The sequence below is a fragment of the Nothoprocta perdicaria genome, unplaced genomic scaffold, assembly GCF_003342845.1.
Source record: "Nothoprocta perdicaria isolate Ctin4 unplaced genomic scaffold, notPer1 scaffold_312, whole genome shotgun sequence".
NCBI classification, from domain to species: Eukaryota; Metazoa; Chordata; class Aves; order Tinamiformes; family Tinamidae; genus Nothoprocta; species Nothoprocta perdicaria.
Window position 1 is genome coordinate 76,226 of NW_020455547.1, and position 135,618 is coordinate 211,843.

General features: G+C 39.1%; 2 protein-coding genes and 1 long non-coding RNA gene across 3 annotated transcripts in view; all 3 read right to left on the reverse strand.

Moving 5' to 3' along the window:
* Nucleotides 1-25,632: 25,632 nt before the first annotated feature.
* PRDM5 (PR/SET domain 5) lies at nt 25,633-88,246 on the reverse strand. Its single transcript, XM_026042726.1, has 16 exons — nt 88,047-88,246; nt 82,930-83,013; nt 74,759-74,881; nt 69,555-69,738; nt 68,692-68,866; nt 67,619-67,711; nt 67,239-67,360; nt 63,360-63,439; nt 59,612-59,696; nt 58,141-58,298; nt 52,068-52,161; nt 49,035-49,195; nt 47,630-47,723; nt 35,915-36,000; nt 27,880-27,984; nt 25,633-25,899 (listed from the first exon to the last, which is right to left on the reverse strand). The coding sequence occupies exons 1-16, from the start codon at nt 88,137-88,139 to the stop codon at nt 25,735-25,737; spliced, it is 1,902 nt and encodes a 633-aa protein (XP_025898511.1). The 5' UTR covers nt 88,140-88,246; the 3' UTR covers nt 25,633-25,734.
* A 3,937-nt stretch (nt 88,247-92,183) lies between these two features.
* On the reverse strand, nt 92,184-99,989 carry LOC112950233. The gene is made up of 3 exons (XR_003249985.1): nt 99,872-99,989; nt 94,671-94,867; nt 92,184-93,640 (listed from the first exon to the last, which is right to left on the reverse strand). It is a non-coding gene; the product is annotated as an uncharacterized LOC112950233 (long non-coding RNA).
* Nucleotides 99,990-113,847: 13,858 nt separating this feature from the next.
* Nucleotides 113,848-135,618, reverse strand: part of NDNF (neuron derived neurotrophic factor) — a 22,934-nt gene continuing 1,163 nt past the window's right edge. Inside the window, exons 2-4 of the mRNA XM_026042727.1 lie at nt 117,643-117,837; nt 116,661-116,785; nt 113,848-115,878 (exon numbers count right to left, since the gene is read on the reverse strand). Of these exons, the coding sequence (XP_025898512.1) occupies nt 114,485-115,878; nt 116,661-116,785; nt 117,643-117,837 (1,714 nt within the window). The 3' untranslated portion in view covers nt 113,848-114,484. The remainder of the gene's footprint in view (nt 115,879-116,660; nt 116,786-117,642; nt 117,838-135,618) is intronic.

Sequence of the window (135,618 nt, forward strand, 5' to 3'; positions counted from 1 at the left end):
AAAAAAAAAAAAAAAAGCCAGGTGTTAGGGCATGTCACGCTCTCTTTTCTAAACAGAGGATCAGTTTGGAAGTGGGGAAACAATGTCCTCTGGCAAAATACTCGCACCCCTCCTGCAGCAACCTGGCTTAGCTGAGGGAAATGCAGATTCTGCAGAAAACCATCAAGTTCCCTTTGAAACAGAACTGGATTAGAACAGGACTRGATTAGAACATTATCCTGTAGCACCAACGGTGAAGACTATATTAAATTGTGACACCCAGAAATAAACTCTGCAGCACTAGCATTGTTTTAGGCTTTTTTTTCCACCAGCAGAGCTGTTTCAGAAATTACAATTTTAATTGCTGAGACGTAATTATCTCTTGTCCTTAAATTCATGATTCAGCTGTTGAATCATGAATAAAATTGATCAAAGTTGATCAAAACAACTTCCAAACAAGTGCAGAAACTCTTTACAAGATTGCAGCAGATTGTGATGCAGCAAATCTGATATTCAGTGTCATTTCTTCCTTCTTTTCAAAATAACTGATAATATAGGGGAAAGAAAAGAGTTCCTAGAAGGGCAACTTCATATCCAGAAAYATCTGTAGGCCCAATGCTGCAAAAAGAAAAATTCCCTACCTACTTATCCTTGTACTAAAAAAACTACCAATATAGATTGATAAATATATTGTTTTCCTAACAAAATGATGCAAATGAAACAGCTGGGATATATTTAATGACATATGTAGATGGGACAAAATGAATAGATAAGCTAGAAATAAATAAAAAAATAAAAAGGAGGAAGTGTTACTGCTAAGAGATGCAATTTTTGCTTGCTGGTGTGGGGATTTTTATAAAGACTTCATCTTTATAAAACCATAAATACCAAATAWTGCTGATCCTGGAATAGCTGTAGGAGGAATGCTTCAATATTGGCACTATCCCATCCGATTTGGAAACTCATCTGATTACACTAATCCTGAAATAGATAAAAGAGGAAACCATGCAAGGTATTTACAGCTAAAAGCTTTAGTGTCTGTAAATTGCAAAAGGATAGCCAAAACTCATCACTGTCAGATTGCACTACCAGATTTCCACACTTATACAGCAAGGTCAAATGAGTTTCATGAATCGGAAATTAAAACCTGAGTATGTTCAAGAAATAACACAGTTAATTCCTGAGGCCTAATCATCTGAACATGCGTCAACTGTCCTATCATAAGTTATCAATAAAGCATTTGATAGTATTGAATGGCCTTAAACATCTTGTAGCAGTTCTCAAGAAAATTTTGCTCGAGACTAACATCATCCAAAAAGCTCAAAGTATTCTATAAASTGCACAGATAAAAGCTGACTGTTATATAGATCTTTGCAAAATGAATACCCCAAGCCAGTGAGAGACGGACAGACTTCAGCCCCCAACTGGAGATGATGACAGAAGTGTGGGTTGGCATTTYTATATAAATCCTTATGCACTCTCCACAAAGACTACATAAAGCAAGGCAGAAAAAAAACAGGAGGGGGGAAGGGGCAAAGAACATTTTGTTCCATATTCTTCTATGCTATGCATATATCCACTTTTGTTTTAAATCATTGAAGTCTTCTTCTCTTTCTTTGCTCCAACACTACTATGAAAAAGATGCAACTACCACCCAATTTCCAGATGAGTTGATATTGCACAATCTAAGGTTATGATAGGAAGCCAAACATTCCTGTTATTACTTGTTTCTCTKTTTCTATTTGGCTTTTCTGGCAAAATGTAGAGTTCACAAAGAGTGGAAACCATGCTCCAAACAGCTATTTATTCTATTAAAACGTGTGGCTCTGTAAATGGGAAAAATGCACAATAGAGCACACACAGTGCTGCTGTGAAAACCTCTTTCCTCTCTAACAGGGGACATGTGGGCAGAGAGCTCAACAAACGTTTGGTGAAAATTCTACCAACACRAAAAGCAAATATCACAGAAAAGAATAAACCAAAATCCATTTTGCTGTTAAAAAATAAATAAATAATAATAAAAAAGRTCATTAGAAAACCTTCTCTAAGCCTTCGCACAGACAACTGTGTCTCTGCGGGTGAGACACASTTGCTTAAGCATAAGTGCCTAGTGCCATTTCAGCAGCCTCAGGGCATGTGAACATGTCTCCATGGGGGTGACAAATGGTAGGACTGAGAGGAAACGCCCTTGCAGACTGAAATGGCAACTGGCGGCCAAGTGGGTTGCTCTAGGGCATCTTAAAGAGCACAAACAGGCTACGCTTAGGTAACTGAATCCCACCCACAGCATATGCCGCACCAGTAGCAGCGGCAGTGCCTTCAGAACTCTTTTAGAATCTTTTTTCCCCCCTAATGAGGAGAAAGTAACTCAAAAAGAAGAGAGCCAAATGTCTTAGTGAGGAACTAAAAGACTAGAAAAGACATAAAGAGATGAAGGGAAAAAAAAAAAAACCAAGGGCAAAACAAGCATCAGAAGAACATTGGAAGACTTACTGAGGTCTCTGGGTCCTGAAATATCCAGCCATTGATCCTGAGGCAGAAAAATCTCTATGAAAAGGTCTTTTCTGCAGTCATCCACTCATGGATTTGTCATTCACTCCTGCAATTGTCATTCACATTTGCACCCTTCCTATCTCGCCTACCAAAGTGGAACACAATCTGAATGTTGCACAGTGGTAACAGGTGGTGATAATCCCATGGATTTCCTAGAAGATATTATGGGAAATTAAATTTTCACTGCCTGGCCCATGCTACTAAAATAAAAAATGCAAACAAAGAGTAGAGGAGAGAGCTGGAGTGGAGGGGAACGTCTGCTTCCGATTAGAGGAAGACTGCACATTTTGCCTGAACCTTCCAGGGCCAGAAATCATCCCACGTGTCAATGTCTGCATCTCCCTCTGAATTTTAGTGGCATTTTTTCCTTAGCCACCTAATTCCACTTGTGCTTCCTGAGCAGTGAATGTATTTACTGGCAGATGATGGATGAAAAGAGCTGCTCTTTAAACACATGCTGTGCTTTGTACACAGCAATGCCTATCTGTTTTGGAATCACTGGGCTTTTCTTGTACCTGAAAAAAATAGAGTGATTTCAGTATCTCTAAGGAATATATTTCTTTGCTTATCCTTGATGAAGAACAACACCGACACCTTCAAGTTATGAACAGACTTTTTTCCTGAGAAATTCCTTGTGTGTTACTTCAGAGMTATTTTCTAAGAGATCACCACAGTTTACAGTCAAAATAAATGAAATTTCACACTTCTTTACTGTACACAGGTCCTAAGTTAAACTGCCACTTTCATCTAAAAAAAAATGCAGGCATTGCAGACATTTCAAATGTATATGCCATAGGTTCCACAAATTAATTATTTTTAAGCAAAGCTGGAATACTGAAGACTTCATTCACCATTTCTGTCCATACAGTACAGCCTGCATCAAGATTACCCACTGGGGTACAGTATGAGTACAGGCTCAAGAATCCTAGTTGCTACTTACTGAGGCTGGGCAGCCTATCTAGGATGCTTGCCACAGCTGCTTTGCATTGTAAGCACTACTAAATTCAGTAATTTAGACACACGCATAAAAAGAAATATACATTTAAAATCACATAGTCCCAAATAGGAGCCCCTTCCTTTGCTTTCTTACTATTTGCAAGCCTTTAACAACCAGCTGGTTGCACTGCAAGACATTCTACATCAGAAAAATTGTCAGTGCTTTCCCAGTGCCAAGAAGTTCAGCTCAGCTTTTCAGATTGTCCCTGTCTAGGAGCTTTTGCCTTTTACAAGAGGAAAACAACAGCAGCAGCAGCAGCAACTCAATCTGAGAGTTCTATGTTCCCAAAGTTAAGGGCAATCTTTTAAGGTATTCCTTTGTTTTCCACTACAACTCTTAATACAAAACACCATGTACAAAACCAACTAGGATAACATTCTTTTTCAGATGTTCAAGCACACCACTGCAGTTTCAAGACAAGCTTCTAAATGCAAGTTTATTGTCACTAACATTCCATACTTAAAAAGAGGATTCTATCAACCTACCCTACAGAAAAGATGCCATTTGAACATTAGTGGACTATGTGAAGCAGGAAAGGAGGAGCGAAAATCCTCATCCTGTTTTTCTTATGACAGTATTTATCCAAAATATCACATTGGTCTAGGACAGACAACATTGTCTATAAGGTGAATAACACTGGAATAGCTGTAATTTATGGTAAGAATGAATAATTATGAGATTCTAACTATGGATTCTGGGAAGTTTTAATTTCATATTCCTATTTTTTTTGTCCCTCTCTGATTGCTCTTTAATTCAATATGTAGCATAAATGGAGATCTGGCACAGATTATCAACACAGCTCAATGTCAGTTTTCTTTCCAAAAGGCACCATTCTGGATATTTGGCCAGTGTGAAGCTCTTCTTCAAAATCTGTCTTTTAATCATTTGTGCAACACAAATACAGTGCAGTACTTCAAAAAGGAATCTGAGCTCTAGAATGGTGTTCCTCTATTATTATTATTATATTATTTCATTATCTATTTACTGATATTTAATGTATAGGACCGGTGGTAAGAAATTCTCAATGCATATCACCAGATCTACAAACGCAACAACCTGGTCACAGAAAAAAACCAGAAAGCCCAACTRCTGGGAACTGTGCCATGAACGTCCATCTTCCTCAAGCCTGAATCCATTTTAAGAGATTCTGGTTCAGACTGTTGCAATACAAAGCATTTTTTTTTTGGCTGTAGCACCATAAATAGAGACATTATCAACTCCACGTCCTTATCTCAAATGCCTTTTCTCCAATCCTTTGATGTGGATACAAAATATATGTCACTCAATTTCATTTGAATTTGTTTACTTTTCTCCTTACTTTACATACAACATATTCAGTTATTAGAGGTTTTCTGCATATTACATCACTTTCACAAGTGACCTCATGAACTTGCACTGCTGATTCAAAAGGATTAGCGACATTTGTTTGACATTTCTTTGAACTTACATCTACCCCGGGATGGGCTGTTGAACAGAAGTTCATCCTCCTGCAAAAATAATAGGAAATAGGCTTTGGTATCTGTTAAAAACATGTGTATCAGCAGGCAATCTCCTGTTACAACAGGGAATTACTTTTGATAATGCACAAAACTTTGATCAAACCCTTATACTGGGTAGAAATACATTCACCCCTACTGTCTTTCTTGGTTCCAGTGGCTAAGCTGCTTCAGATTCAATTACTGCAGCCTGACTCTGATAGTTAACAGAAAAAAAGTAGCTGCAGTAAATTATTCAGAGTTCTAAATTGTCTGTCTCCAAGCTACTCCCACTTAACTTGAGGAAAGTTTACCATATTCAGTGGACAACTACCTTCAAACAACTGGAATTGTATTACTGACAACTGAGACACTTGCAGCTTTACAAAGCAGCTAAATAGGGCTTCAGAAGCCACAAATTTTAGATCTACTTCTAAGTATTAAAAAGATCATTCTATTTGTATATATTTTCTAGAAAATTACAGTAAATAAAATACAGTTCTTTTTTAAATATGTAGAATTAAAATATAACCACATTTTTGKCCCTGCCTCATCTTTTTCTTTTTTTTCCCCCTTTTTTTCTTTTTTAAACTTTTTATTTCTATTTATATTCAGTATTTCACGGAACAGGACTCCTCTTTTATCTTGTGCTCCAGATTCACCTGCACACAGAGAAGATATATGTTCTGCAAACATATGCATTTCCCATCTTAGTTTATGAGATCTTTAATTCATTACATCATGTTTACTTGACACCAACAGGAYGATTAATGTCACTAGGAGAGAAATGGAACTCAAGTGAGAAATCAACAAGGCATGACAAGAAAAAAGAAGTTTGTTTTCACAGGTATATTACAAAGAAAAAAAGATACAAAATGTGCCTTCAGAAAGCACACACTGTTTTCTCCAAACGTTCTTCACATCTAGCTCTTGTTTCTCTCCTGTTCTCTGACTTCAGGGAAGTTGCAGCAAAAGCTACTTTTCTTATTATATGTGTTCCCAGTTCCTAGCAGTCAATGTGCTAAAGGCTTTATTAAAATGCAAAGTACAATAAAGAGATGATGGAATGCTGGAATACACAAAGCCTTATTCAACAATTCTCTAAACACAGCATTTTCCCTAAAACAACCAGCCTTTTAGTGAAGCATGTACTTTTCACTTATTTGTTATGTTAGACAAGATTTGTTTTAGGTAAACTTGTATACACACACATGAATGTGTTAAAACTAATTGGCACGTCAGTCCCAGAATTTAGCACCAAACAATACAGTCCACTGCTATCCTATAAATTTAACCCCCCTTGGAAATCAGCCAGGGCTATGCTACTTGAAATACAGTTTGCATATTGTCACATATTTTAAAAAAATACATAGGTAATAACATATATCAAAACCATTTTTTTTTTCACATGGGGAAAATAAAACAAAGGAAAAAATAATTGCAAAAACACACCCAAATTTTAAGTTAACCAAAAAATCCATAGAAAAATCTCTAGGCAACTATAATTTATGTGGTGTCCTCATTCAGTTGAACAGTCACTGCTGCATCTATGGCTCGGGGCTGCAGGGGGAGTGTGGGGAAGAGCATGCTGTTGGTCAAACAAACCACAAAACTTAATGTATGCTCGATTCTACTCCGTTTATTTGGAGAGGTAATTTCAGCTGAAAAAGTCACTTCATCCCCTTGGTATACGGTAGTTATATCCACTGTCAAGTGCTTTCTTATCTACCCTTAAATTCTGCTGGCAGGATATAGGTAATGCCAAGTACTCTGTGCCTCTGTCATTCAGTAAAGGCTGACCTAACTAGAGGACATCTCTTTCTGTGCTGAAGGTGTTGCTTACCAAGTGATAATTGATTTTAATGATTATATAAGTAACTGTAATCAAAGTGTGCTTTACAATTCTGTACAGTTTAGAATATAAAAGACACTTGTATTTGAATATATTTCCAGCCCTGTCATTTACTAATTAAAAAGTAACACCACACCCTCCTGCACCCATCCACCCTATTTCATCCTATCCTCAATCTGCTGTTTGAAGCTGAGCAAGTTTTTTGGGGTAAGGAGTGTCCAATTTATTTGAGTCAAGAGAAACTGATCTGCAGCTACGGAAAACTCAAAATAATTCTTTTGAGCTCTGTGCACATATTCATTTTACCCACTACCCATAACAAAAGCTGACTGACAGTTTCATTTTGCAATTCAGTCTACTGCATTTTCTATCTTTAAGAAAAATGTTTACTCTTTTAGCCTGGATGTAATTTCCTTGAAAATTTTTATAACAAGATGGAACTTTCACAGACTGTAACTAATCCGAAGAAATCTCTTAACTAGTAAGGTTTGAAAATACCAGGGAGGGGGAGCTTTTAAAGCTGTTAAGAAATGTTTCAGAATCAAATGSCAAAACCAGGATCAGATCAGTGTTTACCTATGTGATTCTCATGGGACTTTAACACTTTTGAAATGGCAAACTTTGTAAGAAATACTTGAAGAGTTCTTTGATCGACTACCTCTTTCTGAAATCTTACTGTGCTTGGCAACGTTGCATTTCTACAGTGAGATACCACTGAAAAATACTATTTGAAGAAAATGGGTTTGTCTTGAGTATACTTACATCAAAAGATGTTCAACGACAGCTGGATAAATAATGTCAAGTGAGTTCTGCAAATAATTACGTTTCCACGAGCTTGCTGGAACATGAGTTTCCCTATTGCAACATTTGATTTACCACTTCTATCTGTCAAGAGACTAACAGGCAAACAAATTTCAAAATTACAAGCCTGACTATACGAAGAAGACATATTTTTCATCACCCACAAACACTGACTGCATTCATACATTTATCCAATAGAAAATAGAAACAGTGCCATGTGAGTTACCGGAAATTCAATGCTATTTGAATTTCAAATATTAGATTAACACACTAAAAAAATGCAACCACAAATGCCTGCATTAAGCAGGCGAGAAAAAACATTCTGCCTCACAGATATTCTTTCAGAGAATACATAACTTAAATTACTCATAAAGCTATTCATTGTAGATTTTCATTCAGATCTAGTTAAAACGTAAACAACCCTTGAAAATTTAGTTTGTTTTTCCACTTCCTGTGTTATGCAATGCACTCAAGTTACACAAGGTTATTTTTTCAGCTGGATCGCAACATGGTAGCATTTGCAGACCAGTGYTGATGTTTCATTAATGATCTCCCCAACAAGAACATCATTGTTTTCTTTTATGTAAATGCTGGATAAATTACAATAATATATCAAACTTACTGCATTCCTTTTTGGTGGAACAGTACCACAGAGAAGACATGTTTCTTACCAGTAAGGATAATTTAACTTCATGTAGGGTACCTTAGGTGAGTGCCTGGTGATTAAAAACTTAGTTGTTCGTGTCAAAACAAAAACCTGGTTTGCTAGATGACACTCTGCTGCTCAATATGAAAACTGCTCAATATGAAAAGAAGTTTTCAACAGTTGAAACTCTTCCTAGCCAAGCACACAGATCTAATAGTTGACTCAGAAGACACAATTTCAAATGCCAGTTTTGTCATGAACTTTACAGCATGGCCAAACCAAATAATTTTATTGCTCAGTTATCAACTATAAAATAGAAACAGTATTTTTCTTCCATTTTTCTGAACTACTGATTTTCTGTACTGATTTACAGTATTTTCTGAAATACTGTAAGCTCACTAGTTAGAAACCACTTCTTTATATGAGTGCAAACAGTACCAAGTAAGATGGGATCACAGGCTATGAGAGAGACCATGATGAGCACAGCCAACAAATTAACAGTCTTAAACAAATATTATAATTTTAGGGTAACATTTTCAGGTGACAGGCTGTGAGATTTAAGTTCACAAGGCACACAGGAAACATGTTTTCCCAAATCAAAATCTTCGATAAAACTAAGAATCACCATACTAAGAAAAATCACTCTGTTTCAAACTTCATTTCTCACAGAAATCTACACAAAAATGCTAGCCACTCACGTATTACCTAAACACTATTCCAAGGTGTTCAGAACAAATGTTGCTTTACATTCTAAGCACTAGTTTTACTGAACATGGAAACATGCATAAAAACCTTCCTGACACCCTCATGTGCACAAGTTGACTGGCATTTATAAAACAGCATTTATATAAGCTGCAGAGGCTTTAGGGAGAAACATCCACACCATATAACAAATAAAATGCCTGCAATGAACAAATAAATTCTGTTCCCCAAAAAAGCTAAAACTAAACAAGAACATTATTAATAAATGCTTTTAATAAATACACATCAGCAATTAGTCGTTGGTTTTGCTATTTCCTGAGGCAACAAGCACATTCAGAAAATGCTGCCACTAGCTGCAGTCCAGCTTCTGGGGAAGCACTCCTACACAGACATGACATGTAATCATCTGACACATGAATACCAGGAGTCTCACTCAGCTTCCCTTTTGGAAATATTCAATGTCAGGTAACTAAATACGTAGTTATGAACCAAATATCTCACTCCCTATGTTTCCACTCATTGCTTTAGTCCCATAAAAACACAGCCAGTCTCAAGTATTCTTCTGAATCATTCTGATGAGTTACTGCCGACTACCTGTGTTTTTGCAGCACTAAAAATGCTTGCAAAAATCTTGGTTTAAAAAGAGCAGTAGTTAAGAACAGTAGTTTAGCAGTTCAATGAAACAGCTGCATTTTCATTCAGGAAATATTGCCAAACAGTAACACTGCATGAGAATTTAAAATATCTTTTGAAGTGCATCAAAAACATCAGAATATAGTATTTTGATTACTAATTACTAATATTATAACAAACTCAGATGCAAAGGACCTGTTAATTTTTCTCTACAGAAAAACATGCTTCTCCTGATAGCTCTCGCAGCCACACTTTCCAAAGTGACATCTTATTCCAGCAGTGCAAAGCAGTGCAGGGCCACAGGAGCAAGAGCTTCAGCATGATTGARATGTGACAGGTGTCTCCAGCTTCCACAAACACTGTGAAAAATATTGGCCCACGTTGCAAAATCAGCAGTGAAGACATCACTTACTGCTGCTAAAAAAGACCTGGCATATTCACAATACTCTTCACAAATATCAAGCTAAACCCTGAGAGGTATGGAGCATTTCCAAAAGGTAACCATCTACCTTTTGTGCACCATCAGTGAATTGGGAATTACCGCTGACCAAAACTCACCAAAACTGTAYGGAAAAGCTATCTCCATAGGCACTCCCAGATGTGCAAAGTTCAGAATGTCTCTGCTGTAACTACAGAAGGTTTATTTGTGGATTTGCTAATATTATAAGGCCACAGTTCATCAGAATGATTTAGGATTTTCAAGGCCAAAAAAGGCCCTAGTGACTGCTTCTTTTTTGGCCCTACATTATTTTAAAGCCCCTTTAGACCAGATACACATGCTAGTGCTTACAGGTYTGTAGCAGCGTCAGCACAAAAACACTAAATATTTCAGGGAGAACACATTATAGCAGAAGTCTATGTTCTACAAAAGGAACTTAGTACATTACCTGGAAAAAACYTGTGGGAGAGGTTAAATCCAAAGACCCACTGATATTGCCAACTTGTCACGTGTGCAGAAGCACTGCTGTGCTGTATTGCAGTAGCTCTGAGGTCTGACCACACACCTAGTGACAGAGATGTAAATGATCTGGTTGGTACAGGCAGCCTTTCAGTTCATATCCATTTATGGGTGTCTGAAATGAGCACTACATGCTGATGTGGTGGAAGGCTACAGAGATTTAGACTAGACTGAGGTGCTGCCCCTCTGAGAACATGGGTGCTGCTTCCCCTGTTAGGTTACTTCATGTATGGGCTTGCACATCCACATTGCTCAGCTCTGTGTAGCTTCTCTGTGGCTTCTCACATCAGTCACTTGGGGCCAAAGAAGAACAGCAGTGCTGAGCTAGGAAGTTTCAAATTGCCAGGGCCATTGCAAGGAAACGTGAGAAAACACAAGACCTACTTTTCCTCTGTTTTCTTCCTTAAATCAGTGCCTAAAACCCCATTCTGTTCTGAATCACCAAAGATGTTCAGCAGATCAGATCTAATGAGCTGGATTCACTGTATCTGCAGATCCTGTGCGTATCAACAAAAGATGCGAATACCAGGATTATCAGCAAACAGGGCAATTGGTCACCTTGTGTTTCAACTCCCACCATCCTTAAAAGAAACAATTCGCTCCTCCTAAAGTGACAGCAGTTCTGCATGAGAACTGCTGTCAAGGTACCATTGCTGTTCTGTCCAGCAGACCAGGATAGCGTCTCATTGTGTGAGTTGCTCCATCCTGTCCTGCCTGGCTCCATCTCTGTATCATGAAACACAAGAGCAACAACAAGGCCTAAGCGCTCTTCCACTTTGCGTGCCTTCCCACACGGCTATTCATGCCAACCTGACTGTTTCCTCCTGCTTTTCACACAGCTGGGCTCACCTGTGCTACCATTGAGGAAAAGAAGATGAGAAAGCAAAAAAGAAAACCTTCAGAAATCATGTTCAGGAGTAACGGTGATTGGAATATTATTTTATCCTGCCAGATAATTGCACGGAAATGGCTGCAGGTCAAAGTTATGAGCTGGAGAAGAAGGCTGCACCGCCAGCAAATATGATAGTCCTAGCAGGCCGCATTCAGCAGCTCTTTTACTGTAAAAATATTATTCCATTCAAGGAAAATATCCTGGCTTCACTCCAGTAATAACCAAGATGGGCTACTGTTGCTTTGGAAGGAAATTTTGTTCAACGTGATGGAAGCAGCCACCGTCTACTCAACAGAAAATTCAGGAGAAACATCTCTCTGTTCTAATAAGTTGGGAAAAGCCTTGATTTCTCTCTCTTCTGAGAAAACAAGGAATGTTCTGCAAATGGAATCCAAGCAGCAGACAGTGGCTGGAATATATGTTGTACTGGCTTGGCTTACTGCCTATTAAAATAGCTAGACATTTGCATACAGCCACCAGACCTTCAGTCTGGCTTAACTCTTTTAAAAAGTCTGTTGAATTCACCTAAAATAATGCATAGAGTGCAAAAGATCTAGTCAGAGTACATACATTTTACTCCTGTAATCTGCTGAACATCTTGGAAATTCTGATAGTATAACCTAAGAGCATAAGATGAATATAAATTATTAAAATATATTGACAATTAGACTGGCAAAATTGTTTCTCTAGATRCTTGTGCAAATCTGTCAAGCAGTAAACGCTAATGGAATACATTTAGATATTCAAAAGCATCTCCTGCGCCTGGGCATTAATACTTTGATGACCAATTCACTGAATAGGAAACATCAGTGGTTTGTGGAAACAGATCAGAGGCAAGAACTGGCCAGAGAGATGCTGCTGGGCTCTCCTACTTCCTGGCTTGTCATGGCTCTGCTACCTTATAAAGCCTCACTGGGCAGCAATTAAATAGAGTTGCTATTCACCACTAACTCTGCAAAGAAAAAGCAGCGAATGAACTTTCCCAGGTTGCAGTAGTTCCAGATTGCCTCTCAAAGGGCTGCATCAATTACTGTCACTTATTTGTCAGCAGTACACCATGATTAATTGGCGAGATCCACATTTCTGCATGCCTTACGTCACACACAGCTCTGCTCCCCCATCTGTTTTTATTGGTGTTATAGACCAAAACGTTCCACTCCATGTATCCTGTCAAACCGGTATTAATGTCTCACAATGGACCCAAGCTAAAACAACTTAAAACCCCCCAGATTACCTAAATGTGATGAAAATAAAGATGTAAAGAGAGGTGACTGAAAGATTTAGTAGGACTGCAAGTTGAGGTGCAAAAAAAGTGCAACAGACTTTAACCTTTCCACAGCAAAAAGGGAACATTATGATTGCAGAAGAAGGGACTTCGCTGTTAGTACTAAAATATGTGGAAAAGTTTTTATCACTAATTCTGAATAAGTAGTACGTTACAAAAACAAAACAAGGCAATTAGAGTAAAATACTACTTAGAAATAACAAAGATGTCAAAACAGCCATAAGTTTCACTTTCTCACATCCTTATTTTCCTACTTAGGATATGTGTTTATACCTCTTCCTTATATTTTAAAAATTATGTGARTCCTCTGAACTCTCATGGGTGTCAGATACTCTTATAAATGCTTCCTTGGAACCTTGGTGAAAAGACACAGATATATGTGACAGGTACAAGCACAGCAGGACAATATATGATGAAAGACAAAATATTACTGAAGTCTTAATTATTAAAACACYGCTCAACACTCATATGACCATTTTCATGTATAGAGGTGAATGCACTAAAAGTAAATAAATAAATAGGCATACATTATTTTCACTCAAGCCTTGACAGCCACTGGAATATTTTCCCAATGGAAAAAATATCTCTTTGGAGAGATATTATTATGTTACTGAGTTAAATATACTTCTATTAGTAGTAGCAAGTTCTCCTCACATCTCCAAGTGCTTTTATAAAAATGATAAAACTTTTATGAATAGAACAACCTCCTGCGAACATCTCTGTGTTTCTTCACCTGAGAATTCTGGTGCTAAATTGAGGAAAAAAATAAAAACATAGGCAAGACAACCATTTCATCAGTTAGAGTTGACTTCAGAGTTTCAGGAGATCAAAGTGGTCTGTAATTTCAAATACAGCTAACAAAACTTTGCTTGCATTTCCAAACATGTCACAGCAGGATAACAGTTATCTTCTTGGGGCCAGAAGTAGTGGGCCCCATCATAACCAGCAAGTTATTACCCTCAACTTGACTAAAGTGATGTCTAAATTCTTTGCCATCATTTCCACGTATGAGGAAGATTATAGCCACAATAATAATGATGATGATGATGATGAWGAAGAAATACACAGCACTTCTTTTTGATCCAAGATATTTTGGAGGTTAACAATTGGGCAAAAACAGCACATCACAAAAGTCTGGTTAGCAGTGAGAAGCAAATTTTCAGTCTTTGAATATTTGTTGTTAATTTCTCAAAAACAGAAAAAATATTCCGCAAAAGCAGAACAAGAAGGCTGAGACTCTGGGAGTCTTCAGGCCCAAAGCCGGATAGTCATGCCCCTGCAATGCCCGTATCTCCAAAGTCTGCACAGAGGTTATTGGTGCTCTCTGTAGGATGGTAGGGGGGCTCCCCCAATTACTCAGCCATGCTGCTGTCTCAGTAGGACAACGCCTGACTCAGGCAGTCTGCTCTTTGCCTTACTGGTCCCCAAATGCAGGCTCTGCTTTTGGGGAGGTCAATGAGTTGCTCTGGTTTTTCCAAAGGTGTCATCAGCACCTTGGACAGGGTGAACCCAGGCACCGCAAGTGGCAAACGCAGCTCCCCAAACACAAAATACAGATAGACCAAACCCTGTGGCACTTGGTCTCTCACACATGATGTCTCAGAGTCTATAACCTTTTTAAACCAAATTTTCAATGCAGGTCCCAGAAATGCATAAAACTTGTCCAGAAGATCAGTTCTGCATGCACCCAAATAAAGACCAAGATTCAAACAGCAAAAAACATGAATCAAAATACTGCCAGTGAGTAGCTGAGCTGCTGATGGTCAAGGCCTCTGGAGCACTCCCTGCTACTTGTCCACTTCCTTTGTAGGAAGCTGAGAAATTCACTTCAAATTTTCTACCAGAGAATGCATTTTTCACYTTTTTTCTTTTTTTTAATGTCCAACTTTGATCTTATGCTTGTTCTCTCCCCTTTCTTGCCCTTTGGCTATTGCATTTCAACATATAGAAGCCAAGAGTCAATGTAAACTGCCTTGCGTTGACCACTATATTGCCACAACTATACTGTCTGATAGYGTCTGATACTGACATTTTACATTATCCAAGTTTTTCTGCTCCAGGCTGCACACTAAGAACATACCACAAATATTTCTCTTAGTTTTATAGCAAAATTCAAAGCTACAGGATCTAAGACTGGCTTAAAAACCAGAAACACAACAAGAGTGACCAACAATCTGAATGACAGAAAATCACAGACTGAATGACTGCTGTTTTGAATGGGAAGAAAACCCTTGATTGCTGTATTTTAACATTATGGAGTGTACTTTAGCTTGCAGCTTTACAGATTGGATGTTTTCAGTACAGGTAGTGATCCCTGGCCTCCATCATTGAGGCTTTACCTTTTCTGCACATACAGCAACATTCTAGATACCACTATGTACTGGCAAAATGTTATACTGTGAAAGCTCTGATCTCTTCATTTTATGATCTTAGGAAAAAAATTGCAAAGCTCTGAATAAATCTATGCTATTTTAGTTGTCTCAATCTTATTTCTTAATTCAGTTTTCTGAGAGAGTCAAATCTGGAAGAGCAACCTTGTGAGAATAAGAGGATGAGAAATGAGAATAATCTGTAAAGGATCTGGCATTCATGCCACTTTGATAAATATGATTTAAAAACAGAATCAAATTGCTTCCCCGGCTTATTAAGTCTAATCACCTTTTAGTGAAACACTTCTGAAATACAGCAGAACCTTGGAAAATGCAAAGGCATTGTTTCTAGATAATGCAAATTAGTTATAAGATCACTACAAAGACTTGTAGTCTTAAAACTTAGGTGTAAATTACAAGACATTTAATACATTTCAAATCCACAAGAGGGCAGGAGCACAGGTGAACCRGTGAATATAGAAAAGACACATAGATATAAACAAGGTAAAAAGAAGCTACACCACATGTTGCTCAAGACTCTGGCATTCTAAAATATGTGGGTTTTTTAAAGGAGAATTTTACCATTTACTAGGGGAAACTTGGTTCATAGACGCATTTATATTCCTGGTTCCATTTACGTAATCACATAACCTCGCCTTATGGTGAAAATATGAACTCTATTAACCAGCTTCAGACAATTCTCCTTTTATTCTGAAACTGGCCTGCTCTGCTTCCACAGATAATCAAAATGACCACAATTTTAGTCATTCATATTTGTGCACTGATTTCAGCTGGAAAGTTGCTAGTCACTGCCAATGATATGATGCCTTTTCAAAGCATGCAGAGGAAACCTGCATCCCCTTCTTGGAAGTGATACCATCAGTTTGTACAACAGCTAGACCCACTCCAACAAAGTTGCAACTGGAGAGTTTTGTTTCTTACATACTGCATTGGAAGCTGTTTGCTAACAGGACTTAAACAAATTGTGCAAAATTTTTCTAAGTGCTGTAGAAGCCTAAAATTAATCTTCAAAGGACATTCAAGTATTCTGGACTACAGCCCTAAAAAGTCTTGGTGACTGACATACCTAACTCTTAGAAGTTCTTTCAACCAACAGAACCTGCAGACCCAAATTACATGCCAAGTCCCATCTTGTGAAACACATGGAAAGAATTAGATAAGAAAGCACAGTAGGGAAGTTGCTTCATGTAATTAGTATATAATCAGAAGAAAGATTARGCTCCTCTTTTTGAAGCAGGTAGGCTCATACTCCATTAGGCACTCGAAATCCTGTATGGTACCCAAGTACAGCCAAGATTATACCAGAGAGAAACCTGCTCACTACAAACTCTCTGGTATCATTTACCTGTCCAGGCCACCGGGCCAACATTGCAAACATGCAACTATCGAGGTCTCAAAAARCCTGCGAGGAAATGTAGGCTCAGTTGCCACATGTCCTTTGCATCATGTTTACACAGATAAGTCCTTGGTTTATCTGAATTTTTGCCACTGGTCAAGCACATAAAAGCATATGGTCAAGTTCATAAAAACACTTACAATTTTGAAACTTTGGAACATTAAAAAAATCCATGCGAATTGAGCAAGTAAGTATTTTTAAGGGTTTGTCTTTTTTTTTTTTTTTTTTTTTTTTTTAGCACTTTGGAAAAGCCTAACCATATATAGGAATAACACTGTCGTTTTCTAGACCTGGAATACATATTCTGTGCCCTTTTTATCAGGTTGTTCAATAAACCTTATCAGTGAAAGGTCCTTCTAATTTCTGTCAGCTTTTCCTCATGATCACAAGGCAGAGATAGAAAACCCCCAGGCTAATATGCAGACAAGGTTTTCATCCATCCAAATATATCCAGATTTATCAATACATAAAACTTAGATTATAAATAYAACAAAACTTTCCTGTTGCATGCAAATTCTGATCCATTTATGTGCCTATATTCTCTATCCCTWTATATCCCTATATTATATGACTATATTCCCTTCTTTTCCTACATCACTACAAATCAACTTTTTGAAGTTAAGGTAGTACGAGATGAGCACAAGAAAACATTTTTAGTTTTCTCACATAGTTTGTCTCTGAATATATTGCCAAAGTCTACAGCAGCTGTGGATTCATGTAAGGTAAGYCTGAAATGAAACATAGACCAAAGGACTCAGTTGTAATCTATTTTGCTTGTTTTTTATAAAATGTTGTACTTTATGTCTAGGTCTTCTCAAAATATGTCATGAGGGATCTTGAGTGGAAAAAGAGACGGCAAAAACAGGCACTTTATCCACCCAGGACCTGCTTTTAGAAAAAGCAAAGGCTAATGCCACAACCATTTTGAATTCAGAGCAAATATATAGCTCTAAATTCTTTTAAAGTAAATGTATTCATAAGTATCTTTCTGAAAAGATCTTCTGCAGTAATAGATCTAAGTATTTTCTTTGTTGATAGAGAGCTCAACAACAGCAAAAATGAATCAAATTCTTGTGGACATGACAGTAGCCCATATCCTGACTGGACCCATCTGGACTTAATTTAGGAAACAGTACAATTAACCATAGGAAACATGCTATTACAAAGTTCACTACTGACTAGGCTTTTATTTTCACATAGGAAGTTAGCAGCAATTATGAAAGAAGTCTGCTAGAAGACACAGAGATGCTATGCTTTCTTAGGCTTAATGCATTGATTCATCTTACCTGGTAGCCTACCGCAGTGATTGGTRCTATGATAAACAGTAACAATCATGACTAAGGACTCCACAAATCTGGCTCTCAGTTTTCTTCTTCTGGGAAAATCTTGCCTTGTAACATTTTTTTAAATTGAAAACTAGTTGCTTAACTTGCTCTAAGAGTAAGATTAGATCTAAGAGATCTAATTTGTATGAGTCTGTTCAGGTTTGAATGAATGACACTCAAGCCCTGTCATCCCACACAAACATATAAACAAAGCAGATTTCCTCTGTGTAAGCTGCCAGCATGACCTGATAACATCTAGTTAAATTAATCTGTGTGCTCAGAATCAAAAGGAATAATAGCTAGCATTGGTGGATAGAAACAGCAAGCTACAAAGAAATAAATGCAAATAAAAGTAATGTCATTTTACTTAACAGAATAATCCACTCTCCTCTGGAATGGCTAGATTGAGTTCAATTAGACATATTCAATGTTTATTTTATTCAAAGTTTTTTTTTTTTTAAATAATTCCATTGTAAGTGATAGAGAAAAAAAGGAGAAAACAAAGTAAAGGCATGATCTATAACAAAAMAGTTCGGCCCTGTCCTGAGCAGAACTCTTATTTAATCTCAATTGCTACTGTCTTTCTCATTTAGAAATGGTCCATTACACTATTTCATCTCAGCATCCCTCCCATCCACCCTCCACGAAACTGAGGAAATCACATGCAGATGTGGAAGATGACACAGAGAAGAAACACTCTGATTTTTATCACAGTGTCAACTGACCTCTGTTAAAAAGTGAGCACATACCACAAAAAAAAAAAAAAAGGCAGATGAACTTTCAAGTTTTAAAATGCCAGGGAAAAAGAAATCCTGATAATTTTGGTGCTTTTTCACATTGATTTATGACCAACTTTGAATTTGGCAGTTATCATTTGTTATGGAATAGTTTGAAGTGTGAGGCATGACTCAGATAGAAAATGACTGTAACCAGAACCAAAGAGTTAAGTTGGGTAACGTTGCAGTGAAGGTCTCTCATCCAGCAGCAACATTACCTGTTGTGGTAGTTCCTCATAGTTTTGTTTGAACAGCTGTTAAATCGGAAATAAACTTGTGTATTTAAGGGCTTAAGGTCTTTCTTTACAGAAGTGCAAAAAAAAAAAATCTTTTATTAATGATCCCTTTTTGCTAAATGCCCTTYCCAAAGAAAAGCACAAATGACAACAACCTCTTCTCAGTTACTATTTAGCCAACAGCATAGATGCTTCAAAATGTGGTGAATGGAAGCAGAAAAATGTGAAACACTTCTTCACAGTTTACTAACTGCTGGATCCACCTGATGCTATTTGCTGCACAAACATACTGAAAGACACTTTCATTACTTTGGGGAGTTTACAGTCAAAGGGTATGAGCACACGACCAAATGTGTTTGAATTGCAGCTGCWGAGGAAGTTAATTGTATGGCTCAGCAGCTAAAGCACCATAACTAAGTACGCATTTGCTCCTAAGGGCTAGGAATCTTGCATAGACAGACTCAGATCTAGAGTTTTGTCTGCTTTTCTAAAGAAAAATTTAAAAAAAAAAAGCCATTTCAAACTGGTGAATTTTCTTGCATTTACATTAAATTCACAGCTCTCAAATCCTAGTTTTCCAATGAGATTCTGTTACCCTGTATCAGACGATATTCCTATTATTGCTATTACTTTTATTAGTGACTGGACAAAAACAAGTGCAGACGGCTTAAAGAAAGRGAGAAAACATTTCGTCTTGAAGAGCTCTAAGCCTAACAAGGAAAGAGCGGTGGCAAGAGAAGAAAGCAAAGAGATAGAGCAGTTTGTCCAAGCAGCACTCAGTTCACAGYCAAATTTTGAGATACAACATCCTTCTTTCCCTGAGTTCCTCACACAACTTCTCTTAAGCCTCGTGTTTGTTTCAGAAAGTGAAAAGGTCTCAATCTGTGATTATATTAAAATGTTTTCTCAGCTAGATGTAGCTTATCGTATTTTTAAAGACAAACATTCCAACCCCCTTCTAACTTGCACTCAAGTAACTGTTTTGACTCAAAGAGGAACTGTTGTCCATCTACACTTATATTTGTCCTGAACTGAGTTCCTGATTACCAGAGCACCCTGCTAGGCAAAACCCTTAACAATATAACAAAATCCCGGAATTTGCTTGAATTCCATTGATTTTAAAAAATAGAGAATCAGGCTTCAGCGCTCTGAAGAACTTGTCTCATGTTGTCAAGTTAGACTGTCTTTTATACATCTTATTAAAATGACAGCATATGCATAACTATCTATGCAACACTTGTGCAATCATCCTGTTCCAAAAACCTCAGCAAAAACTCTATTACTTTCCTCTTGCTTGAATGGAAGAATGCCAAACAGCTTTTCTAGCTGTTGGAAGGACCTCATGATCTCATGTACTAACCCCAAGAAAATGGCTTTTTTTTTTCCCTCCTTCAAAGACATTCCGTCTCAGATTTCTGTACATGGAAAAAAATCATGATCAGTATTAAACAGTCTCACTCTGTATGTACCAGGCATTTCATATGCATTACTAACTTGCACCTCATTTCTTAACATCCTAATCCACTGAGGACACAGAGAGACCTAGAGCAATGGGAACCCTCTCAGCATTCAGCTGATGCTGGCTACAACTGATCATTGCATAGACAATGCAAAATAACTGTGTTAAGCAGAATTTCAAGAAAACTAGTGAAAGCTCCTCTTTAAAAACCTAGAGGTTTTCCAAGAGGACTAGGTCCAGGACATATGCAATGATGGAGATCCAAGAAGGCTTTCTTGCCTACCTCAGCTGCAATCCATGGAGAGAAATGAATCTCCAACCTCTTTCCTTCTCTTTTCCACCTGTGACATGGGTGATTGTTTCCTCCTGGCTTCTCTCATCACCACAGGGTGATGACAGTGTACATGTCATGCACAGCCTCTGATCACACTTCTGTTGTAAAGTGAGACATCGCTGAGGTTAGCAACTCAAAGATGAATGTTACTTAAACATAACAAATAGGGTATGATGAAAGTGACACTTAGCATTCACCAAATGCTCTGACAACACCAAGGGTGCTAGTGTACCATTTGCTGGTATTTACAGGATATTATAGATTCACCAGTAGCTTACAAGGGAATGGGAAATAAAATAGATTTTAAAAGACAATAGATATTTAACAGAATTAAGACTGGCAGACCCAGATTAAAATGTCAAACGCACCATTTCCTAAGTTGAAGAGACTGCTTATCGGTGACAGCTTCTCAGTTCTTACTGGGTATCCTTAAATTACTACATCTTCTTGATATGCCATAATATATACAGGAGATTAAAAAAAAAATAAGTTGACAGAATTCAAATCTGTTCAATGAATATAGCTATATAGCTGTAACAATTATCATATTTTGAGCTAGCACTGGCTTCCTAAGGAATCATTATCCATATTACATAGCCAAAAATATAGATTCTACCAGAGAAAAATCACATCCCTATCCACATACCTTTTGGTACAGCAATACAGTATTGGTATATACCAACAATCTTTGGCCAGGAGAAGACAGCATTTGCATTGCCTCTGCTTAGGTTTGGGAGCTATTTGGGGGCCTTTCTGCTTCTTCATCATCCTCCCCTCTGCCTCAGGTGTGTAAGTGAGTGAATGCAGAGAGCTCTGCACACTTCTGTTTGCTCAGAAGTTACTTGGCTATCTATCCYTTACTTTTAGTAAATTACATTAAAAAAACAACAGGTAGAGTACAAATCTTACTGACAGAAAAATTCCCACACTTCTATGCAAGGAATATTTAGATAACTGGATTTAAAAGATTTTAATATCACCTGGTTATATACTGAGAGCAGTACCCTGGGCTCACCCTTCCTAAAGGGTAATGCTTCRGAGGGATTGATGATTCTATGTTTTTTGAAGCATAACTCCCATGTGTRGCTGCCAACATAAGTGACAGCTGAAGGTCCATTTGTGAAGGATCTTTAAGCCAGACACAACAGACCAAAGCATCTCAGATTATACTTCCACAGAAGCCATCACTGAGAGAGCAGTATTCAAAGCCCAGGCTGGACTACTGGATTTCAACTGTACAGGGCTGAAATCCTCCCAGGGCATGTGCATCCCTGCACAGTGACTTTCCCTGAAAGGTGCCATGATGCAGGCAGTCTCTTTCCCCTTCTAATTCAGGCAAGTAAAAAGAAAAGAATAAGAAAGAAAATAAAAATATTTTCAGCTTTAGATTTAGACAGTCTCCCAGCCTTCAAGAAGGAAATATCTGTTTTTTCAGATGATGACAAGGTTTTCCCTTTTTAATAATGCTTTAAGTATTAAATCTAGCACTAATAAACAAATCCACACAATAATTTCATGATGTAATTTCTTCAGATTCTGACAGTAATTTGTATGATAACAAATTATGGGTTCAGCTCTACAAAAAAATTAATATTATGCACTGTGAATAGATCTTTTTAAGTTAAACTATAGATTTAGATTTAGTTTAGATAGATCTAAACTTTAGATTTCAAAGAACTGTCTTTGGAAAACTGTGGCATAGGTGCGTATAAACATACATGTAGAGATGGATGCAATTTAAATCAGAGATCAGAAGCTTGTTTTCCTAGAACAACATCACAAATGAACTAATAAGAACATACAGATGCCTTGACTAAACTACATCCATACATTCATATATATGTCCAATATATAACAAAATAAAATGCCATGTTCACTTACCCTATCTTCTTGTTTTTCAGATTTTTATTTATGAGCTCTTTCAGTAAACTAAAGGATAAACTAAGTCCTTCACAATCATACAGACAAAATAGAATGACAAAATATCATTTGTGTGTGCTAATGTTATCTTGTCAATAATTTGTAACAGTTTTTGGTTATAATCTGACCAAAATAGAAAGCATAAGGAACAAGTGCACTTGCAGCTGTYATGAGCAATGGAGTTCTCTTCAAGAAAGGTTAACTACGATGGAAAACTAAAGAGAACAAATTGCATGTTATGCTCTGCAGAAAATTATATGATACGGGGGAAAAAAATCACAGCCTTTTCAAAGTTGTGTCTACATGTTATCCCAATATGAGCTCTAGCTTTTCATGTTATCCTCCAAGACACAACTTATTAAGGAAAAGTCAATATTTCAACTAAAGAGGATTTCTGTGACTTGCCACGTCAAACAGTGAAGTGAAACAAACATTAAACACAAAAATCAGCATTTATCTTTACACTAGTATGTTTCAATTTCTCATTTCTCAAAATTGGCTGAAGGGAATTTTCTGCCTGTTGGCAGAAAAGTGGGAGGCATTTAATGGAAAGTTTTCTTCAAACTCTCTTGAAGAAGTCTATGACCAAATAGAAATATATTTTATATTGCTTTGCTTTTACTGCATATTAAAGCAAATATACAGCTCACCATCATGAATCCAATAATCTGGATCACATTACCTCTCACTGCATGAAATAGAAGCACCTCTTGGAAAGAACACGGCAGTTCTCATGGCGAGAACACCTGCAGCTGCTGGGACAGGTACTGTTTCTGCATTAGCTCAGGCACTGCTCTAACTGCTTTAGCTCACAAGGTGAGGTTCTGGTAGACACAATTATGAGTCACCACTTGCAAGAAGGCTTCATCCTTCACATTAATTTCTGCACCAACTTCTTGTGCTTTCCATACAGGTCTTAACCCATGTGCTGATCCTGTCTATCCTTCATTCTGTTGAGGCATTAATAAGATCACAGCTACAGTTAGCTAAGGTACCACTATGGATTACATTCAGCAAGATTGATCTCAAAATACAAACAATAACTTACCCAGTAGTCATTTTAAAATAGGTAAACTCTCCTGTTCATGCACTGTCTTTTTTGTGTGTGTTTAGTTTTATTTTCTTCCTGCTGTTACCTATAATTTAGTTTGAACTGATTAGAGGAAAGAAGGAAAAATATAAGGAAAGAAAAGTAAAAGAAAATACAATCTCAAACTTCCCACAATACTTGATTTTATTGTTGTCAAAACATCAAAACAACAACAAAATAGTAACTTTGTAACCAATTTAATTCTCCTTGCAGATAACTAAGAACGTGTAGTTAAAAATCAAAATACTTCATGAGACATCTCAGCATACGGTACACACTGATTCTGCTGCTTGAACAGTTTAACATTGTTAACTTTTCTAATAATCATAGCAATACATTAATTAAAATTCTCTGGCCTGTAAGTATTAAATTCTAACAAAAACTCTGCAGAGAAGGAGAGGAAGCATACAGATTTCCAAGCAAAAAGGAGAGGGATTGTTTCAGACTCTCTGAAACAGATCCTGTAATTACAATTACCATTATTTGTGGTAGGCTTTCCTTGAGTTTTGAAAAAAGCATAAAACGTGCTTATTTTCTATAAAAGTAACGGATTTGGAATGAATTACTACTGGGACCCAGTAGTGGGTCTCAAAAGAACACATAATGTGTAAATGGCCAAGCAATAGAAAGGGATCCAAACCACCAAYATGGAAAAAAGTATAGGTTAAACAACAAATATATGCACATTTTCTATTGCTAGCCTCAGTTTCTCTAGGATTGAAAATCTACCATGTGATAAACAGATGTCAGCAGAAAGTCTATCAAAAGATAAACATTAAAAAACTGATGGAACTTGGCCCCTGGAGCAGTGCAGAATGAAGCTGATTTTTTTTTTCCCCATGAAAACCATCAGAAGCAAGATGTTATGAGCTCATTCAAAAACACTGAATGGTCCAAAATGAATGTGCCATTGCAGCAATGATAGAGTCTACAGATAACTCAGGAATTGCAAATGGAATCACCCTTTTAAGTTGTACTACTAAGTGTCCTTTCAGATAAAAATCTCTTAGCCATCTAGCTGTGATACAAAGAAGACATGTGGGAACTCAACAAACAGAAAAGAATCACAGCAAATAACTCCTAATGAGATATCTGAAAGAATTTGATTGTTACTTAGCTGTAAAGCAGTATTTTTCCCAGTGCTCATTAACAGGAATAAGAAAACAAGTTTCATCAAGATGAAAAAAATTAGGACATCTGATTTAGCAGGATACACTCTGGAAATAGCAGTTTACCAGGAAATCAAATATGTTAACTATATAACTGTAACTGTTCTGTACACTAGTGTAAGTCACTCTTAAAATTCCACTTGCCTTTGCAGTCACAACGATGAGTATGAATATGGTACCTAAACTAAACTGCTCAATTTTTTACTTCTGTCTCGCTTCATGTTATCAGCAGAAATTACAACCTTCTGAATGCTCATTCATAACAGCTAAGGCGAAAGATTTCTGCAGCTTCTGTACCCATACCTTTTGGCATGTAGAGAACCAATTCAAGTCAAAAGCTGTAAATAAAATGAGACAGAATTACGTTACAATAAAACACAGCAGCAAGATCTGAATAATTATGCCAAGATATAATCAGTAGTCAATCTAATGACAATAAATTCCAACTTCAGCATTTTTAATGGTGACTTGAAGCTTAGATACAGAGACAGAGAATTGCAGACAGCCACGGGTTCAGCTGCAAAATGTCTAAACTTTACAGGTAATGCCACCAATACCTAGGTTACTACAGTTACAAGTGAAGAGGTGCATTTTATTTAAACATTTTTTTTTTCTTTTTACAGAAAAGCTTCCAAAACTTGTGTCATCTTTACCTGTTTATTTTCAAACTGATTTGTTACTTTGGGTGATTTTTTTTTTTCAATCAACTAGTAGAATACAAAAAAAGGCAGGAAAAACAGTATGTGAAGAAATTACAGTTGTTTCTCCTGACTTTGTTCATTGGTCAGGTGAGAAATCTGGAGTCTATACTTCTACAAATGGAGCACTTTGGAACATGAGAACTAGTCTTCTTGCGTGAGCTGTAATTAGCTGTCAGTTTCCCCATGGACATTTTCCATGTGCACTTTGAGGTAATCGTTTCTTGTAAACTTCTTGTGGCAAAGCTGGCACTCTGCCATGGGGCGATTGGGGTTGTGAGTCAGCTTGTGTCGGATCAGCATTTTCTTCAGGCTGAAGGACAGATCACAAACCTAAGACAGTTAAGACAAAAGAGGTTTTAAAATCTCAATTGCATAAAGCACTCGTTATTTTACAACGGTGAAGCCACAGACACACACATTTGCAACACTTAATAAATGTGTTAAGGCACTGGGAGAGTAACTCCGTTACAGAATACGGGACTTGTTAGTCTGACTAGTATTTTTCAATATCTTATGTTAAAGTGGTACCACAGATGCAGGGTGGGAAAATGGGAAAGGGGGAAAAGCAGCTCCATTCCTCAAAATATCAATACATTAAAGTGCCCAACTACATCAGCTTTTAAAAACACATTATTCTATCTGGGATGCTGCAAAAATTAAAACAATGCCACAAAACCTCTGTCAACTTGACCTCAAATGGAACATTTCCTTCCTGATCTCCAGAAAGGGATCTGTGGGTTCCTAAAAAATCTGTTCATATTACTCAGTTACAGGAGGGAAGGCAGGAAGAGAAGAGCAGTCATTTCTTCAGGAGAAAGAAGTCATTTCTGAGGAGCTGTCATTTCTTTAACAAGTCCCTGTACCAAAGCCAAAGTGAAAAGTTAAGAATAGGCCCAGCTAAGAAAGGTTAGAAAGAAAAGTAGGAATGTAAAAGAAGCAAACAGTGCTTAAACTACTAGATAAAAATGAACGAACAGGCAGGCTTTGGATCTTAGAATGCCAAGTTAATTTTAGACAAAAATGTCTTGCTTATTGAAGAAACTCCAAATTCAGCAGAACAGTCGAAAACTTTTGAAAAATCTTCTGAAAAGCTCTCCTTCAAAGAACAGTAACAGGTTTATGAAGCATGACATCTTTCTGCATACATCGGACTGACTCCTTTCTATTTCAAAAGGTGGGCATGCTTACTAAGTGTTCTTTTACATTTTTTTCTTCCCATTTACCTAAAAGAGAAGCCAAACATATTTCTCCTCTCTACCAGGCACTCCTTCTAAATCCCCTTTTTAAAATTATTATCGCATTCTTTTTACAAAAAGACCACCCCAGGCAAGTGGCTAGTGACACACTTCCCAGGTGTTTCTGAACCAGGGCATGCAATTCCAGAGCAAATCCTCTATTTTTCAAGTAATTTTTTAAAGCATAACAGTCTTGAGAAACTTCTCCCCCACCGCCCCTCCTTTACAATGTTCATCTAAAAACTAGCTTTAGCAGAATGTGCCCTGCTTTTGCTTCAAGGCTCTAAAACATTCTACTACATATCTTGTTTGAAATCAGCAGGGAAAACATAGAATTATTACTTAAATATATGATATATCTTGTGATGTGCTCACATATACAAGTTTTTTTTTTCTTTTTTTCCAGGACTTCACTTGGCATTTTAATTTCTAAAGGCAGATTGCTGTTTCATGGATTTACCAAGTCATATTTGCTTTATGTGCACTTGAACTCCAAACAACCCCTTTAAAATGATCAAACTTTTGTTCAAATAGGGAGGATGGAGATAACTGACATTTAAAGGTAAGTGTAGAGTCCACTAAAGGCATCATGTAGGCCACATACTGTATTGGAAATAAACCAGGATTCATTTAAATGAATAACATGAACAGATCCTTAAATAAATAAAGACCAGATTTCCTCAAACAGAAACTGAAAACTGTAACAGAAGCATTCAGATTCCAAGTAATTAATTAAATAACTTTTCCTGTACAGACTAATCTCCAACCATTAACTTGTCATATAACTCCAAAAGATCCCAAATGCCATGATGTGTAACATCCAAATTGTATTAAGAATGGTGAAAACAACTCTTAAGGGATTTTAAACCATAAAATAAGAGTACGTGCAATGCTCTTGGTAACTAAAAATGGTACATAAAATTCCCTAAATGGTCTTTCAATAGTTAGGCAATCAAAGACCATGAGAGGCACAACTTTACGTCACTGACAATAGGTTCAAGGCCAATACTCGCAGTAAAAATTGCATCTTAATCGTGCACCAAAGTCAAGAAGACAAAGGGATGGAGCAACTCACATCACATTGAAAGGGCTTCTCTCCAGTGTGGGTTCGCATGTGCTCATCGAGGCCCCGCTTCTGACTGAAAGCCTTGTTGCACTCGGAGCACTGGTACGGCTTTTCCTGCGCACAGGGACGACAGCGAGGGAGAGAGGGTGGGAGTGAGTCAACGCAGAGCCCAAGTCATTAGGGGAGCAGAAATCCATGCTGCATGGGGCAAGTTTTATATTCTCTCTAAGGGATTACAGTCAGTGAAAACAACAGAAAATGAGTTTCAAATGATTAAGTGAAAGCTGGGAAAGCTGTGGCCAGACAGTTTCCACTTCAACACCCACTTACAAATTAATTATCTGTTCCAGTCTTTCAAATCCACCCATTTTGGGAGCCTGTTTTTCCATATTGTGAAAGGCACAAAAAAACCCCCCATAAAATTCCAATGCACTTTCCTTCATCCTCCATAAAAGCTTAAAGAAAAGTTAGATGTGTAATAACCTGAGGCTTGTAAGCAGGTTTCCAAGCGGAGGGAGAGGTGAGTGGAGGAAATGGTGTGGGGGGGACAACACAAGGAAAGCCTATAGAAGAGAAAAACCTTACTTTGATAAGTGGTGACAGAAGGTTAATAGCAAATTCATTGCAGAATCTCAAAAGAAGTGCAGATGGCAACCAAGCCATCTGTATTTTTATTAGAACTATTGGTTAGCAGCTACTGTAACACATGATGTTATAAGAGTTGCAAGCCCACTGACTTCAAATAAATAGAGATATGCATGGCCAACTACATATATACTGATTTTCTTCTTTTAAAGTTCTTCTTAATATAGGAAAAAGAGCGGGAAAAAACACACTTAAGCCAATTGGTTTAATATAAGACTTAATGTTACGGTATTGCCTGCTGTCTCCCTAAAGATTTTGATGTTCTAGAGGCACTGTTATATTTTCATAGTCAAATAATTACACTTCTCTTGCACTACTTTTATGTGTTCTCCCATTCCACATTGCTCAAGTTCCAAAAATGTACACTTTAGACAACAAAGTAAATAAGGAGGATTTTAAAGTGGCATTAAATTAAAAACAAATACTATATATCAACAGGCAATAAAAACACTGCTTCCCTGAATTAACAAATAATAGGCATTTTGCTTTACGATCTTTTGGAGATGCCATGCAACCCAAGGATAAGTGCAAGTAAAAACTCAAATCATGAGTTAAAGCTATGAAGTAATGAAATTCTCTGGTCACTGAACGTCCCTGTGGAGAGGGCAATGAGGGCTCCATATATTGATCAGTCAGGGACTCAGCATAACCTACACAAGCAGTGAAATGGCCTTTTAGTCAGTACTGCACTGACCAAAGCCCCCATCTCTGCTTCCAGGGCAGGTGTCTGCAGTGTTCAGAGATCGCCCCAAGGCTAAAGACCGCGCTCTACATTTTGCAAGTCATTGTAGAGGTTTCCAGGAGGAGGCTTCCTAGAAAAGGAAATGTCATGGACCTCAATGCCTCAGCTTGTAGTGACAGCAATACTCTAGCTCACCAAGACAAGGACATAAGCTGCTATAATTTTTAACAAAACGTATGGACAAACCATATGAAACGCAGATTTCTGCAACACATCTTTAATTGGTTTGGCATTGCGGTTAACACAAGCCACATTTTCTATGAATTCTCTGAAAAATAAATCTTTACTTTCTGTGTAGGCTATTCCACAAAAAGTGCAAAGTGTGTAATTCGCGCCTCTTAGACACCTATGAAAGCATTCATTATGGCAAACTGCACCAGCTGTACTTGTTTCCATTTTGTTGTCTTATTGTACAAAGAGCTGAGGAGTTTATTATAATTATCTGATCCATTTCAGAGTTAAATGTAGTTCAAGAACAACTCAACTCCATTTTAGAGAAAGAGCTGTAACAACCTCTGTGAAGCTAAACAAGTTACAAATCTGGGCTAGAATACCTCCCTGTTATTTGCATTATTATCTGCTCCAAAAAGGGGCATCTAACCATCCTCTTGGCATTTATATTAGAATTCACATCTGTATTGCATGAAACTTATCCAAAGCTGTCTTTGATCTAATTTTAGATCTCTTCACATCTGTATATTCCACTGACTTCAGCAGATGCGCTTTTGATTCACATCARGCCCTTCTCCTCTCTCTCCACTAAGATGCCATTTGTTCACAATCACATCCATTACAGTAAAATCAGCAGAGCTGTCAGGGAAAGCTCTTGGCCCTGAGCTTCCCTTAAGAGCTACAGGTTTTTGCTAGTTTCAAAGAGGCTATCAACCTCAAAGACCAATGTCTTAAAAAAAAAAATATTCTGGGCTTTTTTGTTTTTTTCTTTCCATCCCCCACCTCCTTCAAACTTAGTTTCCAATGCATTAGACTAGGACTTGGATAAGACTTCATTTGAAATATGCAGAAGATGATGCTGGCTTGGCATAACCACCACTCCCGCACAGAAAACGCAAATAAAATTCACAGTAACAAGTCTGAAAGACTTAATACCACAACAAAAAGACAATAGGTGCAATGATGAAATTACAAGAAAGCTAGTCAGATTTGAAACACAAAGCTAAAGGAAAAACCTGCTAAACATCAACAAAATGGAAGGTCACTGGGAAGATCATGTATGTCTAACTTCAGAGCAGACTGCAACTGCTGGTACTATAAATCCATCCTCTGTTCAGAAAGCATCTGCCAGACCATGGCTATGGTGACAGGAAAGCCAAAGGATTACATGTGTTTTCTTTTATTGATGACATAAGTGAGGAAGGGGGCAGGGAGAGTGAGAGAGACAGGATGTAGCTGATACTGAAGTGACTTAATATTATATTTTAAAGTATATCAGTTATGAATAGACATATGTAGATCATGCTTTACAACCTTCTGGCCTCTAAGCTAAGAGTGGCCAACCCAGCTGGGACTTGGCACTCGGGGAGACGCCTGACAAAACAGCAGGCCGACTCCTAAGTTCCGATCCCTTACAATTTTTGTTTCATGATGTTAAAGGCATAAGAGGAATTCAATGTTTTAACTGCTGTGACAAACAAAACAGTGCCTTCTCTGAATCATGAGATACTATTTTCGATCCTATGCAAACAGTGCCTTGCATTAGAAAAAAATCCAGAAGATAACCAATTCTCAGGGACACTTAACACCACCTTTAACAGATTGACAGAACATGTGTACAGCCTATGCTACAACTATGGCAGATGGAAATACTTAAAAGCAGAACATCCGCACTGGTAACTGTTGCTGCAGCTGCCTACATCTCCCCTAAGACATATAAATACAAGCATGCTGGGTTATCTGTGATAAAAATACTGTCATTGATTACACAGGATAAAAGGTACCTAAATAAGGTCTAATAGGGAAATCTGGAGGTAAACATGATGTATTTAAGAAAAATAACAATAAAACTGTGATTCATAATCCTAGAACTTATATAAGGTTTGTTAGTAAAACCTGCATAAATCCAGGCTGCTCTCTACTTCTCTTGGTAAACAGCAGGTACAGACCTTTGCTGAGGGAGATTTATACTCATTAGAAGAAAAGAGGCTTTAAAAAAAAAAAAAAAAAAAAAAACAGCAATCAGCTTGTATTTTTGATAATGGAACTGGCATGGAACTGAGTGGGGTCATAAAGACAGCACAATACTTTCCACAGCAAGGACTACTTATGCTGCTGAGGTTTAAATTTACATTTCAGCCTTATAAAAGCCATTAAGCTGATTAATATCAAGAAAGCAATGGTAGTGATATTTTCAGCCAGGTAGTAACTGTTCTTCTCAACCAGCTGTTGAGAATAGAGACCAAGTCAGTTAAGACCACAGATGGTGACAGTTAATGGAGCCCAGTTTTGTATTTAAGTGTGAAGAACACAAAAGAACTAACAAGATTCCCTCTTAGAAAGAGAGGGTTTTTGGGGGGGTAAAGCTGCAACGAATGGCCCTCCCACAGCCAGAGGCCCACTTAAATGATCAGACTTGCATTAAATTATTGAAGTAATGTTGAAACGGAAAGACAAAGTTGATGAAAATTTGTAACTCTCCAGAAGTTGCAGAGTATTGAATCTTATAGTGATTAAAGTTCAATAAACAAGAGAAATGCAGTTAATAAATCACTTTAGAAACAAAAACTTTGTGACACAAAAATTTTTGCCCCTAAGCTGATCTGCTCATGGTAAAACAGGAGCAATACAAAAGTATTTTCTATCAGGACAAGAAACAAAAATCCAAAAGACGACAACAAAAGAACAAAAAAAGATTGTGAAAAAATACAGATGCTGTAGTATCCAAACTTTCTATATTCTGTATACAAACAGGGATTTCACAAGAAACCATATCGCTAGCAAAATCACATCTTCAAGTTGACAGATGTTTGGGAACTCACACCTCTCCTATGGGGAAATATAGAGAGAATCTAATACTGAGGAAAAAATCAAAATTCAATCTACACCTCATATGTTATTTCATGACAAACCATCTTGTGCATACAAGACTATATATATTTTTAGGGGTGGAGTGGGGTGAATGACATGGAAAACCTTTTCTAGACCACCTGTTTTTAAAGCTTTCTTAAGCCCAAATATTCCTAGGAAATAGAAAATAAGGAAAATTATGGCACAACCTTCAATATTTTTTCATGTATTAAAGATTGTTTTGTTCTTTTGAATTTAAAAATCCAGTTCAAAAACAAAAACAACAACAAAAATCCAGTTTCACATTAGTGCTCTGAAGACAACTTTTCAACTAAGTGCAGGATGAAGACAGTTTGCTGCCCATATTAGCCTAGCAACAAACTTGAACACTGAGTTGGAAGGAAAACCTTAGCAAAGACTGTCTAGCTCCATGCTCACATATACTATTTCCAATGAGTTCTTTAATGAAACTCCAAATCAACTCAGCTGGGTAACTCTTGCACATAATGCAGTCAGTCCTCACCTTCTGTGGATAACTTTGAACATGTGCCAGTAGCCTGAGTAGACACTCCGCCACTACTAAGCATGGGATTAAGGAACTGAGAAGCAGGCTTCAAAATACGCCCAATATTCAGGCCACTAGACCAGACCAATCCATGCATTACAGCAATTGCCAATTTAGAAGGAGCCAGCAAGAACAAGAGGCAAAGCCCCTGAATCAGCATTATAGATAATGATAACTAAAGTATCCAGAAGCTACGTAACAGCAGCAGTCTATTAACCAGTCCCATGCAATATACATAGAGATTAGTAGCTGGATGTGTAGATGTCAATACTCGCCAGACATTTCAAATGTAGAAAAGTAAAGTTAGTTACATAATTACAAAAATAGGTTTGTTGGTTTTTTTGGTGGGGGGAATTGTTGCTATGTGTGTATTTATTTTAATCAATGCATATCACTTGATGTATTTCTTACAGAGTAGTCTGCATATCGGGTGTTTTAAGCATGCTTAAACAGATGCCTTTCAAACACCAGAACTCAGACTTCTTAAGCTATTACATCTTGTAAGTATAAAAATAAAATATTAAATTCAAGTGACAAAAGCACTTGTAATGGCTTCTATTCTTATCATTTTCCATCACTGCTTTGTATAATCATGAAACTTAATGTAATAAAATGACATTTTCAGATGCAAAGAAAATACTGATTTAAAATGACAATAATTTTGGACACATATATAGGATTACATTTTAAAATGTTAACACTTACATTACAGTAAAATAAAATATTTTTTCCTCCATGTTAAAGCTCAGAGTATATAACATGGCAGGTGCTGAATAAAGCCTTAGGAAAGGTTGAAGTTTATTTCATGGTGTAGGTTGGCAATATATGTGTATCTTCAAAGCTGACATAATTTATAAATGCATTTCMCCAGGACCTTCAGTAAGTTCCACACTTATATTTATTGAGCTGTTTTATTTCTTTTTCTTCAGGGGAAAAAACAATCACATCTATTTTTATAATAAAATCAGTACTCAGGTGACATTTCAATATTAGGTGGTTGGTATTTTCTTCTCCTTATATTGTCAGTAGGGGTTTTGACTTACCTTTTCTGTTTACTCCAGTGTTAGAGCTGACACCTGTGGCCACCCAGGTTGCTCTCAGTTTAGCAGCTGCCAGACCTAAATCAACTTTCTACAATGATTTTTCCAGCAGCCTCCCCTGATCCACAGGATCAAGTTTGGCACTTAATCCCACTGGTAAAATATAGATTTSATCTCTGCAATGACACTTGCCTTGTTGAATGTCATATTTATTACACTTAAGCTACTTCACAATCTGCCGACCAAAATCTTTTTCAAGATTTCTGCTAGTATGGCCATTGAGGTGCTATGAATGTTTAGGGTTTTTTTTTTTCTCCTACTCTGATAGGCCTAACTAATTCAAAAATATTTTCTGGATTTATATCCTATTCTCTAAATAACTATGCTGCAGTAGGCATGCAAGAAAAAATCCAAAGGAAAATGTAAATTTAGGAAAAGATAAGAAAAGGAAAAGAATGCAAAACATTGTATTTTCCCATTACATAGTGAAACATAGTGTTAAGTTTAAAACATTCATTTCAGAGATGATGCAAAAGAATACATTTACATATTCCATATATCTTTTGAGATTTTATAAGGGATTCTGTATGCTATACTAAATATGTATTAAACTAAATTCTGAATCTCCTGTAAACCAGCTAGTCCAAACTCAAGATTCTCAATGAACCAATCCTTGACTGCAAGAACTAGTATAGTCACAGTGTGCTGGATCTACGGAACAAAAGTGTTGCAAATGCTTTGCATTATCATTACATTACAGAGTTTTCTTATACAGGAAAAAAAAAGGAATATAATTTAAATTTGCTAAGCAGCTATCCACAAGCATATGAAATGAAAAGGAAGTTGCACTTTTTATGCTAGGGAACCCAAGAAATGTTGTCAATTAAGAACTCCTGTCATGGAACTATCCCTCCACCAGTCAATCTCCAGGCRGCATTAGAGAAACTACCAAGTACTTCCAAACTAAAGTTTAGGGTAGGATACATAATACTTTATCAATGACCCCCAGCTAACATCCTGAAGACCTGGGTAGAAATGCAAGAAATTTAACGAAAAGAACAGCCTTGAAGTAATTTTTAAATCTTTAATTTTTTAATCTCAGCAGTAAATTACTGAATGTGCATATTAGCATATGGAGACCACTAAGTTCAGTTCTACTTTCCCCATATCCTAATGGACAGAGAACTTGCTGGTTTGGCTGCAAGCAGTTAACAGCCCCCAAGAGATTAGTGATAAAGGCTATAATTTGCTCCTAACTTTTTGTTTTTTTTCCCCAAAGAGTGAATGGTGAAACCAGAGGCAGGTAGGATGCAGAACGCTGACTGGCTTTACTTCAGCTACAGATTTCCTTTTATTAMGGGAATTCACAGCTGGCTGCTTCAAGGCAGCTTTCAGTCTCCTTGCTAGAAAGGAATAAGCAATAGCTGAGCAGGCTTGAGATCTTGCCTGTCCTCTAGCAAATGCACATGCACGACAAACCTTTCTTTCTAGAACAAAGAACCTCTGTGATAATTGAGACTTTAAGTTTAAGAATGATCTTGGAGGGATCTAGAAGTTCCTTTTTACTTTGCCTTCACTTAATTCACCAAGCTGTTTTACAGCTTAATATTTGTCATCAGTTAATAAAGTACAGCCTCTACAAAAGCTCACAGTGACAGGATTTGAAAACAACAGTAAGAAACAAAGCACTGGATATTCAGGTTTCAACAGTGAAGCCTTTACAGAACTGTTTTCCCAGTGGAAACTGAAAATATTTCTTGTATGAATAGATAAAGTCAGGTTACAGGAAGGAATTAGTACTATTACTATTAACATACAAAAAACTGAAGATATTAAAAATAGAAGGTCAGTAAGGGAGACAATTGGAATGTAACAGTTAATGACTGAAGCCTTTGCCTCTTCTTTTGCGAAGTATAATGCATTTTGGTTGATGCAGTCTTATCTCAAAGTAGTAAATTTTTTCCCACCCTCACATACAATTTATAGACAAGTAAACACAAAAAACTACATTTACCCTTACGTAGGACTTACCCTTGTGTGAGTGCGAATATGCATCTTTAATCCATCATTCTTGCTGAAAGCTTTGTCACAGTAAGGGCACTGATAAGGACGTTCACCTGAAAGGAATAAAAGTATCAGAATCTACTAATGCAGCCCCAGTACACAGCAGCCTCACGGTATGTTATCTGTCAAACTGAGCTATATCCTTCTGCCCTCATCTTCATGCTCAGTTCAAATAATAAGAAAGATTCGAGCAGTAGGAAAATTACGTAAAAATTCACGTCTGGATCAAAATATTACCCTTGGCTACTTGRTTTTGTCCTAGCAAGGTATGTACACATACACACACACAGAAACTAAATGATACACCAATCCTTCCACCCCTTGGCCCACAAACCACATTCTGTAGCAGCTTTTACATAGTCTTTTTTATGCTTTAGGCATTAACTGCTCCCAACTACTTCTCTTATTTCACATCTGGTCATTATTAGAGCCCTCTGGGCATCCAGAATCCAATTTAAACATAAAATAGAGTCTTGTTTTAATGTTGTGCCTGACCTAAGTGTGTTAAAAGCTAGTTAATATYTTTCTATGAGTGTTTCAGCAACCTTTGCGTCACAATTTATGATTGAAGTGAAAGCAGAAGGCTCCCAGCATCTCCACTGCAGCATCCCAAATCTTAAATGTATTTAGTTTTAATGCTCCATTAAACTGGTGTCATGTAGCACTGATTTTGCTGATCTAATGAAAAACACATCAGTGTAATGGCAATACTGGGCCACACATAACCATACAATGAAGAGCTTCTGAGCTACTTCCATAATTTCTAAGAAGTTTTATATTCCCCAGGGATACTTTAATTTTCAACCTTTTAGGCACTGTACTAGAATCTAACTCTAGTATCTTTCTGTATTCAGAGCTTTAAGAACAAATACTAGATTGTTTCTTATTATGGAGTTCAACAAGTTAACATACAACAACTACTTTCCATGAACAAAATGGCATCTGTTCTGCACAATCATGTTGCTGAGGGGGTAACAAACCTTTATCTGAAAACATAAGTGAAACAAAGTCACTTCTACCAGTCAATGCTGAGAATTCTGCCCAAGAATCTTTGCCTGTACAGAGATATTTCACATACTGCAAGAGTCAGATAAACATTAATTAACACTCAAATTCAGTCCTAGAAAAYGGGTAAACAAGTAAGATTATCTACATTTTACCCATATTATCAGATATTAAGAGCTCTTTCACTGATAAGGCAAAGATCAGAGTGCAAGAGAGACTATCAGAGATCAGCTTTTAAAGCTTCACAGTCCCTAATAATGGGGACATTTGTCTTGGCTTGGAGAAAGGAAGCCTCATCCCTCTTCTCAGCTTTTCTTCAAATGAGGTGTTCTCTCTCTACAATTGCTCAGCAAGAAGATACTGAGTGTTCTGTTTCTTAGGAACAAAATGTCAGGGAATTGCTCAAAGTGGAGACTGCCTCAGAAACAGTTCTTCAAAAGGACTCAAGGTGAATGACGTACAGGTGATGCACCAGCAGTCACTGTCATACATCAAACTTCCATACAGTCACAGAGAAKGCAGAGACCTGAGGGCAGTTGTCATTAGAGGATTATTCGAGTGAGGGATAAAAAAAAAATAACATTTGTTAATGCAAGATTCTGCTCTTTTATTATTTTTAAAAAAGTTAATGAGAGGAGCAGAAAAATGCATAGTGAAATACTTGTGAAATACTTTTTTTTCCCCTCTGGTATCCTGCCATCTCTCTATAAGAAGCAAAATTGTGTGAATTTGAGTGGGTTTTTTTATACAACAACAGTTACTATGTCTTAGTTGGTTTCTCAAGGGGAAGCTTCACATCTGTTTGAAACATGACACTATCTCTCGTGACCCTTGCTGTCTTAAAGCCATGCCTGAATCCTTCAAGTACTCCAGCACTTGTCAGTGCTCAAGCATTTAATTAATTCAGCTGACATTTTTATGTTTTAGGCCTTTTGAATGCAGAAAGTAAAGTTTTCAGCAGTTTGTAAGCAGATGAGTGTTGACAAGTAGGAACTGTACATTCCCCCTCCTTTTCTCTCCTTCATTCCCATTTCCAAATTTCCTTAAAGACAAAGTCTTTTGCTTTCAAAGGAAGGTTTTGAGTTTGTCTGAAGTCCATTAGCAATGTTCTTCAGCAATGAATCATGGAGATGATGATACTGGAGGAGTAACGCTGCAAGAGCTTTCAGCAGGTGCCAGTAGAGGGCAACACTATGACTTTAGATCAGTATGTCATACCTGACAAAGCCCTGCTTTGAGCAGCTATCTTGTACTTCAAATTTACGTTTTTTTTTCCTATTGTTCCAGAATTCCAGATTACAATGTAACATTGTTACAATGTAATATGTAAGCTCTTGGTTGACATTGATACCTGGTGACTTGCATTTTTCTATAATATACAAACAACTTCTCACATCCCTGTGTTATAAGTAAAACAACTTAAGGATGATCCCAAATCATTTCACTCCTGCTCTTATTTTTGGCTAATCTCTTTCACCTAAACTTGTAGCCTGCAGTTTACATGCCCTCTCTCTATATATATGTATATATACGTGTGTGTATGTATATATATAATCTATATAAATCAGCGTCCTTACRCTTACATAAGCAAATGCTTCTTTTGCACTGTAAATATTTTGTAAGCATATAACTTATCTTCCACCTCGAAGAATTCATAGGTTTTGCAAGATTGATTGTTGGCCACAAGACAAACACGTCCTTGCAACAGCAAAGTTTCTAAAATAGATTTCTTAGCCTCCTTCCAAACAGTTCAAAGATGCATTTGTATCAGTGTATGAAATATATATTCATACACTTTCTTTGCACTAAAAAAATGTAATTTTAAGATGATCATATCTGTGAGCAAGAGAAACCTTCTCCTCATTTGACTTCAGTCATTTAAAAACAAGATGTCTAAATTAAACTGATTGTTCTGCATTGCACTGAAATCTAGGATGAAATAAAGTTGGGGTGAATTGTTCTCTTGAAAGGACCTAACTTATCTGCCTCTCGCATAATGGAACAAACTGTCTTTTATCAATGCCTCTTTTTCTCTATTTACTGTAGAATGAGACTAGGCATCTAGTTCAGATTAGTTGCCTAAACTTTTGGAGAGCAGATTTTGGCAAGATTTAGGCAACTATCCTACATGTTAATTTTTACCAGGGATATGGAAATTAATTCCCATCCTTGCTTTGGACTAAACTAAACAATACTATTCGTTCTACTAGTCAGCTGCTCTTAAAAAAAAAAAAAAAAAAAAAAAAAACACCACCACAATTTTCTCCAGTGAGACTGTTGGGAAGTAGATGTTCCCCAATAGGAGTCTTATACGGTCCATCTAACTTTTTATCTACAAGATAAAGATGAGCAGCAGTCCTTCTTTTCTCTAATGCTACAGTACATAAACAGCACACAAAGATGAGAGAAAACACCGATTTGACATGATGAATGTGTAATACACTCTTCACACACATTTTCCACAGTTTGCTGAAGTGCAAAGTTTCATGCAGGACTAAAATGTCACAGTCTAAAAATGAGAGGTTTTTGTATTCCAAAGAAGTTAAAAAGTGTTATGAAAAAAAAAGTGCAATGTGACACAAGTGTTTAGCAAGGTAACATCATGCATCAGTACTTTCATGTTTTTGAATTTCCAAACACGCTCCTACATTTAAAAAATACCTACCAGCAAACATCAACATGACWATATGAGCTTCATTCTTTGCTATGAACATATTGTTAGACTTTTGCACAGGATGAACATCCAGTAGGCACATTAAATACATCTGAATTTGTGAGTTTGCCCAGAAGTAGTCAGAAGTAGTGTTGCAAATACAACAAAGAACAACTTCTATCATTAAAAATAGCAAAACAGTCAAGTAAGACAGTAGTAATAAATGCTACAGCCCTCCAATTCCAGCTGATTGTCACAATCCTGCTGTCTATGAACAAATTGCTGAACACATTAACAGCCTTTCTGCACAAATATCTGCAAATAAGTAATCCTTAAATAAATTGCAGTGGATTTAATATAATTCAAAGTCTAGACATTCTACTTATAGATTTGATATGAATAAAAGCAAAGCTTTTAACATAATAAAAATAAATTTAACCCTAATACAAGGATTATGAAAAGCAATTCCATGACTGAAAAACATATGGGAACATGATCTGAAAAGTAAGATRTCAAGATAGAATAGTGGTTCTTTTTTCAAGTGTTTACATATCCAGCTTCAGAAGGTTCACAATACTTACTGAACCTTAACAAAGCCCTAAAAATTGAATTTAAACACCAGATTTCCCATTCTAGTTCAACAAGAACAACCAAAAAGATTTGCAGGGGAAACAGTCTCACAGAACTCCTCCAAAATATAGATTGGAATTGCTTCTACTTCATTCTGTTAAATTTGACGTTAAATTTATCATTTCCATGTGTCTTCCTTTGTCACAAGTATGAAATTCTCAGTTATATATGTTAGCATTCACTTAATGAACCATATAGCTTTCTACATCTTTATTGCAACTAAACTACTGCATTAAAGAAAAGAGAATTTGAATTATACAGGGAAAGTATATATTTTTTAAAAAAAATCTGTTTCTGGGTCATTGGGAGGATTTAGCAAAACAGGTCTAGGTCAACACCCACTGACATCAAAAAGACTCATCACAAACTATACTGATCATGAGAAGGAATTATTTTCTTTCCTTTTAAGAAAATTAATGGATAATTATGGCATTTTGGTCCCTCAAAATCTTCTACAGACGACCTTCTGCGGGAATCTCCTAAATATCACTCTGATTCAAATGTTGGACTAGTCAAAACAATGATTAGAAAATGATTTATAAATAATAACTGAGCATATTTTGTTGTCAATCTTCAGAAAGTTATGYTGAAGTGCAACCCTGTTTAAACATCTAACTTGAGAGCATCCCAGTGTTGGATGGGGGAACTGGGGGAGTGGAGGCAAAGAATCCACCACCACAAACTCTGTCAAAAGGAAGATAGTTCTTCTGGGGAGGAATTTGGAAGCAAAAGGGCCATCTGGCTCACACATGCAACACTCCATACCAGGTGATCAACAGGGCAGCCCAGAAAGGGAATTGCAAGAGCCCTTTTTAGTCAGAGATAATCTGGGGTGATGACAGCACTCAACAGCAAGTAACGATGGGCAAAAGGTTAACAGATAGGACAAAATTATAATCTGTGACATATGCTTTAGAATGTTATCTGCTCATATAGAGCATTTGACAACTTTACACATTTATCCTCCACTGCTGTTGCTCTATACCTGGAGTTCCCATTAAAGAAAAAAAGTTTATGCCCTTAACAATATAGAGATTCAGCTAATGCGTTATGCAAATATTTGCATGCAAACATAGGCAAAGAAACACAAGTAAAGTAAGTTCTATAGAACTGAATTTCTTCCAAATGAAATGATCTTCGTAAGGAACAGAAATCAAATTTTAAAAATCTTAAATAAGAAAATGTTCTCCCAAAATGGATTATTGAGTAAAGATTAAACTTCTGCAGTTAAAAAAAAAAATTGGTAAATTACACCACCTATGTTTTGTAGAGCACATCAAATGGATTCAAAGGAGACAGACACTTCTCTGTTTCAAAATTAGAAATTTTCTTCCTTGTGCAAGTGTCAGTTTTTTTAGATACAAAGTAATACTCTCAGAAGTGTTTAATACGGTAGGTCTTTTAAGCATTTCAGAATTTTAACCAAGGATTCCAGGGAGGGTAGATGATGGGACAGTGATGAAAAGTCTGGTGAAGTGCAGCCAAACACTCTCTTTACAAGCCCCCCAAATAATGTGAGCTAGGCAATACACAGAGCGCTCTACCTTATCCAGAACTCCAGTCTGCTCAGCTCATCCTCCACCTTTAAAGTTACCACTCCTGACTTAGCGGTTTTGAAGGCACCAAAGTACCCACCCAGGAACAGCTCTCTCACAGCGAGAACTTAACAATTTAATGACTTAAAGATAAAATACTTCTGGACTTCGGCTAAGACAAGACCCAGAAACACCAAATACATGTGTAATTATATACTGCTAGTCAGCCAGATAAATAAGTGAGATTCTCTAAAGAGATTGGTCCTGCATAGGCCTTAAGTGTTGCTTGAGAGAAATAGGGGACCAGTACCCAAGTATGGATCAGAGATATTTCTTACCTATCCATCCTTCATTTTAAGGGATATTCAAACTGGTAGACTTAAGACATTAATTATTTCYGCATTTGTTTTTCTTCACTGATGATTAATAACCATCAGCCTGTGCATCATGAATGCTTTCTAACTGAGATCCAATACCTGTGCATTCTCCAGACACAGGGGAGAACAACCAAATGCATTTCCCATCCACAATGATTTTGTTTCACCATGAAAGGAGCATTAAAACCTGSTACTTCGGTGAACTCAATGTTGAAACATGTATTTTAGATTAGGCACATTAACCAATCAGTTATGTGGAATAATTAATTTGATCTAAGACGACACTAGCATTCAAATAATCTATCCCTTGTAAGAACATTCCTTCATCATTCATGGAAGCAGAGAACAAGAAGCTGACAGCTGCCTGAAACTTTACAGGTACTTCTAAAGATTTAACTCTTGTCTCAAGATAAATAGGACAATGATGTATAAACTGAAAGGTTTAGAAATGCAGAATCCTTACCTTTGAGGCCTTTTGCAAGTTCTTCTTTTTTAGTTCAGTAGATAAAAGAGAGAGAGCATCTATAAGTTATTGAATAGAAAGAACCTATCTGTAGACATTAGCAAGCTGCTCACTGACCAGATACAGACACACTTTTGCACATACTTCATTGYGCTAGGAGGGGAAGTTCCTTCAAGATTCCATTTTATCTTTTGCTTTTTAAAGTAGAAATATATAAGTTATAATGCAATTTGCTAGAAGACATCCTAGATTGAGTACCCCTGGATGTACAYCTTTTCTTATGTATATCAATGCATAGTTGCCTGTTCCGATATTAAAATTATATGCATAATACRAAAGTATTGAAAGGAATGACATATTAGGTCATGGCTCAAATAAGAAAAGCATTAAATAGAAACATCAATATTTGAGGAAAATATTTAAGACTGATTTAAGTCATAGTTGTCTTACTGGCTTTGTATCAGGACCTTAACTAAGTGTGGCAGAAAAAAAAAATAAGATTATGCTTCCTTGTGTTTTAAGCTACCTTTGTGTGTATAAGCATTTTCTGAAACACTTCTATGGTTATCAGTTGTCCCTTACCCGTCCCTAAACTATGAAATAGAGCAAGTAAAAGATGGCATGGAAAGGAGAGAATTAGGTAAAACAGATTCAATTCTCTTAGAAAGTGAACAAGCAAATACAAACTACCTGACATCAACTTCCACTGCTCTACAAGTTGATGTGCTCTGTCCCAAAGAAGGATGGCATTAGCATATAACGAGTTAGGAAAGCAACAAGTACTATATTAAATGCACTGTTAATRCACATTAAATAGACACGGACCAATACATATACAAAGATACACTAAAGACAACAATTAACGGATTTAAATATCTATGTATAAGGTAGAAAAAGCATAAACCACATGGTTTATGGTAGAAAAGCATAAACCACAGGCAGCAACTGTTAACACTGAAAGTTGCTTGAAACATTAGGCAAGTAATTAACCTTTTGGCCTACAGTTTTCAAGTCCAAAAGCAGGCCACAGAATTTTTCTTTTAGAATTTATGTACAAGCCATGGAATTTATATCACAGTCAGAGGATTCTTTAGCTGAATTAACCCCAGCTCCCTCTGACCTTAAAAAGTCATAAAACCAACAGGATACAGCAGAGAGAGAATGTGCTCTAGTGTTTCAGCTGACCTACAGAGTGCTGTCTCTGTCATTCCAAGGCTGGAAGCCCAGATGATGAATTACAGAACAACATGCTAGGTTCAGATACAAACATCAGCGTCTCCCTCCATACATGCACATGCAGACATGCTCACTCACCCCAAACCAGCTCAGTTTCTGCAAAAGGACAAGTACTGTTAGGCCTCATTTACAGAGGCTTACTCTGAGATGAAAAAAGGGAGGAAAATTACTTATTGAGGAAGCATGCATACATCTGTGAGCAACGACACTTAAGACCTTGTGCTGCGTATTAAATACAAGACAGAAAAGTCTATTTACATTGAGCTTCTCTTTCTATATATGGATTGCATATGTATATTTCTCTTCTGTATATTAATAAGCATATTAAAAATATTATTCTAAAGCAGAAGGAAAACTGCCAAGAACTCTGGCAGCCAGCTTTGTAAATGAAAATATTATATAAAATGATAAAAAGTAATACACAAGTMTTCTAAAAGAAATTAGCCTGGCTTGCTTTTATGAATATACAACAAACCCTCTATTAAGTCCCAAATAAAACAAAAGCTAGCTGAACACACGCACAGAATGTGAGACAACTCAAAAGCCTGAACAGGACTCAAATCCAATCAGCGGCAATCACCAAGAGACATGAAGGTTTTCCCAATATCAAACCTATGTGGACTGTTTAATTTCTTGTAAAGCAGAAGGTTTATTCACAAAGATAAACCACCTCTGGAAAACAGAGTGTTTACTTACCTAACTTCCAGCTCAGGATGAAAAKTGATATTTAGATGTCTGACCAGGGGAGCATTTTAAACTGGCTAATTGAAAACCACAGGACTTAATGGATACCAAAAGCATGAAATATTCAACACAGAATCATTTAGAAAATAAGCTTGTATCTCCGTTGTCTGTAGAGATGAAAATTTCTTACTGTCCAGAGAATCCCTGAAATGCTGTCAAGAATTTTCATGATGCATTGAAGTTCGACAGCTAAAAGCCAACAAATAAATATCACGTATTTTTTTTTTTTTTTCAGATGACAGATTCTCTTCACCAACTATACTTTCTGCAGTAAAGAAAGCTTCCCTTAGGTTTCCTCACTCACCCATTGAACACACTAGAAAAACACAATTTTTCCACTCCGTGCAATAATTTCCTCCACTGGATTTATCTGCATTTATTACGATTGTGAACAACTTAGCTTAGGTCTTTAGTTACAACACAAGTCAAAAACACCTCTTCAGAAGTGCAACATAATAATATTCTTCCTGTTTGCATTTCCTCACAATATCCAGAAAGTGGTCAGGAATCATAGAAGAGAACGATATTACAAGCAACTGTGAAAATCTATTAAAGTCAAATCCCACAGTGAAGGATGTGACATAAAACTCTTCATCAAAAASGTGATTGACATCATAACAGCAACTGGACTGCAAGATTAAAATTTTTGAGTTACATCATGACAAATTTAGTGAGCTATTCCTCTTGAATCACAACTCTCCTAAAAGAAGCATTTCCCGCTTTTTATATAAAGCCTTAAAAGTTCTGTTTCATAAGCTGTTTTACAGTAAATATTGCATTAATTCCAACCAGTACTGTCCCTTCATCATCTTCATCAACTTCTCTCACCACAAGCAGTTTAAGTAAGTTGCCTCTCTACCTCAAGTAAATTCAACATACTTAGTTTACTGTTTCTGCTATAACTCAACTTAGCCTAACTTAGGAAAATCTGCCTAAGAGCATTGAAACATTAAATGTCACTCTTAGTGGCACACGTGTGAAAAGCATTTTCGCACAGACAGCTGTAAAAACTTTTCCCCGAGAGCTATCTGCTCTATCAGCTTGAAACACGAAGGCCTCTCTGCCCTGTGCAAGCTATGGTCTAAAATCCATAACATACAAAAAAGCTACTTCAATTTATGAAAAAGATCTGTGAAATAGAAAAACAAAACCAGTCCACTAGGAAACATAAAGACAATGACTTATATGCAACAGAGTGGAATGTGAATCCAGAGATTCTAAAGAGAATTACAGCAATATACTGCTATTCCTTTAAGCACAGAGAATCTATAAAAAGTCATAATTTTCCTGGAAAACCAGTCTCATACGTGAAAATCCAGGAGACTTTAATGGTAACATGCTCCCTGATTGGATGACAAGGTGAAGGTAAAGAAATATCCTTAATTCAAATAACAATACAGCATCAAAAACAAAGTTAATACAGTTTAGAAATTAACACAGTCAGATTCACAGAAGTGGACTGAACTAATAATGCTGTTTAACTGCTTCCCTTTATTCCTGCCTACCTGGTTCTCCGAAGCCAAGTTAAGGCAGGTGATTGTCTGTTCCTTCAAGAGGGCACAGCCCCCAAAGACTCTCTTAATCCCCATTCTACTTGCTCTTCTATTTGTACTCTTCTACACTTCTTGTAGAACACAAAGAAAAGAGAATGGGGCAGGAGACTGAASAGAAAAACACAGCAGGTGAGACTGTTCAGGAAGGACTTGGAAAACAGCTGAGAAGATGAAGCTGCAGAAGAAAAAGAAAGCAAAAAGTAGAGGAAAGGACAGAACTGCTGCATTACGAATTAGTATCTTGCCAGCTTTGAACACCAGTGCCTTTTGCGCCTATGATGATTGTATATTGTAACCATCTGAAGAGAATCTCTATAYGCAGGCATAAATGTATATATTACATAGAATTTAGCAAAGAAAAAGAGCTAAAGAAACAAATCAATTCTAGCCTTTTATCCTGACTACAGAACTACTGAAATTGATGGTATCCGTGACAGTTGTATTCAAGTTTGTAAAATATATCAAAATAAAACCAACTTCTAATCTTAACAGACTTTTGCCAGACAATGTAGAAGGCCAAGTGATTAGAAACACCAAATCTGTCATATCCTTGCAAATCAAATTTGCTTATGAAAAATAGAATATCATAGAAAGGCTTTTTGTCAACTGACATTTTGTCTGTCAAAACCAAATTATCTCAATACCCCCTTTCAGTTTCATCCCATTTATTTCAAATGAAAACAAATTTGGGTAACGAAATGACCTACATGTCTAACTTTTTTTTTCAGTGTGTTTATAGAAACTCACATGTTACATGACGAGGAAACAGTGTTAAAATCTGGGTTACCACAGGATTATTGCAACAGAAATCTAATTTTAAGTGTACTCAAAGTAGAACATTCTAATTTGGGYAAGATACAGGCTGCGATAAAGGCAGAAGTTACATCAATATGAAACTAGAGTATCAAGACTTCACAGAAGCTCTACAGATGAATAACTTCATAGTTAAAGATTCAAACTTATCTTCATTTCACTGACAACTGAAAAGGCCCAGATAAGAGCTCATGATTAGGGTGGTGTTCTCTTTTTTGGAAATTAATTATTAGGATCAATGCTGTAAGACAGCACCTGATTATCTTTCTCTAGTGAGTTAATAATGATCAAATTTTTTTTCTTAAAAGAAAAAAAAAAAAGAGCAGAAGTATCACTGTTAAGGTGGATCATCTTTTTATCTTCTGGCATAAAATCTATCATCTCCTTCTAACATKCTATAGGAATGAGAAATTACATGACCATTGAAGAAACAGAACCAGTGATGCCTTTACAGCAAAATTTTTCATATGAACAAAAAGAGAACATTTTATTTCTGCTTTAACTGTTATTTTAAATTCCAAAATCACTGATCAGCATCTTTTTTTTTCCAYCTTTTTTACACAGAAAATATCTGAAAAAGACGGTGCATTAGGCCAATCTATTTTGTAGATTTTTTACCTTTCTATATACACAGAAAAAAAATCTCTGTTCTTCACAATAAATATCACTATACCTGTATGGCTTCGAATATGAACTCTCAGTGTTCCATTGCTTGCAAACTTCTGTCCACAATATGGGCAAATTTTCTCCTTTTCTCCTGTGTGAGTCTACATGGGGTGCAGAAAGACAGGAATGAAAGTTCCAGCAGCACAGTTTTAAAGAAATGAAATACAGAATGGATTAATGGCACTTGACATTAGCCATTATTCTCTCCAACAGCCATTATGTATTTTATTCAATCACATCAGGCAGAAATTCTAATTAGCCACAGCTGTTTATTCAATTCATTTCTGAAGTTTCTAAACTGATCTTATTAACAACTGTGAAATAAACTGGCTTTTGAGATCACCAGTTTACAATTTTCTGAACAGTTATTATTACAACTCACCTTACCGTCTTTGTGTGTTTTCATAAGTGCAAGAATAAACTGTCTGTTTTTCAATTCGATTTCTGTTACAGCAGTGACTAAACCAATGAACAGTTATTTGGCTACCTAACGAAATTAACCTTAATAAATTAGATTATTATTGAAAAGATTATATTTTTTATAATTATAATTATAAACCTACAATTTATTTAATTAAATATGGTRGAAAGAGTTTTACTCTTTTAAAATTATTTTAGCTTTTTCCATTGTAAAACAGGACCTGAGCTGGAGCTTTAAAAGACCTCTATGGAGATCTGTGCATATGATTTCTGACCATCTCACAGGTATGAAACACAGTTGCCCACTCATCTGATGTATGATAAACAGTAATCCCTCAAAACGCAAATTTTCAGCGATTTCATCCAATACAAATCACATAATTTTATCCTACCTATTTTGCAGTAAATGCCACAATCAGATTACATATGCAACACTGATAATGAGATGTATATCAAGTCTTTTAACACCAGAGTGCCTTACCATTACAGAAAGAAGTACCACAGTTTCCACAGAGCTATTTTACAGATATATAYGAAGTACAGGACCAAAAATACATACATTATGTTTTCCAACAAACTCTCATATCTGCCTGCATCTAGTGGCAGTTGATTTATTCCCAATTGAGTTATTTTCCTCTCATTTTTTTCCTGTTGACACCTACTTAAATCTCATTTGTAAGCCATTTCTTCTAAAGATGACCCCGCTGCCATTCTGGAGTTTGGTATATAGGCATGTGTGTAAGGGCAGGGCAGCAAGTCCCATCTGTTACATGCCTGATGCTGGAGTACTGCACAGGACTTAGACATATTTACCCTCTAGAGATTCTGGGTGCCACCAAAAATTCTATTATTGTAACATGCTAGGGTGTTATGTACTACTACAGTTTTCCATTGAAAAGTCAGAAATACAGAAGCATATGGGGATTTTATTTTCAGTCACAATCTTACAGACATAAAAGGAAAGAAAATGAAAATGGAATGATTCTACTCACTTTCTTATGGCTTTTTAGAACAGAGGGTGTCACAAAAGCTTTGGCACAAAGATCACATTTATATTTTTTATGACCATCATGTACAACTTGAATATGAACATTTAACGTGTCCTTTCTTTTGAAAGTAGCATCACAGTGATCACACTTGAAGGTCCTCTCACCTTATAAAAACAAAAATTGAGATTTAAAGATAATAGTCTTTATGGCAATCATGTCAAACMTCACATTAGGTAGAAAACAAAGTTATTAGGAAATGAAAGTGGAACTCATGACAAAATCACATATGGGAAATTAAACTCTACAGCTAAAGATAAAATGGAATCTTAAATGGCTGCCAGTAGAAAGAAGCACATTTCTCCAACACCTAATCACAAAAAAAAATACAAAATAGTTTTCATCTTCTGAAAACTAAGCGATAAGACGTATCCCTCTGGATTTAAAAGAAGGCTGAAAGCAAGTAGACTTTGAGTAAACTCATTCATGTCAGCAAAGGCAAACTCRGATGAAAAAGATAAAATTTAAGAGCTTTATATACCAGTATATTGTTCAGCCAATGGTGATGTAGTTGAAGGTTATGAAAGAGTCAAGATTAATATTATCAGTTGTTTTAAACTTCAATGTATGTAACAGAAGCAATATATTGTGTAAAGTCACAAATATTTTTTCAGTATTTTCAGCGGAAAGAAAAAAAACACAGAAGCAAGGCAGATGAGGTTGGAGGGAAATTACTACAATGAGCCTCCTAATCACTATTATAAATGCAGAGGAGATTCTATTCATTTCTAACTGTTACCAGATTAAGATTACAAGTTAAACATCTGTACATAACCTGAAAATTAGGTGACCATATCCCAGAATACTTTCCAACAAATTACACTATAAAAGCACTATATGAATTATCCTCTGTCACTCATTTTTCACATCAGAGATCTGATCCAAATGAATAAGGCAAAAGTTTCTGTAAGAATAGGGTACTTTTTTCAGTATAAGTATACACACACAGAACTAAACTCATTTTCTCAATACAGCTCATTGAAGGATGAAACTGTCCGCATCCTGGTTCAGTTCAAAGGCCAATGTGAATGAAAATTATTTCTGTAAGCTCTGTGTTAAAGCTCATCTGATGCTACACACTCAGGCACTGGAAAACATATTTTATTGCATGTTATACAAGCAATACATGTAAGTTAAGCTTACAGTGCCCATATAAAGACCAAGAACACATTACCATTCTCAAACCTGTAAGAAAGGTTTCACTCTCCTACAATCTACAAACCTACAAACAAACCATTTTAAAAATAATAAGTCATAATAATAAAAAACTTTAAATCTCTCATTTATTTTCTGTTTTGGAATAGAAGCAGCTTTGTCTTAGACAACACTAACGGTATTTAGAGTATAGATTGCCTTATTCCCACAAAACTTCAGCCAATCTATTAAGAAAAAGAATTTTCAGGATAAATGGCGATGCATTTTAGTATGCTGTTATGTGGCAGTTGAGCCCTGATAATGCTTCTAACTGCTCAGTGAATCTTTTCAATCGTAGTCTTGGGACTACTGTGCTAACTGCAAGTGAATTCATTACTATTTTCAGTATGGTAATGTGCAAGTTTCTACTACTTCAACAAGGTAAACTAAAATCCGAATCTTTTAAAAATTATTTTTATAAATATTTCTTTGCTTTATGGAATATTTCATGCTAATTGGCCATTATTTTCCCTCTCTATTCTTTTTCTTACRGAAATACATAATATTTGGCATTTTAGTTCTATGAGAGGAACAATCATCCAGCTGCAGCATGACAATGCCAAGGTTCTGAGTTATTCCAAATATGAGAAACTCATTATCAYGGCAATACAACCTGTCAGTCTCAGTTAGGTCACGAGGGGAAGAGCTCTTCATTTCTTCACCTGAAACAAGCCCTTGAAATAGCAGAGCGCCTTGTTATAATGACAGTCTTGACCTGAAAACTGTTTATTCTTCACTTCAGTCTTGTAATGACTTTCACTTTGCTGGTGTTCTGTCAACACTTCTTTTATAAAAGGACTACTCAAAAGGAAAATGAGGGGTTGCAGCAGGACCATATAAGCTTTTTGTTCTACATTCTGCTTTATAATAGACTACTGTTAAGACAGTTTGGTTACTAGTTTGGGATATTCTGCAAATGAAAAAGTCCATTTATATATGCATGGTACACACACTGAAAAGTATTTTAATATTTTAAATTCATCGTAGGATATAGATTTCACAAAATTTAGTATAAAATTCATGAAACTGCAGAAGCAAACACTCCGCTCTAATTGTTTATCCATCAGAAACACTGGCACACTGAACAAAAAAAAAATAAAAAAAAAATCAATGGACTCCTTTCATATTTCAGATAATGAATAAGTTCAAAAATCTTAAAGGTTGACATTCACATTGTTGATGATGGTTTAGGGCTCTTGTAGTACCAAAGACAGACCCATTTCCACAGAAAATAAATCCTACTACCACCCAAAAGYGCGGAAAGAGCACATCTCCAAAACTTCTAAAGGAGGAAGAACATGGWAACACTGAATTAGGAAACAGTATAGAATGTCAGGAGCAAGTTACTCCCAAGCGAAAGAGGGATAGGAATCCTTTGGGCAGCTGTTTTCATTCTGCTGCTGGGAAAGACYATCATAAAGCCAACCTGGCCTAGGAGAAAAATTATCAGTTCCAAGCTGTAAAACAGATTACCTACTAAGCAAGTCACCTAGTTGTCTTTGCTTCCATTTATTCTTCTTTAAAATTATGTCAATATTATCAGCTAGTGCACAAAGAAATCCCTTGTCAACAGATCTCAAATTATCACTAGATTTTTTACAGAAAAATCTAAATTTGCAATTAAGTGTATTTAAAGACAAAGTTTGAATTTTGCTGTGAACTAACTCCCAGGGTTCAGAGATAAAATTTTAATATTATTGTAGCATAGCAAGTGGTATATTGGAGCAAGATGCCATACATATGAGAACTCAGAAAGTTCTTTTTCCTCTCTGAGTTAGCACTTACTGTTATGAATTAGCAGATGTCTTTGTAGAGAGAAAGGGGTTCKGAACAAAGCCTTGCATTCTTCACACTGGAACGGTCTCTCTTCAGAATGGGTCTGCAGATGAAAGACAACATGTCAGAGGAGAGGATCAAGGAAATTAATAACTGTGCTTGATACAGTAATCACAGCTAATTTTCCAAACTGGATTCAGGAAGGGATATTAGAGCAATACGAAATATCTAATTCTGTCTTTACCTGGAGCCCTGAAACTCAGCATAGCAGCTACGCAATATATTTATCATGTAAGCAAGCACTCTATTTATCATCTCACAAGTGTTACACGGAGAGTAGGTAAATAGAAACAAAAATAAAGAATAACCAGCAAGAAAACTGCTTGTTCAGTTCCATTGTTTCATCAGTACTAATATTTGCTTTAAATACTTAGTAATACTATCAAGTGCCTAAAAAAAAAAAAAAAAGTCTATCCAGAAAGCCTCGCATTTTTGTCATCTGAGTTTAAAGATAAAACCAACTTGGTTATTTCAGGGGAGAAATTTAAAGTTTAAATAAAATTTCTCAGATCATGACACTAGTCTTACACATCCACAGCTTGGCTTCATATATTAAAAAGTAAATAAATAACAGAAGCATCAGAATTGGRATTTTTGCTTGCTGCAGTAAAAAAATTCACCATAGCAGACAAACAGCCCCATCAAAGCCATAAATAAGACAGAAAGCTAAGCTTAGATGAATCTTGCAAACATGCTGCACAGTTGCTGAAGAAGATTTCTGGATCTTGGGGAAGATCCAACTTCTACTTCCATAAATTTCAAAGCACTTTCCCTTTCATAGCATTATTATTATCCCACTGTAGACAGTAAACTTATCTTTATAATTTGTTATCTACCCAATTTCTACTCTCTTTCAAAGAAAAGAAAGTTTTTAAAGCATCAGTGTATGAATTCTGTATTAGCTTACAAAGGCCTTAAGTAAAAGCTGTATTGTCAAGAGGAGAAAGGGAGGGACAGTGTTTTACAGTATGTAACGATCACGTTAATAACAAGGTTATGTAAATTAGTTGCTTTGGTAGCCTAAAGGTAATTATTAGCATTGTATACAAGTTTACAAACTATTTCTGTTAAAGGTAGAAAAGTTCATAATACAATAAAACACTTATAGCTTATCCCTTAAACTGTGTAGAAGGAAAAATAGAAAAGAGCTGTGGGAAGTCAGCACAATTAGTTAGATGGAAACTCTTGATTTTGAACTTAGACTGATTTTAATCTAAACGTCCTCTCAAAACAGTACCAAAACATTAGTGTACTTGTAACAGGAGAGAGAGAGGTCAAAGTCAGCTCCTTGGCCCCAGCCAGAGTCATTTAGAGCAAAAAGGCAACTGGAGCAGCTGTCAAATGCATGGAGCATGCTACATGTTACACAAATGTGCCAACTATTTCAATCCAGCGCATGGTTAACATTGCAGTTTGTGTTAGTTGACACCCTGCTTGACAGTCTAAGCAGTCAGGCCAACGATTGACAGGACATGAAGAGACTGAACTACCTTCTCACCTCAATAGGTGGTTCCTCCAGAACAGGGTTGAGACATATTGACGAGACACTGTGGGGAAGCTCGCAGTGCTGCTGTCTGTGCTGTACCTGTTCTGTGGATAAATAGAAGGGTTCAGTCTCTAGGGCTGTCAATCTGGCATCTTTCACGAGCGCAAAATTCATGCTGCTTATTTCAAAAATGCCCTCTTTTAGAACATTCAACACTYGAGTGACAGCTCTGAACAGCACGGTAATTCATACAGAATTCCTTTTTAGCATCCCCTTGTCAGCTCTTTTAATCTTCTGACCAAAATACAAGTATTCATCTGCATTTGTTCATTAAGTTCATTAAGGAGACAAAACGCTTAACTAGTCATACCCACATTTATGGGTACACACATAGATATCCCAAAGCATCTCCCACTCTTTTGAATGACCCAGCATTACATTAGGTCTATTTCAAAAACCCATGTAAATCTTAAGGAGGAGCAATATCCCTCAAATAAATGCATTAATTCTAACACTGTGCTCCTTTGAACCACATATAGGCTCCAGATCAGAGAGGGTTTCTATTCAATTAGAGCAGGCCTGAGAGTTTCAGCTGTCAAGCCATGTCCCATCAGTAATGCATGAATCAACACCATCATTACACCCTTTCACAACSCTACATTCAGTTACATGAGTTTGGGGTGGGCTATTAAGTGCACATTTAATCTAAGAAATCCAGATTACAAAAGCATGCGAGTATTTGCTGTACTTAAATCAGATCTTTAAAGTCAGCTGGGCATGTTAGAGAAGCTGCTAAAAGAGATGCTATGTTATACAGAATGTTACACAATGTCCATGCAATCTGCTTGATTAGATGGTATGTCTGCATCTCATAGCAGGTACACAGTGCACACACAAACTAGGTTGGAAGTTTTATGCTACATATTTAATATATACATAGTAATAAACAAAGAACTACTCTACACTTCAGTGATGACATGTCCAATCGTATTCTTTGAAACATGTCCCACCAGCAACATGCCAGATGCAGCAGGCTGCTCTTAATTTGATACTCTGTAGAACAGACTGCAGCCACCCTTCTGCAAGGCACCCGCTAGAGCTGCATTTCACTCAAATAAAACAAAACAGCCAATGCAAAAGTTTGTAGCATCTAAATCACAAAGAAAGCAATGAAAAGGTGAGCTGAATTCACTATTTTAAGACCCAGAGGGACACAAGCAGTATGCAATGCCAACAGCGCAGTTAGTTTCAGTGGCTTGATGTTCTACAGTTGAGTAGAAGCTTTAGGCATTTTTCTATACTATTCAAAGCCTTTTCTCTAAGTCAGTTGTGGGCTTAGTCTTGAACTATATTAAACGTTTGGCCACAGTACTGAAATCTTTTATAAGTGTAGCAGCAAGAGAAACATTCTATTTACACTGAGAAAATATTGTTACATTTTTTATTCTGTTACTGCTTCACCAGACCTTTCCACCAGACTGGAACATGGAAAATGAAGCACAAACCAAGAACATATGTTTTTACTGCAGTCTTTTCTAGAGCAGTTCTCTACTGTTGAATGAACTGTTTTACTGTTAAAATGCCAATAAGACCATAAACAACAGTAAAAACAAACAAAAAATCCTTCCAGAAATACACATTTTCAAAGACATATTCATTATGCAGAAAACAACAATATATCAGTACAATTTGCCTATAAAAATATAACCATAACCATATCTTTTCTTTAAACTCTGCTATGTTTACATCCCACTTAGATATCTGAACACAGAGCAAGTACTTTCTTTTTTAATTTTCGCATTTTCTATCAGGCACTCAATGACTACATCCACAAGGGTCAGAAATTCAAACACTCATTTGAAAGGGTCAGAATTTCAAACACTCATTTGGAAACAGCACAGGAATTAGCACCTGGCATCCAAAAAAACCATACATGAAGTGTGATGCCACAAAGATCCTACTCCTCTAATGCTTCAAGGTTTAGTGATGTCTAATTTTTAAGAATTCAGTGCACTTTTTGAACAGTAGCATGACCAAAACATCTGATACATCTAAAGGTAGCCTTTTCCTACCACAAGCATTTCTGGAAGTTCAAATCCAAGCATTCCCAGGAGAAAAGCTCAGGGAATGCAACTGTTACAATTCATTATGCTCCCCAGGACCCGATAACCCTAGATTTACTGTAAACCCTTTAAAACCCTGTGTCTGCTGACCTACTTCTGCTCACCAGTCATATTTTGTTCTCTAAGTGCATCCCATACACATAGCAACAAAGGAGCAGATGGAACAAAATCTCTGTTCTCTCCTGTATAGAAATAATGTGTAATAAATAGCACTGAATACGCACTTTCATCAGTCTAGCYTAGAAGAAAGCTGACTAGCTGACTAGTTTTATCTGCAGCACAATCCAACGCTAGGCATACTTCTTAACTTCAAATATTATTGTCTACCTTAGTCACAAAAATGGAACCACGCTTTTGATCACTTAGTCATTTAGCCTGAGCTTTTTCAAGATACCTGAGCTAGTTCTGCATTTCATAAAGGTTTTTAGCACTGACACCCCCAAAAGCTTGTGCCAGAGCAAGTTCATGGGTGCTCCTAGGCAGAGCAGCGCAGGACTCCCACACCTCAGAGTGGTAGCACAGCAGAGCCAGCAGATCCTGCCTCGCAGCTCTCCAGCTGCAGTGGGGTGGTAGCCAAGGGCTCAGGTAGGGTTCCTGACACAGTGCTCCATGGGGAAGTGTAGAAGCAGACTCACAGTGAAAGCCGCTGCCGATCTCCCAGTGAGAGCAACAAATGGGGTAACCTCAACTCCTCCTGTCCCTTTGAAATGGCCCAATAACATCCAATGACCCAACAAGCTGAACCTCAGAGATGTGTAAAAACATGGGTTGTGGGAGCCACATTTCATTTTTACTGGTACTTACAACACAAAATAAGATAAAATATAAGACATTTAATAAGATTAAATTACCTGCCTAAAGGAATCACAGAAAGAGGAGACTAACTAACAAACAATCAAAACAAAACCCCAGCTTTCCCTCTAACACAGTGCATTCAGACTGTAAATTAAAGACCTAACAAATATTCCCTGTTAATTTTGGTAAAGCTTACATAAATATAGGAATAAAATTCTTCCATTAGAGGACAGAGCTGATTCGCAGCCAGTATTACATGCAAATAGTGTCAGGAAAAAACAATTCAAAATGCTTTAAATGATTCTTGTGACAAAAAGTAAATACTTGTTAAACCAGTCTAAATTATAATACTATTCCCAACAAATGGGATTCTTGTCAGACAGTGCAAGGCTTTTTCATGCAGTCCTCCTTGCTTATGCTAACGGTACTGCTGCTTTGAATATAGAATTGGGTCAAAGTGTTTATCAATTATTCACACCTAATCCTCAAGTCCATTGTCAGCCAAAACTCCCTATCAGCCATCAACTGCAAATTAACATATGGAAACACTTTACATTTATTAACTTAAGAAATAGAAGCCTCTTTTCAGATRATGTTTTAGATATTTTCAATTATTAGTCTATACTCAATTTGCAAGATTTTGCCTCATGTTTTTAAWAGTCTAACACATAAGATACAATCACAGCATATATGGGAGCAAGTCTCATCTTTGAACAGGCTTCTGCGTGTTTTCTGTTTTCTGTAGTCATCACTGCTTCATCCTACTTGAGGCATTATTATTACTGTCGCATGATCTATAGATCAACGTGCAAGAGATGGTACAAAGATTTTATGCACAATTCCTAGTTGGCCACATTGTGTAAGATCTGTTAAGTAGGAATATGTTGGTTGTATCGAAGAGAAGAAGGGGGAAAACAGGAAAAGGAAACCAAAAGAGTTCCAAATACTGCACAAAATATCAGACAGGTAACATTTCCGCAGTCCTGTAATTCTGAAACAGCARTCATCAATGCAGCTTTGCTACTGAAAATGTAACTTCTGGTTAAAAATAATGACAAATATTACAGAAATTATGTCAGTGAGTTGGGCTTTAAATYCACAGAAACAGAGCGTTGCTTCATGAGCATATTTCTCAAGTGATGTGTCTTCTGATGCTGTTGTAATTTAACACTACTCAATGCAAACCCAGTACAGTTTGAAAGCAGTCCCTGGTAAATCCAACAATTAGGAATGACTGCAACAAGACTACACTTAATTTTATTCAAAGATGGTATTTTTTTAAAGAAAAAAAAGGAAGACATTTTAGATCTCTTAAAACATAATTTGATAACCTAATACTAAAAAAAAAAAAATTAAAATCAAAATTGGGATTTATGTGATGCTTCTAGCAAAGAAACTGTGGGTTGCTTTTGCCTATTTTGCTTTTTTAATAACAGAATTCATTTAGAGGTTCATCTGAGATTTTAATTATAACAAAGAACACTAGCAAATGCATTTTCTAAAGCTTTAATCCCATGTTTATAAGCATGCCAGAGCTTAATGATCAACCATTTAAAGGAAAAAGAGATGCAAATCTGAGGCTGGCAGACCTGTAAACAACAACAGCAGAGTGCTTTACCTTCTTGTGATTCTTGTAAACATTTCTGTGGGCAAATCCCTTTCCACAAAGCTTGCATTTATAAGGTTTATCTTCACTGTGTATTATTTTGTGTGCAGTCACTTGATCAAGTCGTTTGAAGGACTTATTGCAAACCTCGCAGGTGTAGGGGCGTTTTTCTGCAGAAAATGAGTGGGGGACATTTAATCTCCTGTTTATACAGGGGGAGAAGATGAAAGGCAGAGACAGTCATCTCCTCAGAGAGATTTCTGCAACTAAGTCAACCCAATTAAGATTAAACCAATTAGAAAGACATCTAATGCCCTTTATGTTAGACAGTTAAGTCACTTCACAAAAGATGAGCCATGGTGTATCTCAAGAAATTGGCACATTCTTTGCAAAAATCATTGCTAAAACTAAATTCAGATTAATTAGCTTAAATCAAAAGAGAATGACTTCAAAGAAGAAAACCCTGTTTCCAGATTACAAATGTGAAAGAGGGCATGACAGTTTAAATATTTTAAAACTTAATTAACAATATACATATTAGCTTCCAAAACCAAAAGTTGYTATACAAAAAGCCTTTATGCTTCAACTGGTGACTGCAATTTAACTACATTAATGCTCTTTCAAAAGTGTCAAAAGCAAGCTAAGAGTCTCTGAGATAAAGCTTATGTTATGAGAAACAATTTTTCAGTGTGGATTGATAATAAGAAAACAGTTCAATTACAAGCTTGTGCAGCTGTAAAATCCTGCACTTTTTTTTTAAAATGTTAACGTATTTGACAATGTTTGTGCTGTCATTGTGTTGGCTGATGTTTCTAACCACTGGTGAACGCAACTGAAATGCTAGATTCCAGCGATCAGAAATCTTGGACAAGTCTATTTCGTCCTCGTGCCAAACCTGCAGACAGAGGTCACTCCTGTTCATGGTGACCTGTTCTAGCAGAGGACAAACACGATGAAACATTYATGTGTGGCCTATGAAACGGTGGAATATGAGCTGCTTTTCTCTGACCAGGAACTCTGTGCTAAAAAAAGTCTAAATATTTCCCCTTTCATCACAGATCTCTCTGGTTACCACCTTACCTCAGTTCCCATCTTCTCATTTTTAACATGCAGGTTCACTCACTAGCCCTTCTCCTCCTCCATAAACCAAACAACAACCTTTTTCCCCATCCCCATAGAACTGACACATCCTGCACCAGCCACTGGGAAAGAATAGCTTGACAAAGCAACACTGGGAAGAAGACCACAGCATTACATTTGGATTTCCTAAAGCCTTAAGARCAGTAACTTGGATAGTTTCTCCTTGGAACCTGAAATTTGCTTGAACAGCCCAAGACAATGCAGAACACATCAAGCAGTCTATAAGAAAATAATTCAGGTAAAAATTCAGTTGTCATAAAATAAATATACATATATAAATACATACATATATATATATGCACATACATTACATAAAAATAATACAGACAAATCTATATTTTACCTGAATGAGTTATCATATGGCGCTTTAGTTGATTAGCTGAAATAAATTTCTTGTCACATTCTTGACATTCAAAGATCTCATGAACCTGAAAAATGCGTGTTTAATGATAATTAATGTGTGTCCCAAACAAGATTACACTTCTTACACACACAGAAATTCTCTAACAGACTTTAATTCTTACTTAGCCAGTTGCTATACCAATATTCCTACATACTGCATTTTCTCTCRTACTATAACCTTGGTGAACAATGTCTCAAAAAAAATTTTGTATAAAGGCTATTAGCATACTAATGTAACACATATTTGTGGAAACCACAATAAAAATGCTCAACTAGAGACTCCACCTAAATAACAAGAAAACAAAACCCCAAAAAGTTTCTCCATGAGAATTTTGTCTCACAAATTGTGCTTCACCATGATTTGTGCTMCTACTTCCATACCAATTGTAAAGCAAATTACAATTTTAAATAAATCAAAGAGAGGTTATGTCATTTTCCAAAGCCTMTGCACACTTGTGCAGTTTTGACAGTCATTTTTAGTCAAATATTTAACCAGAAGCARATGGCAAACTCAAGTGAAAATAATTCACTTTATCATGTTTACCTAAGTGCATTTCATATTAGTTTCTTCTGTATGTATAAGTAATCTACTACTCCATCTTTCCCAAGGATCTTGATTTTAACTTAAATTTTGAAGCTGGCATAATTATGCAACCAAATACTATCAGAATTCTCCTCTACCTCGATTATTTTCAGGTACTCTCTGGTATGAGATAACAAATGTACAGAAAGGGGGCTTTTRTAACAAACCCTTTCATTTTATTACCCAATCTTCTATAAGTTTCTGCACAACATTTTCTGAACAGTGTCTGCTGCTGTTTGTATTATGCTTCCATATTACTTATCAGCCCCAGATCATGGCTTAATATAKCTACTGAATAAAAGGATGGAAGAAAAGGCAAAAGAGAACATATGGGAATAGACAGAAGAATCCTGCTCACCATTACAAGCAATGATGCCAGTGGACTAGCATCACAATTCTTGTTAAAGCTTCGCAGGCATCATGCAGGAAGAGGATCGCATCAGCATAAAAAAACGGTTTTGGAAATCAACTAGGAAGGAAAATGTATATGATCTATAGTCTATATCATCTATGGGATGAAAATGCTTAGAAAAAGGAATAGAACTTTGGAAAGAAAGATGCAATGAAGTAAGGTTGAGGTAACTGTGTTTGTACGGTCTAGAAAGACAAATGGAGTTCATAACAGCTACACAGAATACTGATGTGTTATGGAGAAGTCAGTGGATATTTTTTCCCTTGACATTCACTGCAATAGGACAAAGAGCTATAGACTCAACATGCTGTAAAGAAAATTTAAGYGGGACATCAGAAATACACCCTAAAAAGCATATTTAAAAAACATAGTGGTACTAAACTTGGAAGTCAGAAATAAAATGGTAACTATGAAAATCGTAGAATTTTCTTCATTGGAACTTTTTACGAGATGAGAGAGCATTTATCTAGCATGATTTGAGTATATGCTTACTCCCCTTTGTGAAACAGTATGGGCTAGAAAACATCCTGAGGTCCCGAAGTCTTTCTAGCCCTACATTTACTTGAAAATATCCTCATAAAGGAAAAAAAAAAAAAAAAAAAAAAAAGAAAGAAAAAAGCAAAGTATTCCAGTAAATATTTGTGCGGTAAAATCAAAAAGGTAGAAAAGACTAATAGGCAGATGATGACAGCAGAGTTAAGAAGTGAATGGCTAAAAAAGGGCTTATATTTACAAATTTAAGGCAGAGTGGGGGGGGTGGGGGGGGAAAGGGAACCCACCCCACTTTACACCAAAAATAATATGAAGGTTCCAGGTTACACTCTGAAGGAAATGTCAAGTTTTCCCTCTAGTTATCTCATATATCATACCTTCCTATTTCCTAGTTTTATTTCTTCATACTGACAATTTTGGATTCTTTTTTCACTTTATGTTTCATCTATTCCTGTCTTAGTCTTTCCTCGTCCAGTCTAAATATTTCTGGTGACACTGGTGATTGCTTCAAAGCACCTCCCCTCTCCCAAAGCACAATAGTTCAAACACCCAGAAAGCATGAGTCCTATGTGCAACTCCCTTCACTGTCTGATGCAGATTTGTGAATCTGGAACACCTATTTCCTGGATCATTTGAAGAAGTAACCAAGCAAGAAGAAGCGCTAAGGTTTTACGTATAAAACATTCAAGGGGCCTCAACGCAAGTGCTCAATCTCCTTACCAATSAATGCCAACAATAAAAGCTATTAATTTGTGTCCAAATGTCTGCACAGAATGGCAACTTCTGCCACAAAACAAAAATTTTCATAAAATGGACATATTTGTATTTTCAGGGATCATCATTAGRGTCACTGATGATTTAAGAACTGTAATGATCCAAGAATAGATATGTTACAGTTTGGTTTGAGCATTAGCAATGCACAGGCCTGTTAACTACGACATGCATTTTATTACAAGCAAGGGGGAAAAAAAAGAAAAAGGAGGGGCCCCACCATCCTGTTCACAACAACATGTTTTAACTGATATCATCTATATTCTCACTGGATTCAGGTTATAACCAGGGCATTATTAAGGACTCACAGTTAATCTGATAAACAGTACAATGTAGGTTTTTGTAAAAACAGATCTCCTGGGTTTTAGTGATTTATCAAATTAATCTTGCAGGGACTTCCTTTGGGTATAATGGATTCAGAATCTCATATTCATAGTCCATCTGTATTTCTATACGAACCCACTTATTTCTAATACATGCTTTTTAAACTATTAACTCTTCCTGTTCTAGTTATAAAAGATTATGTACAAACTAAGAAAGAAGACAAACTTTCTTTTTCAGGGAACTAATTTCTATACTACTACATCACCAAATTGCAAATAACACCTACTGCTACTTCATAAAGTATTAAGACTGTCATAATTCTGCACATAATTGAAAACTGTAGGAGTTTTTGTGTTTTTAGGGCTTAATAAGTTAGAGAGCTTAGCGAAAGTAGATGATATAGTATAGTACAGGGCATAGAGCTTAGGGCATGGCGCTCGGAAGATCTCRCGATGTCACGGGAGTTAGGAGCGTAATTAATTTATGCAGTTTACTGATAACCCCATGCCATACAAGGCAAAAAGTAGAAATTAGTCTCCCGATTGGGCAGTAGGTGAGTTTCCGCATTCAGCTGGAGTATATAGGCAGACTGAACTGCRCAATAAWBGCCATTTTGCCGCATCCCCCGTAGTGATATCTRTGCTCCAGGGCCCTGGGGTGAGGACAACCCCAGGTCAGTCCAGCTAGCAAACAAGGCTTGCCGACCCCCATCGGCAACAGAAAACTCATGAATTATACATAGAATTTGTACATAAAATGAAGGCTATTACTGTCTGYATTACCATATTAGTATATAACATACTGTTACATTTTGCTCACTTTTAAACAATGCAAGAACAGATGGTAACCTTGGTTTAGCACGGGAATGCAGAAATAATATAAAACCATTTTTATATTTAGTAAATGACACCCTAAAATTATAGGAACATTTCTGACAAATAATTRTGATTAGATCAATAAATTCACATAGTAAAAGACACTGGTTTTGTAATCATTAAAGTGATTACCCCAAGTTTAGCACTACATCAACTTTCAAGTGACCTAGACACTACAGTCTTACATCTTAGCCAAATGAAAGTTTGCTGTGTTAGCCTTCATCCTACTGACCTTTCGATGTTCTTGGAGATTTGTGGCTGAGGAACATCTCTTATTGCACACTGAACACATGAGCTTCTTCCTAGAATTTCCTGAAACAGACACAAAATACCAGCAACATCTCAGAAAGGAAGTGCTACAAAAGAATCTAAATATTTCCATCAGTTTGTGATTTTTCACGGGTCATTTGACTGACACAAGATTTTTACATTTGTTCCCAATCTTCATAGTATTGGGTATCAGGAGTTCTCTGTGGGTGTCCAACAAACCAGTTACTGATGGAATGTAAATTCAAGACGAATAGAGCAATAAAGAACTAAACCTTAAAAGAAGCATTATCACATGTGTGCAATCAACTATGAAGAGCATGTTAATAYTAAGAACAATAACTTCAGAACAAAGTTCTTATTCTGTGCAGAAGCCATCATCTGTATCTCCAAAAATATCATACTTGTTTAAAAAAAGATTTTTTCCTAATAGAATCAGCACAGCAATGACAAAAAAAACCCATATTGAAGTCAAAATTACTGTTTCTCATTTTTCTTTATTTAGAAAGCAGTAAGCATTCTACTGTATAAAWTAACATACCACTAACGCTTTTATAGTTGAGTAAGATAAGTAATTTGTATTAGCACCAGATAAAGAATTCAAGTCTAGTCTATAATGTAAATTACAAACCATGCCGAAGATCAGCTACCAGATGTATTTTCCTTCCTCTTCACACTTGCTTTAAAAAGTRACAGAGCATTTAATTGGGTTTTGTCTGTTATTTACCATGGTTTCAAACTCAGTTTAGTACCCCACAAAGCTGTTTTATTAGATGTAAAGACACCACTAGGCTACTTATTTACTTATAATCATATGTCTTTGCAAGGTATTTCCTAGCTTTTATAAAGGATGTTCAGAATACACTAAAGAGAGAGGCAAATAGAGGCAAAACAAAGACAATGCAAAGAGTAAAGCAAAAACAGAGACTAAGCAAAACTTAGTCAAAGCAAAGAGGYTGTATGGAATATAAACTCATGAGATATCCTCCAGTTCAATATTCCAGACTCAGAGTATCCTACATCATTCCTGCTTTTGCTGTCCTTAAGCATTCCTAAAGCATTGATATTTATGTTGTCCTAAAGCATAAATTCCATATTTATGCTGTCCTAAAGAATTCATATTTATGTTGATTCTAGTTATTTGGTTTTCCCTTTTTTTTTTTTTTAATTTGGAATATTATTTTTTTCATCTGATAAAAAGCCTGGCCTTAATTTGTCTTTCATCAAAAATATTAAATTTAGCTAAATAATGTTAACAACAATCCCTCTCTCCATTTATCTATTTTAATACTAAAAAACGCCTATAAGATCTCATTATTACTTTATAAATTATAACATGTATACGGACAAAATAACCAAATAAAGATGCTTAACAAGGCTGCTCTTGTTAACGCTCAACCAAAAAATGCACAGAGTATTCTCAGGCCTTTGGTGCGTTAAGTAGAAAAGAGGCAGACTCAACAACTGAGACTCCAATAAGTAAGTTTGTATGCCAAATCCTCACTCACAGACATAATCAAAGGGATATCTCTAAATGGCTTCTGAACTGCAAGAAAAAGTCATGCAGGACCATCAGCAATTGTCCTGAACACAGAATCTGGTCTTCCTAGACTTTTTACACATTCAACACTGTAGACGTGCTGACTCATTGTAGAACTGCTCATTAAAGAATACCAACTCTCTATTGTATCACATCTCATTAGTTAGCACACAATGCGAGCAGATCAGTCACTTTATATTCCTTTGGTTGCTAACATAAAAGGTAAAAAAAAAAAAAAAAAAAAAATTATTTTTTCTCTTCTGCTAATTTCAAGTTCTGGTGCACATAAACATAAACACTCCATAAGAGTTCAGAAAGTCTTTAATGTAAATATAAACATTGCTGCTTTTATAAAAGTAATTTTTATGCAAATGCATTATCTTCCAAATGACATTGGTAAAAGACTTTAAATACATTATTTTCCTTGTCAAAATAAAATTGTGTGTTAAAAATTGTAGGACCATATGTAACTACATTTTGCTAGATGTTGAAATGATTTCTAATCTCAAATGAACCATACAGCCCTGTAGCTAGACACACAAATGTTTCTTAGCCCTTAGGACCTACATCTACAAAATATGTCTTAATCTTCACTGCCTCCATCTGCTGAAGATTGAGTAGGATAAAGCTAAAGAGGCTAAGCTATAAAACAAAACTACATATGTTGTACTGATATACCACAGCTTGTAGTTAATGGAATAACTTGTAGAGCATGTTATTAGTTTCTAGACCATCTTAATAAATTCACAGTTTTATTTCCAAATCAAGAGTAGTATTTCTGATAAACATTTTATGTAAAGATATGAAAGAATCTAACAGCATTTTAAGAACATATAGCATTTCAAAGACTTTGAACACAAACTCACTATTCCCAGCTTAGGTCACACTGTCACAATGGATCAGAAACGCGGAGAAAACATGATCTTGAAGAAAGCTGCCCATGTGTAGTGAGCAGACTCACGGACTGTAGTGAAAGCAGTATACAAAATATTCCTCTTACTATAAGCATATCCAGTCAGTTGGTTCTTCAGTATTTAAATTTGTAGTGGAAAAAAAAGAAAATACTTAACCTCCCATCCACATTTGCTGTTATAAAACTCATGATAAGCACTCACATATAATTATATACATGGATGCCTAAAAGTATATTATGCATATATATAGACACATATATATATGTTATTATATATTATTATCTATAATACACATATAAAATACATATATATAAATATATATACATACATATTTTTAMAGGCACCTTCCTGCACTAAAGTCAGCTGTGATTTGTATGAGCTCTAGCAGGCAAAATAAAAGCTGTGCTCACTCTGCAGGCAGGAAAAATATCCTTCACATTCCCAACCATGCCCAAGAGGTCATACAAGAGAGGAACTGCAGAAGTTTTACACCTCTACATAACTGAAAATAGTTGAGCCAAAAAAAACAGTGTTCCCAAATGAGTAAAAATGTCACTGGAGGAAAGAAAGAAAAAGAAACAGAAAAGARAGAGAGAGATAATCTCTTATGAAAATGGTTGTGGAATTTCTTTAGATTTTAAGATATTGGCAGAAGAAAAGTTTCATATAATGAAAACTTTACAAAACTGGACAGTGTTCTCATCATTAACTGAAATCTGTTTGCTCTCTGGTATTCTACTGTCCCATGCATACTGATCTTTCATTGACACTGAAAGAGGACATGCACAGAGAGTAGAATGCCAGAGCCGAGATCTGCATTGTGGACCTGAGAGAAGCTTTTTACCCTTTCATGGAAACAGAGTCAGGTTTGATTGAAAATTATTGATTTGCAGTGCAAAGATATAAAAATGCTAGGGCCTAAAGGGACTAGTAGATTGCCCAGCTTGACTTCCTGCACAACAGAGGCTATAGAATTTCATGCACTACTCTCATCAAGCCTAATCATTTGTGAAGCAAGTCATCCAGAAAGACATCTCATTGTGTCCTGAAATTATCAAAAAAAAAAAAAGAAAAACTTGCCACTTCCTGGGGCAGTCTCTGCCAGTGGTTAATTTTCCTCACTATTGAAAGGTTGTGCTTTATCTCTTACTTGTCTTGTTTAAACTTCCCTGGATTCCTATTACATTTTCTGTAGTAGACCAATGAGTCATCTGGTATAGAATAATTTCTTCCTGTGGCAAAAGGAATACTTACTCTTGTAGTTAGTTATTTCTTATTTTTCTCTTTGATACAAATGAATCCATTAAAAAGGAAATCAAAGACAACGTACATATGAGAATTATTTTTGCTCATTTGTTGTTTTTTGAAGAAACATTAAACTGCTCCTTACCACTGTGAACATTTTCCTTATGTTTTTTCAGGGCATCCTTACTCTTGAACCTCTTCCCGCAGCTATCTGCCTTGCATATGAATCTGGCATCCCCTCTGCACGCCTCCTTGTGCTGTTCATAACTATATGGGATAAGCAGAAAGGAAAAACAACGCATGAACATTTAGAGAAATGAAACACATAGCTAGCACTCTGAGCTTAAACACATGCTACAGTGCAGAGTTCCAAGGCCACCTCATGCATTACTTACAGCAAACAGGAATGAAAGCATTTGACTTCTTTCACTGTTAGGATTCACATAAACTAACAAGCTTGAAAGCTAGCATGCAAAGGGAGGCCAGCAATGACATGACAGCAGTCCAGTAACTCAGACACAAAACCTCGATTCTGAGCTGAAGGAAGTATTGCAAACAGAGCACTGAAAACTTCTTGAAGCATCTCCTGGGTTGATATTCTCTGTGCACTGAAGTACACTAAAATAAATAAATAAATAAAATGTAATAATTTTACAATTTACACAGGATTGAAATAGTAAAAATGCAGATCCAGTTCTACAACTCTTTATCTAAATAAATGGTTTATTTAATGCTTGAAGTACCCTGGAATTCATGGGGACTAACCACATGCACACACAGCAACAGTTGGAGACATACTACTGTATTCTTCATCAGATGAACTCTGCATGATGTAAAGATGTATCAAACTGGCCATGCCACACAAATCCAAATCCTACCACAGATCAGCAGAAACAAATACATTTTCAGCAAAACATATTTAATTATCAATCACCAAATATGTCTCCACAATACAATTCCCTTATTTATTTCCATGAGAGAACACAAAGCCTATAAACAGCTAGGACTAATAACATTATTCAAATGTAAGTAACAGAAAAATTCACTACAGCAACAGTCTTAATTGCACTCTATGCAATGTGAGTCTGTTATTCCTGATATGAGAGAATTAAATGTAGTACTATGTATAATTAAATGTATAATTAAAAGCATTATATCCATTTAGTTACAAGCACAAAAATATACAAAAAAACCCCACAAAGTCAACTATATTTTTTCTGTGCTATATTTTACTCAGTTAGAGCATTATTTCYTAAATTACTAAATAGTCCACTAATACAGACCAATAGTTCTGGATCAACCAGCTCTGATCGATCTGTAATTTATAATTAAAAATTTATTTACTGCATTTCTGTGACAAGAAATTCCCAAGAAATACAGACAGTCAACATATTAGAAAAGTGAATGTAATGAAGGAGCTATACAAGCGATTAACTCAAACAGTAAAGGCAACAGTATCTACTGTACCTCTTAGATTCTTAAGTATTATCCAGTGAATTCAAACATACAGGCATAAAAATTAAAGCTAAAATTATGATTAAGCCAGGAGAAATCAATAATTTAAAGGATCACTGAAAAGTAATCTTGTTCCTACTCACTGTCTCTGCAGAGCTTGTTTAACAGGGAATTTCTTTCCACAGTTGCGGCACTTAAATTCCTTCTCTTCACTGGGTTTTTGGTGCAAYGTCTGAAGATGTTCAGCTAGGATCTCCTGGCTGGCAAAACTGGATTCACAGTTTGGGCATGCATGGTCCTCTTTACAACTAAGAGGATCTGCATCATTGGAGGAGAAGGAGAAAACAATAAGGGGATAATGTTCATGGAACACAGGTTACATTAAGAGATACTCTCACTCAAAAACAGATAACACAAAATGGCATTGTAAAATTCACAACAGGCTTTGTCTCTCAATGAACTACTCACACAAAATGCCAGCAGGTAATGGGTAAATCCTGCCTCCAATTTTGTCAGAAACGGATGCAAAGCATAAAGATGGATGTGATTTAGCTTGTTAGYCTAAACTGACCCTGGCTGTAAGTTCATCACAGTAATTCAAATCACCTATCATTTCTTTGATATCTTACCTTAAGACTGGCTGAACTGCTTTATGGAAAGATTTATTTCATAAAGTTATTTCATCACTTATGATAGAAGAAACTTCCCCCTCTCAGATCAAAAACTCAGCTTTTATAAAGCTATAGGCAGGTGAGAAAATCCAACAGAAGTTTAAAAATTTTTGATAACTTGTCACAAAATGCAGGCTCACTTATTCTAACTCATAACAGTTGCTTTCCCATGCTAGACAAAAAGAACCCCAATCCAAAGTGAATCCATGAGATACAAAGTCATACAAATACACTTGAGGACCCTTGGAATTTTCCAGTGTTATAAAGCTGGTGTTCTCTCTCTTCATTACTACTTTTAAGCTCTCAATTTATCTTTTCGCATGTTGCTCACCTACCTGCACTTTTTTCACCAACTGGTTGCACTTCTTTGTTGTTGTTACTGTCTTCATCTTCCTGGATAACAGGGACCTCTTCCTCCTCCTCTTCCTCTTCTTCCATGTCACTGTCCAAGTAGCCGATCAGAAGTTCTGTGTCTGTTTCAATATCTTCCACTGCCAGGTAGAAAATGTTTTCCCCTTCCTATTGCAAAAAGTGGAATGACTGATTTTGAGCATGAATGTCCAAATGTCTGACAGAATAACTGTATGAACGACTATCAGTGAATGACTATATCAAAAAAATGTAAAATGGTACATTTGGAAGCCTAAACTAATACTAGCCCTCAGGGAGAACAGAGTTGGAATAGCCCTTTTGAGATTTCTTTCCTCGCATGGCTGCATAGATAAATTGCTCTTGTATTCTGGTGTTCTGAAACATGCCCTCTGCCTCACCTGTGAGACTTTTACAATTTGTGCTGTAGCCTATGTCAGGATGAAGCGGTGTTAAGCGCTTCCTGTCTGACTAGAACTTCAGAGCTGGAAAATGAAACATTCAAGAATTAGGAAAAAAAATACTTACGTAATCAATAGAGCTTTCGCTCTGTCCCCTATTGGCTGTATGGCTTACATATTAGGGGGGGTGAGGGAGAGTTTTCTGCTTGTTATTTCTGATCTTCCCCAACCCCCAACTTAGAAGATTTACAAACTTCTTTATGAACAGATTTTCAACGCTGGTCAGCATCTTTACTACCAAGTTAGCAGTATAAATATAACTGGCTCTATAAAGTATATTTAAAAGTAAAAACCCTCTGTAGATTTAAACTTGCTGTTGACATGCAGATGCATAGAGGGTAGAAGATACAGTCGAGATCCTGCCGAGAGGACAGCGCAGGGAACGATGAGGCCCCCAAATTTCTCCACAATGAATAAATGAGCTTCCAAATAGATACATAAGCCAACAACTTYGTCTTTGAAAATGTTTAATTAAAGTTACTGGGGGAGGAAGGAAGCAGCTGTCTTCTAAACTGATATATAGAGCTGCTTTTTTCTGCCATATGTGAACCAAGTGGTTTGGGTACTACCCAAAGCACCAAAAGCAGACTCATGTTTACGTTAATGAAAACTTCCAAGTACTGGCATAAATCTTAAAGTTTATCTGATTAACATCCAAGCAAACTAATTGAAGCTTCTTTACAGTACATCTAGCCATGTATTTTGTAACAGGCTTCATAGCACAAGGACAAGATACTGACTTTTAATTTTTGTAATATACTAAGACTACTTTAAACTGTCAACAGGGATGTAGGACTCCTCACACTTTGGAAAGTCTATAATGTATTACACAAGTTACTGTCACACACAGAGAAACCTATTTAATTTAACAGACTCAGCAGCAGATGCAGCCTTCAAGGACCCACTACTTTTCCATCCTTATCTCAATGACAGCATTTGAAAGTCTAATTAATTACACATTTTCTTCAAGAGAGAATAGATAGACTCAGCGGTCCAGATACCCACCAGCCATCCTAACTTCTGCTTACATGTAAGAGTTGCTGTTTTTCATATAACTCTTTCAAGAGTTTCAGAGAACTTGAATTTTCTACAATCTAAATTCAAATCATATCATCTGCAAAGGTGATCTGAGATCTGGTGAAAGGTGATCTTCCTACATTCATTCTCCACTTGAGCRAAAACCATTGCAGGAAAGTATCAAACTTAATAAACAACCAAATAGTGCAGCTTGCAATTAGTTTACATATGACATACTCTACACTGCACAGTAAACCGGGGGAGCAACAACCTGTTCAGATTATTAGGTTCGTGTACATCAAGCAGATGCATCCCAACAGCCGAGCTCTTAYGGCTACTACTGCATCTGGACCACCTCTACATTTCCCCATAAGCCCACTGCTCTTTGTGCCAAAACGTGTCCCACATCGTTCCCATTTGTGTACTTTCCATTCATAATAAGATTAATGAAAAAGTACTACAGAAACCCCAATGCTTCACTAATCTTTGTTGCATTTTCATTGAAAAGGATTTACTTTGGATTCTAATCCAAACTAAAGCAGCTCAAGCACATTCTTCCTCCACAGCTAATTCTTCCTCCTCAGCTGGTTTTTCCAGCTACACTAATCGTCAGGTAATCAAAGCACTAATTTGTCCAGATATTCCCTTACCGCTGCAGCTCCACGGACAGCCTTTTCACTGAAACAAATGGAAGTGATCCAGAAAAAGGAATCTAAATCTTCCCCTCCACCCATGGCTAGCAGCACCTGCATGAAATACATTTATCTACATGCTTGAAGACAGGGACACAGTAGACACAGTAAAAGATTTTTCAGATAATTTAATAACTCTCCCACTCACAAAGAACACACCTGCAACTGTTCTGTCTGTCCATCCAGTTAGGCCATCCTGGGCAATTTGTTAACTATGTTCATCTGCTATAGGTCACAAGGGTCCTTGACGGGCAATTCATGTYCATTGGCATCAGGACCTCTCTTCCACATTCCTAGTTTGCTCTTCTGGCAATGTTTCTTTGCCTCCCCCCTTCCTTGAATTCCTTTCCTCCTTTCTGTTCCCTTTCTATGGTGCATTGCAGACTACGACCACTCGCCTTCCAACTACTTATTTTTGTTCAAATAACTTTTGTTGTTCCATTTTTATTCAGCCACATGTGCTTCATCTATTCAGATTCTTGTTCTCTCCATAGAGTYATACACCCTCCCATGTACTTTGGAGGACAGTATACATAATGCTAACAACTACCATTGTTTACTGCATATAGTTCATAACAAGTTAATCACTCCTTTGCAGTGAGCTACATTTCAGAAATGCCCCAAACTGTCCTGTAATATGCAAATTTATGGAACAGCTTCACACACTTTGTCCTTGCTTTCCCTGTGTCTTCTCCCCTTACTCTTGCCTGCTAGGTGGAGATTTGTATGTGAGAGACAGTGCTATAATAACTATAGCCATATTTTGCTATAGTTATGACAGCACTGTTTTTCATATGCTAATCTTCTTCCATTACATTTGTGAAGTACAACTTAAACTACCCCTTCACAGTAAATATCCTCTCTTTCACATTAACTTTTGCTATTTTATTATTCTAACTCATGTTATTCTGAGTTACACCAGATCATCTAAGTGTCTACTTATAAATGAAACTGCATTTGAATTTAAAGTTCCAGTTGGCAGCAATTCTGTTTATAAAACAGTTTTGACCTTAACCACAACAGGATCTTTGTTGCACAGTCATMTCCAGCTGAGATTGCTTAGTAAAATTACAGCTGATAAACACATACACATATTCATTCAGGACTATATAATATTGAAAATATAATAACCTAAAAGCTAAAAATAAAACAAACAACTCAGCTCCTTCAGGAATATCTAATAGGAGACATTTCATTTTGATTATGACAAATACAGTATATTTTTGCTACATATCAAATATCATATTTATAATTGTTAGGAATGGCCCAGGGCAAAAAAATTACAATTCATACAGTGTCTGCTAATGCAGGATTTGCAATTTYACAGTTCCATGAAACACAGCAGCAGGCTAACTCATTCAATTGCTACTTGAAMTTAGTTAGAGGAGCCTCCTCTAACTGCCTCCAGCAATTCAGCTGTGCAAAATACATAGAAGAAAAAAATCAGGACATATGCAGGTACCTTCCAACATTTCAGTGCATTTCTATCAGTCACATATAGATATTCTTACAGAACAGTTGCTAAAAATACTTCCTATGTGTTGTAAATGGAAAAAATACTGAAACATGACTGCTCCATGATAGAGCTGTCACATAATTCAGAGCTAGAACACTTGTCACAATACGAGCAACAGCTTTCACCTGAACTAGCCTACTATCACAGCTACTATCACACCACCACTCATGTGCTATAAATCGCTTTTTAACTACAGGAAGGATTTTGTACAGTATCTAAGTAGGATTTTTGGATTCAACTGACTGATGAGGAACTACTCATATTTTCCTGCAAAGCCCAGGATGTAATTTCATTTACCTACATGCTTTTATTTACATGCATTTACATCCAATTTATCTTCTTCTAAACTCAGAGCCACACACTAGGTAGTAAACAGTGAATTAATGATCAATTGCTTCATTTGGGATATAAGATTACGATGTTTATCACTACTGCAGTAACACAACTACAATTGGAGGTGTTCTCAGAGTAGACCAAAATGCTCCCATTGCAGTGTTTGGAGACTGGAAAGAGGACTGGTAAGAAGGGAGTCATTTAGCTTCCATTCACATTTTTATACACATAAAATCGCACAGTAAATTTCTAGAGAGCAGCTGTCAAGCACACAACTAGTGTTAAGTTCTTAGGCATTCTTTGAATAGTCTAGGATAGGCTTGTTCTCCAGCTTTGGTTTATCTTATTTTAGTTGGTTTGCTAAAGCAATAGCAGAGTTTTAGGATTTACATTTCACTTTATTAACTTGGGATCAAACCATATAAAGATACAGGGCATATTTTTCTTTATTTAACACGAGTAGAACCTACTCATATTAAGTGTAATTAAATACATAAATATATACATGTATGTAAAATGTATGCAGGTATGTATGTGTATAGGTACATATGTGTATACATGCATGGCATCATGATCACTCACAATGTGGTAAGTGATTATTGATCATATCTATTGAAAAAGAGAATTTRGTAAATCCTTGTTTGTTTTCTAAGTTTGCCTTTCATTATCTCATATATTTACAAATATATATCCTTTAACTCCACTTTGATCCTTTAAAACAGCATGCAAAAAGCACTAGGCATATTCAAAGTAAGGAATATTATGATGCAATATAGCTATATAGTAGTTTAACATAATATCTGGAAAAGAAAAAGAAAACCTGGCACACACTGGACATAGTAATGAATTAGGAATTCTTCACATCAAAGGATTCAATGTAATTCTGTGACAGTGGATTAACACGAATGCTTCAAGGAAAGCCAAATTCTAAATGAGGACTTCTTCAGTCCTTCAATCTAACAATGTCTTATTTTTGGTATCACATTTAAGCACAAGAGTTTATTCTCAATAAAAAGGGTGGGAAAGGGAAAGCAGTATGGTTGCTGTGGTTCTCATTCTGAAGGTTTACTGAAAGAGATAAAAACTAAACAGAAAAACAAATTTATTAAATTAGTAACTGGAAGAAGATGGTAGGAATCCATGAAGCCTACCTGAATGGCTGCCAGGTTCTTTTGCTCCTGCGAGGGGGCCTCATGGACAAAACGCAGCCAATTAGAATGGCGTGGATTGCTTGCATCCAAGATATAAAGGACTTCGCCTTTATTCCCACGAACCTGGAACATTAATAAGAACAGGCAAAATTAAAACTGCTTACAGTACCTACCAAATAAACAGAACCACTGGCAGACACAGGCAGGCTGGTGCTCAGCAGCTGCACCACTTGTTGAATGCAGCAGGTGTTCCCAGCTAAGGTGCCATTCACCTATTTCTATAAGCACATTTAACTCCAAATAGGCATGCAACTCAAATCCAGCAATTGGTGTCAGTCTCCTTTACTGAATTCACTCTTTGCTTGATCTTTTCCTTTTAATTATCTCTGTATTATGACTCCCGGATCCCCCAAACCATCTGTATGATTATTCAGACTCATGTTCTTTCCTCCCCCTTTTCCTTTCAAATCTTCCTCTCCTTACGTTCTTGCCAGAAACTGATAAAATCTGAGGCTCTTTTCCCTTCCAATCCCATCATCCGTTCTCCAGATTTCCTGAGTTCTCCTCCTTTGCATGTTTTGATGCCAGTATTTTACTCCTACAGTCTACCTAGCTCTTCCTCTTCTGTCCCAGTTTGTCATCATTCAGTCTCTTTCACTCCTTCCTACGTACTTGAATTTGAAAGTCACCTGCTTCCAATTCCTTTTCCCTTCCTCACAATTTACTGTGAATGTCCCCTCTTCCTTTTCCAAACTACTGTCCAAGAGTGAATTATTTTCTTCTGTAACCTGCGTGTGTTCTCCAAGTTGCTCATCAACTTACTGTGTCATGTTTCTCTTTTACTGTAACTTCAGACAACACCAGCAATAACTTTCTGTTAAACATAAGGGGTAGGACTTTCTCTAATCTTATGCTATTTCAACCATTTGTTCCTAGTACCAGTGTGTTCGGGCTCTTCCTTCTGTATTTCTCTCCTCCTGTTTCTGTATTCCTGCAGACACCCATTTCACGTTTGCAACTCGGTGATTTGGTAATTCTTCATACTTTGCTTTCTTTTTCAGACATATTCTTCCAAATTATTCTTCCTATGCCAATTATATTACCCTCTATTGCCAGTTCCCCAAATAAGCTATTTCTATAGTTTCACCATCTCCAGAAGTACTTCAGCTTTAAACAACCATTGATAACAGCATACATTCATATCTGAACTCATCTTTTTTGCTGTCTTTGATTGAAGCTTTTTCCTGTAAGCATACAATTGCTTAATCAGCTCCAAAGCCAAACATGAATTATCTGCTCTTTGCCTCTTTTGCTAGCCTATACCTCTGTTAGCAATATCTCTTTTTCTTCCTTATCACCAAATACATTTTTCTTCATCCTAATCCCAAATCCAGTAGATACGTTTCATTACTGCTAGCTCTCAGTGCTCCAATGACAATCTTATCCTTTCAGAAACTTATAAAACACTCTTCAAAAATTACCTTCCTCTTTTCTATTTCAAGTCTTCTATGGTTTTCTGCTCGTTTAGCATGTGTGAATTGTTTAGATTCAGAACCAATAAAACTGCATTTATCTATTATCTATCTCATATTTTACCTCTCATTTAGATATCTTTCATATATGTAAACTTCATTTGAAGACATATAGGTGGCCTTAATGTATATCAGTTACTCAAACTACACTTGGCTGAATTTTTTTCAGCATATGAGATGATTTCAGTAAAATCAAATTAGTATATTACGTAGGTGAAGGGCTGTAAAATATTTAGCATGGGAAACAAACATGTGAGGAAGACACTTTTTAAAACTGCCCTGTAGACAGAAAACAGACGTAAGCATCACAAACTTAACTTATAAAGTGACATGTTCCACACTTCACACGCTGCTAGTGGAACCTATCTTTCCAAAAAATATTGACTGATAGTTGTACCGCTAGATGTAGCAAACTGTCCAATACTTCTCTGTTAGACACTATTCTGAAGAAAAAAATTGCACAAATGATACTATCTTCATGTGAGGAAATTCTTGTTCTCATTATAGATCCACAGCATTTTTACAACTGTATCCAAATTTCAACTTACATGAAAAAAGTGCAAATAGAAACTTAGTTTGTTTAACAGTCTTTCTTCTCTCTCAAAACACAAAGAAATACTGCTGACAGTATATAGCTGCCACTTTCACTACATGAAAAATGGCTTTTTGTAAAAGTATATCCATTAAATCTCCTCTGAGATAGAGGATATAGAGCTACAAAAGAAGGTCACGCCACAGCATTATTATTCCCTGTGATTTATTTATACAAGGAACATATTTTCTTTATCTGTCAACAAGAAGTGTCCATTGTAGGTATTTTCTAAGAACTAGGGATTTCCCCTATGCAAGACCAAAATTAGATTGTCATCACAGCTTTGCATTTAAATTGCTCACATGCATACATGCTGTATTTGTTTCCAATAGATGCACTATCATATGTTTTCAGTATGAATGCTTAAATTACCTAAACTTTTAAGATATTGCTAGAGAGAAAAACTATATTCAATTACAATAATAGCTGATGACAGCATGTTGTTCTCARATTAAAATAAAATGATTACCTTAGTTCTTCAAATAAAATCCTTTAAAAATTATTACTGTCCTTCTGAGGAAGATGTCTACATATCATGAAAAGCTGTGACTATTTCTAACTTTAAAAGTTTACTTTCAAACACCTGGACTAACCATATATCACACTGAACAGTATCAAAGCTATATATCTAAATGTAGGTTTTTACATTATTTCATTTGCCAATGTCAATCCATTATTGGAACGATTAGTTCCATTAGGAATATGAGCAAAATGAATACGATCAAACCACAAAAGAAAGCTCCAAATTCACATTCAYATGCTTGCTATTCATATATTTAGTTCCTGAAAAGTCCCATCAAATATTAGAGACGTGATGCATTGATTACGCTGTAATAATCACTTGGTTCTAAATATGTAACTTGCCTAGTAGAACAACATCACTCGGTGATAATGGTTAACAGTGCAGATTACTATCTTTGAGTAACWTAAATCAAGCTAGTGTCATGCTTTTCAGCAAGAGTACTTGCAGCACTGCAATTTTTTTTAATCAATTCTTGACTTATATTGCAAAGAGAAACAGTCAAGATCCTGGTACAAAACTGTATATTCTCCTTGATGCCACACCATAATCTCAGCTATCTTTCTCAATATTTGCCTACCCATGAAGAAATATCAATATACAAAGAAGGAATAAGGAAACACATAAGGAAACTTTGACAAAAGAATATGATTAAATCCTTAAAGACAGATGTTACACTTTCCATTACTTTTACCAATTTACATTTACTTTTTACCATCTCATAAAGAAATATTACTACATTAAAAATGTAGATGCAAAGAAATAAAAGCCACAAAAAAAGTCAAAAACACTTCCTCAAATTGAAAGTCAGTACAAGGTAATAATGATAGTTAAATAAGAGTGGGTTGTACATTTTTAGTTTAAACTAGGTGCMTCTAACCCTCATTCATATCAAAATATTACTACATCGAAATATCCCAAAGGATGCTCTCTCCAGTAAGAGTTCATTAGATTCCCCAACCATGTCCTTGCCTTGTGGTGTGAGCATTTAAAAGGAGAATCAGTTCAATTAGGAAACACATCAACAAACACAAGCTAAAGGACTTAAGTCTGGCCTCTGCTTGTAAATCTATTCACATATCCAAGGAGACAGSATCAGAGATTCTCTCACTCAGACAGATATTGAGCTGCAGGCACCTACAATCCTGCTGGCTACAGCAAAAAGACATTTTCCCCTCTCGCATTTGTCATCACTGACACTGGAAAAGATGAGAAATGTATTGCGTAGCCTCAGTATTTCCAGCCATGGAAACTGCCCCAGCTATAAWGCAAGGAAGAGCACAAGATTAATGTATCAAGCTACAATCATCCTTTTCAAGAAATTTAAAGATAATGCAATTTACCTTTCCACTCCACAGAGCTAAAAAGCAGCACACTGGTTTCTGGAGCACCACATCTTAAATTAACTAGGGCTTCCTAGCTTTTTTGTATCAGAGAATCTTCTTTTACAAGGATGCACATACAAAATCCTACCACTTACTCCACACAGGGAAGAAAGCAAGAGTCATTCTGAAAAAAAAAAAATTCAAATTCTCTTGCAAAGAACTTTCAAATTGCTCAATAGCTTCACCAGAAATCTTCAGGACACTGCCTGCCACAACCATTGCTGGAAGGAAATTGTAGAAAATGAAAAATACTTTTGTGCATCACAAACTGAGATAGAAAACCTTCAAAGAAACTTATTAAAGCACCTGCAATCCAATTATTGCATTTCTCCCCAAAATTTGATTTGTAATGTTTTCCTTTCATAAATAACTTTAAAATACTTGAAGAACCATGCATTTTACTAGTTCCCTTCCAGAAAACCCCAGCAGCAACACAAATACTCCATTAAAGTGCTTGACTTGTCAGACCTCAGTCTTATATATAAGGGCTCTGATCTAAAGCTAGTCAAAGCCAGCTAAGTTTTCCACTGACTTTGCATGTTTTTGGGGAGTTTTATATAACTGAAAACAATCATAGTGCAAAAATATTTAGCATTAAGTAGCAGAAATATGACTTCATTTCACTTGCTAATAAAAATAAGCATGAGCATTAGCTTCCACAGAAAGACTGATCTCAAACATGTTTCTGTTCTTCTCATATTTAATTTATAGCAATGAAGAAAACATCATCTTGGAAGACAGACAGAAACCACACCTGAAATATGTAGCATTCAGTGTTACACAGTTTAGCATGTGCTATCTTACCCTGACCAACACTTCTTCGTGGTATGACAAAATATTTGAAAGAGAACCAAGTCTTTCCAACCCACCTCATTTTAACATTTGCCAAAGTCATCAGTGGAAGTATATGCTTGCTACAATCCAAGAGTATTGAAATGAATRCCGCTTTCTCGGTTTGGACAATAAAGGAAAATTCAACACATATCTTCCCTTCACAGGCTGAAGAAAATAATAAATCTTAGCAGCTTCCAGAAGCAAAAATTTCTGTGAAATTGAATATCTAAAGAATATTCTGTTTTCAACTCAAAGCACTTGAGCTAGCAATATTAAACTTACATGTGTTTGCAGGAAGACCAAATATAACACTAATTCATATTAACTAGGTAGCACTTTGTCAAGGTATTTGTGGGACACTAAGTACATACATACACAAGCAAACTCTCAAATCATCACCAGGGCTAGCTGCATACTTAATCATTAGACAGTGTGAGAGATAATAGTGGGGAAAAAGGGGGGGGGGGGAGGGGCAGGGAGGAGAAAAAAAAGCTACCTGGGTATTTTGCTGGCTTTTTAAAATCATTATTCCTGACCACACTGTCATCAAAGTTTTCTGGGAATTCTGGTTTGCTTTCCATTCACATAACTTGCAAGTAAAATTTTCAGCAGCTAATTCTTTACAAAGACAACAGCAAGATAAAGGATGCTTTTGTTTCAATTTTTTAGAGATTCTTGAATGAGCAAGTGTAAAACATTTCATTCCTTCAATATTATGCAAATTATAAGCAGACTAATGACATTCATCTATAACTAATATAATCACAACTCTAATGTTCTCAGAACTTTATTTAACAAAATGACTGGTCACCAGTAAACTTCCTAAAATTGCTTCCAAGTTATATGTCTTCCAAAAGACCAATATTATCATAATGGCTGCAATTCAGTTTCGATGTAACCTCTTAAAGGTGCCACCTTATAGTGCTGATCTCAGAGCAAAAAGTACAGCTTGATTAAAAAAGACCACAATACAAGCTACTAGCAACTTTGGACCACTAGAAAGGCATGTGGTAAATTTCCTTACAGAAGACCATACCAAAAAAAAATTGGAAGCTGAGACATAGGTATTATAAGCAAATAAAATATTATCTCATTAATGTTCATTTTTAGATGACCCATGAAAATGTAAAACCTCTACTTTTTAGTCTTCTTTCTAAAGGTGTCCTCCCAAAAAACCCACATTCTTGACTGTGATCAGACTGAGAGGTCAGGCATTAATGTACTTTCATCCAGCAGCCATCCAAATAGTTATTTTTAATATATTTGGTACACCTAAATATGCATAAACTTCACTAGTTGCTTTGACTCACTCTGGCAGTCTCTGGAATAACCATCCACTTGGATTATTCAACTTCTTTATACCTCCTTCATTCCTGGTCTTGATTTTCAACGTAAGATGTCTCTCAGCATGATTTAAATTACATTATAAAGACTGTGTTCAGATCAACTTCAGTAAACATGAACAAGTTGGGTTCAAAAATTCAGGAAGTCATAAAATCTGGTATGTAGAAAACTTTTCAAGGCTCTCAAAACTAGGTTAGAACAAGATACTACAAAAAGGTCTTAGAACAGCTCATAAAAAACTAATTTTCTGCTTTGCTGTCAATGGGGTCACATTAGTGTCATCAATAAATACATGTATTTGACTTTTATTTCTGCTTTATAAAGGACAAACAAATTCCATTTAATCATCAGCAATGAGACATTTGGAAGATCATATGGCTTTTCAAGCAACATAAATTAAAAGACCTTCTCATTGCTATAATCCCCCCACCATCCATCCTAAAGTCCTTGTTCTGATTCAGAAATGTTATTGATTTAAACAACCTGCAGAAACCTCATGAAAGGGAAAGTGAGACACAGTATATTAACATGTACTATATTCTGCAAGCATTCCTAATAAAAACACATTGTATCATTTTGTTTTCAGCTGAGAACAAAGAAAATGAAACAAGTTTCTCTTTATATAACCAAAGACGACATAGAAATGACAAGTTCATGCCTACTTTGGAGTTGTCGATATTTTGGGTACATCTCACAGATAAAAAGAAAGATCAAAAAAGAAAAAAAAAAAAGGAAAAAAGCAAAAGGAGTGATTCAAAGGGAAGTGCAAAAAAGAAAGGGGCGAGGATTCAGAACTTGAGTAAAAATCATCTAGAAATATACTGTATGCCACTGCTACATTTAAATAGAGTTTGAATGTAATGACATGGACTTTTTGTATTATTTTACAAATTGTTTCACTACGTAGAATCTAGGAAATTATTTTCAGCTGTGTAAAGATCATGCCAATACTATGCTCTCTTTATATACAGTTCAGTGATTTTAATGCTAGAGTTCTTGTTTTGTTTTGAAATAAAGATTTCTCTTGTAATAAATGTATAGATTGTACTTTGAGAGAAACAAAATACAAGCCTTTTTGCACAGCACAACATACTTGTTATGGTCATCTGGTTGAGGGGAAAAAAATCTAAATGGAACTCTGGACAGAATGGAAGACTGGAAAGAACAGGAAAAAAAAAAAAAAGAAAAACTGCAGCATAAGTTTTTTTGAACAAGTTGTAAAGTTTGGTTGTAGCAAGTATTTTTCAGTCAGAACATCCTCTCTTCAAGTGGTGAATGCAGACAGGATTTTCCTACATGTAAACACAACTACGACAAGAAAAATTGTACCGTTTAAGATCCTGATTATAGCACATGAACTGTTGTTTTGTTCGAGATATATATATATATATATATATATATATATATATATGAGAGTTTTAAAAAATCCTGAAGCTCCATATACCTTCATCTGCTCGGGGCACCAGGTTTTCATTCTGCAAAAGAATTGCAGCTATTGACTGCATTATAAATTTTACTATAACATAAAAGCTTTCTTTATACAACTGCTAAATCCTCGCACGAATGTCACAGCAGGGAATGTTCTATTTTATAGTTGGAGGAACCTATGATCTCTGATGTCTGTCCGTCACCATAAATGAGTAATCATCTTTCCATATCAAACCATATTTTCCATATTAAAACTTTAATAATTTTAACTATTTTTACATGTCCACCTTTTTCTTAACATATTTTTTCTTGACTTGATGCTTTTGACACTTCATTGCTTAGAAAATATCATTTGCACTTTCTTTTTTAAAGAAGTCAGCTTACTCTCAAAAGAAACATACTCTGAAATGGCCAATAAGTACAAAATCTAACTACAGCTTCCTTAGCTGTGGGGGGAAAAAAAAGGATTTATTATAGCAATGACCTAATACTGGGAACACATTTTACCAGGTGTGATGTCATTATGGACCACTCACCTCCCACATGAGCCTGCAGTCTATGTCCTCATCCAGCTCCCGAGGCATTCGCTTCTCCCCTGCAAAGGGGCCAAATTTTTCACCCTATGGAATGATAATAAAATAAACGGAATGATCATAAAGTAGAATGAGTTAGTGAAAAAAGCAAGTAGATTGCTCCCAAACTTCTTTAAAGGTATCAATTTTAGCTTTAAATGGAAAAGAACAATTTTCTTGCCTTACTCCTATCTTCCAAAAAAGGTGCACATCCTTGAGGAGTCATATGCTTGAGGATTCAACTTTGGTACAACTTCTTAAATTTACTTAGTGTCTGACCTATAAACAGTTACAGGCAGCAGTATGTAACAACACTATTTTGGTAAGGCTTTCCAATTCTTTTCATAGCTTTGCACATAACATTTTGCGCTTAGAATCATACCTTTCCTCTGGATATTTATTTTCCTCGTAGCAAATATAATTTCTCTTCATTATAAATAAGGCAACACTATTTTGGAAGTGCCACAAATCAAAACATTGAATAGTTTTGAGGTTTTGACTATACCAAGAGATTCATTNAAAAAAAAAAAAAAAAAAAAAAAAAAAAAAAAAAAGCAGGGAGTATGCACATATGAATTAATCAAGCCTTCATAAACAAGATAAAAATGTTATACCACCTGCTGGTCATAACACATGCTGTGAAAGCATCCATTGACATGGCCTTCCAAAAGCTTGGTTTTCTGGGGGTGTTTCCTTCACAGACGTCACATTAGCAGCAGGCTGAATTAATTAAACTGGGTCTTTCCTCTTCAACGGGCCTTTTTCCTAATCTGAATCTTTACATGCAGTGACAAAGCCTACAAGCTGGAATGCAGAATGCTATTTCCCTTTAGGCAATATTCAGATTGAAAAGCTCTACGTACTTGAGCGCATTACAAAGTATAACTATATGCTAAAAATTGCAGTGTTTCTTTTCAAATATTTTTATTAGCCAAAATATTGTATCAATCTTGTTTACATGCCCATTCCTCCATATACGTTCAACATCTCAGGAACATCATGCTCCCAGTTCCCTAGCATTAACAAACTGCCTCCTGGTAAAGGGGAGAGGAAGAAGGGGAATGGGAAACCACCGGGATATTTCCTCTTAGAGGTAATCAAGCAAATAAAATATTCTGGTATTTAAACTTGAAGTATGTAAGAGGTAACAAACAGTTGAAAGAAAACTGAAACTGTACAAGAAAGTAAAAATGTAGGAAATTTTTCTTAAAATGTGCCCAAGGAATATTCCATTAGAAAAAGTAGGGGGRAAAAAAAAAAAAAGCAAAAAGACAAAAACAGCGAAAATAAACCCTGACACTGTAGGCCTTCATGTCCCTCGCTTCTCACTGATTTTCATACCAAATTTCACCACTTTGCTAATCAAATAAGATTTTCTAATCTTCCAGCTACACAAAGCCCGGGATTTGACATCCAAACTGAAATTTCTTCCTTCCTTCTTCTCAYTGATAATGAAAGTAATACTAGGCCACTGCAATTAAATGTTTGCAGGTCTCAGTGTTCTCAGCTTACATCAGAAGTAACAAACACACCGCTATGTAATAGGGACCATGCAGATATTACACTGGATGGAGACAACTTGCCGCAGTTTGCTTAGGTTAAAGTCATGGAGTAGACAAAGGAGTAACACAGGGTTTCTTCCTAGAAATGAATGGCCCCAGCCAGCTGCAGTAAAGCATCAGAATGCCAAATCCCACTGAGCTTTTCTTGCCCTTCTCCAGAAACGGAGACGGGAAGAGACCTCCTGCCAGGCTGAACTGGCTTCTTCCATTCACTAGCATCAAGGGGCTTTGGTGCAACAAGGAAGGCAGGGTCCTTCAAGTGCTGGGCTCTAAGGGAGGTTTTAATTGCATCTTCAGTACCACTCATTACTCACAGTAATTATCAAGATGAAAAGAGGTTTGTCTGACTATAATCTAGATTAGCTCCATTAAAAAAAAAAATCTATGAAGTTAATACAGAAATCATTTGAAGACCTAATGAACAAGGAACCTGAGAAAGCTAGTCATTTTTTAGTCATTTTTTTTAACAGCTAAACAATACATATTTCAGTGGGTACAGAGATGAACTATTTTCCTGAAGTATTTCAAAGGCTTCCACAGTTCTCAACTTTCATCCTTACAAACCAAAGGATCTCCAGATACCTTACAAAGCACCTACAAGATCAATTTTACCTATCACCGAAGCACATACCACCTCAGAGTGAAACGCAAGAGCTTAACAGTGCACACTGTTACAAAACAAGAAATACCAGGTCATTCTTACCCTGACTGCTCTAAACTAGTAAATTTCTACTGCAATATATGTTTAAGATCCTCTAGAAGTTCAAAGCAACGGCAAAAGTAAAAGGTAAGATGTCCAGTTCCAATTAGAAGCAATTGTAACACAGTGATTCAGACCTATGTACACATTTTAAAAGAAAAAAAAAAAGTCATATTTGAATAGAAAACAGAAATTAAAGACCACTAAACCTGATGTCTTACACACAAAGGTCTATGGTCATAAATGTAAAAATTCTATGTGGTTAGACTTCCAGAGGACTTTCTTCAGACCTGTATATGTATTTACYAGTTCTAGTTACCAGATCTGCCGTCACACACCAACATACCTTGATCAAAATCATACTAAGACTTCCATAAAAYTGAGGTATGCAACTAGTCTAGAGTTAACAACAAAAGTGATTTAAGAGACAAAAGATGCATCACCCAAGTGYCAAAAAAAGCTGCTTTCAACGGCTGGTTTCTTGAAAGTGACTAATCTTGTTCCAGTCCCTGCAAACAGAAGAATGTAGTAGTGCTCTCTGATAATTATACCAAGAGTCTTATGATATCATGGATGGAACTGAAGACCAGCTGTAAGAGAAAAGAAATTACACAAAAATCACAGCTTTTGTTAAGGTAACAAAAAAAAAAATAGTTTCCACCTTTTATGATTACAGACAAAAGCTTGAAAACATGGCATAATGCCCGACAGCACAAAAGCAGATGGCAGACAAGAGTTAAAAATATATCATTACCAGCACTTTGCTAACACCATAATCTTCAGAGGCCTACTTCATGTTTACTTAACATCTGCAGAGTTGTTACTCCAGTTCCTGATTATAAGATTATCTAAATTTGTTACTTTCAATAAACACAATTGCTTTTGTGTATTTAAACAAAAGAAAGAAAATGGTGCAGTATTTGCTACTCAGGAACATAAATCATATTTCACAATTAGTGCCATATTCAACATTTCCTGCCAATGTGAGCTCCAAGGCATTATTTAACAGCTATTAATTACACTACAATATAATGAACTGCAGTGTTGCTGCCTCCCTACAGGCCACCAAGAAATAGTGAAAGCAATTCAGATTTGCTTTTGATTTCTATCCAGGCGTCAGTTGTGTTATTTATGCACTCCTTGACTTTTTGAACAGTGTGTGGTCAAACGCAGTACTTATGCCTCTGGAATACCTGATCCCACCAGGGCCAAGTTCCCCACAGCAATGCAACTGGTTCCTCATTCTACTGAGAGCAAATCTTCCTTTTGGACACAGAMTTCTGAGCAAGGCTCTGTATAACAAGATTTTCTGCGCTACCAGGACAGAGAATACATTCCTGAATAGAGTGAATTCTCCCGTTCTCTTCCATGGCTCAAATGTATCATAGATTGTACTTGCAACATCACAGTTTTACTGAGATATCCTGYGCGAAGAGTTCACACTGGCTTAGCTACACAAGCAGACCTCTCTGGTCCTTGACCACAACACTGTGCCAGCTACAGCTGACAGCACTATACCTTGCTCATACATAAATATAGCTAAAAAGCATCAAGAGGTAATATCTGCAATACAGAAGAACTCAGACAAGAATAAAGAGGTGCTACTCTTCCTTGTGCACAGTTCCAAAAATTCAGCTTACAACAATATAAAGGAAGGGAGTCTCAGACCCCCAATTCTACATGGACACTCAGAATTGATATTACTCTGCAGGTGATCATTCTAGGGAGCTTGACTCTATTTCGTTTAGTCCAAGAATGTATGCTAGTAGTCTAAAATCAACTCTGATATGTCAGTTCCCAAAGTTTTCAAATAAAAGCTCTGAACTTCAGTAAAGGAAATTCCAAGACAGCCAATAATAAGCTTGACTTCCCCCTCTCCCATTAACTCCCATAACTCCCAGACTCCTCAAAGGTGAGATGCCCCAACCTCAAGGTGGGTGAAACTACCTCACCATTGTAAGGCAGCCTTGGGAAACCAGTCAGAGACAAAAGCAGGACAAAGATGTAAAGAAAAAAAAACGAATATATAAATAAAACAACTAGAGGTTTGCTGTAACGCAGAAGAATTTAAGGTATGCCTTTAGCTATTTGAGTAAGCTGCTCAAACAATCTGCCCGAAAAACTATAAACAATTGCTATTTCAGCTAATCAAGAAATGTTCAATTCAATTAGGAAGCATCAGGGGACATGACTTGCTCAAGACACAGCGATTTAAGGGATATAGCTGCAGTCCAACGGCACCGCCTCGTTCACGGGCCGGGCTTCACCACCTCCCACGAGTGCAGCCGCCCGCCCTGCCACGCTGGAGGGGCGGCCAAGTGACAGGATCCTCCGGGACGGACGGGGGCACGGCCCGCAGCGCTGCGTTGTGCTCCAAGGCGGCCGTCCTGCCGGCGGAGCTTTCCCCACTCAAAACAAAGCCATAGAGGAGGATAAAAACTAAATAAAAAGTTAGGGAAAAGGGGGACACCCAGAGGCACAGCCTACGCCCTCCCGYGGGGGCGCTGGGCCCAGCGGCAGCCGCTTCCCCCGGCCCCGGTGCCCTATCCGGGCCGGGCGGCCCCGCTGGCTGCAGGCAGGGTGGCGGGGGGTGCGGGTGCCTCTCCCGGGGAGAAGGGAACCGGACGGAAGCGGAGGCGGCGGCAGAGGTGAAGCCCGAGCGCGGCGGCGGAGGAGCCGCCCCGCTCGCCAGTGATACGTGGCAGCCGCGCCGGGCCGGGCCGGGSGGCCGTTAAACCGCTCGCCCAACGGCCGGCGCGCGGCCCGGCGGCAGCGGCGGGGGGAGGTGCGCGCAGGGGGAGAGGGAGGCGGCCACCCACCTTTTTCACTCTGCGGGCCGTGTAGAGCCCCATCCCGTCCTGCACTTGAGACGACTTCAGGGCGAACCTGTCCGGCACGTACATGCCCAGCATGGTGCGCCTGGCCGCGGCCGCCGGCCGCTAGCGGCACGGAGCCTCCCCGGGGGCTCCCATGGCAGCGGGCGGGCGGGGGTCGAGCAGGGAGCGGGGCAGGGAGAGGGGCTGCTCGCGGGGCTCCGCCGGCTCCCGAGGAAGAGGGGAGGAGCCAGGAGGCGCGAGGCGCCCGCCGGGGTGCGGGGCAGCGGGGGCGGCCGGGCTGGGGCGGCTGCAGAGGGCGCGCGCGCCCCGCGGGGCAGCGGCCGTTAGCGGCGGTTGGAGGGCGGGGCGCGCGCGCGGCCGCGGGACGTTGCCCGGCCGTTTGGGACGCTCCGAGCGCTGCGAGTGCTACTAGGGGGAAGCATCGTGAGGGGGGAAAAAAAAAGCACTTTAATGCTTTTAAAGGCCGGGATGGGGGCCTGCCACTGAACCCTGGCTGTTGGAAGAGATGGTGTGTCTGCTGTCCTCAACCAAGAAGCAGGGCACTATGGAGAGCAGAGGAGCAGGACAGCTTTCCTCACACACAATTTCACTAACAAGAGTGATTAGCTTCTTCATGAGCCTCATGCCACAAGGTTGTTTGGATGATCAGCCTTAAACAACACCTGGGCTTTGCCCTCTGGTTTCTGCACTAACATGGAGAAAGGAGAGGTAAGCCAACAGCATTAGGGCTCAACCTTGAGCCATGGAGCCGATCATGAAGCCTGACAGATGAAGCTGGGCTTTGCTCAGGCACAAAGATCCAAACACAAGTTTTGGAGACCTCGGATTGCCCACAAGGCTTGTAAATATCTGCTGAAATACCTTCCTGCTAGTATCCACGGATGTGGATACTTGAAAAAAATTCCTTATTCCAGGATACTTGAAAAAAATTCTTTAGTTGCACTGATAACCAGACAGACTTCATGCTACCAGCACTCTTCCCAAGCCCTGTTTTTCCAGATTTAGTGTCACTTTTGAAATAGATAATCCTTTAAAAACTGTTTTAAGGAACATTTTCAAGCTAATTCAGAGAGAACACCAGAAATGGGAGAGAAAATTAAGAAACTCAAAATAGTACTTTTTGTGTAAAAAACAAAGTTGATATATCTTTACAATTTACTCAGGCAAGATATTATATTCTATATAAGCAGCACACAATCCAGTTTGAACAGTGGGAAAGCTAACTTTTAGGAAGTTCCTAGGATCAAACCAGGACTGTTTTCTTTAGTGAAATATCCAAATATTGAACATTTTCTACAACACTGATTAATGTTACCTGGGAATGAAGTCCACATGAGCTGATTTTATTAGAGCAAACACACCATGTGTGTGAAGTTGTGAATGCTGTAGTTGGCAGAAGAACATGTCCTGTAAAGGTATTTGTTTACAGCAACGCTAAAGGCATCTGAAACAAGTGTCAGGCAAAGAAAAATGAGAGAAAGTTGTGATTAAAAATTGCTATGCTTCTGATACTAAGTAGTAGACCACCAGAGAATGTTGTTTTATTAATACAGCTAACCAAACAACTTTTTTTTTCTTAATATTTTTCCAGAAACCTTAATAGAGATGTATTAATAGGTATATAGATATAGAATTCTATATATTAGAAATATATATGTCAGTGGGAAGTAATAAAAAAATACGTCCAGGTACTTAGTTTGAACATGTTACTGATATCTTAAAAGTGTGATTGTTTCACATATCTGTGTTCTAAACCAATATCCTGTTGACAACAGCTGGAATCTCCTATCCCTAAACAGACATCTTAGGAAGAGTAGAAAGAGGGCTAATCATGTAGAAAATTCCCTTTATCTACTTTCCAGTATCCTTATTCAGCATATACAATCTTGCTTTTATGTAATTAATATCTGCAGAGTTGTGCTCTAGGTATCACATGGCTTTTAAAAAATTTAACAGAGGTACTACATAGGTAGTGGTGGGGGGCACATATGTACACTACTGCAGGATGTCAGTATATAAGTGACAGCTGCAGTAACTTAGACATTGCTGCCACTTGGAAAAGAAAAGCAAAAGAAAGAATTACAGCTATGTCTAGAAGAAATGGGAATAAAAACAAAAGTTTTAACCTAGATTGACAGCCCATACAGTTTCATTTACAAATTTGACCAAAAAAGTATATAAATCTATGTAAACAAGAATTCTAGCAACTCAAAAATGTACATTGCATAGAGAAGAAATAAGTTACCTGGGCTTATGCTTTCAGTTTTAAGATGAATAGCAAAATCTAATTATTCTGTTAGCTAGATCCAGCCCCAAAGCTTCCAGGTACATAGTTGAGCCATACTTTTCTAAAAGTAAATTTCTAAACTAGGCTTTCTTGCATTGCAGCCAATGTGTTTTAATATTTAGGTGTCAGTTTACCTTCCTTTGATTCTTCATAACAGCTATATTTTAAAATTAATTTCCAAATTTCCACTTTACGATAGCCTAAATATTTCTTTAATAAAAAACCCTTAAAATATAGGGCTAGTGAGAATAGTAAAGATCAGATCAGACTTGAAAGTGTGCTTCATTCACACCTTAGAAGATTACATTTAGCTTCACAGAACAGGAATAGCAACACATAATTTCAAATTAACATGTTTATTTTTAAGTCCTAAAAGTAGGTATGATTAAGTTACTTGTATTTATAAACTTTATCCATTAGTATTCTAAAATGAGATGTGGTTACCTATATCTCATTCAAGAAAATGAAAGGTGCTAGTGTTGGACAAGACACAGAAGTCAGTCTCTCCATTTTTGGTGTAACAGGTGTTGTCACATTTATAGGATAATTAAAACTGCCTGGTCACCCACACCAGCACTTTTTGGTGAGTTAATTAGTCAGCCAGGCCATAAGGCATTATAAATTAGCTTCAGGTGCTGTTGGTATTTGTCTTTTCTGGTTTATAAAATGGCCACTGGGGGGATAAATTCAGCTTTATTGAGCATAAAGCTGACAACTACTGTTAGAGAAGACATTTATGTTACAGGGTTGTTCCTTTTTGTCGTAACTGCAGCTGCAAGGAAGCTGAGGTCTCAAAGATCCAACTAAATTTCTCAGACCAAAGATGAAAAGCATTATATCAGACTAGATGTAAGCTGATCACCGGTGAATGGTAAGAGTGGAGCACTGTAAGTTTCAATATACCTTTTTTATTTGATACATATCATGAGTGTGTAGAATCTCCTGTAGTCTTCTGTAATGAAGATACTTGATTTCAGAAGTTGCTATGACAGCAAAGTGTTCAGCTATTGCTAAGGCATCTCCAAAATGACCAAGTCAYCCAGTGAATACACTATTCATTACCCAAGCTGCATATACACCAGGGTTTGCTGCATACCAAGCAGCAGTCTAGGAGCGTAAAAAAGTTGCACCATGCAACAGTTACAATGGCAAAACAAAAACTGCAAACAGCTGTCAGAGAGCATGGGACAGCCCAATAGCCTTATACTCCTCAGTACAAGTTCCACTGAACAAACGAAGGGAAAACAGTTTGTCAGCCCATTTCCAGAGTAGCATGCCTTTGTGTGTACCCTCCTAAAACACTTCTATCGAGAGATTCAGCCTCTATATTATGATTCACACTGGTTTATTTTCAGAGAGTCATGACAAAGCATTAAATTATTTTTGCACTAAATATCTCAGTAGGTAGTGTCTATCTTGTATAGTTAAATCRCCGTGCCTAATGGACTTCTTCCTCCAACTCCTCCCCTGCTAAGCAGCAGAAACCAACACCAACATCCTTTTCTTTGCTATGTTTTCAAGGATTGTTTTCTTGGCACATGCACAAAAGCAGGTGAGGGGAGGGAGAACCATCTCAGGAGCATTTGCATTCACAGAACCACCAGCTTCATTGCCAAGAGGAAGAACACTCAGTGTAGCTTAACTAAATTGACAGGCAGCAGTCCTGCTCTAAAACAGTGTCTGAAAAACAGACACCAAGTTGTATGCACAACTCGGACAAAACGTCATATGCAGGAGTCATAGTCACCCAGAGAACACCTAAATGACTGATCTGAGTCTCTACTCACATTAATGTGAACAATTTCTATAATATTACTCAGGGGAGCTGATCTACCCTAGCTGGGCTGAGCAGCAGTAGATGTTGTTCCATAATTAGAAAGAAAATGGCTTTGATACCTATACAAAATAAGGTTATGAGTTCATATAATTAAGAATAGGCAAACCAAGTAAGGCCTTGCAAGCATTTCAAAGATCAGTTGTCTCTTTGGGCATAGTCCTGAACAAAATGGGCTATAATAGAATCCAGTTTGGATGAAGTCTGAACATGAAGACACACATTTTACCTCGTGTTTTAAATTAGAATTAATCCTATGTACTGAAAGAAAACACAGTTGAAATGATAGGATGAAACACACAGGGAAAAGGAAAATGCTATTTACTTTCATTGTGAAATCTTTAAACAAATGAATAAAACAACTATGGATAGATTTGCCTGAAAACTCCATAAATCTRCCCTTCTTTTTGAGGAAACACAGAATTTGTAAGGAAATGTGGAATTGGATGAACTTCATATGTTCACTGCACATTATATATTGCATGTACATGAGCATACTCACTATTTTAGGTGACTAAAATACATCACAATCCAACTAGGACTTTTTTTTTCCCCACCCCCCTCCTCCTCTCCTTTCTACTTTAAGATAGAGGAGCAGTTGCCTGCAGCAGGACAGCATAGAACTTGGGGAAAAATTCTTAGAGATAAGTTATATCAGTGTTTGCACAGTTGCTACTATGACTTGCAGGGGTTGTTAGTTCATTAAAGTTCTAAACTATTTCATGTACACAACTGTAATGCCCAGTATTATTTCAGTAACTTCAGTTTTGTATTTAACTAGCTGTGCATACTTTTGCTATTTACAAAATATAATTGGAAAAAATATGGAAAGAAATACAAGCATCATGGGGACAGCTGGGTTCAGTTTTCATTAGCAAATTCCTTAAATAAAAATGCTTTGATAGTTTTAGTGCTGGTTCCAACTGAATCAGATGAATCGTTAGGAACCAAACAAAAAGTTGGGAAGCCTGCCTCAGTAGAACAAGGCATTCAGAATTAATACATTACAGAGAAAAACAACAAAAAAATGGCATTTTTGTAGTAACTTTAACCAGATAGTCAGTATGTAAAGAAAGAATAATGCAACACAAGTAATAAAGGCAGATATAACATAGAAAATTTGAGCTTTATAACTCAACACAAATGCTAGTCCTTGCAAGCTTGGTACTTGTAATTCCTAAGATTATTAACAGAGTCTTTGGAAATGACTTCTATTTTCTTACCTCTAAAATAAAGATACATTTATATTTCTCTGGTAGATGCATATACATCTTATTTTGCAGATGACACTTTCATAACTTGCTTTCCTGTTATTCTGTTTTCTTCTTCCTAAATTGTTTGATAATAAGACAAGTTGATTTTGCCTTGGTTCCTGTGGCGTCATAAAGCTTTCTGTGACTTATCCTGGAACACATCAGTCTGTACAATGCCAAGTAGCTGGAAAAGCTCACATCCCTGAAAAAACAGGTATCGAGGTATAACTCATTTATCATTAGCACAGAGAGAAAATGGACATGTAAGGCCACTGGTTTTATGTTGCTCTGTAGCTAATTGTTTTTAGCTACATGTAACACTAAGGAAAAACACAAGGGCATCAAGCAACCTTCAAATTTGAAGTCTAATAGACAGTGTCAGAAACCACTTACAAAACATCCTTGGAAAGAGAAAAGTCACTTAGGAGGTATTTTCAGGAGAAAGCTCTCATGCAGACATGGAAGCTGCTGCATCCCAAATGAAATGCCATGGAACAAATCCATGTGTGGTGACAAACAAAATAATTACAAGAGTTATTTGTCTGGATTATAATGCTTGTTGCAACATCATACCAGAACCACGGTATGATTCTCCCTCCACCCCAGGAACATTTAATTAAGGGTCATACTTAATAAGCTAGCATGTCAAAATATAACTAGAAACAGAAAGATTTAAGGCAGAATCATCTTCAAGATTCGAGCAGTAACAGGCCAGCAACTGAAGTATCCCACAGCTTAGAAATAAAATCTGTTCTCCAGAAGAAAGGATAGCTTTTCATAGCTAATCCATTGTTTAGATGGTATAGTATCATTCTTAAATGTTTTCAGGGACTTCACATTTATTTCCTTCCCTCCTCCTCTCCCTCAAGCAGCTGGAATTAAATCAGAGGCAAATGCTCTTTTATCCTTTTAATTGTTCCTTGCAGCCTTCAATACTAAAGTATCAGCTGTTGCTGCAATTATAGTGATCCCAAAATTTGTTTCGGGCATTCAGTTGAAGTCCCAGAAGGGATGTTGTTCATGATAATGGTCTCTTCCCACCCTCAAGGCTACATTTGTAAGATTAATGAAGTTAGCATATATGTTTTGAAAACTTCTGTCCTGGATTGTGTACCTCCTTTACAATCTCATTTACTTCCTTCTAACCTGGTAAAAACAGGACTTTAAATACAGACACACTTCAAATACAATCCTGACTAATCTGGTAAATACCTCATTTACAAGACACTTACCATATTGTCAGCCAGCCTCCTTATACATGTGTATCTGCACTTTTCCACTGTGAAAATGTTTCGCTTTCGGCAGGTATTCAGGGTTTCAGTGAGAACTCCCCGGAATTTGACAAGCAAGGTTCTCTGACCAGGTACAAGGTCATTAACTTCACACACTATCATTGTTGCTTTTCTAAACCTGATGTACACCAGCATACCTAGAGCAAGATGGAAAAAAAGGCTTTGCACTTTCCTACTTCGCATTTGAGTTTTCAGGAAGCAGGCATTTTAGCTTTTGTAATGATAGAACTATAGGGGAAGRTGGGAAGAATACAGGATTCTTGGGTTTGTTCTTTTCACAGTTACTTCCTAAATACAGTTCATCCTAAAAATATTTGAGTTTTTCTTGACTACCTTTCTTAAAGAAAGAGGCAAGCTCTTTCGTTGGCATATGGCAACGATCCCTTTAATGACAATAGCAGTAATTTGATAGACAACACTATAACATAAAAATATTAAAATATTAAATAAAAATATAAATATAAAAATAAAAATAAATAAAAATATAAAGTTACTGAAAAAGCATAAAATCCTCTAATAAAATATTTAGAAACAGAATCAACAAATTATTTGGCAGAGCTTTTTAAGAAATATATATTTTTAAGAAATATATCCTTTAGAGTCTGCCCTGCTTTGAAAACAGTGGCAGCCTTGCTGTTAGTAATCACCAGACACAGTGGCTGCATTATGGTTTGATAAACTTCTGAAAACAGGCTGATACTAAGGTGCTAGAGGGACCCACCAAAATGTAATAAGGGGTCCCAGCAAAGCAGTAGTCCTGACAAAAATTCAGCTTATCTCCTAGTACATGTCTTTGATCAAGGTCCACTAGACTGAACTGACCACATGAATGGTTCATGTGAAGTGGCCTCCAGTCAACTGAGCTGCCATTTGTAGCAGAGCTGTCACAAGAAAGGCAGCTGCTGAGAAATACTACAAATGCCTTCACATTCTTAGTATCATTTTCCATTAATACAGTGAAAAGTTTCTTCAGTTAACATGAATCAGCATAGTAACTGTGTCTATTGGCAGCTGAACCACCTTAAGCCAACTTGGACACAACTTGGACTTTGTAAAGAAGCAATCTTGCTCTCTATTGAACACACTAATTCAGCTACCTATCCTCCCCTAGCAATATACAAAACAGGCACCTTCTGAAAACTGACCCAMTATGAATCAAAGAGCTGTGTTCAAGAAAATCCTGTAAACTAGTGATATGAGAAAGACTTTTTCCCTTATCATGGCTGTTGCCTTTTTGTCTAAGAACTAATGATTTTTCTAGGTGTCAAAGGAGGGAATAGAGTTACCAGTGCTAGAGTAGTAAAATTCACACTAGCTCAGGGCTTTGAGAAGAGAAAGGAAAGTTATTCACAGAGGGGTAAATTCAGTGGGTTTGAAGGACTCATTCAGAGAACAATATGAAGCAAGACTGGGCAGATATGTCAAAAAAGTAGATGAGGGAAGCAGATCTAGATTAACCCTTAGGGAAAGGAACAAGGAAGGGAAAGCCTTGCTGCAATGAATTCACTAGCTTTGTTCCCAGAAGTTCAGTTACAGCATTTTCAAGTCTAACTTTCCTATGTCTCTGCTGAGACTGTTTCTTCATCTGCTTCTTCTGGGTAAAGCCTTTCACTGATTCTGTCAGTGAAACCTAATTTCCTGTGGCAGCATGTACTATAGAGTGGGCACTGTTAACACAGCTCCAGCATTGTTAGAGAGAAATTACATAGTTCAGGCCCCCAGAAAAGCACTCATGAATGTGTTTTTCCAGCTGGTATACCACAACTTGCTCTATCTACTATTGCAGTTGCTATCACTTCCAGCAACTTAATTACTGTGGCTGTTATTTCCCCAGCTATGCCAACTAGGTAGTCTTTGCCAAGCAAATTGAATTTTTGCTTTAAGTGGCTTTAAAGAACTTTGAATTTATAAGCGCACTTAAGCGATAAGCATGGAATCAGCTATTAAAGTAACTGCATTTGCAAGGGAAAAAAAAAAGTAGAACTTGAGGGTTCTGCCCTCCCGTTATCTCTCAAAGATATTTAGGTCAAACAGAATAGCATGCTCAACAGGCTCGCATCCCACAGGCATCTCCCAAGTTCTAAGCCTAGCAGTTACTCAGTTGCTCTGTCTCCTGTTACTCCCCTGTGAGTAAATTTCCTCTATCTTTACAAAATGAGCAAGTATTTAAAAGAAAATGTGGTCATTTCAGGCCACAAGCAGAAAAGGTCRCACAAAGGCCTTTTGCATCTCCCACATATCTTTATGAAACATTTTGTCTCAAGAAGACTTTATTACTTTTCTGTCTGGTAACAGAAAGGACAATTAAGACACAAAGACCCTGGTCTGATAGTATTGCAATGGAGTCAACCTAATATATTACACTACTGATTAGAAAGCTCAGTCTCAGATTGAGGATAGTCTACTTTCTTAAAGACTTAAACAAGCCTTTGTAAATATGACTACAAGCCCATTCCAMWTTTTTTTTTTTTTCCCCTCCCCTTTTTCCTCCCATTTTAACAGTGTTTGTTTTGTCTGGCTTTTTTTTTTTTGGTAATTTGAAAACCTTAAAGTTATTCTTTCCTTAACATACTTTGATTTGGTACAGAAAATTCCTTACAAAGCTATTTTTAAGGACTTTTTTTTTTTTTGTGGCCTGTTTTTTTTAAATCAATTATTTCAAAGCTGTCTGAATTCAGACTAAAAGTTATTTTTTCACCAAAGTTTTCTTCCAGTCAATGTACAGTTGTCTTTTTTTGGCTTTTCTGTAAACCAATACAGATTTCTTGTATTGTGATACTTGAGGTCATATAAAGCAGTATACGGTAGGATTAGCTTTTGACTTACATTTCTGCTTACTCACAAGGAGTGGTTATTGTCACTTTTTTTTTCAGATATTTGAAGTCTTAGAAGTTAGTCTTTAGGAGCCCCCAATCAAGACAAGTCCACTTCTCTTTAAATATATATATTTTATATATATATAGGAATGCATATATGTGCTTGCCTTTCTATTCTTAAGCTGATTGCATATTACTTTTTTTTTTTTTTTTTTAAGTCCTATCATTTCACTGGTTAAGCTAGGGTTTGAAAAAAAATTGAAGAAATACAGAATTTAACTACATTAGCATTAGAATTAGTGAGTTACTCTGGTTTCATATTTTTTAATCTTTTTAATCTTTAAAAAGAGATTTGGAAGCTATAGCAGGTCAAACTAGAGTCAAAGTTATTTTGCTGTTGTGAAAATGTCAAATATGCTCTTGTTTATAAACTCTAGCCCAAGACACTGCAAGATAAAATCGTCAGCATTAGCTAAGCCTCAGCTGAAGAACTAGAACAATTTTGAGGCATCATGTGTTTAGAAGGAAGTGGGACAACTGACAAATAATTGCCAGCATGTCTTTGTCAAGAGCAAGTCACATCAAGTATATTTAATTTCTTTTATGGCAGCTACAGGGTTTATGAACAAAGTAGATGCAAAGCCTGAATAACAGCAGTTGCATATTGATCATAAATCTAATAAACATGGGCTGAAAGATCAAAGACATCTGAGTGTTTTAGTCCAGAGAAAGGATGACTTCAAATACATATTTATATTTAATACACATTTTTAATAAAACCATTAAAAACTTTAAATGTCCACTATGGATATAACAAGACTGAAAACAAACTGAATCAAGTCAGACTTCAGGCACTGCAAATACTTTCTGACTCACACAGACCTAGTGCCTAGGGAGGCCAGAGCTGTCATCAATAGAGGTCTTTAAGAAAAGACTGACGAGGAGTATTGACACAAGCATAGTTCATATTAGACAGAATCCTATACCAGCTGATTTCCTGAGGTCTTTTGCAGCTGTTTCCTATGATTCCATATATTTAGAGAGATGCACGAAGAGTGATGGTGGGCTTATATATGAAGTACTGGAACAGAGGTAACAAGTTCAACTTTATAATGTTGAAGTATTGAGATCAAGTAAATTACATAGTTTATGCAAAACCACAGGCTGTGATTAGAGCCTTTTATTGACTGAGCCTGTGGTATTTCAGAGTCTGGGGAACAGTTTCACCTCATTAACTCAGTGCTGTCATATGCACAACTTTAAGTCAGGCAGAAAAGAGTAATTTTCCTGGGTACGTAAACTTTACTTTGTACTTACTTCTTACATTCATCTATGGAGCACATCTGTGCCTAAATTCCCTGTTGTATAATAGGGAACAAATATTTTCTCGTTCCATCCTTAGCTTCAAAGGCCWTTCACAGGCCTACGTGCTGGGCCTGGGAGTCTCGGACACCAGTGTCCATGCCACCCAACAGGGACATTAGACAGCGACCTTGGATGCTAGCTGTCCATCTTCTCTGATTTGACTTTAATTCTTTTTCTAAGCCCATGCTSTTGGTGGCAGTTGATAGCTTTAAGTGGAAAGAAAATAAAATTTAGCCCTCATAGCTCTAACAATGTGCACAGGTTCACATGATTACTCTGCTCACGGTTTAAGAAGAATCTGTTGAAGGTTACTACATTCATGGAATGAACATGAAAGTTCTTAGAAACTCAGAAATTAGAGCACTATATTTATATATTTTAAATATACTGTATAAGCCATCTCCCATTATTTTCTTCAGTGGCAGGAATTGGCGTAATCATTTTATACTGTAGCAAAAGAAGTTGTGGTCCTATCCTTAAGAGCCCTAACAGGATCTTCTGCCACTCAGTGATATCCTATTTCAGCCTGAGAGCCATATTCTATACTGATCTTACCCACCCCGTTTTTTTTTTTGTCAGCCCATTCAGGATCAACCCTCAATTTTTTTCCTTCATTAATGGAAAGTGACTTTCCAGATCCATCTTCTCCCTGGAGAGCTACTTCCTACAATCCTAACCATTTACATACATGCCCCATCACATAAAGGTCATACCTTCCCAGACCCCATTTCCCGTAGGCCTTGCTCTGAGTTGATCATATGCTGCTTCTGGGAACAATAAGTCTCAAACTTACCTCCTTCCTCTCCTACTTGCCACATAATCTTGAGAGGGATCTTCACATAACATGAGCTTTGTCACTAAGCTGATTGCTAGTCTGAACAACTATTGATATTTGTTGAGAAGACACATAGAAATTAAACTGCCTTTCAGTAGTTGCTGTATGYCTATGATTTAACTCACCACATTTGCTAATGTAACCACACCATAAATTCTTTATAGATCCTTGAAAGAACTTGAAGGCTGTCAAGTATTCTTCCAATGTTTCTGAACAGAACAGAGAAGCCGGATCGGTGTGTTGAGCTTTCCTGTAACAGAAAGACAGCTGAATATACTGTACTATGAACTTATAGTGGTTTTGTTAATATTATTGCAGCAGATGGATGATGACTTTCATTATTGACTTTTACCTTTCACCGGCTATGTGGTATTGGATATGCAGACTTTCAATCCCTTTCACTTCTCCATGAAGCTTGTAAGATATCATAAAACTTCCATGCAGAAGCTTCATGCATTTTTAACTCCTTGGAGAATGGCTATATGTACAGAAAACTTTTCAGATATGAAAAGTTCATTTTGGCATAGTAACCACATTGTCAAAATCTGTCCTGCTTGCTGATCAGATATAGTCTCAGGACACCTTTTGCTTAGTTACTGTGTTCTTTGGCCTCATTGTCTTCCTCTTATCTTTAGAGAAACAGAACCAGCATTACTTCCTTTTCAACAGCATAAACATGCACTACCTTCTGCCTATCAGTGCTATGTTTAGTTGTGTCCATAAGCACCAATCCAGGTTTAAATTCTCTAATTATCTACATTACATAMAAGTTAGTTTATTCCTAGCCTTTGAGGTGAAACAATCCCGTTTGTCAGGCAGACCTTGTACACAACAGAAACAAGGAACATTTTGTTCCAAGGCCTATAGTAAACACATAGGCCTGCATTACTTACTGAGGGAACTAAGGCTAACCTCCATAGTCCACTTGAGACACTTAGATAGCCTTAATCGTCTTAGATCCTATGTTAAAGTATTGCCTTATTGCACTGCAGCGCATACCCACTACTGTCATGTCTGAAAGGGATGGACCCCTTTTCATGGGGGGTGCACCCACAACTTGTTTTCATTCCTGCCTCATTTTTCTAGTACTCCTTTCTGCTAGAGGGAAACAAAGAAAGAAAAAAAAAACTACATACTCAGTTCTACCAACCAAATGCTTATTTTTCTTCTTCCAACAGATTTAAAATCCATTTATTCATAAATCTTCCTAACTGCACTACAGGTCTCACCATCACCTCAGTCTGTCTGGTGAACTTAAAATTCAAAGAGATCACAAGTTGCAACAACAGGCACACAGCTCCAGTGCTTCCAGACCCCTATTTCTTTTTCTCCTTTTATGAAGTGCTGAATTCACAGCTATCAATGGTATGTAACCTGAGGTGCTAAACAAAAGCCCAGGTGGCCAAAGTATTAGGAGTGGGGAGTAATAGATATGAAGTGCAAGGTGAATTCTCATAGACTTCAATCACACTCTAAGATACTGGACCCTCGAGGATGTTGTTGGTTTGTTTGGTTGTTTAGAACAGCCAAAATCAAGACTCAGTGATACAGAATAATCAGCCCCATAAATGAAGTGTTGCTCTTTTTGAATTCCATGCACAATACAGGACTATGTCCTATTGCTATTTCTATATTGAGCTCTGCTTATAATGACAGCTTACACTGAAAACATCCCTGTAGTATTCCCTTRTTTTTCTGTAAGCCTCATTTAAAGTCATACTGGACTTGAATTAATTCTMTGCCATCCATATAGTGGAAATATAGAATATAGAATTCAAGAACCCTAGCTCACTACAGCTAACAGTATTTCATTTCTTTACATGTATACCACACTTAGGTACATGCCCTCTATCCTATGTTTGGTAATTGTATCATTCTAGGTTTTTCTATTTTTGTGTGTGTGTGTGTGTGTGTGTGTGTGTTCTTCTATACATCCAGCCACATGGCTGCACCAAATTGAGTAGAAAAATTATATGAAAAGCTAGACTTTGTCTTAGCAATTTTTAAAAAACATGTTTTGTAACATTCTGTGGAGCTTACTTCACTAACAATAAATCTGATTTATGGCCATTCACAGAATAGCATGAATTTCTGGAAAATTAAGTTATGTCTCTCTCAGATGTTCTATTTATCTGTGTTTAAAAACGGGGGGAAGAGGAGGCTTACTTTACGTTGCAGCTATCTAAACTGAATTTCACTATAGGATGCAAATTTCTGGCTGTGGCATTTTTTGGACACTGTATTCTTGGTAGCATTATTTGGGATACCATGATGCAGATAGAGAATTGTGAAAGGCACTGTTTCGGAAGTTATTCCCACGCAAGACTCAAGCAACTGCCTAATTTTTATTCCTTTGGACACAGTCACAGTATAAACTAAAAAAAGTAGACATTGGATTCTTATTAAAAATAAAAGTTGCACAAGATAATCTTTCATAATACTTGGTAGGATAATTTTCTTCACGATAGGAATTACTGAGTCTCATTTCCAAATCTCTTATACAMGATTTCAAACCTTCAGTAAAATCCTTTTCTGGCTCAAAAACACAAAACAAACAGTAATTATCAAGTATACAACTCTGGCTCCAATGACTTTCCAATATCATTGCCAAGATGTATAGCGTACATTAGAAAAATATTTCTTCTAACTTTGCCTTATTTTTAAAAGATTATAAAATAATTGTAATTATACAATTTATGTGATTTAACATTGCTTAGCAAAGTTGCTCAGTGCCTACAGTACTAGAAAGATYAGCAAGTCATATTTTCTTTTGACTCCCCTCTTTTTTATATTTGCTAGACTGAGGAGGAAATAAAAAATATGGCTGTCTTCCTTATGAGCAGTGAAAGAATGATTCAAAACTCATCTACAGTCTTCTAACTGAACTTTACAGATCTCCTTGACTTTATAAAGCAGAARAAAGGTCTAAAGACAATGCAGTACTTGAGGGAGAAGGATCTTATGTTGTACCCTTTCAGGAACTGCTTTCTCTGTTCAAAGACACTAACAAAAGACCAATAGACCCCTGTAAACTCACACTTTGGGACAAAAGTTGATTCTAAGAGCAGAAGAAAAACTCCCTGCTAGTATAAATAGTTCCATAACTATCCAAATTGGATAGAGAAGCGGGACCAAGGAGAAAAGGGAGTGAGTGGGCATGTGTGTGAACATGCATTTGCGTACACAAGTTAATTTGTTAAAACATACTCTTTGAATAAGTGCAGAAAAGAAATAGCTATAGAAGCTAAACAGTTGCCACTATATATGGTTTCCTTTTTGAACTGTTAATCCTTGGTTAACAAGATAAACAAATCCTACAGTTCAGTCTACAGCTCTCGCTGGTTCTACCACATGTGAAGTCTGCCTTTGTAAGTGCTTTCTATTAGCTCCAGCACATTCTCCTGGCTGACATTTCAGGGAAGACAATGGCCCCCCTCTGGGTCAGGCTGCAGAGTTTGGGTTTGATACAGTTGGTGAGACCTTGTCCTGTTTATCACACAATGGGGTTTCTGTTTATCCATCAGTCCTATTGTGTTAAGTCACATTGCTTTTTAAACCTACATTAAGTTATAGCCTGTCAGGCACCCTAAGGCATCTAGACACTGGGCGTCCCATAAATTTAAAGTTATTACTGTTCAGTATTGCCATAAATGAGTTAGTCATCTTTTCTCATAAAGCAGCAAGGGAATGGACTGAAAATGCAATGCAGCTGCATCTTATTTAAAAGTGTGTCTTTCAAGAGGTAGAAGACATTAACATCCCCTTTTCAAAACTGTACAGAAGTCAACCCAAGCTATGATAACTCACAGCAGAAAGGCTGAACAAAGCCCTGGCTGCCTATACTTGAGCTGTGGCTGTAGATGGCCTGTGTGGTACAACGTGGCTGTGGGCTGTCTACACAGAACGAAAGCATAGTCAGGATGTAGATGGACAAAAACGTTGTCGCATCATTTCAAATGTAAACAGTTAACGTGGTTTTGCCTGGCCTGCCTCTAAATGGGGTTGCTCTTACGGCAGGAAGACTGCTGAGGTGAGCAGTGGGAGCGAGCGAAGCAAACTGCACCAAGGGCGCTCGCTGTGCGTTCAACCAGGGGTTTTGGCCCTCTGCTCCTCATGGCTCGCCTTATAAGCACAGACACTCATCTACACGCACAGAGTTATTGAAGAACAAGAGCAGGGCTTTTCATACTTAGTTACAAGGACTGTCTCTTTTTTCCATTTTAAGTCATTAGGCCCTGTCCTTTGTGCAATAGTTTCTGAAACAGGTACCTACATTCAGTTGAAAACCACACTGTTACTGGGTACACATGGAACATTAAATTCTGATAAAACACTATCAGAGTGGCAATAGTTCTTACTTGAACTCACGTGCTTCATATCCTCAGACTCACAGTCATTAGGCAAAATTCATTTCTAATGAGGTTTTAAAGGCTCAAGTCTATTTCCAATAACGAACATTGATCCATGATGAGAATTATTGGAAAAAAAAATAATCACATACAGAGTCATGGGGAACACAACCTCAAACAATCAGAGGTGAAATATTTGTCCATTGCAGGAATTTCTGCTCTTAATTGCATTCAACCAAAGTAGGCTATAAATCTTTAAGTAGAAAGCTTTAAAGTTGGGTTTTGCAGATGGTATTAACAGATATTGTTATGACAGATTAAAGTCACTTATTAACCCTCTGATGTAAGAACCAGATGGTTGTTTGACCTGATAGATCCCCGTGAAAGCTGTTAGCAAGAAGTATGAATTAAAAAAGGTTTCATTATAATAATACTAGCAAGTCTGAAGTATTTTCTTCGTAAAAATCTATTCTTCTGTAGAAGTTTTAGGAAGGGACACCTACTAATTTCTCTAACACCCCACATGGATACTATCCCTCATTTTCCATATCYGGAAAAAAAAAATCCAGGCATGATAAATAAGACACCTACCAATTTCTAATACAGTATTACCACGGTGAGTGCTACAACAGCCAGTGTCAACAGGAACTTGAGGTAGCTTGAACCCAATTTAGAGGCAAGGAATTCTCAGTAGATCCTAATTTTTAAGAATATGGTATTTACCAACAATTTTTTTCCTTCTCTTCTCAACTCCACCTTCCTCCCACAAAAACAAGGGCACAGACAATTAAAACACTGAATGAATGAAATTCACACTGAAGTGGTGAAGATAGTAGGGAACATGAGTTCCTTCTGGGACATGGCTTGAGTAACCTGCAAGCTTTTGCTTGTTTACTCAAACAGGCCTTATGGAGCAGATACCCACAGGCTCTGTCCAAGAGGCAGACATTTGGGCTGCATTAGGCTTCCAGGGGGTATGTACACAAAAAAACAGCATAAAATTCCTATTAAAAGACTGCACGTTTGGTACTTCTGTGGTTTGTCAGAAAGGTCCTTGTTTAAGATGGTTTCATTTAATGGAAATGTGCCTCTATTCATGTTACTGTTATTTGGTTGTTTYGTTCCTCTATGTTTTTCCTCCTCCTCAGTATCATTGTTTGGCATCAGGTTTTAAAGTGTCTTGCTGTTCTTCTAGTTGCCACGTAACTGGCTAGATGTTTGTGTAACTTCATTATGCTAGTGGTAAGTTTGGGCATGTTTCTGCCATAATTTCTGAAATCTTTACATAATTTTGGACTGGAATGGGATAAAAAACTAAACCTAAACCTAAATCATTGCACAGAATACTGCACAAGCTGCATTGCAGTTTCTAGTTTCTCCTTTTCTTAATCTGATCCACGTACCTGCATTGAGCAAAGCTTTGTTCACACAAGAGCTCCAATACAGCAGTGTCAATGTGAGCAGAATGATTCATGCCATGCAGGAAAAAATACCAAATATTGAACATTTATTCCTCATTACAAACAGCACATCTGCTGAACCAGCAGAAATGAGCAGCCTAAACCTTGAAAACAGCAAGTAGGGACCCCTCAAACTAAACCCAAATTCCAGCAGAGGTACCAGGCAGTCTCCAGAAAAACTCCAGAGAAACTCTGCCACAGCATAACCTGGAGATGCAGTAACTGCAAAGCACTGGCTTCCTCCYGGCCTCCGTTCTCAAGCATTCCTTTCCACCTCAAAAAATGGGAATGAGGAAGGCATTTGCAAGTTGCCATATAATGAAGACATAGAAAGAAGTGTACAGTTTTAGAGGATAGCCAGAAAGCATTAACAGATGAGTTAACAGCTAGCTAAATATTTATATTGCACATTTCACGTTTAGCACAACATACTCTTCTCTTCCAGAAAAAAAGTCTCTGTTATGGGCTGAGACAAACAGTATCTAATTTATTTATTTCTCTTTGTATATTATATTCCTTTAAAAAGAGTAACTGAGCCAAGTGGGCCCCTCCACAGGGAAAARGACATAGCACTTTCATTTAAGAGCTACTGCCTTTGACATGTGCTCATGTCAAAGGAGAAGCAAACAGCACGGCGATAGGAGCCCAAAGTTAAGGCTCAAGAGATGCAGGAGCTGCAAGAGGAGTTTGATGAGAGCCCCAATGGCAATAGAGAAAAAAGTCACTAGGCACCCAAGTGAACTTRCAGTCTGCTTCAACCTCATAAGCCACAGAGTTGACTGAAACCAAGGCTGGGAGCAAGGACAAAGTAAGCAGCAGGAGAGTTGTTTATAAACTGGTCCCTGTGTCTAGCTTSTCTTTTCTCTCAGTTAGATCTGTTCAGAGGCTTGTCTGATTTAGGCTGTTTAAAGAGAACCTGAGGTTTAAGTTTTAAAGCTCTTTGGGAGAAGAGGTCTGGACAGACCTACCTCAAAGCTGTGGTCAACCCAGAGTAAGCTTTTGTTTTGTTTTAGAGCTGTTTTGATGTCTCAGTGAAGATGACAAAACATCCCATTGCTGTGTACAGCATACTAGTAGTACCTTCATCAACTGCAACCTCTTAAAGAGGGATGCTTCAAACCTCACATGCTGTGCTTGACAAGCACATTGCCTGAGCTCAGGAACAGCGATAACCCCAGAAGMAATTCCTTCACACTTGAATGTAAAGTCAGCAAGAGACTCTGATGAAGAGTATTTCATAACTTTCCAGTCTTTCCTCAATTCTCATCTTTCATTCAAATTGAGAACCACTGATCAAATTCTCCATGCACAGGCTCATGCAATGCCTGTTGTGAATGCTAGACTGGGCCATTTTATGATCTGTTGTAGTGCCTGCCACACAAGGAAGGGTAGAAGAAAGTGCTGAAACATCTCTAGAACAGGATGGAAAGAAACTTTCATTATTAATACAGACAAGGAATCTAGAACTACACAGGATCCAGAAACAGTAATAACTTGCTTTAACTTGCTGTTCAAATACTTCAGGGCTAAAGTAGCAAGCGCTGCATCCTCTGCACGTCCTTCCTGGTCTGCTCACCTGCTCTGAGAAGGTGGGGGCCAGGCTGCCCCCTCTAACTGCTGGCACTCAGAGGAAGCAGATCCACTGCACCGGGTGTCCACACGGTGCCATCTGCCACAAGCCGCGTTGCAGTGACAGTTGTTGCGTTACCCTCCTTGGCAGCTGGCTGCGCAGCCTGAACAAGGGAGGCTGGAGGAACATGAGGAAACCGTTAGGGGCTAGGAGCAGTTGCCCAACACCACTTGAGGAAGGGATCCTGGTGGAACCACGCATGAGCAGCCTTCCTTCTGGTCAACATCTGCAGCCACTCCTGCCTGCAAGGCAGACGGTACCAGCCCTCCAGAGCAGCACAGGACATGCCTTAGCTGTAGCACCTTCATGTTAGTTAAAGCATAAGGACCATTAAAAAAAAATTACAGGAAGATAGCTACTAAGATGGAATAAACAGTACTCAGAAAGAAAAATAAGAACAACAATGCCACATTATCTAATGATCAAGAGAAACAGTTGTCTCCAGCTTCTAATTAGTGCCATGCAAAGTAAATGTGTTTATTTTCCATTCAGCTTCCCAGATGTGTGTGATGGGGAATTGAGGAGAATAAACACAATAATAATGGGGCCAGATTACAGCTGGCACATGCATGGCTGTGTGGGAGGAAAAATAGCAGGAGTGCCCACAGTCTGTGTGCACAGTCTGTGCACAGGCCCTGCCCACACTCAGCAGGGTCTTCATCTTCCTCTCCTCAAAGAGTCAGCTCCCCAGGACAAAGGGGATGAGTAAGTTCTGATTCCACCAAAGAGCCTGTTTTTAACCACCCTGTTTAGCCGCCTGGAAGGAAATGCCCTTCCACCAACATCTCCCCTCCCCAGCAATAAGTTCACTGGCTTTCAGATATAACATCCCTTTTTAATAGGCGTACTATTTTGTGCCTATAAACATGACTATTCAAGTTATCACATTCCCACCTGTTCTTACTCCCCATTTTTTCCTTAAAGTAGATAGAATCAGTAATAAAAGTCTTCAGAGGAGGAGGAGAGTATGTCTTTTTGAAGTAAATTATAAGCATTTATCTAGTGGTAAATCAAAAGCTACTTTTAACTCAACACATTCCAGCGGACAGAAATCAAGCTGTGGATCAGACTTTCAAGGTACACAATGTCTGCAAGATCAGAAAGCCAACTATATGTTTATTATGCAGCCATGCCTGTTAAATAAGGGKTTTTTTTTKTGTGTGTGTGTGTTAAACAGGGAGACCTACCATTAAAGAGCAAGTTGTATCAGAAATAGCTAGCTACATTCGAAAAATGTTAGTGTTCTCAGTTCACTTAAATTTATGTTTAAAATATATTCTTCTTTAAAGAAATTGTTTAAAAGGGAAAACAGAGGTACGTGTCTTACGCACGCTGAGGTCAGCTGTGGCTGACCATGCAAGCTGAGGATTATGATTGCTGTAACCAATTACGCAGGCTCCAGAGAAGCAATGAAAATATTCTTTCAAAAAARTAGATTCTGGAGCCATTTTGCTGAAATATTGAACACCTGAAATCAAGGAAGAACTTGCATCTCCAGCAGGGTTAATCCCACAAGTTTGTAAACCAGTTTAGACAGTTTGGAGACTAAACCATCTCCAAGTTGTACCAGTTGCTGTCGTAGCCTTCCATAGCTTCACTGAAGCTCTCTCATAAAAGCACACTGCAAAATCTATGCATTACCAAAAACAACAAATGAAAAGCTCTCCTCATTGACTGAAACTACCATGGAACAGTTTAATGAGAAAGTGATGTGAAAACCCAACCCCTCCTCAACATACAGGTTTAGATTACTCAGACAAACTGCTGCTGCAGCTCAGCAAGAAAATGCAACACATGCAAAACAGAAGCTGCAGGGGCAAGAGGGTGAGAAAGCAAAGCAGAAATGTATGCTGTAAATGCTAACATTTACAGAAATTGCCAGAAAGTTAGAAGTTTAAAAATAAGTACTATTTTTTTTGTCTTAGCCTTTGTTCTGTATTCTTTAATTTCACCAGAAATCCTGTACAATCCAAGGTTTAAGAACAGCACAGGTATCAGAATAGATTTGGGCCAGGAACTAAACTAAACCATGGATCACGAGCCTTCACAGTATATGGATTAAAAACCAATTTGATCTCTCTCTAGCATTTTGGGGCACCGGGGTTGTCCCATTTAGCTCAGTTCCTGTTAAGAGCAATAAGAATTAAGCCTCTGAATACCGGTAGCAGCCCACAGCACATCTTTACTGTCACGTCAGGCCAATCTGACCCATGAGCCCAGTATCTAAACACAGACAGAGCAGGGGCACATAAAGCAGGTAGGGAGAAGGGGCCTAGTAAAACCCACCAAACTGTGCATGCATAGTGGCCTGGCATTGTTACCCACCAAAAGAACAAAAGTAACTATTTCATCTATAGCACCTCTTTAACTGGTTTGCCATTACATTAGCAAGGCAGTTATGACAAAGTACATATTCATTGCTTACTTGAAAGGCAAAGAAACAACACCAGATAAAAAGTTGTATTTAAAAAAAAAAAAAAAAAAAAAGTGTGCCATAGCCTACCTGGGACCTTCTAAGCAAGAAGTTAACTGGATGAAGAGACCTGATACAGGTAAGAATTCTAAGAACTTTCTGAGACAAAAGGAGGGAAGAGTAAGAAAATGCCTTTTTAACAGGACCATGTTTATAAGCCACTCTCAAACACCTGGCTGAAATTCCAGGATCACACTAAGAAATAGCCTCCCTAACAGAGCTAAAAACCATAATCCTACAGATCTGAAAATCTCCTCTTTATTTAAAGAGCAAAAACAAATAAAAGACAAAAATCACCCACCTAGCCTCAACAGCTCTGCCCTCCTTCCRAGGCAGGAGAGGCCTCTTCCACAGCTCCTGTTAAAAGGCTTGTTACAGGAAACGGGGTCGCTCGGCCCCGGCGGCCGGGCGGCTAATGAAGCCCAGCTGTGGCCTCCGGGCCTGGCTGGAGCCCTGGCTTTCCAGAGTGGGCTAGCACTTCCCTTTGTGCTGGCACTGGGAGCAGTGCACGTTACCCTAAAGTACAGAAAAAGCCCTTGTCTTTCATGTGGTTTGGTTCTGTACCCATCTTACTGTAGACGCGGCATCTTATTCCGATGCACCTCCGAAGCAGATGTGCTGGAGTGAAAACCAGAGGCAAGAAGTAACAGGCAAGAAAACAAAAGGTGCATAATAGGMAAGAAAAAAAAATCATATCCCTCGTGTCCTCTTCCAGCATCACTGGCCTGCCAGGAGACCTTTTAAGTAAGACCAAGCGTTATGAAATGGAACAGGATCTAAAAGTAAGCATTAATACCTGAGGACTGATCTTGTTCATCTTAACTTTCCTCACTGAAGTAAGAACCTCTTGCACAGTTAGGCATCCAAAAATCTTACCAAAAATTTCTTTGTGTGGTTCAAGACTTTATCTGATCGTTGGACCTGTAGGAATGCTAGCATAGGAGAACTGGGAGAAGGTAACAGAGTGGGAATATGCAATTCACTAAATAAACGATCCACTTTGTCCACTCTATTCCTCTGCAGGCAAATATTTAGTGGTTATGAAAAATACAGTTTACTACTTGGGGAAAGAAAGGAGCCAAACAGCCTGCCTCTCCCTCATAGTCACATATATTCTTGGCCAGAGGAACAGTTTAAATTAACTGGTCCAAATGATTTGTCTGAAGTTGTCAATTTACATGGTCCTTATGCTCTCTTGACGTTCTTGTATTTTAACATACAAATCTTGAAATGCGAGGGGCTTAGAGAAAGCCCTACCGTGGATTTCCAGCCACAGCCAGTCCTCRTGTGCACGCAGAGCCTCACGTTACAAGATAGGGACCCAACTGATTAATTACACCGGGTAGCTATAAATGGAGTGGATGCACAAACCAAGGAAGGTTCCTCAACATACTACTCGGAGACTGGACTGGAAGTAACACCCCCCAGCATTTCCTTATTTTCTATTTTCATTCATTGTGCCCAGAGCGAGTTTGTCAGACCTTGGTGTGAAATGGGCTCGCACTTCCCATGCAGAAAAAAGCACCATAAGCAGAAACAATCTTCAGAAACATGGATTATGTTACTGGTGCTGGACAAATGGGCAGATACAACCTGCTGCTAGATTTGGGGTTGGGCTCTTTTCTCTGAAACATAAAATTAAGGTCTCCTTGAAGGAATTCTTTTAATTTGAAACTCCCACTGAAAGCGGCCTTTAAAGCTGGGAAGAGTCCTGACAGATTTGCTACCTGTCAGGACTGTCGTAACTGTTTCATGTATGCCATAACCATTGTTATGTGGGCCGTAACTGTCATGCCCAATGTGAATTTGGAGCTAAACGTTGCACTCACAAGCGGATCAGAGGGAATCTGGGTGGTGAGCTGGCGTAACAGCATGTCTGCTGCCAGCAGCCTTGCCRTGCTGCGCGTGCTCTCCTCTCACTAAGGTTATGGACAGGTTTCTGAGCAGGTTTTTCGACAGGTTTTCCGACAGGTTATAGACTTTTCCGAGAAAGAGAGTCCRGAGTTCACAATTACTCCTAGCTTTATATATACTAAATTAGATAATACACATTTTCCCACCCCACTTAGCTGAATACGTTCACATATGATGACTGCAAGCTAAATATTCAAAGGACTTTGAGCATCTGCCACTATTGCGGTGGGTGTTTTCACCAAGTGCCAAGATATCAGTGTTTAACTTCTTTTAACCATTTTTTTTTTTACTGTTTATTTACCATTTACTGTTCTGAATCAGTTTTTTTCTCCTATGTTCTGTGGCTTAAAATTGCTTAAGCCCAAACACAGATCAGCTTATGCTTCTACAAATGGAATGGAGGTCTAGAACTGTATGCACCTGCGTGTATCAGTACAAACRCTGAACTCTGAAAGTTCCTGCTTCTACTACCTTTGAAACCCCACTTAAAAAAATCAGCAAAACAAGTTCTTAATATATGTATTTACATAGCTATTTGATGTACCTTATTTTTTGCTCGTATCACAGATCTCCATCCACGTTATCCTTTAGTAAGTTATTGACACCATTGTGATGTGGAACTCGGGGTCCAGATGTGCGGTGGGTTAATGACAGGATCCAGTTGGTGACGCCTCGGGTGCAAGGCAGGGAGCAGCTGGAAGTCGCTGCCGTTCTGTGGCCCRAGAGACGGCGGCTCTGGAGGCGCAGAGGGCAGGGAGCTGCGAGCGGGGGCGCGGGGCGGCGTGAAACCCGCGCTGCGCTTGGGTCCCAAACGGGCGGCGCCGCCACCGCCACCCACAGCACTGCTTCTCTGCGGGCACCAGCACGTACAAGTGCTCAGCCTGAAGCTCATCATAATACAGACCTTATTTACTGCAACATCTACTGCAGGCGCCGCCCACTTAAGGAAGGGTAACTTACAAACACCCATCTCCTCAGTTTTACTTCATTCTTTGAAATAAATCTGCCTCTCAGACCCACTCGACTCCATTAAGACCTGCAGAATAGGAAGATGCCATGCAATATTGGAATGCTTATACAGTTTTATTCAGGAGAAAAAAAATGTGTTAGTTCTTAACCAGGAGAAGAAATAAAGCTAATTACTTGGAGGGAAAAAAAGGTACCATTTTGTGATATTTTTCTTTGAAAGTGTAATGCTCAGGTGGAGTGGAGATGCACACATTTTGGGGAAAGTTTTCATTTCCCTTACTRTAAAAACAAGTAGTTGCCAGGTAGAAAAACCAAGTGAATGCAACCACAAACAGAGAAAGCTGGTTAATGGGAATGTCAGCTGGAATGTCATAAAAAATACATATCCTCAAGGAAATGTGGGAATTATGCCACTGGAAGGATAATATTCCCAGCAGAAATGGCACCAGTGAACACAGAAGTGCTTAWAAGGTGCAAGGGTTGATTTGAAACTGAAGGACTCAGTGGATTTTTGGACCGTGAAATGTAGGGCAAGCTGTGATTTAACAGTGGTATCATAGTCTGTTCTTAGAGGATTCCCAGCCACAATGACCTCATGACCTGCTGCTTACCTACATCTTGTCATGGATGCCCAGCAAGCAGGGTGTTACTGCAGCCGTTAGCTTTAGGAAATTACAGAGATGATTTCAAAGGAGGAGAGGTGATCATCTACAGAGAAATATATTAAAAAAAATAATTCAGGAAAGCAGAGAGGCAGACATTTGATGATCTTAAGCAATTATACAATGAAAATGCAATCTGAATCAATGTGCTTTTAAAGAAAAAAAATCCCCTTGGCTTATTGTTACTGTGGTGGAAAGTATTAGAATGCAGAGGCCAAGTGACTTTAGTGAGAATCTGCGAAAAGCAACGATGGCGCTGCTGTGCGAGGCGTCTGAGCGGGCGGTCTGCGCCCGCCAGCCCGATGGCCCCGGAGCCCGCAGCACTCGCCACCACCACGAACAGGATCTGCCCTCACCCACTGCAACCGAAGCCGTTTTGGGCTCTCCTCTTCCCTTAGCAATTACTTCATGCAGTTCCCACRTACGCCAGAAATACCTGTGCTCCTTTGCAGAATTGTAACCCCTGGCTCCACAGCGTCTGTAACTCCCCCGGCCTTCAGGCACGTTAAGACCAGCAGCAACAAAAAGGTTGCTGCTGATCAAGCTTCAGCAAGCTGGTTTTGTTCCCAAGTCTGATTTCCCCCTCAAAATGTCAAGAAAAAGGAAACAATATATAATCTAATATTTTTAATTTTATGTACAGGAATATAACGTTATGGCAACTTTGTACATGAAATACATACAGTATTTAAACATTAAAATGAGCTAGGTAAGAATTTACATTAGCAATGAAACTGATCCATGTGCAGCCCAGTTAATACTTAGTTTAGAACTGTATTTTAATGGAGGGAGATTTTAATAGTTTACAGTCATAGAAACATAAACATTTAAAACAAGACTCTATAAAATAATTTACAGAAACCCTACCATCTACGCTGAGAGAATGGGTGAGTGGCTCTGTGTTTTGTGTGTGAATAACAAGGTAGATGACTCATTTATCTCAGATCTTTTAAGTAATAAAATAATTTAGAAGCAGTTCATGCAATATGGAAGCAAGGAGTGCCTGTTCCTTCAAGGTTTCCYGCTACCTTGGACATCTATACTGAGCACCACATGTGGGTCACCAGACACATGATAATACAACTGTCAGATGCTACCAGAGAGCACCGGCCTCGGTTCCTCCAAACAATTACTTATGTAAACATAAATATACAAGTTGATATCTTTTCTACACAGTACCAATAAAGGACACAACTTCTCAGCTGTGCAAGTAGTCAATTTGTATACTTAAAGTGGGGTAATGTTCAGATTGGAGTTCCATAGATTTGTWTATACAGGGCACTAGCAGAACTTCCTTGTTTTCACCAGTTTGCTCTGGTATTTGACAGAGTGCCCTCCGTGCCCGATGACGTAAACATCCAGCAGGTAGGATTTGCCCGGCTGCAGACCTCGAATTGTCTCTGTGGTAACTGCTTTCTGTATATTCTGGCTGTGAAAGTATTTACAGAGAACCTTTTCTGATTTCTTCCTTGTATCTGGACCCAAGCACTGGTTCTGTTCTCTTTTCTTCTGTTCTTCATTATAATTATCATCCACTTCCTTTTTGTAGATGCAGAATTTGTTTCGCTCCTGGGTGCCTAGCCATGCCACTGTGACAGAAGAACACGTGCGAAGCTTGTCAAAGGCTTTAATCCTTGTATCTTCTGGAAGAGAAGGAAATGACTGCTTATTAGGCCTTGTTGTAGCCAAAATCTTCAACATGGAAGCACCTTTTTTGCTTCCTTTCAGCCTAATTAGATATTTAGCTTTTGCTTTCCCTCGAAGCTGAAACTGCCGTACACCCTCAATACTCTGAGACAAGAGAAGTTTTCCATCTCTTCTAACTTGGATCTGAACAGCATCCAGGCACGAATGAACAGAGAAAGTGACTTTTTGGTGAGATGAAACAGGAGCAAACCGTAGAAACTTAGTTCCCTTTCTCTTGATAAATACATCTGTTACTTTGCCATCCTTCAGCTCAACTGTCTTCTGTTTAGCTTCCTCTTTCGTTCTGGCAAAGGTACCAACATAAGCGGTGCTCATGTTAGTGTTCGTGTTTACTGCAAACATGTCAAAGTAGTACTGCGTGTCTGGTTTCAGATCAGACACCGTGAAGATGTTCTTGTTCCCAATGCAAATCTTATGCAGATCAACTCTTGGCTTTGAAGACATCTGGCGCCCAAACTTTGACGATGATTTTAGGAAACTACGTTCTTTGCCCGAGTTGTTGTCTGAAGGGAAGCCAAAATGGGCAAAGTCAAATGGACTGAAGTCCAGACCTGGTTTTGGAGCCATCATGAAGGCATCATCAGAACTGAGCTTGGCTTCAACAGCACAGAGGCTTTTGAAATTGTGCTCTTTATTGATGACTATGCAGTACTGAATTGGCTGTTTCAGTAATGAGGCAGTGGGACTTGGTTTCCATGCGAGTGTCACTGTAGTACGTCCCAGAGAAGTGACATCAATTCTGGGATCATAAGGTAATTCGGGATAAGGTTGGTCTGATTCTGGAGTAGTGGTCGCATAAACTTTAAAATGTGTATCCTTCTCTGTTGACAGCAGATCTAGTTGGTACAAACCAGATGGGGAACTAGAGGACACAAAATACTCAACATCGTTGCCTTTGTAAGAGAACAGCTCTGTGCCTTCTTCATTAGTCATCTGCTGCTTCTGCTGCTCAAGAGGTTCTGGTTCACCTAGATTGTAAGGAAAGACAGACACTTATACAGACGTGCAAAGGGCTGTGAATACAGGAAAATAAAACTCTAAAAACTCTTCTGTATAAAATACGAAAGACAGATTAAAAGGAAAGYTGTATCTTGTGAGGAATACATAATCATTACTTAGTCACATCAGACAGCTAAGCTGGTTTGCCCCTATCCTGATACAGTCTGGTGCATGGCACTTGGCATTCACATTAGAAGCTCTGGAAGCCAATGACAGTTTATTTCCTGAGTAGGAAGGATGTTACTACCTTCAAATAAGCTTTAAGCGTGCCTACAAATGAGTGCTCAAAGGGGCAAGGTCAGCCCTGCAGGAATGCAAATCCCCRTCCTTTCTGATCTTGTGTTCGCAGCCCCAGCAAAGTCCCCTGGAACACTGAGTTAGGCCGGGCACACGGTTTGCTGTGGCAGCATCCGGAGCAGGCTCTGTYGACACCCTCAGCTTTCAGGTTTTGCGTTGCGGCTGTGCCAGAGAGCGCTCCCTCAGGTCTGCTCACTACTGACCTATGCACGCYTAGTTCATTGGAAACTGATTTAACTCAAGCACAGCTCGTCTCGTGTTGCTCCCTGCTGCCAGTTTCCGGCACAAAGGCAGGACTGGGGCTGAAGATCCAAACACAGGGAGATSACAAGCACAGGCCTGCTGTGAAACTCCCAGCATCACACTGAGACTGCTTTGAGAGCCTCTGAATCCTTTGACTGCAGGAGAAAGGCCAGGCTCTGAGGTGCAGGGGCAGCCTTTGATGGCTTCTTACCTGAACCGTCTCCACTGGCTTCCTCCGGGAGCTCTTGCACACTCAGTTTCCACTCCAGAGGGGCATCACATGGTGTCACTGTCACTGCTAAGGGGGTGTTGTCTTCTTCAACCACAAAGAAATACCTAGAGGAAAGGTAACAGACCCGTAACATTAATAAATTCTGAGAGCAGACAGCCAGCGGACTTGACAGTATCGAGGTCCGCCTTGGTGGGGCAACAGAGGCAGAAGTGTTGCTCACAGGCAAGACAACAATCTATGTATAGATCTGATCTACGTGTGCTAGGAGGGCATGGAAGTTAAAGAGCTAAGGAGAGAGGGACTGTAAGTCCCCCCAGTAAGATGGTGCTGCAGATTTCACACTCCTCAACCCCTGGCAGAGAAGGTTCTCACCTCCTCCCTCCCCTCCATCAGTTTTGCTTCTTTCCCCTACCTTAACTATATAAGATACCAGTGGTGACAAAGGTAAAAATGAGGAAAATGGGATCTTTAGGATAGGTCATGTTTTTCGTGATATATCTGAAGGATCCTAGAAACACGTATGGATTCAGTTGTGCCCCTTTTCCTCTCCTCCCCAATGCACTGTTTCGCATATATTGCTATATGTTTTGCTGTGTTTTGCTATGAAAGCTTAGGGAGGCGTGTGATATGAAGAGGGAAATCTCAATATCGGTCTTCCCTGAATCTCTGGAGCCTCGTTTTCTTCTCCAGTCTAACCACAGTATTTTCCAGCCCCAAAGGGTGAGGCTGGGCAATAGGAGTTCATCTACACTGGCTTATGCGGCTTTGTTAAAGCACAAAATTAAAAAGAGGGGCAAGCGTGGTAGAGCAGCTCTGTTTCCAACCTTCTCCTCCCCCTGTTTATCTCTAGACATCCATATTTTTTCTTATTTGATTTCAATTTTTGACTCCAAAACACCCAACAAATAAAACTACTAACTCCCAAACACAGTTCTGATTTAAACTGGCCCTAGTTAGTTACCTTTTAGGTGTGTCTCGGAACAGATAGCTGCTGATTTCGGCTCCGTCGGGGATTACTGATGAATCATGGAAAAACGCCTTGTCCCGGATCTGCATTTGGAAGAGCTCCTCATCTCGGGTAGGCAGCTTCTGTGTCCTGGAGGAGGGCGGCAGCAGCAGCAGCAGCCAAAGCAGGGCGCAGTGGAGCAGGAGCATCCTGCAGCGACACAGGGATTCCCGGCTGAGGGCGGCGATGGGGCCGCGCGGCAGCCGCCACCGCCGGCCTGGCACATTCTGCCGACTGCAGTAAAGCGCCGGCTTTGGGCACGACTGGCAGCACAAGCAGCCACACACCGGGGGAACCTACATGATCATTCAGTGCCGCCAAAGAGCCTACAAGGGTCTGCAGCAAATCATACATGAACCTACTCTGGCAACGAAACCTTCAAGGCAAAACGGTAAGGCCAAACTTAGAGGCATTTCAAGGCCGCATAAGGCGAGGAATTTAAAAGGGAGATATGGACCCAAACAGCCTGAAATGCCACTGCTGAAATATAGACTTACCTACAACATTGTGCCCTCCGTGCACTCACTTCACGGCTTGCAGGAATCTCTACTGCCATACAAGCGTGGGCACATATAAGGACTACGCTTGCCGCGCCAGAGAGGTTGGTAAAAGTGTGCCCGTAAGAGCTCTGCACGTGCAGCTGTAACTGGCAGCAAGCCCGCACGCTCGCTTCCCGGCGGCACCTCCCCGTGCTGAAGCAAGGGCAGAAGCCTCGCACGCATTCTGGAGGAATTGCATTCAGGGATGTGCAGGAGCAGAGATGGGAAGTGGTAACAAGAGCAAGCACATGGAGGGAACATCGACTTTACTTTCCTCAGGAGACTTTATTTGGGCTTCCAACAATCCTTTTGAAARATAAATATTTGCAGTGAAATTGCTCTTTATAAAAATAGTGAATTAGGAAAATATGTGCTATAATCCCCCACATACTCAAAGCACATTGGTATTAACATGCAATTCAGCAGGACTTAGTCCTCAGGTCTGATGGGAATTCCAAAACACAAAAGCAGAGAATCCCTTACAAATTAGGCATAATAATTCATAATCTCAGCCTTTCATTATTATGTCTACAAGTAGGTCAGTAATGACTACCCTAAGATATACAGCGGGACAGACCATCTCCTTTCACTGAAGTAGATGATCTCATACATAATAGTTGTGGTGTGGGAAGCAGGGAGCTAAGCCCATATTTTGCCATGAGCAAAGTAAGTTTAAATTGCTAAATGATAACATTTTTAAAAATAGGGGAAAAAAATGAAGAATTCAAAGCTATTGCCTAAATTGTATTAGCCGCTGGATTAAAGGAAAAGCGTGATAAAAACTGAGCCGGCAAGAACATTTTTATCTTGCTTTTATTGCTGTTACTTGGCTGAGTGCGTGGGCACGCACCAGGCTTTATACTACAGTGTAAGCTGCTTATGGCTTTGTGACAAACTTTATTTTTCTTTAAGATCGACTCTGATATTTAGCTGCTTTTTTTCTTCTTCCACTTGACCTTTCTTTAATGTCTTAGACAAAATTAGTAAATACAGGGCTCCTTGAGAAGTGACTTGGTGTAGCCTGAGCCACAATAAAATAGTTCTTCCCTTTCAAGCCCTGTAGAAAGTTCCCAGYGCCCCTTCCCACACTCTTTCAGGGAGGCAACTGATGGACAACCCATCCACTTCCACCCATCTCTCGTCCAGCCACCAGATCGCTGGTGGCCCTCGCCAAGCGCGGGACGGGCAGCACAGGGCATCTCCATCTCCCGGGAGCTTCCCGTTAGCTCCCGAGAAAATCTTCCAGYGTCATCGCTCCGCAGGGCAAAGTCAAGGCACTGCTGCGAGTGCGGCAGGAGCCCTGCACCCAGCAATGGCCGCGCAGCCRCCCACGGAAGCGGCTCTCCTCACACCAAGCCACTTCCACACTCCTCATACGGCTTCCTCTGCCTACAGCATCACTGCTGTTTAATTGCTCCTTTCATAAACAGTGCTCCTTCCCCATGCTGTACTTGACTTCTTCCTCTCTGCCTTCTCTTGCCCTTTTATCTCAACGTAATTCCAACCTTTCTAATGGTTTCCTCCATCCTTGCTGCCCAGCTCAATCCCTTTTCCTAACAAATCTTTCCCCCCACTACACACACACAAAAACAAACTCATGAGACAACAGGTGCAAAGGAAAGCAGGCAACAAACCCCAYGCAGTCATAAGTCACAAGGGAAACTTACTGAAAACTCACTCACCAAGAGGCAATTTTATCCTCATCTCCTTTGGCTCTTGCCTCCCCTGACAGCTAAGCCTGCTATTCTTCACGAGTGTTCTCCCTCACCTGCATGTTACTGTTTTTACAGCCAGATCTCCACTTTCTGAGCAAAGTAAATAAATAAAAGTGTGTCTGAAGAAGACAAATGCTTGAGGTTCATGCGACAGAGCTTCTCCCATTCAGGTAGATAGCATCACCACGGAGGCCCCACGTACTCTTAGAGGAGGCAGCAAGCGTGCGGGGAAGCACTGCGGCGAGCTCGGGCATCTCTGTGTTATTCTCAGCTGCTCTGCTTCCCGAGAAGCCACGAGCGCGCGGAGGCCGCGGCAGGGCCGCCTTCAGTCGGCGTCGGCTGCGCCCTCCTTTGCGCACCGACAACCCCAGGAAGCGGCAGGCAGCAGCGACGCTCCGTATCCAGGGTTCCCTGTGGGCAGCAGTGGGGCTGGCAGCACTTCATCACCATTGCTAACAGCTAAGATTGTACATTTTAGTATTAGTTTTAATATTGTAATGAGAGGTTACTGCACTGCTCCATCCTAAGAAAGGGAAAGAATGATTTTTTGGAGGATATGGAATTGCTGCTTAGATAAATCATGATTTGCCCTCCCCAGTGTTTGTCAACATTTGCGCTAACTAGTTCCTTACTTAGCTTTTGATGACCATGGGCATATTTTCTTCAATTCAGACTGAAGTGTTTATACTTATCAGCAAAGTGAATGACATCTGACCTTCTGGAGCAAAGATCGTAAGTCAAMATACTTGCTGACTGGAGTCACCAAAGTCAGCAGAAATCTCCCATACAGAGTAGGATGAGTCTGTGTGCTCTAACACTTTGTTTATTGATTTTTCAAGTATTATCCTTGGCCTATAGGGATGAAATTCTTTCTAACTTAATCACAGCAGTTAAAGCAGATTATTTGCTTAGGTAAGAAACACTGGCACCTTCTGGAGACAGTGTCCTCCACATGAACCTCTTGCAATTGCAATATTGTATATTGTCATAGTCAGTTCTAGTGTGGTGTAACCTTTATTAAAATAAACTATTTTTGATTATAAGACTACTCAGGCTAAGCTTCACTTCTTAAATAATTTCACTGGCTAATCCACTTTAAAACCCCTTGTGGACAGTATCTCCATCCCCTTCACAACTGTGGTGTGAAGAAAAGCTGAAGATTTGTCTGTTTTCTGTATCTTTTTATCACACCATTTTCAGCTTAGCAGAAACCACCCAAGATCAGCAAGTTTAGTTCTGTGGCTTTTACCAGGCTACAACACCAACAGCGGCCCATTCTATACATGAAATTGTTTTCAAAATTGTTCCTATAAATAAAAAACTGAAGTTTTGTGATCTGGTACCATTTACAGGCCAGTAGGGCGTTGAGTGTCTTCATTTTCACATATCCAACCTCAGAGGTCTAAAAGGGACCCAGTTTTCTTGTCCACCCTTGCAAAAGTGGGACCCCAGAGTAGCAAAGAGGCATCTCAATATCCCTGGCCGGGTTTTGGGGAGCGTGCTAGTAACGCTGGGCCGCGCTTCCACACATGTTAACAAACAGTTTTTTTTTTTTTTTTAACAGTGCATTGATTATAACCTGGCATGGCTTTAAGCTAGATTCCCCATGGTTTACTCACACAAAACATCACAACGCGAGCAAAAATAATTTGTTCCTTCTATGTTTACTCCTAGGCAAGCTCACCATTGGGCAGTGGCTTTCATGGAGTCTCTCAGAAAATCCACTTCCTAAGCTCCAAGTGCATAAATTAATGCTCCGCCACCCAGGTGTTGGAAACTTTTGACAAATGTTTTTGTTTGTCCCATATGATGAGGCCTGAGCCTGCTTTATTTTTGAAGCACGTGTACAAGATGGGGCCTAAACACCGCACTGGAAAGCAATACAAATTATGTGAAATATGTTGTGTGACTTTTTCTTCTCCAGACTCCGCCACCTCCTAAATGTCTTTTATTCCCTTTTCTACAAGTTTGTCTTGTTTTCTTTTCTTTTAAACTCAGAGTCAATATTTTATTGATATATTCCTGCTGACTGGAGGGATTTGCCTGCTGTTTATCACTGAATTTAAGAGAGCGCCAAGGTAAACAGTCCTAAGTGAAATAACAAGCACTGTTTCCCTTCTCTAGGATTGCAAAAGTGCCCTCTAATGGCCTTTCTTTACCTCTCGCTTTATCCCCAAACTCTCTCTGAAGTCTTAACCTGAACTGGCCACCCTGGCCGCCTGTGTAGGGGACCACGGGACTCGGCATAATGAGACCTGCAGGACAGGAGATTATGGGACACAGCCGGGCCGGCTGATCCCGAGGAGGTCAAACACGGACACGGGCTTTCCTGCTAACGTCACAAGGAGAAGGGATCAGTCAGCAGCCCTGGTGCCCCAGGCCAACCTCTCTGAAGGTCCCGCCGCGGAGGGAGGCACCGCGGCGCGGCCGCGCGCTCCGCTCCGCGTGGCAGAGCGAGCGACAGCACATGCCGAGCGGGCTCTGCACCGCCGATGCAGCAGCACTGCAACGCACGGCCCTTGCAAAGGCAGCACTGCTTGGCACCTTCCTTCAGCAAGGGAGGGAAAAAAAGAACAGAAAATCAGAGATATCTTTTTTTTTTTTTTTTTCCTTTTTCCCACTTCTGGGAAAGCAGAGCCATGGGCACAGGCACCAAGGGGCCAGGCACGGCTGCTTCCCGGCCAAGGGTCCATCCCTGCATCCCGAGCTAGCGGGGCCAGGCAGGGCCGCCCCTGTCCTCCCCTTGGAGCACCTGAGGCCCACGAGAAGCGGCCTCACACAGGCAGGTCCCGTGGCCTTCCCTGGCGGAGCCGCCGCCTCCGCGCTCAGCGCGTGGGGCTCTCCCGGCCTCAGCCACCTGCCCTGTGCGCCACTTAACGAACCTGCCCACGCTTATCTAAGTAGTTCAACAGATGAAAATGCACGGTGTGAATTTGAAGGGGCACATAAAGTCCTTTAAATGCTTTGCCATGTACTGCCTTACAAGTGAGAGGCGGGTTTTCCTTCACAAARTGTAAATAAGGGAACAGTCTAAGCAATTTATAAATCTGAACAATAAGCACATACATGAATATTACACAGCTAAACCTGACCACAGATTTTAGGATTAGTTTCTTTCTTTCTTTTGAATTATACTCCAACAGCAAAAATTTCCCAAACTTTCCAAATTTCTGTTTATACAAGCACTCTATCCAGCCTTCAGAGATCTGTATAACTAACTACATCTCTGCGAAAGACCTGCAAGCAACTGCAAGCAACTGTAACTTTAAGCAGAAATAGAAAGGACAGGAGGATGYGGAATTGGCCTAAGCTTCAAGTTTGGGGACAAACTGGATTTAGCCCCGACGGTGCTCACAGGATTTTCCTGCAAGCCGTGGAGCCCAAGGGGCAGGCTGGGCTGACTCTGGGTCGCAGCCAGACCGCGGAGCCCCGGGCCAGCAGCTTCCCAAACGCACAGCCCCCCGTCCGCAGGCAGCAGCAGGGCACCTCTGCACTGGGTTCCCTTTCCAAAGCTCACAGAGCCTTCAACAGACACGAACAGCACTACCCACACAAGCAGAGRAGAGCCCTGGTGCACTCTGCTGCTGCTGCAGTTGCCTCATTTTTGATGTCACCACTACAGCCTGTACCCCACCTACCCTGAACAAGCTGCTTTCCAAACACAACCGAAGGCCCGAGGACGGTCAGCCCAGGGCAGTAAGTGACCATTTCGTTTCATGTTCCGTGACATCCCATGCAAACTGCATGGCGCGGCTGCCCCGGCCCCGCTGAGCGCAGCTGACGGTGCCCACGGGCCATCAAGCCGACGCCGCCGTACCAGCCTGTCCCCTCGCGAGGCCACTTACTCACAAGCCACCTTCAAGGGCTCCATCTACGGAAAACATTTGCTTTACTTCTCAACTGTCTGCAGGTCACCGAGACCTGTAAAGGATTTACAATAACAAAGAAAAAGATCTAGGTTTACTTGAAGCAAAGGCATCTGGAATAAATAAAACCTAATGCTTAATTACAGACAGCGGAACGTGTATGACTGTAATTTAGTGAGGATAATTTCAAGGCACTGCCTGCCACAATGTCTTTGGGTTGCATTTCTTCTCTTTCTGGTGTAGAGACGGTTCCTTTTTTCCCTCCTTACGCCTATTTTTAAACACCAGGGTAACGGGGTGGTTGTTTATGTTACCCACCACGCATCATGTAATAAGTCTGTAGATTTGTTGACCTGATTTTAGTCTAGATTTGGAAATAAAAGGGCGCATTGTGGGACCACTCGCACTTAGCATCAGAACTTGGCAAGTTAAGAGTCTAGGAGCTTTTCCATTATAAACTTTATTTCCAGAGAAATGCAATACAAATATATGCACCTCAGCATACAGAATTATCACCTCAGCAGAGACTAATTTAAAGTGTGCCTGCTATTTCTGACTGTAATGCAATTAGTTGCTTTTAATGGGCAAGGAAGAAAAAAAATACTTCTGAATTTTTAATTCTTTCAGRAGAGAGAGTTTGTTTGAGGGGAAAAGCAAGGGTTTGGTATTTAACACTTGCTGTTCCCCAAAGCATCAGGAAAACACRTTTGGGAGGCTTGTATTTATTTATTTTTTTAATGGCACATGGAAGGCTTCCTGGCTGCTCCTGCCCCATGCCTCTCTGTGCTGACAAAACAGCCAGCCCTGAACTTCCCAAGGAATGTCCAAGGATCTCCGAAGCAAGCCCTTCCATGAAACGTACCTAAGAGCCTGGTGCCCTTGTCAGACACAAAGAAAGAGGCCACTGGCAGAATAAAAAGGCAAAGGTTTCSTTTTCTTAGTAAAATCTGAAGGCAAATATTTCTGTGCTGTGCCACCTGACTGTGCCCGCTCCCCTGGCACAAGACACCGTGGCCGGGAGGAGAGCCCACGCGCGCAGGGCGGTATTTAGCGTCGTGCGGGAAGGCTCCCCGAACACGCACGGCCTCCATGCACTGCAGCGGTTCCTTTGAAGCCTTCAGGCTGCACCACGCCAATAACCCGGGGATTAACACACCTCCTCTGCGATTCCATTTCAGTACGGGTTTTCCCTTTGCCAGAAGTATTGTTTCAGCCAAGTAAATCACTGTAGCATGGGGGAAAAAAGCCAAGTATATGTGTGTGCACATATATTTAAGAGAAATATAACCTTATCTCTTCATTATATATATATATATATATACTCTCCATATACATACATATATGCACATTGGTATCAAATCTTAATGCACAACAACAGCAAAGAATAACAACTTCTGGGATTGGTCAGCTGAGGGGGTAATATTGTGAATGTGGAGCTGTCTCAAATTAGACATGTTGAAAACCAAACATACTCAGGAAGACATGGTATCAAAAATCAAATTTTACATGGACTATTTTGTTTCTAAATGGAACCTTATTTTTCCACGTTTAGTGGAAACAGAGCCAACTCTGATACAATGGAATCACCATCGTGGAACTGGTGATTTGTTACATTAGCTGGATGCTTCAAAAAACAAATTAACCACCAGATCCTGGTTAGGACATTTGAGGAAATTCCTACTAATTTCTCCTTTTAGTAAATCACAGCTTTTTTTTTTTTTTTTTTTTCTCTCCTTCACAGCAATCTCTGCTCATACAATTCAGTGGAAAGCATCAAAACCAAGGAGGTCCCAGCAGTCTCTCTCACATGGTCAGTCGATCTCTTGCCCCTCTTTTGGGGAGGGGGTTGTAATGGCACACCAAGAAATTTTAACTATTGCTGGAAGTCAAATACTCTAAGGCTTGCATAGAATTTAGGTGGAAAACCTGCTCACTGCCACTGACCCATGCAACGCTCAGCTCCACCTTGCAGGTCTGGCACAGGTCGGCTCCATCCATCTCTTCACCCCTCCTGCCATTGCAAAGCCCCTGACCCTCCCGGTAACGTCACCCACAGACAGCCCAAGTGTCACCGACTTCCCTGGCAGGTGACTAGTGCCAATGTCCACCGGCCACACGGACCTCAGGTGCTTCCTTTGAAGCTTAATGCTGAGAAGGGATCTGCCCGAAGCCTCAGCAGGGCTTGAGTCCTGGTGGAAAAAATTGGATCCGACACAGAAATTGTTTGAGATCAGAGGAGCTGTTTGCACAGCTCTGGCCTGTTCGAGGCAATCGACTCTGAACGCCACATAGCTCAGGCCGGAGGTGTTTTATAATGGAGAGCAATTACTAGCCCCTTGCTACGAGTAACAAAAGCAGGCAGCGYAGTTCCCTGTTCAAGGAAATCACAATATAATCCTTTCCTTTAATCACAGAACAATAGCTACTTCCCCAGGCCAAGTCACTCTGCCTTTGGAACAGCCTGCGAGCGCATGTTACTGTCTCTCCATAATGAATCTCAGCGAGGGGATTAGCGGCTAGAAATACATACGAACAATTGCAAATTACAACAACACAAGTATGTTGGTATTGATACCAAGTCTCCCACTGCTTCTCTGTAATAGTTCTGAATGACATTATGAGCCATTGCCCTTGCCAAAACCCATACAGTGCACGGAGGACTAGGAGTTTCAGGGCAGAAAGAAAATTGAGCCGAATTAAGGCGCTGGAGCAGAGTCGGAGCCTACACAACTTGCTGTCACATTATCAAACTGCTGGGGCTTGTGCTTGGTGGTCAGAAAGACCTCTGGAAAGCTCTAAAAATGAACTAATTAACCCTATTAACTGCAAGAGGACTTAAGCCATTTTCAGGGCCTGGGGAACACCTCTGTGGCGGCAGCTGCCTGCAGCAACACACATTTTGTTAAAGGCCTGAGCGCGGCAGGGAGCGGCGCAGGAGGCTCTGACACAGGCGCCGGGGCGGGGGGTCACTGCTGCGACGGACAGCGCAGGAGCGGCGCGCAGCGTGACAAGCAGCCGGGGGAGCTCGGCGCGCGGGAAGCAGAGTCGGCAGCAGCAACTACCACCTGTAGAAACCTGTGCTCTGAGTACCGGCAATTCCTTCAGCTTTTATCATTATTTTTACTGTTTAAATGCATTATAAAAATCCACTGTTTCACTATTAGGAATTTTGTTTTTCCAAGGTGCTAAGCCCAGAGGCCACCTCACGCAGCTTCCACGAGAAGCAGGGGTCTGCCAGCACGGGGAGCGGCCAGGCCGGCAGGCACGCAGGCCGCCGCAGCAGCAGCTCGCGGGCGCCTGCACCAGCTTGGCCGCCCCTGCAAGCGCAGCAGCCCTGGCACAGCCGCCCACGTTTGTTTGCAGCTCTGCCCGACAGCAGCTTCTCAGCGACCCCGGCTAAACACTGACTGCAGTGCTAAGGCCTGGGATAGGAAGGAGYGAAAGAGCCGCGGAGCCGCTCTCCAGGAAACGCTCTCGGAGCTGTAAGAGCACAGCAGGGCAGTCGCTCCGGGAACGGCACCACCGACAGCACTCGAGTGCGCGCGATGCCCTGACTGGCGGCCCAGCCAGCGTCACCGAGCCGCACGGGGACAGCGGCGTCACGGTACCCGCGCACCGCAGCGCAGCTGCCGCTCGCCACCAAACGCACTCGGCAGGTGAGAATCCAGCCAGAAGCAGCCGGTAGTTAAACAGTTCCTTGGAGAAAGAGGAAACAGGACTTATTTGAAGTAGGGGAAGCTATTTCTGTTGTATTCTGGTTTTCCTCTGCTCACATTTTTTTCAGTCTTATTTCCCCTGCATTATTTTAGTTTTATCTGCATCATTTTGCTCAGACCTTCGGTCAATCTCAGAGGCACGATGTTTTTTCTACATAAATTGAGGTTTTCTCAGGAATACAGCAATGCAGATTAGCTGATAGGTAGCTCCCCCCTTGTCTCCCCTTCCCTCCCCCCGCCCAAGAAGTCCTATAATTATCAGAATCCACATTTTCTTATTGGATTTATTGTCCAAAATGGGTTTAAGCTGTTACATTATATACTTTCAGCTTTAAAGGTCTTACTAACCCAGTATGTATCAGGGAGGTGCTCTCTTGTAATGGTTTGTCACTTACTGCAGAAAGATCCTATGTGTGTAACTCACTACTGGTGCTAGAGACAACCCAAACTTCTGCTTCCCCCAGGAGGCCGCAGCTCTACATAGCTGCGGGCCAGGGAGGTGAATCTGCCCCTACCCCTCGCAGGGCTTCCGGGCGCCCTTCCAGGTTCTCCCTGCAGCCCTGGGGACAAAGGAAACAAGCAAGAGGCACGTGGCACTTGTGAGAACGCGTGCACCACGGCACAAGGAGGGCAGCCACACTGCACGGGTCTCCTGCAGAGGTGAGCCAAGGTTGCCGCAGGTGCCAAAAAGCAGGCGACAGGTTGGGGACACCTGGGGCCACACGCTGGAGGAGGCACAGACCCTGGCAAGCTTCCCAGCCTGCTCCAAGGCGGCTCGTGGGCGATGCCGGGTAGCTGGCAGCAGCTGCGCTCAGCCAGCACGAATCCCTGCCGGCAGGGCTGAGGGGCCAGGCAGCACCAAGGGCYTGGCCTACAAAGGGCAAAGCCGTGGAGCAGCCAGGAGCAGCAAACTGCCCCAGGGAGCCCTCTCGCTGCTGCCACAYGCCAGCCTCAGCCACAGCTCTGATAACTGCTCCATGTCCTGAAAGGTCACAGCAACAACCGAGCCCAACTCCAGCAGCCCAGGTACCCGGCAGCCACACRGAGCTGCAGACCTGCGCCTTTTCCTCTCCTTCTCTTCAGCAAACTTTCTGCTTTTTCTTCTTTAGTTGGCGGAAGGGGGAGGATCGCTCTCCCTGCCACCCTCTTGTGCTCCCGCGCAGCAGGTGACAGCAGTGCCTTTCCCGGCCCCAGGCTCTGGCTCTGTGGGAAGCTGCTGCAGGGATTCCCGGGCCGCCCACCTCATCCTGGCYGCTGCTCCTTCCCCATGGCTGGGCTCTGGGCTGGAGGGCAGGCACAGGCCACAGTCCTTGTGCTGCTCCAGTGGCACCCCTTACACAGCCTAGGTAAGCCCAGTCTAGGGCCGCACATACAAGGTGGGAGCAGGATGGCAGCATATGTGGGACCTGGCAGAYTCCAGTGGCTTTGTAACACTCTGTTTTCTAAACACTTCTAGTCCTGTACTTCTAACATGATCGAGGTGAAATTTTTTTCGCAAGTATGAAAAGACTCACGTTCCTAGTGAAAGTGCCACAGGGCTCTCAAAATGGTCAGGGTCAACTGCGGTGCTGTAATAGGGGATTTCCAAACCAGCTTATGGCAGGGGTAGCTTTCAGCTCCCCACTCCTGGCAGGCGGCTGTTTGTTTGCCGGCGCGGCAGGCGAAAGGTTCGCTCTCGGGGCAGTCCACTGAACACAGGCGGAGGGGCAGCCTGTTCCGGGTGAGCGAACATCCAAATAGCCCCAAACCAGGTCGACCTGCTTATGGCAACCATCCCTGCTCCGCTGGAGGACACCGAGAGCCAAGGCAAAGACAGCGAGAAAGAAAAGACCTTCCAGATTAAGGCATGACTAGAATTGGTGCCAAGGGAATTTTTACTTTTCCATGGACAAAAGATGAAGAMTGAGCTGTGGGACAGCCCCCAGTGCTGCCCGCTGGGCAGAACTGCAATATCCCTGGATGAAAGTTACTGCTAAACAGGAAAACATCATTTCAATGTTATCATTAATGTTGTGCTACAAAAATAAAAACAGTAGATTTTAAAAAGATTCTGTTGCCTGGTACTTTATGCACCCAAAGCAGTTCAGGCAATGCAGCGGCCATCCAGGGGAAGTAGGTGGTCTGCTTTCTGGGGAGAGAAAAGGCAGCCGCTCGGCACGGGCACCTCCGCGCACGCTGGGGCCGCGGCGCTAGCGGGACGTYGGGGCCGGGTTTAACTCCCAGCGAGAAGCTGACGGGAAGGAGCAGAGCCCACCTCTGGTTTCAATTACGCAGGCTTTGATTTCACCCAAGGCGGGGGCAYGGGAAGCCCTTCCTCGCCGCGGCTCTCGCCGGCCGCTGGCCCCGTCCGGCCGCAGGGAAAGGCGGTGGTGGCCAGGCTGGCCCGGGGCTGCAGGACGGGGCCCAGAGCGGCCACCGAGCTCTGCGCTGCCACGAGGGCACGAGCACGAGGGGCGCTCGCAGCAGAGGCAGCTTCTGGCCGACGGCAAGCGCTTCCTGCTGCTATGGGAGAATTTGGCATTTTCCGTTTAAACCACTCATTGTCTGTGTTTTCTTATAAACATCTTGTGACTACTTTTCCTTAAATGAGTGGGAATTGGAATATATTCCATTAACTAACAGAGCACGTTTCTGTCCCTCCAGTTCAGCTCAGCTATTGCGCACTTGCAAGAATGTCTTATGTTTTGCCTCAGAATACCTGTTTAACTCACATGYTAAACTAAGTTAGAAGAGTCTAAACCCGAGTTTTGTTCATGTGAGGAGAAAAGATTTTAAGACCTACTCATCTTTCAAACTATGACTTTTTCAACTATTGCACTTTAGCAGGATTATAAAGGTTTTAATTGGCAGACATAAAGTCTTCCCTGCAAAATTGTAAGAYTATTATATTTTTATTCATTATTTCTCATTACTGAAAAAATCAGTTTGAGGAAGCCCCTGGGGTCTTCCCCAAATAAGGGAGAGATCCTATTAGTCCTACAAATGATACTCAAGTAATTCTTACTCAGGAGACAGAGCCCATGAAAATTAAATGCATATTTAGTAGCCAAAGGAACACAAAGAGCGGAGACTAGGAACCGTTAAGTCTGTTCGCTGATGTTTTCCCTTGCATCCACAGCCCAGCTGGCAGCTCTGAGATMCTTGGCTTTCTTGCACGATCATCATCCCAATCTGTAAACAACTTAATTTACATCAGGTTTCTGGATTTCAAACTGCTGAGATACGTTCAGACTGTTTGAACATAAACAAACTAGTAGTAAATCTACTACACTTAAAGTARTAAGAGAGAAAGATCTTATCTTCCCAGTATCCTGGATGCTTTGTAAAAATCATAGACTGTACTCGATCCTCCTAAATAGGTGCAAAGCGCCTGCAGTTCTGTTACAGYCTGCTATTCATCTGCTTCCCTACCAGACTTTGCAGCAGGAGAAACAGTTGGTCCAGCACTGCCCTATTTTGGTATGATAAAGTGAGAAAGATTAACAGCATCATTTTTCTCCTCCTAATCAAGTTACAACCTCTCCGAAGGCTTCTCCCCTCCAGGGAAGCGGTGCCTCTCATTAGGAGAGCAGCGCTCCTGCCCTGTAAATCACAGCGGAAGCGCGGGCTCCGGGCGCGTGTCACTGTGCCGGGCTGCGCGGGTCAGCATGGGGGGCACTCATATCCGGCCCACGCAGAGGCAAATGAAGCAGGAAAGATGAATTATTGCCTTTTGTTTTTCAGATTTCCAGGTGCTCGCAGTAAGTACCACTGCTTCTTATCTCAGCTGCCCTGCCATCAACAAACATCTCTGCAACTACTGCATTTAATTAYGAGTGCGCAGGCTCATTCCCTGAGCGGTCCAACACCCCCGCTGAGCCTTGGGGTCACCAGAAACAAACAATCCTGCGAGTTTCTTGAGCAGCCCATGAGCAACACATTACCGAGCACACGCTCCTCTGCCGTGCAACAGYACAGGCCATATACGTTGTCTCCAGGAAATGTTCAGCACGGCATTAGCACACCAGTGCAAGTGTGCAACCCCTATAGATAAACACAAGCACCTTCACATTTATCCAAGCACTTACTTAGGGTTAGATTCTCAGACCAATGTCTTTCTGCTTACTTGAACAGCAATTAARAGATGAGCACAAGCTGAAAATCTGTCCTGTAAAACAGCCCCAAGACGACTGTCGCTTTTTTTCTTTTTACTGCAGAAAGTTATAATCTCAACTCTCCAGCCCTTAAACTAAAAGGATTGTGCTGCTGGCCTCTGACACATCTTACATGGCCCACATAGTCCCCAGGGAGCAATCAAAGCCATCTATATAGTTGCAGGATTTTCTGTTCATTCCTCTTACAGCTCTGTGTTAAGATTTACCTTTCCCCAGTTCACTAGGGGGTCTTTACATACTACAAGCTAGAAAATTAATTCTGAAAGAACAATCTTCTCCTCAGTATTTACTCTCTGCGTCCTTAATTTATTCCCAACTTTAAGCACATTCTCCTGCAGTTATGATTTATTACTCTGACCTATTTCCCGCTCTGAGGGCAAACACTTCCTCCCCTAATGACATCTTGTTAAGTTTTCAAACACAGCATCACCTCAGCCTTCACAGCTCTTCCCACCAGCATTACCTTATTTGAGGAGATGTCTCAGGCTGAAACCATCATGGATTTCATGAAGATTGTTTGTTGCAGAAGCAGCTTGTTCTTGGTCACGATGTAAAACGCAGCTTTGGCAAACAAGCCCTTCTCTGAGAGGACGCTCGCTTACTGTACTGCTTGTTTCASAGCTTTAAACCGCGCTTGGTCCTTCTCTTGCTGCTGCAGCCTATGAAACTCTACTGCCTTTAACAAAATCCTCATTTACTTTCCATTCGCTTCTGCTCGGGTAACGCCTACCGCTTCTCCTACTTGGGGGACTGTGTCCTCAGTGGCATTAAAGTCTGTAATCAACAYCAAGGTATAATTAGGGACTGTCCATACATTTTTATGCAAGCCTCATTCCAAATGTGTATCTCTTGATGTAYAATTAGTCCAGATTAAGATCCCCAAAGGTTTTGCTGGGCATTCCCACTAGTACGTGTGCCATATTCTAATGACTTATAAAGTTGTTTTCTTTTGCAAAGTAGAAGGCCCTTTTGTCAGGTCTGGCCTTCCCCTCTGTATTTTATAATCCAACAGAAAAAGCAAGCAAAGCCTCCACGTTTTTTTAACTACTATTAGTGGTTGAAACGGCAGTCYAGTATGGCTGCAGAGCGTTCCATGTCAACAGCAGTTTCTTCGAATGCACTGAACRAAGAAACGTGCAGGTTTCAGCGGGCTGCCCTTAATGCAGAAAACATGCACATTCAGCAGGGTCGAATGGAAACCCTGCGTCTACCGTGTGTCTATTTGTACAAATTAGTAAATCTGTCTCCTGGAAAAGGTCGCTGAGGAATGAAAAGATAAATACTACTTAGTAAAACAAAATAAAAACAGCTCTGGAGCAACGCAAGATCCTGAAGGAAGGCTGAAACAGCCCCTTGAAAACAGTGAAGTAATGGGCTTACAGTTTTACTACTCATATAAAGTTTAGTGACTTCAAAACTGAATGTGAAGCCAAACAAGACTTGTTATCCCACTAAAATCTGTGCTGTAACTGAAGCCAGTACCCAGATGTTCTGTGGTAAAATCTGTCGCTTCGTTGCCTAAAAGCACCACATACACTGACATATACTTCTGGCTTGCCTTTAATCCAAACCTACTCAGATTCTGGATTATTTTTCTAGCAATCTTTTAAACTGCCATGGGAAGCATAAAAGGTGGCCTCCTACAAAACTGTTTGATACCATCTTGAAATGTAACCATTTGCAGAAATAAATCAGGATTTCTTTTTAATAAACTGTTTATTATGAGTCCTTCAGAACATAAATTATAGAAGAAAAAGCTGGGTCTGAGTTTATTAAACATCTCGAGTTTATTAAACATCTCATCTTCTTATACATATATTAAGGCAGAAGACCCTGTGGCCCTGCAGAGGGGAATGCCCAGCAAGCAAGCAGCAGCCCTGGCACAGTCGCACAGCGGCCAAGTGGGATGTCCTCCAACATCTGGAATCAGGGGTCTGAAAGCTCAAAAATCCATGTTGTAGCCTAGGTAAATCCGTGTTTGCTGCACAATGGATCCATTAACCCCCCATCAGGATCTCAACGCACAACAGCAACTCTGAGGAAAGACTTTGTGACTTCTTAGGAGGCAAGGGAGGGGAGCTCCTAACATGCTCTCTACCTTGGCGTGCTTCATGCTTCCCAAATCTTTAGCAAATAAAACAAATGTTTTGCAAGACAAAACTTACCACCCCTTCACRCTAGAACACATGAGAAGCAGCACGCAGCCTCTCTAACAACCCTGCACTTCAGCCGATGACAAACCCAACACGCAAACACTTTCTCTGTCTCTACAGCTTGAGCTCAGAATCCGGGAGCCCCCAGAGCTGCAATGAGGGGCTGGGCAGTAAGAGGAGGGGTGGCACCGGCTCCACGGTCGCATGCCCTGCAAAGCGCGGGATGGGGCAGGAGGGCCACAGCCAAGCGCTGGGAGCTGCAGCCGGCAGGCGAGCACCRGAACGCGCCGGATGCCCCACGCTTTGCAGGCAACACGGCACAGGCATGACGCGATTCAGAACAGCTTGCTTGACAGTCTGCACCATATTGTATTTATAAACAGTGTGCAAACCTAGCTACTTCCCCGGGGTGTTTTCAGAGTCATCATCTTCAACAAAACAGGCGCGCAAGGCTATCCCATGCGGCTCCTTCTCATCCCAGCGAGCACTCCATAGGAAGGAGACAAGCAAACAAGTGGCCAGTATGACTCTCCATGCTCTCCCAGGTGTGGGGCCAAGTCTCCACTGGCCTGGCCATGATGCCCCAAAACACCAGGGAACACAGCCCGAGCGAGGCCAGAACCGTTGGCTCTGACATGTCACTGCGGCAGGAAGAATCARCGCCCATTTAGTTCACAGCAGCCCCCACACATACAGCAGGCCCAGGTGAGGGGGGGACACATTTTGTACTTTGGTAACAGGACTGTGCTAAATACTGAGGTTCCCCACAAGAAACAACGGGGTTTCTGCACGGGACAGAGCACAGTCACACTCCAAATCAGGGAGCACATGCTCTACCCCTGATGTACCCCTGCTTCTCCTCAGGGAAACCTGACAAGCCTACAGAATTAATTACTTTTGCAGATATATCATGCATTTCTTAATTTAAGGCTAGCTTGTTATCGTCTGATGTAGAGAGTTGGCCTACAAAAAACAGGCATCATCTCCTTAATAAAACACAGCACTGAGACTCCAAATGTGTGTATGCGTATATATATATACATGTATATGTACACAGGACACGCAGGGTACAGGCGACGCTACTACAGATTTCTGCTTCAGCGCATTTTAGTGCCCAAAATCGAAGAGAATGCAAAGCCTCCCTGGAGATCATACAGAGTCCTCTCCTTCCTCAAGCTTTAACTAGATCCCAGTTCTAGGTGCTACTCTAAGCGCTTGCAGGGACGCCAGGGGTGGCTGTGGGATGACACCAGCAGCTCTCCCATTCAGGGACGTGTTTTGCTGCTAGATAGCAGAGCGGAGCAGGGAGGAYGAGGCGCTCCTGACAAGCAGCAACACAAACACCATTCTGAGGAGAGTTAGAGCCAGGGAGTTCAAAGCAGGCTACACCGAGTAAGGAAGCTTCTCTTCCCGTTCCCCAGCGGCACCCAAACGGGTGCTTGTGCTTTCCCGTGTCCAAAGACTACCTTTATAGGCACCACGCTGTGGCCAAGGCAGGCTGCCTTGCAAGGCAAGGGTCCCCTGCGCGCATGGCACCCAAGCTCTTGCCGCCCGTTGGGAAACTCGCCCTGGCTTCGCTGCTGCACGCGCACACGGGCGCAACTTGCCTGGCTCTAGGAGCGCAGSGTCGGCGCCCCCGCGCTGCCCGCCCACAGCCAGTGCCGCGGGAGCCCCGACGGGGACGGAGGCGCTGCGAGGTCGGCGGCGCCACGCGCTGTCCCTGGCGCGGTGGCGCCGGGGCCGCTGCCGCTCCAGCCGCGCGCGAGCCCGAGGTGCCGCCCTGACGCC